The sequence below is a fragment of the Labrus mixtus genome, chromosome 6 (assembly GCF_963584025.1).
Source record: "Labrus mixtus chromosome 6, fLabMix1.1, whole genome shotgun sequence".
Classification (NCBI taxonomy): Eukaryota; Metazoa; Chordata; class Actinopteri; order Labriformes; family Labridae; genus Labrus; species Labrus mixtus.
In genome coordinates this window covers 29,143,968-29,286,910 of record NC_083617.1, presented here as the reverse complement: position 1 = coordinate 29,286,910, position 142,943 = coordinate 29,143,968, and the positions used below count along the sequence as shown (strand labels likewise).

Sequence of the window (142,943 nt, the reverse complement as noted above, 5' to 3'; positions counted from 1 at the left end):
CAATCAATGAGCTGGAATATTGTCAAAAGTATTAATATAAGTCTTGTGGGTTAACATTTAAGGTCAGAAAACCCTGAATTTCAGATAACTCCAGAATCATCAAGACCCTGATATAATGATGTTGTTACAGAGTATCAAATCAGGATTTTAAGACAAGATTTATGGTTTCATTATTGTTTAAAGAAATATTAACAAGCTAAAAATGTCGTCTGAAAACACAGCCAGAGAATACCATTCCAACTTTTTTCACAAAAGTCAACATATAATTATTATTTTTTTAAATTTATTTAATGTTCATTATTTTTTTAATGTACTTTCTGCTTTTGGCTTGCTACCAAAAGCCGCATGTGTATAACTAAAAATAAGAATGTAAAGCCTTTCTCCAACGGCTTAACTTTGTCTTGAGTGATTAATCTCAACCAGAATTTAATAACTAAAGAGAAAAAACAAGCAGCACAAGAAGAGATATTACAGTTATTGTAGATGCTATGTGGTTCCTTTATCAAGCTAATCCATAGAAATGGCAGATGTGTGTTAACACACTCACAACTTTACACCATAACAAACAATGATACACATACAACACTTTTCCAGCATTACACAGACTCAAGACAGTTTAAGTATGAAATATTTGCATTGTTGTCAGTATTGGTAAAATGTATAGTAGTGGTGCAATGTGTCGCAGCCCGGTATTGGACCAAATTTAAAATGATGACAGAAAACAGGGTTTTCTTTAAACTCTTTGATATATTTACAATAACATGTCTTAATTCCTTTTGTGGGATAAAACAAGACACAGCAAAATGGGGACCATTTTCAAAGATTACACACACAAATAAAACAAATGATGCCATTCATGCAACATAAATGAGGCATATGAAATGGTCAAGGGGAAAGAAAACAGTCTTTTATAACTACTGTTACTTAATTAAAAAAAATCCATCCTTTAGTTAGTAGATGTTGGCTGTAAGAATTATTTCCAGTAGCAAAGGTCAAAATTGTTCTTTTTAACTTGTAAAATGTATTGATGAATGAACAACTTATCAATTACTGCTTGGGGTTTTGAGTTACAGTAGACCTGAATCAAATGTCTACCATTTTCATGGATTGTATAAACTAAAAGAAAAAAAAAAGATAGAAAAATCACTTGGAACAACCCATTGTTTTAGTCCTTGAGAAAATCAAGCCAATACGTGATAAATAATCCACTGGACAAAGTGTTGGGACTGACGGAGCAACATTTAAAAGTCCTCAGGTGAAGTCATACCATATTTTTTTAAACATCAATTTTAATTTAACTAGAAGAAACAAATGCAAAGGAGATTTTCAAGTCATAAAAATAAAGTATTAAAATGTTCAAGAGAAGATAATAAAAACAGAAGCTGAAATGTAAAAAGTTAAAGACAATGTGAAAGATACAGTGCAGTGTTATATGATTAATGTGGGTGTTACGATAGCACATCTAAATCATTTAATAAAAGGCAGCTGTAGAAATAAAATAATAATGACAATTCTAGACGCAGAGCACTTTCTGTAGAAGTTGTCTGGACAGTGTTGCTTAAAAAAACAGTAGCATAGTTTTCGGGTCATTCATGAAGAAAGCAATCACAGTTTATAAAATGAAAGTAAATAAGTTCAATAACTCTTTCTTAGCTTTTCCAACTTCAATTCAACTAAATCGTGTACAGTGGAATGAGCTTAGAATACTCTGTTTCTATGAAGCACAGAAAGCTATTTTACAACTGTACATAGTGGTTACCTTGCTGGTTTTAGTAATTAACTATCCTTGCAGCTTCTTTAAGTATTGAGAAATCACATGTTTACTAAAGACATGAGAATAAACATTAATCCTTAACTTTCTTGTGTGACTGGCCCTTTGGGGTTATGCCACTAGTATGGTTAAAAAACGTTTGGCCTTAGTAAAACTGATACGAATGTATACTCAAAAAATCCCCAACAAAGTTTTCAGCTAAACATAAAACACATTCTGTTCAGGTCTGAAACATGATTCATCAATTAGCATCAGCTTTAAAAGCCAAGATCATTTTTCTTCTCTGCATTAATGAGCTCCACAAAACATTTCAGTCTTCATTGTCAGTTCTGAGCCCTCCATGTGACTCTACTGAAGTGATGACAGGCTCAGCTGCTCATGCTCCTCTTTCACTGCTTTTGAGATTTTAATATTTCCTGGGAAAGACCAGTCTCACTTATCTGCAAGAAGATGCATATTAAACAAGGCAAGGACAGGTTTAATGCCAAATACTTTCCTTGAACCTTTGCACTCATAAAAATGATGTCAAGCAGCGGGAGCTTTCTTCATCCTTTTCCTCAGGAGTAGAGGAACTCAGCAAACACTTTCTTCTTGGTCCAACGATTTAGCCTAAGCTTGAATCATTTAACTTTTATCTGCAAAAATTGGAAACAATGTAAAGAAAAGTGATATATTAAAAGGATATTAGATTACACAAAAATATATTTGAATAAATCGCATAAAAAAAATAGGAGAAACTTAATTTTAGAATAGTCATAAAAAGTAATAATTACTTATATTTGGAATTATGTGGCATAAAAAAACGCTCACAAATAACTTGTACTATTTCTCTTTAATAAGAACAAAAAAAGCTTCCACTTACCAAATTTGTTGTAAACTAGGTACAAAAACCACTGCACTTCATGGAAGCAGTTGATCCATACTTTGCTGACAAATTTCAGCAAGCTGTTCGTTGTCAGGGAAAATGTGAAGTTTGTAGAAAGTAACTGCATCGCTGCCGGAGTGCAACATTGAAGTTGCATTAAAAATGCGTAATTGATTGCAGGACCAAAAGTCAGTTATTGTTACAATACTTTGTAACTTTGTAGTCAGAGTTTTACATGCCTTGTAGGTTTAGAGCAGGGCATGTCTTGAACATGTCTGATTAATGTGATTTATAGAAGATTTAAACTAGACAATTACACTTGCTTACATTTGAGTTTTTGCAGTACACTGTACATGCACAGTCTGTGTGCTGAGGGCGTCCACCACACCCTTTTAATTCTCACACAGTACCGTCATTAACATGCAAAGCACCTGCAGTAGACCTCTCTGTCCAGTTGCTGGCGGGACTGCATAATTACTCTGATCTCATGTACATGACATTGTTGTCTAGCTGGCTTTGTTTTCATGGCATTGGCAAGCAAGCTATATAGCTACATGGCTATTGAAGGCCGCTCGCTATCTGGGTGCAATATATCCTACCGGTAAAGCGGGCTCCCTTGCAGGATCAGGAAAGCCCTCATTCAGAGAGGCTTGCCGACTTCTCATCACTTCACTTGGATAAATGTTTCCCCGAGTGTAAAACAGCCACAAGACGTCAGAGGCAAAGATGAAAAAACTAATGTCACTTTCCTCTGCAGCACTCTTACTTGATGAGTTTGATTACACTCAAGGTTTAACCCTAACCCCTATCCCTAACCCTACAGAAACAAACACCAGGACTACGACTTCCTTTTTTAAAAGTTCCACTCGATAGTCCATTATTTATAGGAGTTCAGCACAGCATCAGCAGCAAGCAGCTGTACATTAACAACAAAACCATGATAAGCTTCAGTTCTGATTGGAACAAGGCACCTCAATCAGTGCATTTACAAGAGAGGTGTACGGACAGTGGAAAAAATATTGCAATGTCACTTTTTTCTCCAATATCGTTGAGCCCTAGTTAAGAGTTACTTATACCTTGACTACTCTCTGGGTTCATGGATGTTTTTCAATTATCAAAGCAAAGAGCTGTCCAATGTCACGAGAGCTTTTCACTACTTTCACACGGTTCAAACACTCCTCACCCGGCTACACCTCTCTATCTGAGCAGATCTCAAAATATGCCTGCATAACAAAATACACAGCTGTGTGAATTTTGTTATGCAGGAAAGGAACATTTTTTATTGATCTTATTTTATCTAAGGAGCATTTTTATTCAATAAAATGTATTATTTCACAAACTAGTAGTTTATTCTATTGTCCTTTTTCATGATCATGTCGCCATTGTGCATAAAGTGTGGCTGTTCATAAAAGTGCCTGGGTGACATTTGTGACAAGTACTGCAGTGTTTCCCTTAGGTTTACAGCGTTGGGGGGGTGGGGGGACATGCCGACACGCCGACACAAACACTTGAAGTAATCTTGGTGTTCATGTGTTACTTTTAATGACAGCTGTCCTTTTCTATTGGAAAGGTATCCTTAAATGACTTCTTTCCCTGCTTACGGACTCTATCCACTATCATATCCCTACAATAAAGGCACAAAAAGCACAAAAACAGTGGCCGCCCCCCTAATAATGGTAATAATAATAATGGTAGGGGAAACACTGTACTGACTTTTTGTTATTTCTTAAAAAAACAATAAAAATATGAAGATTTATATTGTTTATCGCTATTCTGCTAATAAATATCGAGATATTATTTTTGGTCCATATCACCCAGCCCTAGTTTAAACAGTTCTTGTGCAGTGCACGACAACCTTAAAAATCCTAACTACTTATTATCTACTGATAACAGTTAAGCATATTTATGCAAGACATAACACACATAAAAATGTTATTTGCTTGAAGACACATTTAATATGATCTTAAAATTAGGTTTACAAAAATACTGATGTTAATGACAAGGTGTTGCTCACATGATGCCCCTGTCTAGTTCTCATGCTCAGGTTGTATTACTGATGTATAGATGTAAGATTTTATTTCCCTTTCAACTATTTTTTACATGTGAATGTTGCCACATGCAGCTTACTATATAAACAGCATAATGCTGTTTCTCTACAGTGGTACAATGGTCTCTATCAGTACTTACTAGTACTACACAGGGTCACCTGTTCCTGTGCTGTATCCCTGTGTCATATCTGAAACATGCAATTCATTACTGGACTTTTTTTAAAAATCACATTTAATTGTTTGTATTTGACTTCAGCATACCTATTTGCCAAATTATTTCTGAGTTTTTTTTAACATTACTATTTTTTAAAAGATTGTTCTTTTTTTTAAGACTGCATGCTGGACAACTTTGATGTTATTCCATGAAGGAGCCTGAAGATTCAGGGATACCAGCATTAATGCACACTGGACTCAAGTATTGTATGTTTAAATCTAACACTGTTTCTATGTTCACACTGCACATCTCAATTATCTTGCACATTCCTGTACAATTGTACATCTCCATTAATCCTTTAGTAGATATAGTATATAACAATAGTATATTGTTGTTTATCTCACTCTATTTAAGTTTCTTGGCAGTAAGAATACTACTGTAGAATAGCTTGTTTTTAATTTATTCTACTTTGATTTAATCGTATTTGCACTAAAACACAAAGAAATATTCTTTGTATGTGTACCTGACTCTGACTGTAGTAAATGTGTGGGTCTGTGGTCTCTAAACATAAACCTGGGTCATATGATGACGTCAGCAAAAGGTCAGAGATTATAATCTGTATTCTTAATTTCTGAACATTATGAAGATCAATCGAACATAAAATGCACATTAGATAATGTTGTGTTTAGATAGCTTTGTCTAAAAACAGGTCTAACCTTATAGCAGTTTGCTTTTAGCATAATGCTATCTTGTTAGCTTGCTGGTTTATTTTTACTCGACTATTGGGTACTTACAGTGATGAAAGGTGACCTGTTGTGGAGGAAGTCCGGTGGTGGTGTCGAAAATGGTCCAGGGGGCAAGTGTCCAGGAGGAGGAAGTCTACAGGGCCCACCGATACCGAAAGGAGGGCCGAGGGGAGGTGGAGGTCCGTACGGCGGTGGACCATGTGGAGGTTTACCTGGACGGTACATGTTCCGACCCAAACAAGGTATCCTGTATCGAGGAGTGGAGAAACGTCAAATAAACAATTACAATGTGTTTTTCACACAATGGCGCGTTTCTGGTAAGGTACAACTGTCTGTGGCTCCCATAGAAAACAAGTACATCAGTGATCCAGGAAGTAAAACGTGTCAAACCTTCAAAGTAAAGGTCCTGTAGTCAGTACAGTAACCATGGACTGTAAGAGTAAGAGCGTTTTTTTTTCTAATTTTATGAAGCTACTTTTCATTATCCAAAATATGCAGTTCATGTGCTAGAAAAAATGAATCAAACGCAAAATGTTTAAATATACTTTTAAAGGAATATAGTGCAAGTTAACTCTTTCAAAATAAAAACCATGAACTCTTCGACATTATGTACGTATTTTTTTTAAGTAGAGGGAAAATAAGAAAATTGTATTTCCACTCTTTAGGGGTCATGCATTGAATATGATAAACTAGTAAAAGAAAAATAGTTTTAACAAAACACACACACACATACATACACACACACACACACACACACACACACACACACACACACACACACACACACACACACACACACACACAATTGAGAGCACCAATGGTTAAAGTGCTTATTATGCAAGGGGGTCAATCTAAAACATATTTAATAATAATATTATTGTACATTTCCAAGGATAGATAGTGGTTGGATGAATTAAAATGAACATTTTGGTTTTAATGTTGCAGCTTTTAAATGTGTAGCATATTCTAAATACATAAATTAATTTAACATAGTCCAATAGTCCCATACTGCAGGGATGTCAGACATACGGCCCGCGGGCCGTGCAAATAAAAAACAATCATCTCCGTCATGCGTAATGGCCCAGACCGTCTCCTCACATCCACACTAAGTGTAGGTTGCGCACACCGGCGTTGAGCCACTGCGGTGAAGCCAGCCGCTCCTCGAGTTTACATGGTGAAGTGAGCCGCCCCTAAATTTGAAGTGCCCACGTATTCTGATCTTTATGGTAAATGCTCCGGACTGCAGAGCGAGCAGGAGTAACAGACAGAGAGAGCGAGTCCGTTATTAATCTCCTTTTCCAGGGAAAAGTGATAAATGCCGAAGTCTTACCATAAAACTGGCTATGAGATACACGTGTATGAAACGGGAACAAACAAAATAATGTTCAGGGAATAGCTTCGGAGGTCGGTGAAATTAGTTTGAGAATAATACTGCGAGTCTACGGTAACTTCCGTTTTTCAAAATAAGGTGTTTTCCTGGGGAAAAAAAAAATATATATATATATGTTCTTACACAAGTAGACAATGATTCTGATATAGTTGGACTTAGTACTTCTTAGACTACATGCACAGGTACTATGACGTACTTTTACTGTGTACTTTTTGAGAAATCCACTGTCAATGTCCCTTATAAATCACTATAATGAGTCTTTTTTTCTGACTTTGATGTTGAGGAGCTGTGCAGTTGTGCAGATGTGCGCATGATTTGCAGTCTAAAACAGAGTGCAATGTAAACAGAAAATAGTCCAGTGAGCGTTAATGTAACGCATCAAATCAGTTTCAGCCTTCACATTACTGTCATGTATTGAGCTGAACTGTACTTTTGGCACAAACCGGCAGCACTTCTATACAGAGATGTTCCTAAATTAAAATTTGGTCTCAAAGGCTGAATGTGCAACATTTAACACATACTGTAAATATAGCAGAAATCCAGTATATCCTCTGAAAATAACTGTGAGTCATGACTGTCTACAATGAGTGTGACACCCGAGTCCCACTGTCTGTGATGTTGTCTGAGCCGTATCTACACTGTGTTTACATGGACGGGACGGCCGGCCGGATCATCCCCTTGCTTATAAAAGTTGTTTGTAAGTGAGGGACTATAGAAAAGAAAAATAACATACTGTACTCACTGCTTATTTGAATGTCACATAAGCATTTTTAGATCATGGTCATTTTGTGTAAATTTACATGCAGTGTGAAGCTACGAGCAAACAAAAGAGCGCTAGCATTAGCATGCTAACACAACAATGCAGCTCGAGTTGTTTTGGTTTCATGCTGGTGCTCAAGGGCGACATCTGCTGGATCAAAAAATCACATATTCTTCCTTTAATGTATCATAAACATAAGCAATGTCATAAAAAATCATACCTTCACACGCTCAAAAGAGTCAAACACATTAAATTCTGCTATTCGAATAGTTAAGGACGAGACCTCTCGTTCAGTATTCATGAAGGATTTGGAGGGCCAAGGTCTTTGTTAGTTATAGATGGATGGATCCTTTATTGTCATTGCAGATCACTACACAATGAAATTCAGTCCAGCCTCAACCCCTTGATACTTTAAGAAAATATTTTTAAATAATTCAAAGATATAGAAAGTAAGCAAGTTTATGGCACATATGGAAAAAAAGAATGCTTGAAATTACAAGAATTTTTACCAGAGTGTTACCAGAGATTACTCTTTCAAAAACCAACCTCTTCTTCATCATTCCCCCCACAAATTAAAAAATAAATGCATATGCTCAATAATGATATTATAATTAAGTCTTCTCATGGGAGATAGGAGCTCAGTTGTTGAGTAGATAATACAATTACATTATAAGGAGTTGCATTTTATTGCAAACATGCTGCAAACTTTTGCAAAGAGTAATGTAGTGGACACAAATTCCCACATACAAACTTAAATAGAAGATGATTATGTGTATAGATTGCCCTGCCTATAGAAATGTTTCTCTATTCCATAAGATTCTCTATTCCTGACAAGTTGATAAAGGTTTGCACATTTTATTTTATAGAAACAGTGTGACACATGCCAAAGATGGTACCATGAGCAGTGCCTAGCCATGGATGAACAACAACTCCAACATGCAAGGGTGAACAATTGGGATTGTGCTCTTTGCAGTTCGGGCAGAAAATAAAACACAAATGTCATGTGGTCTTACCAAATAAAGACATGTGAGCGCGCCGGACAAAATGTATCTCATATTTTTAATTTGATGGCTGTATTTTTTGTTTGTTTAAATCTTTGTTAATATTTGTATTGGTTCAAATTTGAAGAAAAAAGATAGATGTATATAGTTGTTGTTCATAGTCTTTGTAATTTCATATGTATGTTCTAAGAAAATGTTAATGTTTATAATAAATGTAAAAAGATGTCAATAGTAATTTTTTATTCGTGAAAGATTATTCATATTTGAAAAATGCTTGTATGTGTGTTTATTGCAAAATATTAAAAGTGCAACATGTAGCTGTGACAGAGCGTATCAAATTGGTACTGTCACATTCAAAACACTGCAGAGAGCTGTGCTGTGTAAGGGAGCTTGACAGTGGATTTCTCAAAAAGTACACAGTAAAAAGTACTTCATAGTACCTGTGCATGTTGTCTAGGAAGTACTAAGTCCAACCATATCAGAATCATTCTCTACTTATGGAAGAATTTTCTTTTACAAGACATCAAAGTCAGAAAAAAAGAGTCATTATAGTGATTTATAAGGGGCTTTGACAATGGATGACGTCACTTCTCAGTAGTGTACAGTGGTAGAGAGACTTTCTTGCCCTCCAGGTGGGCGGTTCCATAAGAGTTTGACGTCACTTGAAAGCTCTGAATAAGAGTCACAGTGATTTCAATATATTTTGCTGAAACTGAAAATGTCAAGAACATTCTGGAACTTTTCAGGTTCATTTTATAACCATGTATAATTACAAACATTTAACTCTGTCCTCACTTCTTTATCTGCTATCTTGCCAGGTCTCTCTTGTAAGAGAGATTTTTTAATCTCAATGGAACTTCCTGGTTTTATAAAATGCATTGTTGTGCATTGTGATCTCACAACTGTTGTCTGACTTCTGTTCCTTCTTTGTTATTTGATCATATCTGTGCAGTTAAAAAAAAATGTTTTTAAATATTTATTTTTGGGCCTTTTGTGCGTCAGAGACAGGACAGTGGACATAGCTGGAAATCAGGGAGAGAGAGATAGTGGGGAATGACATGCGGGAAAGGAGCCACAGGTTGGACCTGAACCTGGGCCGTCTGCTAGGAGGACTACAGCCTCCACACATGGTGCGCACGCACCAATCCCCGCACCACCAGCACCCCAGACCTGTGCATTTTTACTCTTTTACTGTTTCCAGATTTTCCCATGACTCTTCAGAACAACAGGTTTCTGTCTTTGCAGGGATCTGGGCACATGTGTTACAGTAGGAACACAGGCAGCTCTGGAGACAGTGTCAAGGTCCCCCATACACCCACACTATCACTATTATCCCATTAATAAATACACACAAGCCCTATTCACACGGGACTAGTATTACCTGGGGACCTCATGTGATTTAGAAATGACCCCACCACGTCTGTGTTTCGTGTGGCGCATTCGCACGGGATAAGCGAAGTGGCTGTTTTCGAAACCGCATACTATACTACTAGTACATACTGATTTGGCCAAAATGCAGTATGCAGTATGCAGTATGCGAACAACTGCGAGATCCGCAGTATGCCAAAAATACCAGGATGTCATACTGATTCGGGAAAAATGTACAGTATGCATCGGACCAGTCTACCTCGCGTACTGTTTCCCACAATGCAAAGTGCCAGGTCAGAGATCAAAATGCTGGAGCGCAGCTGTTTGAACTCGTCGGTGGCGGTGACTTAATATCTGGCCACATTATGAACCAATAACAAATATGACATGTTCATATATTTGTATGTCTTACCACCTCGTATCTTCCTGCTTTGTAGACTGTACAGTGTATGTGTCACAGCTGGACAAGCAGCTGCAATTACAGGGTGCTTCGCTTGCTCTATTTCTACATATTATTCACAGCTGAGTAAAACCAGTTTAACCGTGCCAAGCATACTGCAAAATAACCGACGACTGGCTGTCATACTACATACTACTGTTGAACTCAGTATGCAGTATACAGTATATACTGTATACTGATTTAGATAGTAGTATGTAGTACGCGGTTAACTCGAATTTACTGACATTATACACCGGATATGATGTCAAGTGTTAACCTTTCCTGCTTCGGCACTCCGACCACAGCGGAGACTGATTGGTCTGCTTCAGGGCCGAAGTTGTAGCCGTCACCGGCTTGTTACTTGAGGTGTCGGGCCGTTTATTACGTACACAGAGCTCAAACGGTATACACTTCAGATGCTGACTAGTTTCTCTGCTCTGATTCTGCTCCGGTCCCCGACATCAGTAACGTGCCTCTCACACACACCTGCCGAACACACACTCCCCTTGTTCTCTCTCTCTCCTCACTCGCACTGAGCCATTCACAGACAGACACTACTAGTATAACACCAGGCTCTGTGTAAACTATGCGTAAAAGATAGAAAAATGTTCCATGCATGTAATCCATCTAATCATCTTTGGAGATTTCTCTCTACTGATGGATTTGAGTTTGCTCTTTCTGTGAATGAGTCTCCATGCTGTGTAGATGAGCCTCCTGAATGTGCACCCAAAATGCTGTCAAAACTTTCATTTATAATTGCCAATGCAGCCTCCATAATTCTGGACCGGGAAAAGGCAGAAAAAAGGTGCGGAGAACACAAAAAACCTTAAAAAACCACAAAACACTACCCCAAATCACCGACATGCCGATTCGCACGGGACTAATATTATCACATAACCTGTGTTTAGTGAAATATGGTAGGTCATTTGAGGTAGAATTTTTACTTTACAGATTACGGACATGGCAGATTCGCACGGGATGAAGATCACAGACGACCTCCGCATTTATTACAAATTACTAGAGGTCCCCAGGTAGAGGTCTCATTGTCTGAGATTCACTTTTTTAACTTGATCTTCTTTTTTCCCCAAAAATAATTGAAATATGAAAAATAGAAAAATAAGACATTGCAATAACAGTTGCCATGGTTGAATCTTAATGTGTGTTTATAGTTTATTGACAGCGGAGTTATCTATTTCACTTGATGAAAGCTGGATCACATGAACTGAAAAAAATCCTGAAGTCTCTTTTAAGTCTGCTTTTAAACAAAAGAAATGGCATTATAACTTCTTCTACCAGCAGCATGCCCATCCCTGAGTCTTCTGAACATCTTTGGTTAGAAATGAAGCGAGTGGACACGGGTGCCTGTGTGCATTTGTGTACGTTGTTAAATAAATAAAAAGACTAAGGACTAAGTGTTCCTGTCAGTGTTCATCAATGTGCCAATGTGTCTATATTTGTCTGGCTGTAATACTCCTGTTATCCACATGGTGGTGCTGGTACTCTGCGACCATCTGGCCTCTGTCAAACTTCAGCTGCAGCAGTGAGCTGAGAACACAAATACTAACTTGTATATATTTAAAGAAACACAGTGTTTTACAGATAGCACCTTTATAGGTATATGGACAAATTTTGAATCTGAGGCAGAAATCCAAAGTTAAACCTTGTGACAAAGTATATTACACACATATGCGCCCATATTTGCATACTTGAGGTGGAAGTTTTTCCAGTGACGTTATACTCTTTTACATAAACTGTGGTAGAAAGATATGTCTGAGTGTGTGTGCGTCACACTCTCTACTTGAAGAGGGGTAGGTTAATGGTCTCATCGCAAAGAAGTCATTGATGTTTGATGTTAGAGCCATTTGTGTGTATAGTGGACAGTATCTCCGCCTGTCACGCGGAAGACCGGGGTTCGATTCCCCGACGGGGAGCCATAAGTCAAAAACTTCGCTTTAAATTGGACAATTGGAAGCTGAAAGAACGCCATCGTTGCATAGAGGCAGATTCAACGTTGAATTCCCCAAGACTTGTTTGGCTCGCTGGAGGACGCCGGGTGCATGGTTCGTTACAAGGAGGACGCCGGGTGTATTGTTCGTTACAAGGAGGACGCCGATCATCAGACAGCGTGTTCCAAAAGGTATCGTTATCAGACCGGTCCAACTCAACGGCGCCCACCGGCTCTACGAGGTATGTGTAGCGCTACCAGGTTTATGGCCATGTTTAAATGTGTGCACACAACTTTGCGAGCGTAATCCCAATGCATTGGTCGCCAAAAATAAACTGATCGTTGCGAAATCAGACTGAACTTTGTGATCGATTGTAATGTTCGTGCTGGACGTGCGTTATGGAACAATATAAACAAAACGGGGACATAATGGACGGTAAAATTGACGAGCAGGCAGCTGCGCGCACAGCTGATCCGGCGGCGGCTCGAACAGCTGATCCTGCTGCGGCTGCAGCGGAAATGGGTAACGTTAATGAAACACAGTCTGTAAAGGGTAAAAGATCTGTTAAATTAACTTACAAAGCTCTGGCTGAAAAGGTAGAAAGGCTACAAAATATAAGAAAAGATAAATTAAATAAGGCCAGAAATTTAAGAAAAATAACTCCGGAGCTCATGCAGCGCAGCAGGGTGAAAGAGGTAAAATGTACACTTGAAAAAATGGTTTGTCTGTGTGGGGAAGCAAAAGTTGTGCATGATTCTCTGGTGCCTTTAATGCCCACTGATGAAAGGGATAAACAAGATACATGGTTTTCTGCAAAAATGCTTGCTGAGAAGGGTTTCATTTCTGATGTTGAAAATTGGTTGACAAACAATGACAATAATGATGATGTGGCTGTTGATGTGAATCTTGAAGTTGATGTTAACCCTTTTGATGATGTCAGACCTGATGACAGCATATCAAATGTTACCAGTAAACACTCTAACCGCAAAAGTGCAGCCAGTGGTAAAAGCAAATCCTCTTCCTGCATCAAAGTACAGGCAGAAAAAGCTGCACTTCTTGCTCGTGTTGCAATACTTAAGGAAAAGCATGCTTTGGAGGCCCAGGAGGAACAGTTACGAAGAAGAAGGGAGCAGCTCACCCTGGATGCTGAAATAGCTGCATCCACAGCAAAACTGGCTGTTTTACAAGCTGCTTCAGATTGTTCAGGAGACTCCGAAGCATCATCAAATGGGATGAATTCTTATTTTGAAAGGAAAAATGGACAACAAACAACATCAAAAAGTCTCAATCCTGCAGCAAAGACATATGAACCCTTTACATGGAGCACACAGCAACAAAGGAATTCCCCTGTATGTCATAATGAAACAAGTGCACAGAACACTCAGCCTGGTGCAAACAGGAAGCAATGCATCTTTGGATCAAATCATGAGACAAAGTTGGAAAACAAGACTGAATGGCATGGAACAGAACAACATCAAACCCCCTCTTTGCCTATGGCTCATGTTGAGCAACAACAGCATACACATTCTCTACAAATGCAAGGAGACATAGTCACTATAATGCATCGACAGAATGAAATAACAGAAGCTCTCGTTCAACAGCAACGTCTCATGTCTTTACCATCTAGAGACATCCCAGTGTTCGACGGTGATCCACTTCAGTATAGAAACTTCATTAAAGCTTTTGAGCATGGTGTTGAATCAAAAGCTAACAAAGCTGACTGCCTTTATTTTCTGGAACAGTTTACAAGAGGACAGCCAAGAGAGCTGGTGAGGAGTTGTCAGCACATGAGTCCTGACAGAGAATACCAACTGGCTAAAGAGCTTCTACAAGAGCACTTTGGAAATGAGTACAGGATTGCTGCGGCTTACATAGAGAAGGCCCTGGCTTGGCCTGCAATAAAGTCAGAGGACGTAAAGGCACTACAAGCCATTGCTCTGTTTCTGCGTGGTTGTTGCAATGTCATGGAGGAGCTTCAATATATGCAAGAACTCGACATGCCAACCAATATGAGAGCAATAATGACAAAACTTCCATTCAAGCTCAGAGAAAGATGGAGGACAAAAGCACATGAGATCTTGGAGAGGTACAACTGCAGAGCGAGATTCAAGGATCTTGTCATGTTCATTGAACGTCAGGTAAAGATTGTTTCTGACCCTCTTTTTGGAGACATCCAGGACACACAATGTGGTTTAGCCATGAAGAGTGTTAACAAGTCACAGCCCAAGTTCAGCAGAGTCAAAGGTAACAGCTTTGCAACTACAGTTACAGCTGTTGACACAACCAAGGAATCTGGGAGTTCATGGTCAGTCCCAAAAAGGCAGGATTCCTTGAAAAGTTCTAAACACACTTGTGTGTGCTGTTCTCAGTTTCACCCATTGGACGAGTGTCCAAAGCTTGAAAAGAAGAAACATTGTGATAAAATTGTCTTTTTAAAGGAGAAAGGGGCGTGTTTTGGATGCCTGTGTATTGGACACAGGAGCAAGGATTGCGACAGGCGCTTGACTTGCAAAGTTTGTGGTCAAAACCATCCAACTGTTCTTCATATCTCGAAGCCAAGAGCCAGCACAGAAAGTGAACAATCAAAGGAAAAACCATACATCACACCAGCTTCCTCAGAAACTTGTGGTCATACAGGGGCCGGAAAGGAGGACAGCATCCTGTCCATTCTGCCAGTCCAGGTTAAAGCCATCAAAGGAGACAGAATCCTTCAAACATATGCGTTTCTTGATCCTGGCAGTACAGCTACATTCTGTTCAGAGCGTCTTATGCAGAGGTTGAACATTACTGGAAGAAGAACTAACTTCCTTTTACGCACTATGGGACAAGAGAAGGTTGTTGCTACTAGTGCCCTGAATGGTCTGGAGGTTGCTGGTTTTGACAGTAACTTCTTTTACAGACTACCAGAAGTTCTCACTCAAAGTAAAATGCCTGTGACCATTAGCAATGTTGTCACACAGGAAGAGCTAGCAAAGTGGCCATACCTCTCTGACGTCAAAATTCCTTGCATAGATGCCAATGTTGACTTGTTGATTGGTACCAACGTCCCCAAGGTATTGGAGCCGTGGGAGGTTGTCAACAGCCAGGGGAACGGCCCATATGCCGTAAGAACTGTATTAGGCTGGGTGGTTAATGGTCCCCTTCGAGACGGAGAGAACAGCAAACCTAAAACAGGGTTTTCAGTGGCTGCTGTAAATAGGATCTCTGTATGCAAGTTGGAGGAAATGCTAAGCAACCAATACAACCATGACTTCAATGAAAAGAGTTCAGAGGAAAGGGCAATGTCAAGAGAGGACCTCAGGTTCTTGGAGATAATGGACAAGTCAGCAAAGCTTCAGGATGGACATTACAGCCTGAGAATGCCCTTCAGGAAAAATCTGCCCACTCTTCCAAATAATCTCTCAATGGTCAAGCAAAGGCTGATGGGATTAAAAGGGAAGTTCAGGAAAGATGAGCTATATCACAAGGAATATACCAGCTTCTTCACAGATGTTATCAGGAATGGCTATGCAGAAAGGGTGCCTTGCCATCAGCTGGACTGTGGAAATGGAAAGCTCTGGTATATACCCCACCACGCTGTACGTCATCCCAAAAAGGCCACTTTACGTGTTGTGTTCGACTGTGCAGCTGAGTTTAAAGGAACCTCGCTTAACAGCCAGCTTCTTCAAGGCCCCAACCTCACTAGTTCCCTGTTTGGGGTCCTTACAAGATTCAGGCAGGAGCCCATAGCATTCATGGGGGATATACAGTCTATGTTCTACCAGGTCAAGGTGGCCGAAGAAGACAAAGACTTCCTTCGATTCTTGTGGTGGCCTGAGGGCAATGTGAGTCAAGAGATAGTGGAGTATCGAATGACAGTTCACTTGTTCGGTGCCGTCTCTTCCCCAAGCTGTGCCAGTTATGCACTGAGGAAAACAGCTGAGGACAATAGTGCTCACTTTTCGCCACAGGTGGTGGAAACAGTCAAACGAAATTTCTATGTGGATGACTGCTTGAAGAGCTTGCCCTCAGAAGAGGAGGCGGTTGCCATGGTCCAAGCTCTTAACAACATCTGTCAGAAAGGAGGCTTCACTCTGACAAAGTGGGTCAGTAACAGCCGTGCAGTCTTGCAAACCATTGAAGAGGAGCACAGGGCTAAGGATTGGAGAGAATTGGATCTGGATAGAGATGAGCTTCCAGTAGAGAGAGCACTTGGGCTGCAGTGGTGTGTGGAGTCAGACTCATTTAAGTTCAAGATGATGTTAAAGGAACAACCTTCTACAGACATTGGCAATCAGTGGATAAGATGGCTGGAAGACCTGAAAGGGATGGATTCTTTTAAAGTTGAGAGGTGCATTAAGCCCAAACACTTTGGACAGCTCACTAAGGCGCAACTGCATCACTTCTCTGATGCTAGCCAGGAGGGATTTGGCATTGTTACCTACCTCAGGATTGAGAACAGCAAAAGCAGTGTCCATGTCTCGTTTCTGCTGGGCAAAGCCAGAGTCACCCCCCTCAAACAGGTAACCATTCCCCGTCTGGAGCTGACAGCTGCTGTTCTTGCCGTCCGTGTAGATCACATGTTGAGAGCAGAATTAGATCTACCGTTGGATCACTCAATTTTCTGGACGGACAGCACTTCAGTGTTGAAGTACATAAAGAACGAGGACAAACGCTTCCACACGTTTGTGGCAAATAGGGTGACAACAATCAGAGATGCAACTCATGTCTCACAGTGGAGGTATATCCATACTAAGGAGAACCCTGCTGATGATGCCTCCAGAGGTATGAAAGTTGGAGATTTGCTGAATGGTGGTAGATGGATTGAGGGCCCAAAGTTTCTGTATGAACCAGAAAAGGATTGGCTTTCTGATGCCACGGAAGCAACAATGGGAGTTGATGATCCAGAAGTCAAGAAGGATGTCACAGTAAATACAATCATAACCAAAGACTCACCTGATGCTACAGACCAGCTCATAGCACATTTTTCTGATTGGAGGAGATTGAAGGTGGCAGTCGCATGGTTTCTCAAATGGAAAAGGACTCTTCTACAGTTGGTAGAAAGGAGGAGAGAATTACATGCGCTTGAGGTTCACAGAAAAGATGCAGATGATGCATCCAAGTATGTATCATTGGAGATGAAAAAAGCCAAAAGTGCATTAGGAGGTCAAACCTTGTTGCCAGATGATCTGTTGGAGGCTGAAGTTTCTATTGTTCGCTACTGTCAGCAACAAAGGTTTAAAGAAGAAATTGACGCACTGTCAGCTGGAAAGTCTGTAGCGAGAGCCAGCGTCATCTACAAACTAGACCCATGCTTCAAAGATGGACTTTTGAGAGTTGGAGGTCGATTGAGTAAGGCAGCTCTGCCAGAAGAGACAAAGCATCCTCTCATTCTCTCAAAAGATCAATACATCTCCACACTCATATTGAGGCACATTCACCAACAAGTGGGCCACAGTGGAAGAAATCATACACTGTCAAGGCTGCGCAAAAGGTTTTGGATAACAAGTGCCAATTCAGCTGTGAGGAAAATTATATCGCAATGTTGTTTCTGTAGGCGATATAAGGGAACTGTAGGCGAACAAAAAATCCAACCTACCAAAGGAAAGGGTTCTTCCTGATCTCCCTCCTTTCACAAATGTCGGAGTAGATTACTTCGGACCTATCGAAGTAAGGAGAGGTAGAAGTCTTTGTAAGCGTTATGGTGTCATCTTTACCTGCCTGGCCAGCAGAGCTGTCCATTTGGAAGTGGCTCCATCATTGGATACGGATGCATGTATTAATGCTTTACGAAGGTTCATCAGCCGAAGAGGACAAGTGGTTTCAATGCGTTCAGATAATGGCACAAATTTTGTTGGAGCAGAGAAAGAGCTGAGGGAAGCAGTAACATCCTTGAATCACAGTCGGATACAGGGAGTTCTACTGCAGGAAGGTGTTCAGTGGAACTTTAACCCGCCTTCAGCATCGCACCACGGCGGAGTCTGGGAACGTGTCATCCGGATGGTCAGGAAAGTACTCACTTCTGTATTACATCAGCAAATCTTGGATGATGATGGACTCCACAGAGTGTTGTGCGAGGTCGAGGCCATATTGAATGATCGTCCTCTCACTAAGCTTTCAGATGATCCCAACGATCTCGAACCTCTCACTCCTAACCACATTCTGTTGATGAAAGGTAAACCAGTCTTACCACCTGGACTCTTTAGCAAGAACGATGTATACGTTAAAAGGAGATGGAAACAAGTCCAATACATCCCAGATCTTTTCTGGAAAAGATGGGTACAGGAGTACCTCCCTTTACTTCAAGAGCGGACAAAATGGAATCAAGAGAGGAGAAATTTCCTTCCCGGAGACATTGTTGTTGTAGTGGATTCTGGAGCTCCACGTGGATCCTGGCTTCTTGGTAGAGTGTTGGAAACTTTCCCAGACAGAAAAGGCTTTGTACGCTCTGTGCGTCTCCAGACAAAGACAAGCATCTTGGAAAGACCTGTCACTAAGCTTTGTCTGCTGCAGGAAGTTACAAGTTGTTAGAGGTCACTATTAATCTCAATGCTGACTAAAACAAGGTTATATTTGGGATGTGGTACAATTTGTATGTTATTGCTTACGTGATGGCTCTGTGTGTTACATTTGAAGGTAATTGTTATGTAAGTGCCATAAACAATTAGGGGCCGGCGTGTTAGAGCCATTTGTGTGTTCAGTATGTATGTGTGCTCTGTGGTAGTTCCTTGTGGTCACAGCAGGGGGCACATTCGCTTTGGTGTTGGGAAGGTTACAAGTAGAAGAAGAGTTAATCACGGACGAGCAGCAGGTGAGCAGCCCACCGTGAGAGGCACACAGTTTTTGACCGCAGTTAAAATGTATCGTGAATGGAACATTTATCCTGGCTTTGTTGTACATTCAAGTTATAATGGAATAAGTGTATGTAAACGACCAGAACATGTATTGTAAATGAACGATTCAGATAAACCCGTTTGAGTGTGACAGCACGGAGTTAATTGAATTATTGCCACGAAACACGGAAACAACGCATCAATTAAGTACGGTAGGCTATCAGCCCCTCAGTGGCTCAAACTTTCGAAAAGCAAGATCAAGCCACTACATTTGAGCTTAAAAGATATCTCAATGATCTGACACGACCTTCATATTTGATTCCAGCAATGAGGCACTTGAGTGCGTCCCAGGGACTCTCCTCATCCTCATCCAGGTACAGACTCAGTTTACCATCGCTCACATAACGGAGCATCACAGCAATGATCTTACCAGTCATATTTCTAATTCTAAATAAAAGATTTTTTAAAAAGGCAAATAAAAATGCTCAGATACAGTAAAGACAGAACAGTAAAAAATAGACTGTAGAAGAAGTCTGAGTACATTTGAAGTACTTTGTCATTTTTCATTAGTCTAACTGGCCGTCAGTCTGACAGGCTATAAAAAGGCCTTTCTGACTGAGTTAAGTCTACAATGTGTTTTAGTGCAGATTACTGACAAAAGGCATCAGCACTGAATGAATTCTGTGCAGTTGCCACAGCCATAACCATTACCTCATCACCGGCACCCAATCCTTCAGCATTTGTGCCCACCAACAACTGTATTGTACTGACGATGGTCTATCAGATGGCAGATATGCCAATGATTGTAACTGCTTATTCGAACCACATGGATAATGGAGTAGAACAATACAGTAAAAACAGGGACAGATTGCACAAACAGCCTTTAAAGCAGGTGGTTGTGTAAAGGAAAAACCAATGAGGGGGCTATGTGAAGAACAAGTTCTGACACATGGAGCACAACCTCAATGCTCTAAACTGTCCTGAAGGTGAAGCAACATAGAGGAAGGATGAGGCAGTGAAGGGTGTAAGAGAGAACATGGATGGTTTGATGCAAAAAGGGCAGGTGAGATGTGTCCAAGAAAAAGCTAAGTGGAAAGAGAAGGGAATGCGTAATATAAGGAAGTTTTGGTCAGGCAAAGAGCTGGATCTGAGGTGGACCTTAAGCCTTCTGACAAACAGCTACAATTCTCCCGCCCATCAGTCAGATCAGCCACGCCCCTTATTATGAATTACCTTTATACTTCACAAAATCAATACAGACAAGTTTTTAAACAATTCAGCCCCCATAAACAGAGGTGCTGCTTGTCAATAGGCAGTGGCCAGTGGGCCCCCAAGGGCTGACAAACCTTAAATCACAGAAGTGCCTCAAAATGTGCAAAACTTTGCAATGAGTAGAAAACCTCCCAAAGGGGGCCCCATCTGACAGCAATTACTCTCTATTCCCTGCTAGTTGTCCAATGCCCTATTGCTGTGAAAACCAAAATTTGTCAATGAAAGTTACCGAAGGAAAATTAAGAGGAATTATCTGTATGGGAGTGAATAATAATAATGAATGCTGGTTTGAGGGGCCCCCAATTATTTTTTGCCTAGGGCCCGAACAAACCCTAGAATCACCACTGCCCGTAAAGTGTGTGCTGATACAAACATGACCTATTAAGACCAACATTTTTTGTAGGCCTCAACATGTTTATTTCTGCTGTAAAAAATTGACATTTTGTGTGTGTATGTGTGTGTGCGTGTTTCCAACTGTGTATCTGAGTGGTCAAAACTAGGGATACAAAATACTTTTTCACTGAATAATGTAAAGCTACCAGTAACTGTAGATTTTGTTTCAATAAAGATATTCATTTATTTGTATTTCCTGGATTTTTAAATTCCATGTGAGCCAAAACCAGGAAGCTGTCATGATTTGGTCTTATTTAGTTTTGTATTTTAGTGTTTAGGTTTCCATGTTTTAATTTCTCCTGTCCATCCTAGTGTTGCTTGTTTCCCTTGTGTGTTTTTGTCTTAATGTTTCATAGTTTAGTCTTAAGTGTTTCCTGTTTTATTTTGTAGTTTCTTATCCTTGTGTTTCTTTGTTCTAGTGGTTATGTTACATTATTGAGTTCTCTGTGTATCTTCATGTTTCTTGATTTATGTTGTAGTTCTAGTCTCCAGTGTTTCTTGTGTTCATTCCTGCCTGTGTTTCCCTCCAGTGTGATTGCCCTGATTGTCTTCACCTGTGTCGTTAGTCTCACCTGTGTCTGATTACCCATGTCTATTTAGTCTCTGTGTTTCTTCCCTTCTGTGTCAGTTCATTGTAGTTATGTCAGATGTTTGTATGTCAGTTATCAGTGTCAGTAGATGTCTGTTTTCCTCATGCTCTAGTACTACTTGTGGTTTCCTCGTGGTTAGTTTTCTCCTTTAGTAAGTTGTGTGTTTGCCTTTGGCCTTTTTGTTTAAATAAATATATTTTGTTAGATCTGCATCTGGGTCCTCCTCTTAGTTTTCTCGATCCGTGACAGAAGCAATATTTCACACACTCAATAAAAAAAATAAGGAAAATATGTTTTTTGTTTTTTTTTAATAACTGAAGCATTCATTCTCATTCATGTCATAGAGCAGATATTGTGTGGCTGTATTTTTTCTGAAGTGTTTTGTCAAAGATTCAATGAGCACATAGAGACCCTTACATGAGCAGACAGTAACTTTGTCCAGATGTTACAAAGAAGCAAGGTTCCACCTCACAGCAGGAGACTATCCCCGGTGTATGTGTGTATGTGTGTGTGTTTGTGTGTGTCTATGTCAGCATGGAAAGGCTGATGTAGGTCTGTTATGAGGTGACTTATCGGTAAGCTGACATAATGGAAATAAGACAAAAGAGAGAAACAAATCAGACCAGAAAGAGACCAACTCAAATGTCTTTAGGAGTGACTCAGCACTATTGTTACCTTGCATGTGAAGAGAAGTTACAGAATCAACATGTCATTTATCCTCTGTTGTGGCCTTGTAGCCTTTAAAAATTAAAACAAATTAAAATAAAAAAGAGTCAATGTGTGAGTGTGTATAGTCCCTTAGTTGTCTAGGCTCAGTAGAAGTGCAGTTCCTCTTTTGATCCAGTGGTCTGGGGTCACAGCTCCAGATTTGAGTTCAATGCTGACCACAAAAGAAGCTCTGCCTGCCCCGCCCGATCGAACTGGGTAGAAGTAACACGGACACAGGTACATACCTGAACACAAACAGAGAGGGACAAAGACAGAGTTAGTCTGGTTCTGATCTCAAAGGAACTCTTACTTAGTGCTGTGCTCATGACGATGGATTCATGATGGGTCTTCAGATAACATTTGTTTTTAATTGGCACAACACCAATAGTTGGTTGGTTGGTTGGTTGGATGATTGATTGATTGATTGATTAACTGACTGACTGGTTGGTTGATTGGTTGTTTGGTTGGTTGGTTGATTGATTGATGATTGGTTGGTTGGTTGATTGATTGATGATTGGTTGGTTGGTTGGTTGTTTGGTTGGTTGATTGATTGATGATTGGTTGGTTGATTGATTGACTGACTGACTGGTTGGTTGATTGATTGGTTGATTGATTGGTTGGTTGGTTGGTTGGTTGGTTGATTGATTAAGGATTGGTTGGTTGGTTGGTTGATTGATTGACTGACTGGTTGGTTGATTGATTGATTGGCTGGCTGGCTGGCTGGCTGATTGATTGACTGACTGACTGACTGACTGACTGGTTGGTTGATTGATTGACTGACTGACTGACTGGTTGGTTGATTGATTGATTGATTGACTGACTGACTGACTGGTTGGTTGGTTGGTTGATTGACTGACTGACTGGTTGGTTGAATGGTTGGTTGATTGATTGATTGATTGACTGACTGGTTGGTTGATTGATGATTGGTTGGTTGGTTGGTTGATTGATTGATTGACTGACTGGTTGGTTGATTGATTGATTGACTGACTGACTGACTGACTGACTGACTGGTTGGTTGGTTGATTGATTGACTGACTGACTGCCTGGTTGGTTGGTTGATTGACTGACTGACTGGTTGGTTGAATGGTTGGTTGGTTGGTTGGTTGGTTGATTGATTGATTGACTGGTTGGTTGATTGATGATTGGTTGGTTGGTTGGTTGATTGATTGACTGACTGACTGACTGGTTGGTTGATTGATTGATTGACTGACTGACTGACTGGTTGGTTGGTTGATTGATTGATTGACTGACTGGTTGGTTGATTGATTGATTGACTGACTGACTGGTTGGTTGGTTGGTTGATTGATTGACTGACTGGTTGATTGATTGATTGACTGATTGAGTGACTGATTGAGTGACTGATTGATTGACTGACTGACTGACTGACTGATTGATTGATTGGTTGGTTGGTTGATTGATTGATTGATTGACATTGGGCATGATTAAGGAAGACAGTTGGTGGAATAGAGTAGAACATTTCTGTTTGAAAGTCTAGAACAACTCACTCTTGGACATCTTCTTGCGGTTTTCCACAGGTTTGAAGTTAATGGTTGGAATGGGACAGACCATCTGCATTGGTTCTGCTTCTACCAGACAAGAGTTCTTCTTGTCCCAACCAGCCCCCTCCAGGAACAGACCTCGGATAAATACCCCATCCTAAAGGGTGGATGTGGAGAAGCAGAGAAACAAGAATAAAAAGGAGAGGACAATCAGGGAACTGTGAAGCTGACTCCTGTTTGGAGGTGAGACATTTCAATAAGATAATGCAATATGATGGACAAAGAAGAGGCAGAAAACAAGGGAGATGGGAGGTGTAATGGGGGAGGAGGAAAGAGAGATGGATGAACATGAGTTAGATATATAGGACATAATGAAAAGTAAGGTTTCTCATAGTGACATTTTAAAAAAAGAATTTCCTCTTAAAGTTAACACAAGATCCTGGTATAGATAATCGTTATTCACAGCTGTTTTCCCCTTCAAGAGAGCTCCCCAGGTGATAAACAGTTAGGAGTAGTGAGGAGGACTTTTTAGAGACTCAACAGTTTCTCAAGCAACGTGAAGACGGATAGAAGAAATGTTCTCCAAACACTGAAGGACAGTGAGTTCATTTAAGGCTACAGATGGGATCGTGCAGGGATCATGTTTATGGTGGATCTCATTAGGGATCGCTCTCTTGGAGTACTCTCAGAATGTTTGTGAATACATGCACAGGAGTGGAGGTAAGAAAGGACATGGGTAGAAAATGAAAGTGAAGGAAGAAATAAAACAAAACAAAATAAGTCTAAATATGAGTTGTAAAACTGCCTCATGCATCTATTTAAAATGCAAGAACAGATTTAAGGAAAAGAAGAAGACAGAGGTATAAAGTGTCCTGCTTTGAATGAAAATTCAAATGAAAGAGACATTTGTGTATAAGGAGTCACCTTAGGCGGGGAGAGGAGGTTGCTGTCATCTACAGTGGACACTACAAACTCCCAAGACAGAGTATCCACTGAAATCTGCAAAAGAGTTTCGAAGAGACATTGTGACTAACAGGCATGAACACAAGTTTATCATTAGATGAATAATGTAAGTTATTATGTGTAATGTTAAACTGTGTGGTGGTTGGCTGTAAGATCCATTCAGAGCCTAGATAAATGTATGGACTCCAAAATAAAAACATCAGAAAAGAATGTTAGGTAGGATAAGATTTCTGTTATTCTGACCTCAGTTAATATCTGATCACCAGTGGGTGTTACAGGAGTTTTTATTGTTATTGTTGGTGATGCACATACAGTAATCCTGATGTTCATATTTCAACATTTTAAACTTGTTTTAGAATCATGTGCTTTATAAGTTAAAATACAGCTTCCTGTTGTGGTGTTACTATATAACTGTTTTCTTCTGCGTGTATGAGGTTGTGTGAACTCACATTGTTCTGTCGAGCAGAGGACTGCAGAACAGCAGTGAGGAAACTGTTTGGAAAGGTGAAGCCAGAGAGCCAGAACAAGGTGGGGGGCTGAACCGTCTCAGCCCAGCGTGCAAACTGAGTAACTCGCTGGCAAAGATCCCTGGTCCAAGCTGCCAGGGGCTTCAGGGAGGGGTAAGCCTGTTGGACATAATGACATATAGAAGAGAGTGAAGGAGACAGAAAAAGAGACACAAGGCAATTCTACAGTCATTCCATGTTCACCAGCTGATGGTAGCTGCTCATAATGGGAGCAGGTTATGTCTAGTACAGTATTACTGGTCTCTATAAACATGTAGCTGGATACAGAAAAGATTTGGGAGAAATGTGTGGATATTTGAAGTGAGGTGAGATCTTAATATGAAACCTTTTGCTGATTTAATATTGACATGAGATAACCTCAGAAGATCTATTCTTACATAATCTGTCATATCACACACATAGTGAAATATTCAGAGTCAAATACAAGTAAAGGAAGAAATAATGATTTTCCCTATAAGTCCAATCATTCAGTTCAAGTCGATATAGAAACAAAGGTAGTGCCATTTATATTCTGAAAGATTTACATTTAATATGTTGGCAAAAAGACAAACTGTATGTATACCCTCTGCTTTCTTAAATCTTTCAGGGATAATAAATAATCTTTTTTGGTCTTTCAAAAGACTTTATTGACTTTAAAGTCTTAATTACTCCATTCATCAAAAATCTGCTCAATGCTTGTAGTCTTACCATGTTTGACAGTGAAAACAAAAGAACGGAAACTGAGTTCAACCTGCATAACAGTACGGCTGAAGACTAATTAAAATATCTTCTGAGTTGATGTCACTTTCATTCAGGCATCTTTGCACTAACCATGGTCCTATTCATACCCACTGCTTTAAGCCTGGAAACTCGTCTATTGTCTGAATATTTGAGCCGCTTTGAGCTGGTCCACAGCCAATCAGGAGTCTTCTATGCTAAAGGTGAAAGAAAGAGGAACTTGGCTGTGGTGCCTCAGGAATGCTTGTCTTTGCAGATCTAGCATTGAGTAAGGGGTTAGGGTCTTAGTCTTGTTCTGACATACGTTTCACATCTCTAATTTGGTTCCCAAGTTTTTGTTACATGCAAATCTTTTCTATCTGTTCTTATGATGTGTTATGCTACCTGCCTCACCCTTTCTATCTAGACACAGTCTACCATGCATAAATGCACAGCCTCAGTTGATGACCTAAAGACATTAATGGGGATGTAAGCCCGTCCAATTTGTACATAATATGATGTAACTTCTATGTTTAGTTTCTGATTCCCAAGGGCCCTCTTAACTGGTACAGACCACAGACCAACAAGACACTGAAACCAATATGAGCAGTTACACATGTGAGGAAGGCAGAGGTTGCAAAGCACTAGTTCCAACCTTTTATAAGGCACTTAGTTGATCCTTATACACAGACATTTGACCAGTAATAATTTAGTATCCACCACTTTCCATAGTATCTAAAAAACTGTCATTCTTTTAATACTGAAGCAGTGACAGAATGTTACATACATATACAGTGGGTCTGGAAAGTATTCAGACCCCTTTACATTTTTCACTCTTTGTTTCATTGCAGCCATTTGCTAAAATCAAAAAAGTTCATTTTATTTCTCATTAATGTACACTCAGCACCCCATCTTGACAGAAAAAAAACAGAAATGTAGAAATTTTTGCAAATTTATTAAAAAAGAAAAACTGAAATATCACATGGTCATAAGTATTCAGACCCTTTGCTCAGTATTGAGTAGAAGCATCCTTTTGAGCTAGTACAGCCATGAGTCTTCTTGGGAATGATGCAACAAGTTTTTCACACCTGGATTTGGGGATCCTCTGCCATTCTTCCTTGCAGATCCTCTCCAGTTCTGTCAGGTTGGATGATGAACGTTGGTGGACAGCCATTTTCAGGTCTCTCCAGAGATGCTCAATTGGGTTTAGGTCAGGGCTCTGGCTGGGCCAGTCAAGAATGGTCACAGAGTTGTTCCGAAGCCACTCCTTTGTTATTTTAGCTGTGTGCTTAGGGTCATTGTCTTGTTGGAAGGTGAGCCTTCGGCCCAGTCTGAGGTCCTGAGCACTCTGGAAGAGGTTTTCTTCCAGGATATCTCTGTACTTGGCCGCATTCATCTTTCCTTCAATTGCAACCAGTCGTCCTGTCCCTGCAGCTGAAAAACACCCCCATAGCATGATGCTGCCACCACCATGTTTCACTGTTGGGATTGTATTGGGCAGGTGATGAGCAGTGCCTGGTTTTCTCCACACATACCGCTTAGAATTAAAGCCAAAAAGTTCAATCTTGGTCTCATCAGACCAGAGAATCTTCTTTCTCATAGTCTGGGAGTCCTTCATGTGTTTTTTGGCAAACTCTATGCAGGCTTTCATATGTGTTGCACTGAGGAGAGGCTTCCGTCGGGCCACTCTGCCATAAAGCCCCGACTGGTGGAGGGCTGCAGTGATAGTTGACTTTCTGGAACTTTCTCCCATCTCCCTACTGCATCTCTGGAGCTCAGCCACAGTGATCTTTGGGTTTTTCTTTACCTCTCTCACCAAGGCTCTTCTCCCACGATTGCTCAGTTTGGCTTGACGGCCAGGTCTAGGAAGAGTTCTGGTCGTCCCAAACTTCTTCCATTTAAGGATTATGGAGGCCACTGTGCTCTTAGGAACCTTGAGTGCTGCAGAAATTCTTTTGTAACCTTAGCCAGATCTGTGCCTTGCCACAATTCTGTCTCTGAGCTCCTTGGGCAGTTCCTTCGACCTCATGATTCTCATTTGCTCTGACATGCACTGTGAGCTGTAAGGTCTTATATAGACAGGTGTGTGCCTTTCCTAATCAAGTCCAGTCCTGTGTTTAATTAAACACAGCTGGACTCCAATGAAGGAGCAGAACCATCTCAAGGAGGATCAGAAGAAATGGACAGCATGTGAGTTAAATATGAGTGTCACAGCAAAGGGTCTGAATACTTATGACCATGTGATATTTCAGTTTTTCTTTTTTAATAAATTTGCAAAAATTTCTACATTTCTGTTTTTTTTCTGTCAAGATGGGGTGCTGAGTGTACATTAATGAGAAATAAAATGAACTTTTTTGATTTTAGCAAATGGCTGCAATGAAACAAAGAGTGAAAAATGTAAAGGGGTCTGAATACTTTCCAGACCCACTGTATATCAGCAATCGTTATTTTTTTACTTTTTTGTTTGTTTACAAAAATGACTTTGCATCATTTATATAGATGAATTGCTGCGTTTGGCTTCCCCTTTATAAGGCTGGATTGGAAACTGTTGAAGCAGGAGGGGGTTAAATTCACCATCAAAAAAATGAAACATGAGCTTTCTGATTTGTCTGGTTCCTGGGATCCTTTTTATATATTTACCTCTCAGTGGAAAATTAGCATGGATGGAATCAGTGACATGTTACCTTTAATACTTTTGTGTAACAGATATGCACATCTTAAATAAATAAAAATGACATGTACATATGCTGTACAGATTTTAAAACGCTAACTGAATCACCAGAGCTCTGTACAAAAACAGAATTACATAATGCCATGAGTCTGTGAGTTCAGAACTAATGACAGGCTGCCATGCCAAGGAGAGGCGGAGAACAGAGAGATGAAGGGATGGAGGGATAAATAAGCAGGACTTCTTGTTGCTGCTTAGACCAGACGAGACATAAAGACGTAGAAAAGAGCAGAAGAGATGGAACACTTGATGGAAGATAGAGAAAGAATGTCATGCTAATGAAGATGAAGTAGACAGTGAGTAATTCAAAATATGCACATAGAGAAACAGGGCAAGTTGTCTAGCTTCGTGGTCAGTAGAATGAAAAGGCTGAGCTGGAGGCTGCAGTCCTGATAGCTGTCCACTACTCATAGAAAAGGAAATCAAAACAAACACACCATATGTGCATACATTGTACTGTAATAAGCTGTTGGCTAAGTAACAATGAGCTCATGGTCCTTTTTCAGAAAGTGGAGCCAGCCCTGGAAGGTACATTGCTTTTAACTGTATGGATTAGTCCCCAGATGCTGGCTGTGTTCAGCCCTCAATGGCTGAGGTAAGCTACACCCCATGAAAAAAAACAAGGCAAACGCACACAAAAACAAACACGCATGCGTTTGCAGTACATTTTCATGCAAAGCCTCTTATGAAAACATAATTAGACACTTGAAAAACAGAAAATGAACTACGTGAAGTGTGATATTTTGGCTGCTGTTTGTTGGTGTGTGTGTGTATATGTCTTGTACCTTCTCCCACAGTGGTGGTACATGGGTGTCATAGATGCAGTGGAAGATCTCCTCCAAGCTTGATGACATCACCACTAAGCCTTTGATCCCTTTCTCCAGCTCCACCAGGGACGAACTAACACATGAAATGCACAAAGATACAACAACAACAACACACTCTGGTTATCGTCTCTTCTTTGAGTATTATTTTAGTTTTGCCCGCCAAGACATTTGTAAATTCGTACCACTAAAAACATGGAACACAGAACGACAAAAATAAAACAGCACATGAGTACACCATCCTGACTGTAACTTCAGAGACAAATAACTGCTGTGGAAATGGTCAGAACAGCTGATTGCAGAATCTATGGTATATGCATACAAAGCACATAACACTCACACACACACACACAGAGATAGAGAGTGGAGAGATAGTTCATACATGATGGTGTCCAGTAGTGCGTTGTATCTCTGGATTTCTTGCAGAAGGACCACATTAAGAGGTGAAGGGTTGTCCTGGAGCAACGACCGGGTGCCCTCGAAGTCAATCAATGCTGGGATCTTCCCTTGAACATCTGACAGCAGCTCTAATACCTTCAAACATGAATGACATGTTTTACAACAGAAGATGAGACAGTTTAACTTATAAATGCACTGCACTCACATTTACGCAGTGCAAACAGTTTATAATAATAATAATTTATACTTTATTGATCCCGTGAGGGGAAATTCGTTTTTAACACTGTCTAGTTAACATGCTACACAAACATGCACAAACAGGATCCTATGGACATGCACTAATGGAGAGATCTCAGAGTGAGGGGGCTGCCCACAGTGGGCACTCCTGAGCTGATGGGGGGGTTGGGTGCCTTGCTCAAGGGCACCTCGGCGGTGCTCGGGAGGTGGACTTTCAGAATGAGATATTAAAGCTGCATCAAGTCAAGTTGGACCTTTAATAGTTCCTACTGTAGGACTGTTGATGATAACCCTTTTGTCTTCTCGGAAAAAAAAACAGCTCCCATAATCACAAATATCACTAAAAGGTTTATTGATAGGGTGATGCACATCATCCATCAGCAACAATTTTTGTTCAGATCAAATTAATGCAATATATTTAACTCTGAGCCTTGTAAGCATACCGTTAGCTTTCTGTCTCAAAGATGATCTAGTTTGCTGAGTTGTTGCTGTTATACTTACAGCAGTATTAAAAAGAAATCCCATGGCATTAGAACTTAATGGGAGTGCCTTTTTAAAGTATTCAATCAAGCACTTTGGCAAACCTCAGATAACTAGGTAAGTAGTTATGCCTATTTAAAAACTTAAAAATAATCTTATTGAAAACATTAAAAGATAATGGAATGATATTTTTTTAAACCAAGGTATAAGCAGGATTTAACCCTTCAAGGTGTCCATTGTCAGGTCAAAAGCAAACATCCATAAGAAACTGATAATGAAATACTTGTTGGAAATTATCTTTAACATTCATCATTGTTGATATCAAATACCATTAATACATCTTGAGCAATTAAATGACTTTTCTGGATCACTTTTGATAATCTAATAATCCTTTTTTATATAATACATTCAGATGTCATTAATGCTGGTCTTCAAAATGATTTGGCATTTGCTTCTAATATATTACTGACAGCAACTTAAGTTGAATGCCTTAAAGCAGTGGTTCTCAAACTATGGTACGCGTACCACCGGTGGTACGCGGGCTCCCTGTGGTGGTACGCAAAGAAATCTCCACAATATAAAAAAAAAAACCTGTTCAGCATAAAACGACATTTTTTATTTTTGTCATACTCTTATCTTATCTGTCTTGTATCTATTGAGTTGTATTAATATCAAATGTGTTTTCCCCTCTAAATGAATCTAGTTTTTGCAACAAACAACTTTAATCTGCTCAATTTATACTCGCGCGCGCCACAGACATAAACAACAACAGGAGTACGCCTCGCGTTTTGAAAAGTTCCACTCGATATTCCGTTTTTATTTCAGTACTGAAACAACAGCAAGCAGCTGTAGGCCTACATTAACAGAGATTCTGTTATTTATTGGAGTTCAGTACAATCGGCAGCAAGCAGCTGTACATAACGGAGCCATGAGAAGCTTCACTTTTTGATGCATGTACGGACAGTCGCTCACCCTCTCTCTCTCTCTCTCTCTCTCTTGCTCTGAAGCTGATGTGATTCTGCTCTATTTTGCTGTCTTAACACTAGGACCACCAACATTCTAGACCCCCCTCCAAGCACCGCAGCCGTCTTTCAGACGGCATATGCAAATGAAACTGTTTGTGCTCAGAAGCACACAAATAATAAGTTAAACACAACTTACTTTTATCTACAAACCAAATAGACTATCAGCATAAGACAGGATTGATAACCTTTTAAATGTAAATGTTAATTTACAATATCTGTCGGCTTTTTTAGAGCGCCGTTTTTTACTGCTGCTCCACGTCTCCCGTTGCTAAAACACATTCTACAAAAATGAAACAGACATGACTTTTAGTTTATTATATTGTTGGACAGCGTAATGTAATGCACATACCTGCGGCAAAAGTGCTCAAAATTTACGGTGCCCGTAAAAATAAAACAACGAGCGAAAACAATCCAGGGAAATTTATCATTTTCAACTGCCGTCAATATGAAGGCGGCAGCGGTTAGAGGTATAAATGCTCAGAAATCTTGTGTGTTTTATTTTAGTTACACATAGGCTTCAGAAAACATACAGGACACATATTTAAGAAAAGTCATTGGATGAGAGGCTCGTAGTTTTTATTGAAAAAGAGTTATTTGTATTATAAAAACCCAAACCGTCCGTCAGACAGTCTTGGCGGTTCTGGTGTTAACACTCCTCAGGAGTCGATTTTTTTTAAAAAGGCAGTTTTTCTATGTTGAAGGCAGAGACTTATAATACAGAGGCTCTGTTTGCACGGAGCCTGCGGAGCGCGCGCCTGCACTCTCTCGCTCTCTCTCTCTTTTCATCATTCGTCATTTTTATTGTGCTGCACTTTTTTTTGGATTTGGGTAAATGTCAGAGTTGTGTTAGTTTAAGTGCCAGTTCTAGCGCTATCCCGTAGTAGTCCTATAGAGTGGCTGTCAACAGTCAATAATAAATAACCTCCTGCGTAAAATGTGTGTAGAAATAGGCCTACAGTGTATTTTAACATCTACCATAATGGTGGTACTTGGAGAGCCAAATATTTTCGGAGGTGGTACACAGTCTAAAAAGTTTGAGAACCACTGCCTTATAGGGTTATGATATTTATATGTATGTGGACAGACAATTACAATTTCAAAAGCTGTGACATGTTTATGATCCATTCATAATCTTTAGATTCTATCTATGGCCCTGCTTACTGTTCAACTATTAATAATTATAATCTTATAATTCTTATAAGTCATATATTTCCATTTAACTAGTCATCTTCATCCTTACAACCCCCCACTCACCTTATCTTCTCTACTTGGCCCGGCCCCTGCAGCAGTGGGACTGGTGACTTGGGGTTGCAGAGAGAGTAAGGTGTCAAACAATGTCCTGGACTCTGCGATCTGGCTGGCTATATCTGCATTAGAGTGTTGGCCAAACACCTCAGGGTGCTCTGTGGATGGCAGCATACTGATATGTTCCTTGTATGAGGACTGGGGACCATCGCGGGGGATGTAATAGGAGGTTAAGGAGGACAACCTGAAACATAAAGTGAATGAATGGGGAGAATACAAAGTCAGTCAGATATACTGTGAGCCCCAATTTATAGACAAGTCTTAGAAAAAGATGGCTTGAAACAAAGCAGCATTTGCGTAAGTCATAACGCTTACTCAATAGAAGACTAATGGATCTTGATAGTGCTCAGGTGCAAAGAGTATCTTCTTCCCTGATTGTCCACTAGGTGGAGCTGTCACATTACGACAGTTGGCTTCAGTAGGCAATTGAAATTCAGCCACAAAATATATCTAAATGACATCAGCACTGCCAACCACTGCATGTGTGTGTGTGTGTGTGTGTGTGCGCATGCGTGTGCGTGTGTGTGTTGAACGTGTCTCACTTAAAGAAGGGCTGGTCTACTGCAGAGTCACAGAAGTAGCCCTTGATGTAAGTGGTAAGAAGACGTCTATCCCAGTCGTCTGTCACATGACCTCCATAGTTGACCCCAGCAATGAGATACTTCAGTGCATCCCATGGAATCTCCTCATACTCATCCAGGTACAGACTCAACAGATTCTCACTCACCTAGGGGGGATATGAAGATAATGAGATAAGAAACAGACTATGGTCAAGTTAATACTCTGTGATGTGGATATTACACAAAAACAGTTCAAACAGATTGAGAAGGAAGTCAGATGAATTCAGTTTCATTCAAACTAGGTTGTCATGTTTCACATGTCACTCTTCAAAAGCTCTGTCAATCACATAAAGTCTATATTTGTGTTAGATCTGATTATTGAAATGACAAGTAATGATTGAATTATTACAATTATCCCCACCCAACCACAACCTCAACATAGCAATTTTCAAGACGTCATCTAGTGGTTGTCACCACCAACACCATAACTGGACAATACGCCCCCACCCCCGTTTTCCCTTTTTTTCAGTTCTCTCTGTTTCCTTTAGTATCAGATAAGTTCTGACCTCAAAGTCAGAATCGTTGAAGCCATAGACTATATTCCATCCCAGCTGTAAAAACTTCTTCCTCTCCAGCAGTATGCTGTGAAAGAAACAGAGGGAGAAGAGCAGCTTCCTGTATAAGACAGGTCTTGAACAGCGGTTGAACTGATCCTCGGTCACCAGCTGGTAGAGACGCTTCATGTTGGCTTTTATACCCTAGAGACAAAGAGGGCAGTGTTAACACTGGGGAGGGTTGGATTACCATATTTACCATACAATATATGAAGGTGCATACATCCAATATACAAAGGATAAAACATGTGGATCTATTGTGATGGATAACATTTATGTATGCTTTTATAGTAAATGGCTCATTTCTGAAATCCTCGTGTGAGTATTGCACCTTTGGTGGTTCAGTGGTCATCTTGATGCCAGCCTGAAGTATGGTGATGGGAAATTCAGGATGTGGGGAAGAGCTCAGCCAGAGTCTGAAGTTTTTGTTTGGCTTTTCCACCTGTAGCTGCTCCACCAGCTTGTCCAACTCAGGCATCCACGAGAGAGAAAGGTGGCAGTTGGCAAGGAACACCCAGTGACCTGGGCAGAAAAAGAAGGCGCAGGTTGCATTGATATGTCTTTGTTAGATATTTGATGTCATGTCTAGTTGTTTTTGAGTACCAAGGTTATCTTTTGTGAACTAAAGGAAGACAAAAAAGGTTAGTAAAGCTAATATGACAAGTTTTGAAAAAACAAGTGGTTGGAGTAAAACATTTATACGGCTAAGCAACAAAACAAATCAGAAATAGAAGAGCAAAGTCAAAGACGGTATTGTACCAGTCTTGACACCCTCCTCTATCATGCTCTTAGCAATGGGGGCCTGCCCCTGACCCAGAGACAGAGCATGGAAATGATTGCTCATGCCAGAAGCCTCAGCAAGCTGCAACAGGGCTCCTGTTGGGTCCACACCAGAAGACAGCACAAAGATCAGAGGAGTCCTGCATGTGGATTCTTCCACAACCTGGCGAGAGGACAGAAGAAATGAGAACCAATTAGCAAATATGATGTAACTCACTCGAAAACTAACCAAAAAAATGACTTTTTTAACAACCTCTGAATTAAAACTCAAAACAGAGCAAACCATATGCATTAAATGTTTAACACTCACTGCCTTCATATCAAGAACAGGCGGCTCCACAAAGCGTGAGCCCAGGTTGTTTACAATGAAGGAGGTGACACACACAGAGACACGGTCCTGACGCAACGACCGAACAATCAACATCTTCTGCAGCTCATTACAGCGGTTCCAATTACCTGAAATTAAAAAAAGAGAGAGAGAGAGCATTATATGTTTTCTGCTGTCTGACTTTGTACTTGAGTGTAAATCTGAAAGATTTCAATGCACAGCAGCATGGACAACAGTTCAAACTGTCCCATACTGTTCATATAACAGTACTCCAACCTTCCAACACTTTACCCTCACTATTGCTAAGGTTCAATAAGTACTGAAGCAAAATCAAAGCTCCATAACACATTCAAACCTGGCAGTGTGGCATTCTCTGGCTCAGCACTGGTGAACCAATAGTTCCAGTCTCGGGGATGCTGTTCAAAGGAGGTCATAATGCCTTTGAAATTTGGAAGCTTATCCAGCTCTGTGATGTTGTCCCAGCAGGAGTCTGTCAGCCAACTGGTACATGGATTGTTCATCTGATCCTCCTTATCAAGAACCTACAAAAGTCATGCTTAAATTAACTATTCCTCCAGGGATCAGTGCATCACTAATAAGACTTAACAACTCATCAGTGTACAGCATGTAACTTGACAGCAGCAAATGTAGTGGTGGAGAATGATAGTATTGATACTTGTAAATGTTTAAGGATTAATTATGATAATTATGATATAAATTATGATATTTAAGGAAATATCATAATTATATATAGCACAGTAATTAAAAACACAGTGGAATGTCTCCCCCCCCACCCCCCGTGTTTTCTTACAAGTCCTCCTCGTAGGAAGAAGCTGTACTCATCCATGTTGAGTTTGCCAGCCACCTCCAGGATTTTGGCACACATTCTGAAGCTGAAGAGCAGCTTGTGGGCCTCAAACAGACCTCGACACGTGTACCTGCAAAGGATAACACACTGATATAGTCTATTTGTCTGTATGATGAACGGCTTATTCTGAATAATACATTAACTGTGATAGTGATAACATCAAACACACAACTGTTTGCAATAGGCTCCAATGCTAAAACATATCTCATTTAAATGTTTTGGGATTTACATGTAATTTTTCTGTTGTAAAATATTATTCAACAGATGTGAAGTACAAGGTACAAATTTGTATTTGTACAGAGAGAAAAAAAGAACAACACCCTCTTCTAACCCCACACCCTGAAGAGGAAAAAAAAGAAAACTTGCAAAAACAACAAAAATATCCCTTGCCGTTTTAAATCTCAGGAAGGTGTTTTACCTTCCATGCATTAGAGACCAGAGAAGAGCATTTTAACATTTTTACTTTTTATTTGACAGTTTGAAAAAAGTGAGTCAGGAAGAGCGAAAAAATGGCTGATTGAGAGGCAAATTGTGTTTTGCCTGTAAAGGTTGAAAAGAAAAAAAACGTCTATCCACCATTTTTCACAGGACAGTTATATAGCTGGACTTTGAACACTGTTCTGTCAAGAATACACTCAATCAAGAAAACCTGCATGCAGACTTATATCATGAAAAGGCATCTCTTGATGAATTCTTCCTCACCTGTATACTGCATATGTGTGGTAGTCATTGAGGTTGGTAATCCTTTCTTCCAGCTTTTGGCTGCGCTTGCTTTTTTTAATGCTGAGGTTAAACAGGTTAATGTAGGCATCCAGTGAGAACTGGTACATTGGATCGATGCGGCCCATATCGTTGAGGATGAAGAAGAGAATGGAGGCTCGCTGGGCACACGGGCGATAGGCCTGTTAAGAGAAAGCAGTCGAAGCTTTACAAACAGGTACATAGATAGACCACATTACAACTGTCCCTGCTTCCCTTCACTGGCTACCTGTGAGGTTTACCTGTTCTAACAGTTGTAAAGTTTGTTTTTAGGAAATCAATTTTTTCAAATTGTTGAGGCTTGAGGGCGACAATTATATTTATAATTATTACACTGTAGGCACAAACTGGCATGCAGTTGAACCCTTATCATTTTCATACACACTTACATAGTATGCAATAATAATAGCACCCGTCATAAGTTAAAGTGACACAATCCTTAAATCCATTCATCTATACACTGACCTCTCTTGCAGAATCAATCTCTATTTCGGTCTGTTCACTGCTCTCCAGCTGATCTGAAACCTCAGTGGCTGTGACTTTGGATGTTTGTAGGGTGTTCACCAGCTGCACATCGTCCAGTAGAGAGCCAGTCGCCTCATTAAGCAGCCTGGCAAAGTAGACATGAAAGCATATAACACATGACAAAAACCTCTAACCAGAACACTGCCACCCTAAGCATGATGGACCAAGACAAATATTCACAACCACAAGCTCCTTAGGGTTCACTCTATACATGTTATTTTTTCATTGGACTTCTTGAAAAAAAAAGAGCAAAATCTGCTTTACAATATAAAAAAATGGACTGATGTAGTAAAAAGATGACCTGTGATAATGGCTTCTACTTCATTACTTGAAATTATAAGTCACATGATTCTAACTGTGTTTTCTGTTTAACAACCTGAGAATCTCATCCTCCAGCTGCTGCAGGCTTTTCTTTCCAGAAGCAATGCTGATGACCAAAGAGTCCTTCTGCTCTTCTAGTTCTGGACGCTCCTTACGCACCACAATTCCCAGTAGCTGGGCTTCAAGGCCCTGCAGCACAAACAAAACACACAATCAATTCCAAACACAAACAGATAATTAAGGTAGCAGCTCAGACTCTGTACACAAAATGATGATGTACACAAACAAAAGTGAAAAATAGTGAGTTCACATGGAGAAGGCATACTTCATAGAAATACATGCACACACCTGCTCCTTGACAGCAAAGTTGACTATGGTGGTCTTTGTAGAAATTTCTGGTGTGTAGTGGGGATTTGAGAGTTTGGTGGTGATATAGAAACGAAACTCTGGATTATACTCCACTTCCTTATCACCAAGCTTCAATAGCAGCCTGCCGCCTGGAAAAAATGACCACAAATATACACCACAATGTGGTACACAATAGATTCTGTCACGGCTCATTTGTATCTGATTTTTACCCAAGAAATGTAATCTGTGCATTAATATGTATTTGTGTGTGTATCTGAGTTGTGTGTATTTGTATGTGTATGTTGATGATGATGAAAGGTTGATGTGTGAGAGTCTGACCTGCCCGTGTAAGGGACTTGTTAAGAACTGGGTTGACAGAGGGTTCCAACTCCTCGTGGACATTCTGCAGCAAAACAGGACTCCCAAACTGGATGGCATTCTCCAGTATACACAGGTAGTCTGGCATTTGAAAGTCTATCACTTTCAGACCCTGCACATGTGGACACACACACACACACAAACACACACATAATAATTGTTGAATACACATTGCACACGTTCATGTTGACCAATTTTTTTTACATCACCTCTTCTACTCTGTTAGGGTTTGGGACCTGAGGAGATCAACTAATGTCATTCTGAAAGTTGAAGTTACCATTCTTGCTTCGAGTAGGATTTCAGCTGTTGAACGGTTCAGGGTCTCCTTTTTACATTTCACTATGCGCCAAATATTTTGATGGGTGATGTCAGGAATGCAACACCAATAACACAAAATAATTGACCGAAATAACGTTTCCAAACTTTTTTGAGGAGTTTATATACTGATATCAAGCTGGATGGTCCCTCTCCTCTTTAGCCCAGAGGATGTGGCGTCCATGATTTACAAACAACACAGCTTTCACCATTTCGCCTCAGTCCCTCTTAAACGAGCTCAGGCCCAGAGAAGGTGGCCACATTTCCTTAACATCATGATAATATTTCTTCAATACATTTGATTTTCTTCATGCACTGGTTTTCTCTCTGCATGGGGGGTTACAACTGCAGCAACAAACTCTGGTCACTGACAATGTTTTTTTTTTTTTAAAAACCCAGCATTTCTCATTTTGATAAGTTGTCTTGTGTTATTTTCAACCAAATATGGAATTTCAATGTTTTGCAAATCATAACATTCTGTGAGTCGCAGTGTTTGGGGAATGGTCTTGTACTAACTTTACTGTTGTTTCAAAGCACACTGTATTTACTGCTCACCATACAGAAAAACACAAGAGACATATGGTAAATGTGAAGTAATGAAAAACGATCATTCACCAATTACATTTTAAAATTTGATTGAATTTGAATTTTAGTCTGGAAAATCAATTACTTTTTTCCCCTATGTAGTCTCACACATTGATTGATTGTCCTTGATTGTTCCTGAAATGTTTCTGTTTAACTGTAACGATTCAAACATTCAACAGGAATCTGAGTCAGTTTATCTGGATTAATACTTACTCTCGTTATTTCCATATTCTTGATCCACTTCAGAGCTTGGCCTTGAGGGTCCACCATCAGTGGCCATCTTAAAAGAAATGTAGAAGTTTGGAGTTATTTTAATACCTTTCTTTGCAATATTAAACATGAGTCTTGTGAAGTAAAAAGCCAAGTCCAAAAGTATAATAAAAACCCAAAATGTGTTTTTTAGTATATACACTAAATAAAAGCTAATTAACCCCGAAACAAATGAAATATTTCTTGATGAACTGACCGGTTTCCACGAGTGACAATAACTCCATTCTCAGTAGAGAATGCATCAGAGGGCAGGCCCTGAATGTTCCAGTCCCTTACTGATGTAGGCCTGGACAGAAATGTTGAGAAACTGAACCCGGGAGTGCATGGGATTTCAAAGTCTCTGACCTAAGGAGAGGGAAACAATGGGTCATGGAGATGAGACAGAGGGGAAGAGGCTGAAACATGTGTTGTGTAAGAAATACAACCATCAAAGCATAAATACAATAAACAGTTTCATAGAGGAAAATTATCTTTCATGATTTGCCAGTAATGTTAGAAAATTAAAAGAAATTACGAGCATTTCACTAACAGGCAAACCAGGATATACTGTATGTATTTATGAGGTTTGTGAGTTGTTTGTGTGTTGTGTGTTCCTCACCTCCTTCAGCCAGATGGCAAGCAACTCATCTCTATAGTTGGAAAGAAAGGGTCCCATGTAGGAAAGGAAAGATGCTGCTAGTAGGCAGTCTCCTACCAGGTATCCCATGTTTTCTTCAAGACCCTGAAGCACACACACAAACACATGTGGGTGGACTTTAGCTTTGTAATGTACAGTCAGTTTGTTTTTATATTTCCCTAAACGAGCTCCCCAAAGATATTGGACTGGATGACAATTTTAAAGTAGTTTCTAATTAATTGTGTGTGCGTGTGTGGTTGTGTTTGTGTGTGTGTGTGTGTGTGTGTGTGTGTGTGTGTGTGTGTGTGTGTGTGTGTAAGACCTACAGCAACTCTTTCCTCCCAGCGGACCCTCTCTCCAGCAAGTCCAGTTACCAGTTTGTCAGCTCGATCAAGCTTCACCTCCATCTCCTCGGATTTCCTCCTCAAACTCTCCTTCATGGCCAGCTTCTCACCGTGCTGCTTCTTCAGGTGCTCTAGCTTTTCAGCCACCTGCACAAACACAAAGTTATCAAATCACATGAATACATTGACATTTCATTCATTTGGTATGCTATCATTATTATGTTACATTGTCCAGTGTCTAAACATCGATCAGGCTGATAGATACACAAGGCTTCTTACCTCTCTTAGTTTGTTCTGGGCCTCTGCCAATGCAGCCTGTTTCTCTGCTAGCTGGGTGGTGGCAGTGTTCAGCTGGGCCCTCTTTGGCTCTACCACCCTGAAAATACGCCCATAAACCTGGAGCAATATACACATCAGACAATTACATTCTCTGTCCTTTTTCCCTGTATCATTTAAAGGGGGCATATTATGAAAAATCCACTTCTACAGTGTTTCTGAACATATATTTGGGTAACCTGAGAGTCTACTGACCCACAAAATGTGAAATAAACCCATCCAGTCCTTTGTTTGTGGTCTGCATAAGTCTTACAATACAGAGAAAAATGCTCATTTTCAAATGTGCTCTCCTTGTGATGTCACAGTGGGATTCTGGTTAAAAAATACCCTCCCCTCCCCTGGGGGGGGGGGGGGGGGGGGGGGGGGGGGGGGGGGTATTATATATATTATATAGATTTTGACCAAAGCACAGCTGAGATGTTTTATTTAGACCACGGGGGACTGTTTGAAAAGGTGGAGAAGGGGGGATAATATGTCTCTTTAACAAATAGTACTGTGTTTTGAATAGGCCCTTGCTGTCATAAATTGAACAAATACATCTCATATTAGTTTGTTACAGGTGTGAGTGTGTTACTAATTCCTGGTAGCCAGAAGACAACCTCTTACCTCCATGGCTCTGACCCACATACAGAGGGATTTGGCCGCTAGTGACACTTTGCCGATAGTCTCTGGAAGGAAATCTGCCTGCCTGCAATACTGGCCGATCTTCTTCAACACGCGGTCTGATATATTGTCCTTGTCAAAGTTAACTAATGTTTTGATGAAGTTGGACTCACCTGCCAGAAACATTATTAGGAAAAAAACAACAAACGAGTTTGCATTTTTTTGGTCCAGTTCCACATATTTATATTTTCCTTCATACACTAAGATTCACTCTCAAAGCTCTCACCCAGCTGTCTCTTGGCTTCTGCCCAGGTAGGCTCTTTGCACAGAAGGATCATGACAGCCTGCATTACTGTCTCTACCAGTGTTGGAGGACGGCCGTATGACTTGATCTCTGTCATGTCCTTCTTATTGAGAGACTCCAGAGCCTATGTGAAAAAGGAGGAAGGAATTGAGAATGCTTGGATATAAGAAGCTACACTATACTGCCTGCTGAGCAATGTTTGATTCAAAATTAAACAAATTCAGACTTAAATGACAAAGTGCTTACATTGGTGAAGTAGAAAAGTGTAACAGTATAATCAGTGTTCATTGTTCATTAAATATGAAGGAGGAGCATCAGCACATGAAGGAAAGACAAAGAGGGAATGGCAGGTTTAAAAAGTCAACAGGACAAAAATCTACCTTCATGGCCTCTTCAAGGGCAGGAAGGGCCTCATCCAGGTCTCTCTGTGCATTCTCAGCCATCTCTTTACACTGCAACTCTTCTGCTCCAATTTTCTCACTGTTAGCACTCACAGTCTTAACAAAAACACACACACACACACACACACACACACACACACACACACACACACACACACACACACACACACACACACACACACACACACACACACAGCAGTGTGTTTAGACTTTATCTCTCTTTTTCAATAAGACAAATATCAAAGACCCTTTCAAAGAATAGAACACTAATGTAAACTAGTCAAGTTGATTGGGTAGATGGATGTGAAACATTTACATTTCTTAATCTGACAATTACTTTATCAATGTAGTATTTTGTGTATATTGTAAAACTAGCGTACTATCTGCTGCTTATCGGCCTCTCGTTTCTGCTGTACGACGACAGACAGGTACTCTTCACACTGCTTCTGGAAGTCGGCCACCTGCTTCTTGGCCTCCTCCAGCTCAACAGACATGGCCTCCACCTTCTCCCGGGTATCACTGATCTTGAATAGGCCATTACGCAGCTTGCTCACCTGCTCTCCCAATTCACTGCGTTTCTCTGCCAACAGCCTGGGTGGACACACACACACTGTCAGGTGATAGTGACAGAGACAAGCCTGGGCTGTTGTTTTAGAGTGATACATTAATCAATTTGTTTCTTTTGCTTCCTCTGCAACATAGTTTCCTTCATTGTGTTAGTAAGTATAAAAAGCCATGACATGAGGCACGTTGGCCTAGTGGTTATCTTGCCACATGTACAGAGGCTTTATAGCGCTCTCTCTCTCCTTGATTTCTGACACTATCCACTGTCCTGTCTCTTTAAAAACAGCATAAGAGGCCCAAAATAAGTCTTAACAAAAATCAAATGAAGCCATAACATTATTTATGTTGATCAAAATATAATTATTATGGACTAAAAACCTTCTGCCAACTGCCCTGGCTGAAGAATATCTAAGTCCTTTGCATGGACACACAAAGATTGTGTTAAAGGAGAAGAAACGAGAAGCAAGAATAACTGAAGGAGAAAGTTGTAAAGCTCTTACTTTTTGTATCCAGACACCAGCTCCAGGTAATTGGTGGCTGTCACATAATTATATCTCCTCAACTCCAACTTCATCCGTTCAGAGACCTGCGCTACCGACTGATGTGTTGTCACAAAGATACTGGCAACCTTTGTCTGGATCTACCAAAACAGAGTATTTCAAAAATAGTTAACATGACATTCAAACAAGGACTACAACCTGGTCACATAGCTCACTTTTGATTCCAGAATCTTTGAAATATGTTTTTTATTACACTAGAATTAACTTTTAAATCAAACATTTTAAATGGTCAAATGGACTTGAGCTTGTATAATGCTTTTCTAACTTTCTGACTGCTCAATGTGCTTTTTACATTAGAGGTCAAACTTACCAATTCACACCACATTCACACACACATGGCAGAAGATTCTATGTAAAGAGTTAATGAACATTTACTAATCTCATTCAAACACATCCACACACAGATGATGCAGAAGCCAGAGTGATTTGGGTTTCAGTGTCTTTCCCAAGGACACTTTGACATGTGACTGCAGGAGCTGGGAATCAAACTGCTGACCCTCCAGTTGAGAGACTACGGTGCCACTCCTATTACTTTTTGGAAATACCTCTTCTGAGGTTAAATGGGGCACACTGTCTAAATTCACATTTGGACATTTTACATCAGCTGTTCTTGTTCAAGATGCTTCCAATTTATTTCAGGACAATAAAAACTCTACAAGTCTTCCTTGGGAACATCATTCATTTTTTCAGACTGCAACTTGGCCCATGAATATAAAATAAGTAGAATATAAAATGTGTATGACTAATTGATGCTCATAGCAGCACTTGAAGCACTTCAGCTCACTTGTTAAAGTTGAAGCAGTGACATCATAGGTTGATTAGGAACAGATTAGGAACAGAATTTGGGTTTAGCAGAATTTTGTATGAGAATTTATCATTGCAGGGCACAGATGGCCTAGCGGTTAGGTGGTGTACAATTTAAGAAGCTGTCATCGTCAAAGTGAGCAGCCCAGGTTCAAGTCTGACCTGTGGCTCCTTTCCTTCATGTCATTACCCACTCTCTCTCCCCCCAGTTTCCTTTTCTATTCACTTTCCTATCGCATAAAGGGAAAAAAAGCCCAAAAAGAAATCTTAAAAAATAAAAATAAAATGTATCATTGCCTTAAAGACACACCTCTACAATAACAGGGTGAAATCTACAGTCACTCTTTATAAGTTGTGTTTGCTTGTGTGTGTGCATAGATGCCTCACCCCCTCCAGGGAGCCCAGGTCCATTCCATCCAAGTACCTCTCAGCTACCTCCAGCAGGGCGTCTTTGGGCCACTCACAGAACCAGTCAATGGAGGCACAGTTTACCAGCGCCGGATATTGAAGGATGCGGTTTCTGTTGAGAAAGAGCTTTTTGTTAAAACTTTGATAAGATATAATCTGATTAAATATTAATGTTTTTAAAGGGTCAGCAAATCACTGCAAGTACATTAGGTAGTTGGCATTGATGATGAAACTATTGAAAATAAAGAAAGTTATTTTGCACCCTGTGTATGCTTCACAGTATAAAAACTTTTTTTTCTGCAAAGGCTTTCAATACATGAAGTTCCTATTTAATAGTTCTGGAAAGGCCAAGGGTGTCAAGCAGTGTATACACAGGCATACGGAGTGTGCCCACTTATTTTTCAGTCTCCAAAGAGTATACCCACTTCTTAAGGCACCACTATACCACTGGTGTCAAGGATGTCTTCTCCCTCAGAAAAGGGTTAATCTTGGTAATGGTGCATGCCATTCAAATTACCAAGTTCAGTGCCACCACTACTCTCTGGCACTAATTACCAGGAGAAAAAGTCTGTAAATATGTTGGTGAAGGGGGTGAATGCAAGACCTCATTCCCTCAAGTATTAAACAGGCATTAAAATGCTTAATCTGGCAAAAGGCCACCAATGACACTACATCTCCTTTGGATAGAAGGTCCCAGCTGGCTCAGATGTCAAGTGCATATCATTTGTGCAAAAATACTTCTTCATTCTATTACAAAGTTTTAGCATAAATTGACTAATTACAGAAATACAGGTTACTTGGTGATTTATGAAAACAACTGCATCAGTATTGGAAGTACTGGAAGTTAATTTAATGACAAAGTGACATACAGTAGTTTATATAATGTACAAAGAATTTTGTTAAAGCAATATTGCACATAGATTTGCTAGAGACATAACTGCTGTATTGCTGTTCAGCCTCTAAAGACTGCATTGTTAATCATACTTGGTTAATTTCCTTAAACCTGTGAGTTGAAAAGAGTGGACACATTGTGAACCAGAGAGTTATAAGACACAGTGTGCTGCTCTACCTGAAGGGCTCTCCCACTGGACTCATACAGAGAACTATGTGCAAGTTGTTCCTCACTCGCTCGATCAGGTAGTGAAATAACGAGTCAGGAGTCTCCACCACTTTGTCTTTCCTGGCCGACTCTGACAGAGCGTTGCATACCTGGAGGGTGTCATGATGTCAAAACTTCAAATAAATCTGTTACTTTAAAAACATTTGAGAGAAGATTATCAGATCATCAAATGGTTCAAGGAACAATTTAAAAATGTAACAATATTTTAAAAAGAACAACATTCTTGTATTTACTTAATATTTAAACAACTCCAAACATTTTGAATTTTAATATTCCTTAAATTAAAAAAAGCTGTACTGCTATGACCAAATTAATCTAATTTTAAACAAAATGCATATATGTTATTTTTAATACTTGAGATTGAATAACTGAAAAAAACAAAATAGGAAGTGTAATCCAAGGTGTTTACATTACAGTAATGGACAGATGGGAGAGACAAAGAGTTTTTCAGAAAACACTGACCTCAACAAACTCATCCGGCTTGTAGAGGTTAGGCACCTCTCCAGAGCTTAGGATATTATTGATGTCCACAAGGAAGGACTCATCTACAATCTGAGTGTCATTGAACAGGAAGACTGTAGGCTTGTTGTCGACACCAGTCAAACGGTACAGCTTCTTGATATCTTAAAACACAGACGGGAAAATCACCTAGTGTTAGACAGCTGGCTGACGAAAAGATGAGGGGAGTTGATTTAAGACAGATTATTTATTACACAAAAATCATGGTCAATCAGCTGGGGTCTCATTACATTCATTGAATATAAAGTAATATATTTTTTTAATTCTCAGTTTAAGCTCTTTGTCTTTAAATTTTCCAAAGTTAGGGGCATTTGTTGCAGACTTTCTTTATTGACTTTCTGTGTATGCCTGTGATAGGAGTGTAGTGTGCAGTGAATCTCACCATCTCTGAACTCCTGTTTGCGGTACTGCTTGGTGACTTCCACCTGGAACACCTGGTACTCACAGATGAAGGCAGCCATCTTAGACAGGCTCTGTCTACCAGAACCTCCCACACCGACCAGCAGCATGTTGCCCCTAAGCTGACTGATCACACGTACTGCTCGAGTTACTGTGGACAGAGCACAAAAAATAATAAAGATAAAAATAAGATAAGATATACTTTATTCATCCCAGCAGGGAAATGTAGGTGTTCCAGCAGCCAGCATACATACAAACACACAACACAACACATATATACATACATATCCCACACATACAAAAAAACATGAGCCCACAATACAGTTTGATATATGATATATGCAACTCAGGCTAAAGTTTAAAAGTTTAAATGTCTTCTGTCCTTACTTAAAGGGGAGTCGTTATAAAGTGCAATTGCAGTAGGTAAAAAAGTATTTTTAAATCTGTCCTTTTTGCAGCTTAGCTGCTGTAGCCTCCCACTAAAAACACTCTTTTGTTCACATATAAGATTGTGTAAGGGATGCATGTTATTGTCCATAATGTTCAACAGTTTCTGTATCAACCTTCTCCCCATCACCACCTCCAGGGGCTCCACAGCAGTCCCCAGCACAGAGCCAGCCCTCCTAATCAGCTTGTTAAGCTCTTTAGAGTCACAAGCCCTGATGCTGCTGCCCCAACAGACGGCTGCAAAGAAAATGGCACTTGCCACAACAGTCTGATAAAACATGATAACATTTTGCTACACACATTAAAAGACCTAAGCTTCCTCAAGAAGTAGAGTCTGCTCTGACCCTTCTTGTAGACGGCCTCTGTGTGGTGCTTCCAGTCCAGTTTATTGTTCATGTGCACCCCCAAGTATTTATAGCACTCCACCACCTGCACCTCATCCCCAAGGATAGAGATGTTGCTTAGCTCAGGCCTGTCCCTCCTAAAGTCCACCACCATTTCCTTGGTCTTTGTTACATTTAACACCAGGTGGTTCTTCCCACTCCATGCAACAAAGTTATCCACCAGCATCCTGTATTCTGTCTCCTCTCCACCACTGATACACCCTACTACCGCAGTATCATCTGAGAACTTCTGTAAGTGACAAGCCTCAGAGTTATACTGGAAGTCTGAGGTGTATAGTGTGAAGAGGAAAGGGGACAGCACAGTCCCCTGCAGCGCTCCTATGCCACTGACCGCCCGCTCAGACACAGACCTCCCCAGCCTCACAAACTGTGGTCTGTCAGTCAGGTAATCCATGATTCATTATGTTGTGGTGGTGTCTACCTGCATCAGCTCCAGCTTCTCACATAGCAGTACTGGCTGTATGGTGTTAAAAGCACTTGAAAAATCAAAAAACATAATCCTCACAGTGCTACCAGACTTGTCTAGGTGAAAGTGGGCTCTGTGGAGTAGGTAGATGATGGCGTCCTCAACCCCCACCTTTGGCCAGTATGCAAACTGCAATGGGACAGGGTAGCTGGTCACCTGTGGTCTCAGGTGGGCCAAGACCAGCCTCTCAAGTACCTTCATGATGTGCGATGTTAGGGCAACTGGTCTATAGTCATTGAGGGCAGAGTCACTCACTCACTGTCAGACTCACTGTCACCGTCCCTGAATGCCTTCTTCTTTTTATTTAGCAGACATTTTAAATCACTGGTGATCCAGGGTTTATTGTTTGCAAAGCACCTCACCTCCCTAGTAGGTACCACATTATTGACACAGAAGGAGATGTAGTCAGTTATACAGTCCGTCATGGACTCAATGTTATTCCCATGGGGTTCGCAGAGCACATCCCAGTCTGTAGCCTCAAAACACCCTTGCAGGAGCTCATTGGTTTCCTGAGACCACCTCCTGACTGTCCTCGTGGTTACCGGTTGCCGCTGAACAATGGGTGTGTAGGTGGGACTAAGCAGAACCAGGTTATGGTCTGACCTACCAAGGGGAGGGAGGGCTGTGGATCTGTATGCATCCTGTATGTTTGCATACAGTAAATCCAGTGTTTTATTGTCTCTGGTAGGGCACATGACAAATTGGTGAAAAGTTGGGAGGGTTGTAGAGAGAGAGGCATGATTAAAATCCCCAGAGATTGCAACAAAGGCATTTGGATGTTGTGTGAGTATTTTAGCAGAGACTGAGTTGATGACGTCATCAACCTTACCACCACCATCACCATAACCTTACTTTTTTTAAATTTTAGATGTGACATTGAGTATCATTTGACAAGTTGTTGGTTGATTGGATGGATGACAGCCTTTTTTCTTTATTTAGTTTTATTATAAAATTTGGGCCTGACTTTATTTAGTGGTAAGGAAAACAACTATACACTGTTCTTTAGTATGAGGGGGTTAGCATTAGAGGAGGACATTTTTGTATGCATGCTGCATATGGTAAAAATATATAAAATCAACATTTTATTGACCTCTTTGTGGTTGTACAGCAGACTAGTTTTTTTAAAACATATATTCAAATTCTCTAACAAAATATTATTGCATGTTTGTAGAATATTATTCTGCATTCTGAAAAATCTACACTGTAACAGTTAATTGTAGGGATGTAAAGATTCATCATAAAATCGTGATAAATCGATTCAAAGGTGTCAAGATTCACATCGGTAAGATGGTTTCTATACTGATTAGAGCTCTCAAGAACTGCCGTCAATGTTGTGCTTTGCCTCTGGTCACTTCCTGTCAGCACCTGTGTATCCAATCAGACTCAAAGTTGATCATTTGCTCTTACTGACATTGTTCCCTTTTTTCTAGATCCTTGCTTGTGTTGTACTTACTCTCTGATGTGCGTCGCTTTGGATAAAAGCGTCTGCTAACTGAATTGTACTCTAAAAAATGAATCGCAATAATATCATGAGCGTCAGCAGCTGCAGAGCAAGATTTAGAACCACTGTCTTTTAAATCGGAGGTGTGGAAGAATTTTGGCTTCCCCAAGACAGAAAATGAAAGAAGTGAGAAGATAACAGACAAGACAAAAACTGTGAGCAGATATTACAAGAAGACAGAGAACTACACAAATAACACAACCAACATGATGCAGCATTTAATCTACACCACGAGAAGCTCCAATCACCTCCCCTTGTTGAGAGAAAAAAACAACAACATTAAAATGCCAAACCACACTGACAAGCGGGTTTGAGCCCCTAAAGGAATCTGTTTCACTCATCATTTGTCAACAGTCTCATTTTGTAAAATAAATTGTGAGAGATTTGTATCGTGAATTGTATCGTATCAGGAGTTGAATGAATCGTTACATCCCTAGTTAATTGTATTTTCCAAATATTTAATCAGAGAGCTTCTTAAGCTTTGGTGTGACTGGAAATCCCTCCACATTTGAACATACCAACAATTAATAGAAGTAATTGTTGAGCCATGAGTAATGGAGTGATAGTGATTTGGAGTGGCAAAGAGGCCATTGACAGCAGAGTGTAGACAGAAGAGCCTGCAGAGACAGCTTCTCTACAGAGGAGTTTAGACCCCCTTATGCTGTTCCTTACAGAGGAGTTTAAAACTGGGCCTGGATTGTAAAACTGTAAAACTGTGACTATCAAAGACACATCAGAGTGAAGAGGATTAGACGATGAGATGGGGTCAGGTAAGTGTGAAAGGGGGGATTGACGCATTAGGAGATTGAACTGTCCCACTAAACATGTGTATACGTACTGTGTTCAATAGCATCACGGAAGAGCACCAGGCTCATGGGAACTACACCCGGTGTCAAGTTGTAGTCTTCCAGCTGCGTCTCCATGAACTTCTTAAGACCTTTGACATCCAGCAGGTCTTCATACACACCAGAACTGCTCAGGAAATCACCTGAACCATACACAGAAAAATTAACACAATAAACACATTTAAAGCTACTTATAGTCGTGTGTCAGTTCCATCATTTTATAAATCAATCCTATATCTAATACACACAAGCATTTTTCAAAGCTTTTATGTATGAACAGGATAGGCCGGGTCTTTGTAATATAGCAATAAGTAAGGTCTTTTACCTGCTTTTTGTAAAGTGTCTCGAGATAACACTTGTTATGAGTTGACGCTATACAAAAAAAAGACTGATTGATTGAAATTGATTGATGTGTTTACGGTCGTAAATGTACCAAATATAGGTGGCTGTTTGTTCGGGCAGATGTTGTGGAACGTGAGGTCAAAGAGTGAGGCCAGTTTCTCCCCAAGCAAAGCAGTAAAGACCTCAATGTCACTGCGATCTACAAGCCTGTCCGAGAAGACTCTGAAATAAAGAAAGAAAAACAACAAGTTATCATGTGTATAAACACAGAATAAACACATGAAACTTGACTATTAGGTTGGTTACCTGAAGCACTCATGGATCCAGAGTCGAGTGATGTTGTTTTTGGTATCATGGAAGTCAGGGTGAGCTCTTAGCAGACCTTGAAAGACCTAGAACGGGTGTAATGGGACAAAAATACATTTATCTCATTGTCTCATGAAACATTTGAACATATATGTATGATCGTATAATCAATCTTCATAGAAATCTTAATCTTTTTCTGACCTACAGTATGTCACACCCAGAATAATTGATATTAGGTGTATGTAAGAGTACCCATCTGTGGATAGGTGTTGAGAACTAGAATGCTTGCTAAAACACTTAAACAAGGCATCTGGTTCATCCAATATATCTGGGATGCCAAATAAAGTCTATAGTAACAAAATTGAACTACCTTTTGTAAATGAGGCTTGTGGTATTAACTTTCTTAACAAACCCATTTTCTGTAAGTACTCTCTGTACAGCTATGCAGGTGGTTTACTCATAAAGCTCTAATCCATCTACAGTATATGTATATATATATATATATATATATGTATATACAGTATATATATATTAATTTGTACCTTGGAGATATCCCTGAGGTTGAAGAGGTAGTGTATCTTTGCTGGAGTGGGAAGAAAACGAGCAGAAACAGCATAATACAGTTCTAAGGTGGCCTGGGTCAGAATGTCTCCAATGGGCTTCACCTCCTCCTTAAACCCCTGCAGCTTTTGGTTGATCATGGTACTGTAGATCCGTCTGATCTGGGACTCCTGCATAACAAAAAGGACAGATGTGTTCAAGTCCAGTACAGCTTTTTAAGATATAATACAACCATGTTCAAAAGATAGATCAATTTCAACTTCACATGTTCTTGAGTCAATGTAACTCAAGGGTCAGGTTTTTCACTTCCTGAATGCAATATGGCACCCCTCATTTCAAAAGCAACTCTTAATTCTTTGTGGCAATAAAAAAAACAGAGTGAAGAGGAACACTACAAAAACATACACAGAAAAATAGAAAAAAAGGTTGACAGAAGTTCAATAAACAGATTAAGGCTCAAATAGAGTTGATTTTAAGAGGAGTGCATAGTAAGAAAGGTTTAAATTTTAACACATTTGAATGCTTATGAGTAAATACAATTATTCTACTTATTACTTTACATTGTCACAGATTTAAGCAGAGAAGATGGGGCATGGCTTGAAGGGGAAGGAAACATGTCAGTAGGACTTACATTAGGGAAGGTCATATTGATGAGGTTGAATCGACTCTGTAAGCGCCCAGAAATGTGAGTCCTCCCTCCACCAGGAGGTCCCATTGATGCCAACAAGAACATGTCCTAAAGAACGAGACACATACATAAACACACTTAATAGAGTTAAAGGGTTGTTTAAGAAATTAACACCAACTGATTTTTTTTTTTTATATGTTAAGCTTTTGTTTCTCTCTTACTGAAAAGGATGTTAATTAGTAGGTCTGACCCCAAATAGTCTGATCTTCAACGATTCACTTGAAAGAACCTCAGTCGACTAATCTCACAGTCTAATATGGCTAATGACACAAGGATCATTCCATTCCAGCTATATGGGGGTGCTCAGTTTTCTCCAAATAAATCATAGCCTATCTTAGTATAAATATTAACCTATTAATACTTTCAATGCAGTTCTGAAAATCCTGAGTTTTAAGCTTTATGTTAGCATATCTAATTGTACATTGTTATACTAAGTCTAGAGGACTAATAGTTTAATTACGTGGTTGATCTCTGATGTTGCAAATAATTTCACACTCTTCAGAAATGATCTATCTCACCTTGACAAACTTTAAGGTCTGTTTCTGGCGGTCATACCAGAAGCTATAGTCGATCCAAAGGCGCAGCAGTTCCAGCGGTGGCTGGGAGCCAAAGAGGTCATGAGCTGGCATGTTTAGGTCATCCAGGAAACAAAGCAGGCGCTTCCCTCCTGTTGGCACAAACACGCCTTTGGTTCTCTTCTCTATGCGACTCTCCACTATGGCTTGGATGTTATTAGAAGTTGTCTGGACAATAATAATGACAGAGAAAGAGAAAAAAATACAGAATCTATTAGAAACAACAAACAATTTGGCAATCCAATTTTGAAATGAAAGCAGTGGTGAAAAAATAAATGAAAGCTGTGAAGGCACCAACCTGTGAAGACATGTTGATAGTCAAGGCAGTCCACTTGTTATCCAAGTCCTGCAGGATGCTCTGGGCCACTGAGGTTTTGCCAGTGCCCACTGGCCCAGAGAGCAGCACTGGGTACTGACCTAACACCAGAGCCTCCACTAAGAAGTTGTAGCGAACTGTGTCCACTGTAGGAACCATTATTTTATAGAATGGAGCCCTTCAAGAGATTAGAGAGGGACATGTAAAATGTATTGTTCTAAGGGCACGGTCTCACTGGCCATCTGTACCGTGCTGTACCCAAGCACGATTGCCCCCCCGCAGCGCCATTCCCCCGCTGGCCAGTCACACTACACAGGACTATCCGTGCCTAAGCACGATTACCTCTTGTACATAACGTCTTAATACAACACATGCACACTTTATGTTATTATGAAGCTTGCTCAGTTTACAAACAGGCGGACGAGAGAGAGAGAGAGAGAGAGAAAAAGAGACGCGCAGTCGAGTCCACGGCCGCACATCAAAGAAAAACACAGAGCATGACAGCTACTTTACTGACTTTACAGCTTATTTTAAGCCATTTTAATCAGACACAGCAATAAATAAATTAATTGTAACAAACAACACAGAGAACATGACAGATACTTTGTGTCTTATATTGAGTCATGTTAGTCAGATACAGACATGAAACTCTGGATTTCTCCATAATGAAGGCTGTCAGTGTTGTGTACCAGCGTGCTCGTGCATTAAGTGTACCGTGCTGAAGCACACCTCTCTGAAGTGTGCCAAAGCCAAGGAAGTGTACCGTGCCTGAGCACGATACGGAGCGGTCACACTGGTCAAACGAACTGGACTTTAGGGTTGAAGCGTGCTTGGGCACGGTACGGATGGCCAGTGTGACCGTGCCCTTATAGGCTTTGGGTTATCCAGGTATTTTTACAGTCTCAAAATCAGCAGATGGATGAATGAATAAAACATGGCTCCTCAAACATGTCTGACAACAACAGTTTATGGTAGGCATAAAGATTGACTTGGTTACTTACTCTGCATTGTAGCGCCAGCCCTTAGGCAGTTTTTCTTCAAAAGAAGCCCAGATTTTGTTCTTGGTGTCCACATAATACTCATAAACTGTATCCTGAAAGAGGTGTCAAACAAAGTGTGGAGAACGTTAGTGCATGCTAAAACACATCCATTCAGTTTGATCATGGAAAGTGGGGGTGTAGGGGCGCAGGTGGCGCAGTGGTTAGAGCATGCGCCCCATGTATGGAGGCTGTGGTCCTACAAGCGGGTGGCCCAGGTTCGAATCCGGCCTGTGGCTCCTTTCCCGCATGTCATTCCCCACTCTCTCTCTCTCCCTGATTCCCGACTCTATCCACTGAATCTCTCAAATAAAGGCACAAAAAGATCAAAAAATAAATCTTTAAAAAAAAGAAAGTGGGGGTGTACATATTGAACCCTCAATAGTATCATGCCAGTGGTGCATTTAATATGCTGACATTAATGCATTCTAACATGATACTGGTATGCCATAATGGTAAGTGATACTGTAGAAAAAGAGTTAGTGTGTTTGTCTAAAATGTTTAGCTTGGCACAAAATCTTCCTTACTTTTTTGTTAACTGTAATTTTATCAAACTACCTTTGCGATATCAACCCAAATAAAAATTATGGATAGAAACCTCTGGTAGCCCTCATTGTCACTTTTTTTTTTGTATCAAAACAAAGTTAAACCACAGCAGTTGAAGTGTGGGGTAAACAAGAAACCTAGGTATAAGGGACGGTACATTTTGACTGTCTTTATATATCAGTAATTCAAAACAAATACACTTTATAAATAAACTTTTTAACCTTTTTTTACAGGGAAAGATGCAGAAAAAATGCAAAGAGAAGACAATGGCATGCAACAAAAGATATTTTCAAACCTTGATGGGGAATGTTCCCTCCATCTCCCGCAAGAAGTTGTCGATCTTCCTGCGTCCATCCTCATCAACAGAGGCACAGATGGACCAGATAAGGCTGAAGACGAACCACAGAGCCACCATCCTACCCAGGTTTTCTGTGTCGGAGGTGTTTATCTGGAGAATGGGAGACAAAAAAATGTTTTTACAATCGGCATTGTTTTGGATGGGATGATGGGGATTATGAACTAAATTGGAGATTGATAATGCATGTTTATATTACAATTAGTTACACCAAAAATCATTAAAGCTCAACATTAAAGGCACACTAGAAAATGATTGTTCATGGTAGAAATTACAATGAAAAATGAGGGAAAGAGATTCATTACTCCTACCCCATTGCTGGATGTAGCTAGGGAGTCATAGAGACGGCAGCATGAGGTGATTCCATTAAGCTCAGAGATTGGAATCAGCTCCTTACAGTTGACCTTCTTAAAGTCCTGCGTGCTCTCTATATATTTCTCAAATAACGGCTTTAAATGTTCCATTTCAGCCTGTGAAGAAATCGAGTAATGGTTAGATGGTTAGCGAACCAGGAAAGAGTATCATGTGAAATGATTAGTAATGAATCCATTGTACCTTGTGTCGTTTGTCCAGCCAGGATTGAACAAAAGGCTTCCATCCCAGATCAGCGTAATCATTGTAGACCATCCCACAGCGGGACACAGTAGCTGGAGAGGCTTGTGCCAGGTTCTCCACTTCAAATAGCAGAGACACCTACGACCAAATAATTCATTTAGCTTTTTCTGTTCGATCGTTTAATTCACTGATCAAGATATGTAAGTTGACTATATTAAAACACCTGATTCATGTCATTGTAAAAGTTGAATTTCAGTATTACTATGTTCTATACTGAAGAGACAGAACTCTGAAAATAGCAAACATAAATAATGTACAACAGTGAGGATGTCAAATTAAAACAATTGGTTTTCCAGCGCTTGGTTTAAAAGCTAACTTTTTTAACAAGACACACGGTGGTTGTTTGTTCCAGTTCTAAAATCACCTTTTAAATGATATAATTTTAAGAGTGAAGTAGCTGCAATGAAAGCAATGCATTTAAGAAACTGCATACTCTTAACTGTCTACATGGAAAAATGAATAATGAACATTGCTGTATTTCCTGTTTCAAGATGCCTTAAATAATGTAATAGTGAAATAATAATAATAATAAAAAGCAGTGACTCTGGTTTCTCATTTTGATCTCACCTGTTCAGGCATGGAAATTCTCTCTCCATTGATGAGTGTTAGCACCTTGTTGTCATCCATGACAGAGTTCATACTCTCTATCCAAAGTGTGTCAACAGGCCCGTCAAACACTATCCACTTCTCATCTGGTTTGTCATCTGACAAATGAGGAACAGGTGCAAAGTGGGTTAGAAATGGAAAATTACATTTACATATGTTTGCAAAGTTGATATATCACAATATAAATGATGCTAACAATATTTATACAGAATGATTAATTGGTCAATGTACTGGTAATGCTTTGATGCCCCCCCCCCCAACGCTGTAAACCTAGGGGAAACACTGAGGTTCTTTTATCTAATAATTTGTAAATAAAAAAATTCCAACCTGTGGATATTTAGCTTGAAAACAAATTATTATGTTAAATGTGAGAATGACCTGCACAGGCAGTTCTCATGAGGGTGGAAAGCACTCCATCACTCCACTCATTGGTTGAGAGGTCATTCTCTCCATACAGCTCTCCTAGACTCATCGCTTTGGGGTTTAGAGGGAAATCCTGTTGTTCAAAAGGAGAGAGAATATGATAAACAAGTTGATGAAAAGTGCATTACAATAGCTGGACTATGTTTAGTAGTTTCATAGTTCAGAAGATGGAAACACACAAGGACAGCTTTAATGGAAAAGGATTATACCTCTTCTGATTAGACACATTCTTAAGCTCTGTAGTTGGCTAGAATTGGACTTTTAGACTGGTATAAACATGTATAAGACTAAAGGAAGGAGGAGACAGATGTGTTGTTTTATTAACAACTATCAGTTGAATTTCTCCATAATCTCAGATAGTGTATAATAAGGACAGAGGAAAAGGAAAAACAAATGGGCAATGGTATAAATATAGAAGGATTAGTTGGAAGATAAGCAGGAGCCAGTAATATGTAAAGACAACATAAGAAGAAAACATTAACCTGATTATCACTGTAAAATATTTAAAAAATGGAAATGTCAACCCTAATTATGCACTTAATTTAAGTTTGTCTCTTCCAACCAATCAAATCAAAGAAATGCTTTAAAACTGAAGAAAGGTGGACAGTAGGGTAGCTGTTTGCTGTGGAAATAAGAGACATTTTTGAATTTTAACAGCCATTGAATACTTAAGCTCTATTGCCTAGCCTGTCCTGGGAAGCCTGGATGTTTCATTTGACTTTTTTTTACTTTAATTTTTGGATCTGAGGTAAAGAAATAAATTCAGATACGATATATGGTTTTCAAAGTAAAATATTTCAATGCTCTGAATTCAGTGGTGTTTAAATTTCAATATGAAGTATTCAGTGGCTGATATATAATAATTATGTCTCTCTTCTTGCTTCCGTACTCTGTACTTTGGGGCCATATGTACCCAAATATTGGAGCCTGCAAGCAATACACAATCTTTTTTTTTTTTAACGTCATTGCTCAGGCGCTCCATTGTTATTTCTTGAGAATAAGTAGGTGCAATCCATTGCCTAAGAGAGAGCTCTTCTTGGAGAATTGAAATAAGAACAAACAAAAATAAATTGTCAGTTTGTGCAAATTTTACTACTTGAACTAGTTTTGCTTAAAAAAACCTCTGAATGTTCTTTTATTAAAGCAGTATTAGCCAATAAATCACAGTGCATTTTTGCCACTTTCACCCACCATGACCAACTGGAAACCAGGCACTCCCTTGTGATGCATGGCAGTGAGAGCACACTGCAGGATCCTCCAGGTAACACTCTTAGCGCTGCCAGTCTTTCCCACCAGCATGGTGGAGTGTCGAGAGTTTTTGGTCTCATAAAGTTGGATGACTTTTGTCAGTGCAAAAGCAGAAACCTGCAAACCATTCTGTCGAAGCTCCGCCTCTATAGCCTCCTTCAGCTGCAACAAAACCACAGAAAAAGATGGACGTATAGTCAGTGATGCATGCTGTCATGACAACCTCTGGGGTTAACATATTAACCCTATTCATGGGATTGTTGGATGGCCTGTCTGAACCCGGGCAGCCCCTTCTGTACATGGGGCTCGCGCACTAACCACTAGGCTACTGGTACCCCCTATTTGGAGTTTTAATTTGTTTTGATGTTACTTAATAAAACATTGGTGTGTACAATAACAATAGGAATTGTAATCTGCACCACTAACTTACTTTGCCATAGTCTATAACAGGTGTCTCTACAGCAGGAAACAAGTCCTGGGTAATCCCGTTGAACAGCGGAACATCTGAAGACGACAGTTTGGCTATGTTCATGTCTTTCATTGCCATAAGCAGAACCTGAGGACAGACAAAACAGACTTTATCACCATTTCAATTTCTATCAAACATTTACAGTCTCCAAATGACAGATGACAACCTTAGCAACAGCCTGCCATTCCCATGCATGGGAGTTTTTTTAGCGAGATTCCTGTAACGTGTTTCAAAATCTGAATTTTTTTGCTCATCATTCAGTGGAGGTCCATTAACACAGAGAGCCAAATATGTACAAATTGTTTTAATTTGACAGATGCCCACCTGACTCGGGTAACCATGATTGCTGAAGCATTATATAATACTTCATGTAGACCTTTGAATGTATAAGTTTGGTTCAGGCCAAAATGAAAAGCCAGGATGTTTAGAGTGAGTAAGACATGTCTACTTGTCATATGGAAACCAAAATAAAATAGTCAACTTATCTTTGAAAAAATGAATATAAAATACCTGTATTAAGGGTTTGTTTTGTATAAATGGATCCAATGAGCCCTGACCAAGTTTTGAAACGCCTTTAGTTTCAAAGTATTGAAACAGAGAGATACCTACTTCTTCATCGGGTACGTTAGGGCAAACTCGGCGCTTCTTTCCGGCATAACGAAGCAAGGAAGTTAGGGCTCGCAGTCCAAAATCGTAGTGGTCCTGTTTAGAGAGCTGCTGCACAGCTAGGGAGTACAGGGTGAACACTTTCTTAGCCAGAAGCTATAAGGACACAAAAAAGAGACAGAGTTCAAATTATTACATGATAATAGATATAGTAGGCAGAAAAGAGTCAGAAAGCAGAATATTTGTGCATGAGGACATAGATGATCATGACTCTAAACCATTCCTGATTCTGACATTTAATCCAGACATATCCAACACAATAACAAGACCCTGACAACTTTAGACACACATTGAAATGTTTTACTTAGACACTGAAAGGCAGGGATTGTTTTTGACTGAATAAATCTGATTGATTTGGTAACATTAGTGTGAAAGAGTCTACCTCAGCTCTTTACATAAAGGAGGAATAAAGGTTGTGATTGTTCAACAAGATTTTTCTAGAAGACACTGTGTATTTAAACTTAGAGTGAAAAAGAAAAAGAAAATAAATTAAAGCGTTTGAACATGTACATTCACTTTAGAAAAAAAAAAGGTGTTGTAGCGACAAAGTGAGACAGTGACAGATATTATTACTATAAAATATTACTCCATGTTTTTCCAGGTTTCTGAATGAATTGCATTTTGGTACTTGTCTATAACCAGTACAATAATCTTGGCTTCAGAATGACATTACTGCCCTAACATATAGCCCCATTTTGATTTAAATATATATCAGTATACATAATCATAACAGTTTTCAGAGTTTCCAGTCTTGTGTATGCATTGTTTGCCTCGTCTTAGTCTTCATTCCTCACCCACCTTTTAATCTTTACCAATAAAGAGTGTTCAGGAAGTACACTGGTTTTCTGAGTGAGCACTCCATACTTACTTTTTTAAAAACCAGGATATAATCTTTATATGTGCTTTATTTGGGACTTTGGACAGTACACAACATTTTGTAGACATTGAATAACGCTGCTGTTCATGGTGTTGTTGTACAGTATGGAAAAGCAAGACACTTTTTATACTAAAGATGAACACAACATAATAATCCTAATAATTTAAGTGTTTACAGAGACTACTGTAGAGAAGTAAACAAACATACTTGTACCTAAAACCTGTATACGTAAATGCCAAATATTTTTAAATAAAGAAAGACTTTTAGAGTAAGATGCACATCAGCCTTTTCTTTGTCCATCAGTTCTGTTTTACTAGTTTGCAGTGTAATAGTGTTTTGACTAGTCGTACCTTGCAGTTGTTGAAGCCTTCTCCAAACAGTATTATCTCAGCAATCAGAGTGGAGTCTGGCACCACCATAGAGATAGGTCTGAACATAGACTTAAGGTTGTCTGGGAGCTCGGACCGACCAGCATAACCTTGGAAGAAGAATGAATCGAGACTAAATACAACAATAACAAAAACTGAAAAAGATCATTATCTAAACAAAATAATAATTAAAACACCAACTCAGAATGTTACAAACAATTATTAACAATATCATTATCTGTCAAACTTAACACTCTACTTATTTTTTTTATTAAAAGATGGCAACTTTAAATGCAATATATACAGGTACACATTAATATTAACTTACCAGGATTCATAGTGATAAAAATTCCACATGATGGGATAAGACGTATGTGCTGTCCATCAAAGTGGAACTTGGTTTGTTTGGCTGAGAGGGCAGACAAGATGGAGAGGATCTGCTGGGCCACTACAGACAACACCTCGATGTTGATACGATTGAACTCGTCGAAGCAACCCCACGCTCCTGTCTGTTCAGGGTGGAAATAAAAACAAAATAATCTTTGTATAACTCTTTTTCATTAGCTTGATAACAAAGCAACTGTCATGTTTTGATCATACCGACCTGGGGCCGTTTCAATGAGCAGGTTAAGTCTGTTAATCCTGAGATGTGGGAAACTCTGGGTTTCCCGTTTCAGAGAGGGAGGTCACTCAAACCCGAGAGAGTGGTAACCCAAGGCCGCTCCAGAGAAAGGTAACTTAAACTTAAATATTATTCATTAGGCATACAGCCTACTATAGCCTATAAAACTGTCTTTTAGTCGAGGAGCGTCGAGATGAAGGGGGTGCATTACTCAGCAGGGAATAAGAGCCTACATTTACGTCGGGAGATGTTCATTTAATTAGGGCTAATTAAGAACTAAACAGGATAAAGGTGAGAGGACAATTAGCCTGTGTGTGAATACAATAGACATTCAATGAAGATTACTTTGTTTAATCAGCCAATGTCAAATATGATTAAAATAAGGTAGCTTAGTTTGTTCCTATATTTCATTTTGAGCTGCTTTAAAGTCACTTTTCTCCTGCTGGATTACATCTTTATGAAAATAAAACTTAGGGTTAATACCAATCCACCAGTTTTCACTTGCAATATGCTATTATAATTCTGATTAAATATTAAATGAATAGACTAGCCTACATTACGTGCTAATGCAGCAGAAGTGTTTTCTTCATCTTCTTAAAACCTGTTCATATTCACCGTGTGCCCGCATGAAGATGTATGTTTTCCAAAGGGTAAACATACAATGACCTCTTTTTTTCACCTGTTGCCATGGTGAATCGTAGTATTGGGGCTCAATTAATGTTGGCTTTTTTTTTAGTCGCGGTGCACGCGCTGAACACCCAATTAACCTACTCAGAGTGGATTTAATGGACTGTGTTTTCTACCTGAGGGTAAAAACCCTCAGAGCTCAGGGTTACACTTGATCCTTCTTTCTGAAATGGGCCCCAGGTGTCTATTTAAACATGAATATGGCCGACACAAATACAGAGAAAGAGCAACCTTTCTAAACAAGAAAAGCCTGTAGTTCAATGTTTTTTAAAAACATGGCAAACCATGAAATAAGTGTTTAAATAACAACTTTGTGAAATAAAACTGACCCTGACACGTTTACCAACCCAAGTTTCTGACAATGAACAGTATGCTCACGTACATGGCATCATGAAAAACAAAAACTGTACTTCTTCTTATGTAGGGGAGAAAACATTATCTTTGTTATAAATCAAATCATTGTCACCTTCATTATGAACATTATCAGCATGAGCCCTACCTGTGCCAGACCAGAGTACATCCGCCCCATGGACTTGTAGTCCAGTCCTTCAGAGCAGTTGATTACGATCACATACATGCCCAGAGATTTGCCTAAGTCCTTTGTAGTCTCTGTTTTCCCAGTGCCAGCTGGACCTTTAGGAGAGCCCCCTCGATGGAGATGGAGTGCTGTCGTCAGGGTCATGTAACACCTGAACAAATCAAACATTGAACATTTCTTTAAGAAGACTTTTTTTGGTTTTTTTGTTAAATGCATACCATATGATCAGAATATTTTAAATTGTTATTTTTAACAAAGAAAACAGACAGGCACTGATAGAAAAATATAAAACAATGCATTATTGGATGTCATCACTTAGTATTGAACACGAGGTCCACAAAAAAACAATTTGATAAATAACAATTAAGATGATGACTGAAATGAGACTTTTATCTGTGAATATAAAAGAGCCAAGTAGTTACCAAGTCAACGTATAAATGTATGTACCAGTATGTAGTAATATTGCTTTTGGTTGCTTGCCTCTGCTCCATTGTAGTTTACTTAAATCTTTTAGTTTAACAAAACTGGGCATGAGTATTAAATTAAACAAAAACATTTAAGAAGTGACACATGAAGTAACATTGACAGTGTTTTTGCAGAAACGCAGTCTGAGAAGGGCTAATAATTGATAGCAACCTGTCAGTAAGAGGAGTGATGACAAGGCGTCCAGAGTTGCCCAGGTACTCGTATCCATACTTGAAACGTGTGTTGGTCTGTCGGATTATGCAATCATCTATTTCCTATTGATAGATGAAAAAAAGGAGAAAGTTTAAAGATGTTTTCCTAATGCATTTGGAATAATTCGAAACAATGTATCTGTACTAATTCCCAAGTCAAGGTAGATAGCGATTAGAACCATAAAAAGGAAAAACAGTCATTGAGAGGATCAGATGATTTTTCAGTCCTCATCAAACAAAACAACTGAAAAGCAACAAAGCCAGGACTAAAAATTGCTGAAATTGTGGCTCCCATCACTTTTCAAAAAATAGTTTCCTTCCAGTGATTCCCATTGGCTTTTCTCAGTACATACCTTTTCCCAGTATAGCCGCAGCTGGCAGAGCCACTCAAAGGCATTAATGTTACTGCAGCCTGCTTTGGCCAGCTTATCAATGACATCCCTCGCATGGACCTCCACTGTGACAAGCGCTACTATCTTAAGACGTAGCACTTTGGTGAGGTTGCCACGGATGCTTTCTGAATACCTCTGAAGCATGGTGACCTTGGAAACAAAGACAGTTGTAACAAAGGTTTAAGAGTTAGTTCTAAGATCATTATGTGTGCTATGCAATAAATAAGAGAGAACAGCAGGGTAGGGATCATTTTCTTAAAAGAGACTCACCTAACAAAATAGAAACATGAAAGCTTGAGAAAAAAAAGTTAAACCAAATATTTGTCAACTAACTCATTTAGGGGATCTAACATTTAAAAAACTTTCTGTAGTTGGAGACAAAGATTAAAGATACACTTCAGATAAGAGCACACTAAAGAGGACACTCCCTGTGTGCATATACATCATATTATTGCATGTCGCTATCTCTAAATCTCAGTTACTAACTACATGTTTTCCTGGGAGCTCCTATAGGCTCCTCGGGATCGTTGGTGGATGGCCTGCCTGAACACCCCCCCCCCCCCCCCCCCCCCCCTTTGTTCCCTATCCTTCTTCCTGCACCTTATCCAATCTCCCCCATCCCTTTGGCTGATTCATCATGAGCCTGGGATTTGCAGAAGATTTCTGCCTGATAAAAGGAAGTTTTTTCTTATCACTGTAACTTTAGCTAAAAGTTGCTAGTGCTACGCTCATTATAGATTAGGTTTTTGTAACATAACAATGAGTAAGGTATTTTACCTGCTTTTTGTAACATAACAATAAGTAAGGTATTTTACCTGCTCTTTTGTAATGTTAAAAGACAAAGAGTAAGGTCTTTTACCTACTTTTTTTAAAGTGTCTCGAGATAAAACTTGTTATGAATTGACGCTTTACAAATAAAGATAATTGATTGATTGATTGACTAAATCAACCCTTTTCACATCGATCAAATTAAACATTATAAAGACAGACGTTAAATCTGATCAAATCATGTAAGTGAAGGCATTCTGGTAAGTGCAAGATATAGAAATATTGGACATATCCACCACTACATCCTCTGCAAGGACTACAAAAAACTCTAATCAGCTAAATTAGCTTCTCTTCTCAGCTAAATTAGCTTCGCTTCTCGGCCTTTTGGCTAAGATCAAGTGTAGTATCTGTTCTTATCAGTTTAATATCTGATACGTCCCCTACCCGGGGACCATATATTAAATTGATTTTTGGACTTGGGAGATGGAACAGGGGCTTGCTCCGTCCACTCCACGCATCGACCCGGTATTGCAGTACCTCCGGGAACGGTGCACCCTCCTCTCCACAATTTCCCAGTTTGGGATCAATAAAGTAATTCTATTCTATTCTATTCTAATTCAATGGGAAAACAGCTCTAACAAGTTATGTTCAACTATGGAGCCCTGTGTTAGTTCAGGCAGAATAAAGTAATCCTGCGGCCATCAGCTGATCTGGGAAAACTGGATGTTTTTTGTTTAATTCTGTGACCACTTGTTTATAGCCATCAGCTGTCTATACTGCTGTACTGTCAAGTTTACATAAAGTGTTAAAAAATGTATGAAAAGGGACGAGACCAATGGGACAATATCTTTAATCTGCTGCTATAGACTTTAAAGAGGTCATATTATGCCCTTTTTAGGGTTCATATATTTAATCTATGTACCTACTAAAGTATGTTCACAATAGCTAAAGTTCTAAAAAAAAGTGTCTGTTTTCATGTACTGCCGCTCCATGCACCGGCTCGCTTCTGACTCTCTCTAAGGCTCTGAAGTGCCCACGTTCAGAGTCCCCACGTGTGCCAAGTCTGATCTGATCGGCGGGCCTGTCGGCTCTGCCGTAATTGGTCAGTCGCTCAGCACGGTTCTCAGAAATGTCACGCCCCTTTTACCATATTGGGAATGCAGCCACTTTGGCTCCGAGGGCCGAGCAAAAACATTAGCATCTTAGCACTACTGTGCTACTGCAGGCTACGGCATATCGTGGGCGTGCTACAGAAGTTGACGGGCGTGCAGCATGAGCTGCTGGGCTTGCCACGACGAGCCAATGGGCTTAGATCAGTGATATCACACTGACAAGACGTCACACTGACACATTTTGTTCGAGGGCGGCTAGAACCGAGCGTTACATGCAGCTAATGCTGCAGCTAGCAGGAGGACGTAGGAGAAGCCACGTTTCTGCGGACTTTGAATTTTTGCACATAGATGTGCCTAAACATGCACAGGACACATGGAAAACACACTAAAGAGCATATAAAACCAGAAAAAGCATAATATGACCCCTTTAACGAAATGTAAAAAATTGTACTGTATGATGTGTTTAAAAAATATCTACAGAGAGAATTGAGAATATTTATTGTGCCCTACCATGTCATTATTATAGCTGGCTATTTTGCAAAATTCCTTACAATTGAGAGACTTGTGCAGTTAGCTGATATAGTGACTAGTTCTTTATTTCATATACCCTTTTATTTCCACTTTGAACTTTGCAAAAATATTTGAAACTATTTAATGTCCCGTATGTAACGAACCTGTTTCTTCTTCGTGGACTTAAGAGAGGACTTCTCAGATCTCTCCTTGCTGTTAAGAAGAGCTTTTGTAACATCAGTGGTCCACTGGATCTGACTTGCTGTGATGAGCATCTAAAAGAGCAGAAAACATATTGGAGTAAATTGGAATATTGTTTATTTTATTTTAAACAAAAAAACCTTTTAGGTGCAAATGAAAATAAAAAACTAAAGACAAACGTACCTGTCCTGGCCATTCCTTGACCCATTTGTCTCTCTGTCCTGTCATCCTCTTTAGAGCTTCAAGGCATTTATATAACGAGTCTTTGAGTGTAATACGCATGGTCGCCTCGACGTCACACAGCCACAACTTAATAACAAAACAAAACAAAGCTCTAGCAATCTCCACAATAACTCTGTATACATTGTACTCTCAGAACCAACACCATGCTCAGATGATTGTAACAGAACAGCTTTATGATCATAACCATCACTGCTGTACCTCCACAGGTCTGTCCAGATTAACTTCATCCAGGAACTTGATATACTCCCCATCAGCAGAGAACATCCCCTGCGCATTTGACATCATGCCGATCTAAAGAAGACAAACAAACATAATGACACCTCTTTGTATGTACTTTTCCATTCTGTACTGATTTGTATAAAAAAATGTGTAAACAAATTCAGTGACAGCTTCCAGATGTTGGTACAAAGTTCAGTTTGAAAGATATTTCTGGAGTTCATGCAGCTACAGTAGTGGCACATTTTATTATGGCTGGTTTGAGCATACTGAGAAGCTTTAAAGTAAACGATGTACCGTATGAGCTTTCAGTAGCACAACATGACATGAAATCAATGTATAATTTTAAGTTACCTAAATTGACTAAATGTCCTTAAATGGATCTCTCTCTGTAGTAGTGTAGTAGCAGTAGTGGTCCTGACAGACAGGGGTAAATCTATGCCTGTAAATGACTTTTAATAGTTTCCTACCTTTTTGATGCGCAAGCACTTGATGTTGTCAAAACACTTCTTCAAGTGGGGTTGCATGGCTTGTGGATTCTGTGACTGGCCTAGGATCTCCAGCACATCATCATTAGACAGGAAGTAGAATCTTGGGAAGATCTGCCTCTTGGTCTCCAGATACATGTCAAGGGCCTTCTGGATCTCCTCCAGCTTGGCACTCATCTCTGTTAAGCTCTCCAGCAAGCCTGAAAGGAAGGCAAAGAAGAGAGGCCAAATTCTGAATATTAGCTTTATACAAGTATACTTCCAACTTCTTTTACCAAATGTCTGAGCCTGAGCCAAGCCCCCCCTGTACAGGGCACATTCTGTGGCTTTTATCCCCTACCTCATTACCTTGGTCATTACCAAAAGCTTATGACCATTGGTGAGGGTTGGAAGATAGATTGACAAGTAAAAGTTTGGCCTTCAAGGTCCACTACAATGCTTGATGTTTGTTGATGAAGTAGTCGATGTCTTCAATGTTACACTCCCTTTAAAACAGTTTAAAGAACAACACCCTTCAACTATTTAACAATACACAAAAATCCTTTAAACTGTTCTGAAATAATTGTTTTTTGGCATTTTCTTCATCCTAAATTCAAAGTAAAAATTCCATTTCACTTTTTTTAAGCTGCTGTAGACCAATACCATGAATAAAATAAATACCTTTCTAAATTATGTAATGCAGCACAAAGTTGAGACTTAAAGGGATACTTCACCCGTTGAAACATGAATCTGTATTGACATTGGGTCATATATGTAGTAGAAATGTGAAATACATTTTGAAGTTGGTGCCTTCTTGGCCGTGAAAAGGCAGAAAGTGTCTTTTTGGCTCATGTGGATGAAAGACACCAAATCCAAGAATGCACAGCACCGCAGGCCACTCCCACTAAGGTCAGGTTTACAGACATATTTACTTCAACACATAAGGCCATTTCCTCAACTGATTCAGAGATTTCTTCCAGAATTGATCTTGAAAATTCCTGGCAGAAAACAGACTCTATGTCTGTGTCAATTGGCAAACAGTGAGAGCACCGACACTACCAGTCCAACCCAGCTCGAGCCGGCAGGCATTACGTCTCGGCTGCTGAGCTGGCAGCGGCCGGCGGCGACCAGCAATATAGCAATACACCCGCGAGACGCTTGCTGCCAGGCCTGTCGGCAGCAGCCATTTCTCTCCGGTATATTTATATTTTTTTGCCATTATCAGCTTTCTCCATAGAGCCTGTTAGCATAGCTTCCAAGCAAGTTCTCACCCACTGATCTGTGATTGGTCTGTAGCTTCAGTGGTCGAAAATATGAGGAACTAGCGTTGTAGTTTCACCCTGCTAACCGCAACAGCTTCCAGTGACACAATATGATGATATTTGCGTCACTGGAAGCTCCTTTTCAGACTCAGAAATACAAAGATTTCCCATCTCAGGGGAAAATGAGGGAGGGATGCACGGCCATTCAAAAATACTACCAGGTTTCTAATGATACAAAGATTAATGCAAATGGATGAAGTATCCCTTTAAATTCCCTTTAAAGGGACGTATTTATAGATTTTTGTCATTAGGACAAAGGAAAATGATAGAGTTGTGACTGTGTACTTAAAAACATGAATTATTTTTAATATAATAAAAACATGAATTGTATGATACATTTCTCTTTAAACAAACAAATATATATATATTGGAAAATGTTTTCAAGATAGTTGAGCTTTTTTAATCAGCACAAGATTGAAGTGAAAACATTTCTTTTTGTTGAATAAGAACTTTAATAAAAAATGAAATGTTTGTCATACCCGGGTGTTTAGTTCCTTGCAAAGCGTTGTTATTCTCATAGAGTCGTCCCATGATGATCTTCCAATTAGAGCTAACGTCTTGAAACTCTTTACACTCATTAGGCAGTTGCTCTCGGATGTCTTTTCCTTGGAAAATATTCTAGGAGGTAGAAAAAAATACATGAAAAGTGGAAAATGGAAATTGAGATTTGATTGTGAATAACAACTTTCTATAGTAGAATGCATGTCATTAAAATTCACTATTTTCTCAAGACTTAATAATGCCCTTAACAGTCTTTCTTAATTCTCCTCAATAGAAAATCTACTAAAAATATCTGGTTCTAAAAAAGTTCATTTAAAAAATGTTTTTCAGTTGCAGTCACAGCTGCACATCTTTCCCCCCTCTCTTCAAAACCCCAAACAATTGCCAACTTCTGACCATATATTTGTTTCTCGACATATTATTGAGTTATTTAACACAAATATACAATATGTATCTGTGGTCCTGTTGTAGCATTTACCATTTTGGTGTAACTATGTTAATATGAGAAATAGAGGAGAATTTCTAACCCATACTGTATGTTTCTTTCTTTTATTTTGTAATACTTTTGTTGTCTCTGGCAGACTTTAATATTCTTTTTCTAGGAGGGGAGTGTCCACTCCCCTTCTAGCTCATAATCATTATGTGGACAAAGCAGCATGAGAGCTCATCTCTGCGCAGAGTAAAGGTGCAGACGGCTTTTCTCCACATTCAGTGCAAAACAAGAGCAAACTGCATGGAGCAGGACAACCCTTTGGGCATGTTTACGCCTGAATATTGTTAGGACAGAGCAGAGCTAACAATTCACAATTTTTTGAGCTATTAGCAGCCGCAATCCATTCTTAGTGTATCAGACCCATTGTGTATTCAACAATGAAACTCGAACATTAGATTTCCAACAATAACTTCAGTATGTAGTAAAGTTAATCTTTCTCATAACAAAAGGCAACAACAGATAGAAAACATGGTTTCCATACAGTTTAAATTATATCAAGAATAACTAGCAGTGAATGACTGTGTATAAAGACAAATCTTTTACTACAATCATTTTTCCTGTACCTCCAGATAAATCCATTGACGTTGTACAACGAGGATCATCTCTATGACTTCCAGTATCTGTGATAGTTGCCGTTCCCAGCAGTCCACCTCCCGCTCAAAGGCCTTGACAAAGCGAGAAGCCTTCATTGTTGACAGAATAACCTGATTGTCCTCCAGGGCCTGGAAAACCTCTTCAGTTCCTCTAGAGGAGACAGAGCAGAGAATTGAACATTGATTTCTAAAAATGCATTTCAAAGGTTAAACTTTAAAAAGGTAAAGCTCACTGTTAACGGAAGAATGTGCAACTTTTTGATCCAGTAGATGTCACCCTTGAGCAGCAGCATTAAACGTTTGAAAGTGTCGGTACACGTCTGACAGATTTTCAATCATCTTTTCTTTCTATCTTTGGTAAATTACAATCTTACAATTGTCTTATTCCCCCTCTCTATTTAATTTAATTGTGTTTATTTTGTTTCAAACTGTTGTTGACAGCAGCCTTCCCTAAATGATCTGACATACTGCAGGAAGTCTTTTTGAAAGGCAGACCATATGTTTTATACAAAACTAGGCTACAGAGGCATTACATTAGTCTATAAACAATCAAAGCCTAACTTGAGCCTTCACAAGATGGCCGTTTGAACTGTATGGGCTAAAAGACATAATTAAGAAATACATCTATGACCATCTGTAGGAGCCAAGTTTAGGAAGTGCAAAACACAAATTGTTCCAGCAGGTGTTGCCTTTAGGTTAAGGTGATACTTTATATAGGTAGAAGCTTTCACTGGGGTGTCAGGTGCTGCTAGACGGAGACGCCGCTGTATGCCACGCTATGAGGTAACAGAGTGAATCTGAATGGAAATGTATGTATTATTTTTTGAACATCGCACATATGACATTAATGAAGACAACAATGGAATGACAAATAAATATTCCTTAAAAGGAGAAGGATATTGGACTGTCTTATTTCGCTATCTTACGCTGAGGAGCGAAGCCGGCAAGCTAAATTAGCCAGTCGATGTAGCCCCTCAGTGGCTTTAAGTTTAGGAGTGAATTAAAGCGTGCTTATATTTATAACCTTTACCCCTACCCAAGCATTCATGGCTTGCCTCTCACCTCAGCCGGTAGTGGCCTTCATCTTTGTAAGGTGCTATGTCGAGCAATGTATCCTTCCAAGTCTTAATAATGTCATCCAGACCCTGATATGAGACACAAACAGATAGAAAATTAGACAACACTATTTGAATATCTTATTGACATCACAGGGCCATGAATATTGTTTTTATACATCAAAGACAGAACTTCTTAAAAATAAGTGGACATGGATTAGTATGTTTTTCTAGTCCTTTACACTACATGTGACATTCACACACTCACACCACATTCTCACGCTAATACAATATTCCCACTAAGTATCAGTCTAAAACACAGAAAGGGATCGGACCTGCTCTATGGAGAGTTCCTTGCTCGCAGCTCCGGAGATCTCACAGATCTTTTCTGCATACTTGTCCAGGCCCAGAGAGATCATCTTCTCCAGGGTAAATTCAGCGCTGTTCTGGTCAAAAGTGCACTGCAGCTCTTCGCATATCTGTTTCCAGTGCCTGAAAAGTTACATTGAAATTATGGTCAACTTGATCTCAGGTTTAGCCGATAGGTCACCTGACAAATAAAAAGTTGGGGTAAATTCTAGCAGCCGATATAAGCAGCCGATAGATCAGCAGCAGTAACACCAACATTTGAACAACTTCAGCACGGTGACTGAAAAAAAAACCGATGTCTGGTGCTTTGGAAAGAAAGAAGGGTGTAATGAAGGAAACAAAGTAGAATGAGTGTTTATCACTTTCTGTATACTTTCCTCCTTTCATTTACAGGAAGACTCATTTTAAACCTCCTCAAGCAGTGACTAACAGATATATGTGAAATGTACCTGACATTTGAAACACTGTGTTACAGGTCTTGCTTGGCTACAAATAAAATGATGAGGAATGAGGAAACAAGAATTCCATGTTCCTGTCTTGCCTAATAGGTGGTAACTATTGCAAGACAATAGTCTTAAACACACAGTGTCGACCGTATTCAATATGAACGGGCAAAACCAATTGAGAAAACAGAATATGTTTACCAACGATGTATCCCAAATATAATCTACATAACGTTTTTATCACAGCAGCACATACAGCAGTAACATATAACAGTACGGCAGCTTTCAGTAGCAGCTCACGCTTCCTTATGCAGCGGTCTTTGACGTAACATCTGGTGTTTCCACGGCAACGATAAACATTTTGTGTCTGTCATGGCGGCTCATCATGGAGGGTGGCCGAAACAAGACACATACTGTTACAATTATAAAATGACGGATTTCTCTGGCTTTGATGTAAAGTTGGAAATATTTGAGGTGTACTCAACAAAAAAAAAAAAAACATAGGTTTAGTCAATTTTTAATGAATTTAGATATTTGAATGTAAACATAGTCATAACATTCTACATATTATACATTTAAAACATTCAGAAATTACAATTGTTAAATGATTATTTATTTTAATAAATGCATACAAATACTTTGGTTTAAGTCAGTACCTGTCTCTCATGGCTGGGTTCCTCAGATCGGCGATGAGAGGCATGATCCTCTTGAACTGCTCAATCTTGCTCTTTGAGACATTAACTATATCCCACTCTTTATCCTGCAAACAGACATAAACACATCCTCACAGTTTTGTACAATGAATGTGAAATGTGTGTATGTGTAATTTTAAAAGAGCTTGCATTTTTTGATACAAAACTGAAATTGGTCAAATTGTTAAGATACAACAAATTGTGGGCAGCAGTAGCTCAGTCTGTAGGGACTTGGGTTGGGAATCGGAGGGTCACCGGTTCAAGTCCCGGCACAGACCAAGTCCGGAAATTGGTCTGGTAGCTGGAGAGGTGCCTGAGCACTGCCGAGGTGCCCTTGAGCAAGGCACCCAACCTAACCCAGCTCAGGAGCACCTGCTGTGGGCAGCCCCCTCACTCTGACATCTCTCCATTAGTGCATGTCCATAGGATCCTGTTTGTGCATGTGTGTTTATGTAGCATGTTAACTAGACAGAGTGTATAAACAAATTTCCCCTCGTGGGATCAATAAAGTATAAATTAATAATAGTGTGCATTCTAAAGAAGAGCACACATTTAGCACTGTTTATATACTATTGTAGGCAATATCTGTGTGTATGAGAACTTAAACAGCGTGTGTGGTAAAACTGACCTTTAGTTCTCTTTGCAGCTTATTGACTTTTTTGAACATGTCCTGTGCTATGTTCTCCATGCTTTCTGTCCGCAGCGTAGCAAACTGACCAACCTTCCAGTTGTTCCACATGACATTCCATTCCCTTGTTATCTCCCAGACCTGCTGCAGGTGCTCTATGTCCTGTACAAAATATGCAGACGTGCACAAATACTTAGATGCATCTAGTTATATAAAGATTAATGTAAAAGCCACAGCAGCTAGGAACCCTTGTTACACCTTTTACCATTCTCATATGTCCTGTCAATTTTCAACAATTTAGTTTAAAAGAACCTTATAGGCATAGTGCTGTGTCAGACCTTTTCCAGTGTGAGGATGCCTTTGTTGGGAGACTGTTCTATCTTAAAGACGCCCAGCCCATGAAGGATGGTGGTCTCTTCCTGTTTCAGAGCCTCCAGTTCACTATGATGCTCAGCTATTTGAGTTAAGGCCATCTTAGTGCTTAGCACGCTGTCAAACGGACCTGGATGTGTTCATGCAAAAAATAGATTGAGAAACAAACACACTACAATCATACAATCACAAAAACATCACATCACACACAATCATATGTCAACAAACAAAAGCACAAAAACATATTGTAAAAGATCTACTGTATCTTAGTGGTCAGGAATAATACAGACATATTTTCAAATATTGAGAGACCTCACTTAAAAACTAATGAGAGGACAAAACAAGGGAAAAAGAGGGGAGGAAAGATACAAACACCAAGAGGGAAGAAGATAGGAAGTAGAATAAAAGGTGAGTCAGAGAGAAGGAAAAAGGAATGAAGGATGCTGATACGGCAGGACAGAAGTTATAAGATATGTCTAACTATTTGGTGTAAGGAAGCAGCTGGATAGGAAATATTCAGGGGAGGAAAAAAATCATATAAAAGCCATTGGTTATAGAGGAATAGATCAGTGAACAATGAGGAGGGACAGAAAACACAGAGAGAGTAACTGAAAGGGGGGACTACAAAATTTAAAAAAAGGAGGTGAAGAAAATGAAAGGGGGACTACAAAATTGAAGAAAGGAGGTGAAGAAAATGATTAACCATGGGTATTTAACCCTTAATGATCATTTAAAGGAGTGTATAAAGTGATCTTAAACAGAGAGAGCGAGACCTGTGCTCTGGAACTCCTGCACCATTGTCTGGACTTTCTTCTTTAACTCCTCAGAGGAGAGGATGAGGCCGTTCTTAAACTTCTCCTTGTGCTTTTGCAGCGTGACATCACTCTCAATCAAAACCTGCTGGAACCACACCCACTCTCCATTCAGCACCTCTCGCATATTCTGCACCTGTGGGTCATCCAAGAGACAGGACAGTTATAATGTGCAGAAGGAATTGTCTGAACATGAATGACCTAGAGAAATCAGAGTTTTGATTATGTCTGAATGAGGCAGAATGAATAGGATTGGCTTGAAAAAAATAACTGTAGTGAAATGATCTCTTTTAAAGGAGGAATATGCCACTTTTTGACATAGATGTCGCCCTTGAGCACCAGCATGGAACCAAAACAAACTGCGGTTTGGCAACACCTCCTCCACACTTAATCCTCCACTCTCCTCCAGCGACACACCTCCAGCTCCCCTCGCAATTTCACAAAGGAGTGATCAAATTGGAACGCACCATAATAAAACACTTAGCACTAAGCCTAAAGCGCAAGCAGCATACAAAATTGTCCTTGTCTCGAGCTGCATTGTTGTTCTAGCATGCTAATGGTAGCGATCTTTATTATGCTCATATCTGCACACTGCATGTAACTTTACCTGAAATGAGTGTGATCTACAATTCACTTAGCAGACGCTTTTATCCAAAGCAATGTACACAGCTAGAAACACAGTTAAGCAGTGAGTACAGTATGTTGTTCTTCTTTTCTCTAGTCCCTCAATTAAACAACTTTTATACACGAGGGGATGAGCCGGCCGGCCGTCCCATCCATGTAAACTCAGTGTAGATACGGGTCAGACAACATCACAGACAGTGGGAGTCATGAATCAGTAGAGGTGGGAAAAAAAATCAATTCATGTAAAAATGAGATTCTTCTCTTCTAAAATTTAAAATCGATTCATAACTTCCAAAAATCTATCTTTTTTTTTAATTTACGAGTAATTTTTTTCTGTATTATTATTATTTGGGGCTAATCAGTCACTCCCTGCTAAGTGCTAAAGCTAGCTCTTTAACTCAGTAGAATGACAAGAAGTTCAGCCAGTCTCACAGATGACAGGAGGAGATTTGATCTAAATCGAATCGAATCGAACCGTGAGACAACCAAAGATTCCCAGCCCTATGACTCAGAGGATATTTACAGAGGAAATACTGAGTTTCTGGTATATTTGTGTAAAATGTCGCACATTCTGCCATCTTTATTTATAACCTACTAAACCGTCTAAGAGTATGTTGAGGAGTACTTATCTAAAGACACCCAGCCTTCTGCCAGTTATTTCTATTTTTCTTATTTTGCTGTTTTAGGGCATCACTCTGGGCACTGGTTTGTCCTTCTTCTGACAGATTTTTGTTTCCATATTTCATTAATATGATGATGGAAAAATGCATTCTTACTTTTCTGGGGTATCTTTCAACATATATGATGAGGTTAAAGAAGGCAATTAGTCACTGCCTTAATCTTCAAAACCATTTTGAGAGTCTTTTCACTTTGTGTTCTGAGAATATTTATTTCGATATGCATTTAATTTTACTTTAAAACTTTACTTTGTTTAGCTTTGGAAACCAGAGAGCAATTGGATAATTAAATAATCATTACTTTGTGTACAATGTGTTCATTACAATCTATTCTTTATTTGCATTATTTCAGAGAGTGAACCACTCTGATTGTTAGGAAGTGTACACTCATCCAGTTCCTTAAATGCTGTTAGAGGTGTTTATGAAGAATATGATAATTTCTCAGAATTTTCTGAAAGTCTTTATGTTGAATCAGTTTGTTTCTAATGGATGTTAAATATTTTGAATTTTTATTTTAAAATGTTTTTTCCATAAAGTCAAATTGAATAGGCCAATATGATTTGGTTTCATAGGACCATCATTAGGTCATTTATTCAGAGTACCCTTAAGGTTATTATTTAAGTGCTTTTTCCTTTCTTCAGACTTGTGCAAATTTTACAGGGTGGAGAGAAAAAGAGAATTGTAAATCCTGTTTAGATTTCAATGATTTAAATTCAAGTTCACTTCGATCATGTATTTTAACTAAGGGTAGAAATCATGCCAATGGTGATAGGTTTCATCTCCTTAAAGGAAACTTTCTCACGGTCAGGAATGTATTGTGATCATTGTAATTATTTGACAAAAACTTTCTGCAGTATATTTGTTTGTTGATGAGCAAGGTACTTACAGGCGGTTCCACAGGGACCTCATATTTGTCCAGAATAGCAAACTGATCATGGATAAGAGGAATCTGAGCCTCTGTTTTTGGCAAATTGCTCTTAAGAGTCTCTAAGAGCTTCAGGCTCTCCCCAAGCTCAGCCAGTGTTTGGGGTGGTTGTGTGAGCCTAGAAACACACAAACAATAAAAAGTCACACAACGTTAAGCACAGCATGATCTAAAATGTTCAATTATTCAACATTTCTCTTTTTTTGTTTCCCGTTCGTACTAACATCAGTGGTAGTGATCGCTATGTTAGTAGTAGTGTGTGACTGGGTAGGTGTGACCTGCAGTGTAAAAGCGCTTTGAGTAGTCAGAAGACTAGAAAAGCCCTATATAAGCTCAAGTCCATTTACCATTTACTTAAAAGACAAGAAGATAAAATAAAAATAATAAAATAAACCGGAGTATAAAACAAGAAACGTCATGTTGTCTTTGATAGATATTGACACAGAGTTTGAGCCCTAGCTTTTTTTTTAGACCTATCCTTCTCTCCGTTTGCTTCAAATGAACAAGACACAAAATACCCCACAAAATGAAATATTTTCATTAACTCCCCACCTGTTGGCATTGTCTTGCAAAGAGTCATGAAGATCTTTAAGATGGGTGCTTGCCATGTGGCTGAGCAGCTGAGTGAACTTGGTTTGCCACTCACTGCAGTGCTGCATCAAGGAGGACTTGAGTGGTGAACAGTCCAGCGTGATAAACCGGATTGCCAATACTGTCTTTTCCTGTTCAACACTGTTGGCCTCTTCTGTGTATCTGAGGTTGAACAAGAGAATGGAAACATAAAAGAGATGTCAGCATGCTAAATAATCGGAAACATGTATTAAAGACTACCTACTGACAATAAAGCTCACTTGGGAAATGGATACAATCAAAATGTAGGTAATGGTGCATGGAGGTTTCAATCCAAGTCGCTGCTGGTTACAATAAAGGAATGATCAAATAAGCTGCCATGGTTAATGAAAATAGAAGGTAATTGACTCTAGTACAGTGGTCCTCAACTGGTATAGTCTCACCACCAACTCCTTAATTATAAATCACGACCCAAAATTCTGTTGTTTTTTAAATAAGATTAATGTAATGCGAAAAAATTGAAAAAGTTTGGACCTTAGACGGAACAAAACATGTGAAAGAACAATTAGACAGAACAAAAATGCAGTTTTTAAAAGCCCTTCATGGACTTTAAGGCATTACTTTTTTTCCAGCTACAAATTTGCGACCCACTGAAAACGGCTCCAAGAACCACTTTTGGGTCACCAACCAGTTGAGAACCACTGCTACGGTGGCAGAAGTTAGCTTGATTTGGTCCTATCCTATTCTTCAGACATTCTTCTTTGCTCTTTGGCAAAAAAATTATAAAAAGACTAAATCAGGTTTTGCGAAACATGATTTTTATCAAATGGAGTTTTATTTGCACAGTACCTTTGTATATCTGCATCAAAAGCAGAGACTCCTGGGTTTTGTCTCTGGTAGCGTCGTATAACAGAGTCCTTGTTGGTTTGCCAGATGTCCCTGTATTTGTCCCAGGTCTTCAGATAGGCTTGCAGGTGGCTCGCATTAGCCGTCATCCCCATGGAAACAGCTGCCTGAATCTTCTGAATCTCCTCGTCTTGTTCTGAACAAAGAGGACCAGTGTGGAAGCATGGAGTGAACCACTTGGTCACATATGACTACTGTATGTAGTAACCACAGCGTGTTATTATGTAATGTACAAGGGTCTAACTCATACATCAGAGATACAAAAAAAACAGGTCAAATGTACATGTGATACGTGAGGACACTTCCTTTGATACAATAAATGGGAAAGTGTTCCATGAGAACAAACTTATAAAAGATACAAAGTTAAAGATAGAATATCAAACTCAATCAATACTACAATAACAAAACATGATGTCTAGGCTAGCAGGGAATCATGGGAGTTCTCCCTGCTACTCCCCCAGACGGGCGAAACCGACTTGAGGAAGAGAATATGTTTACAGACGATGTAGCCAAGTATAATTTTAAATGACGTTTTCATCACAGCAGCACATACAGCAACAGTACGGCAGCTTTCAGTAGCTATTCCCGCTTCCTTACAAGCGGTCATTGACGTAACATCCAGTGTTTCCATGACAACGATAAACATTCTGTCTATTATGGCGGCTCATCATGGCTGCCGCCTCGACAAGACACGTCCCGTTACAACTTAAAAATGACTGATTTCTCTAGCTTTGGTAACTGTTGGAAATATTTTAGGTGATGTAAGTACTGAACAAATAAATATATAACATTTATTTACATAAATTTAGTCAATTTTTAATTAATTTAGATATTTGAATGTAAACATTGTCATAAAATAGTACATAGTGTACGTTTAAAAGATAGCAAACAGCAGATTAAATGTGAGAAAAAATAAATACATTTCTTACCCAAGTTGATATATATGGGATTCCCCTGTGACTTCTTGCCAGAGAGAAGTTCAGGCAGACGTTTGAATCCTGAGGTTGTGTGTATGAGCTGAGGCAAAATGTTCACTAGTTGAGAAAGTTTTCCTAGTGTCGGGGAGAACTCAATCTATTAAGAGAGACACAAGAACACCACACACAGTTGACTGTTTGATCTTGATTCAACAAGCAGCAAAATAAAAGGATGGAGAGGTGATACAGAAAGTGTGTACACTGTAGGTAACATTAGTTTATGGTAAGAGAAATAAAAGTAATAGGTTAAATTTTACTCCTCGTGTGGGGAATGAATAAAGTTTCCATTTGCCTTATATGCAGGTCTGTTAACAGTGACTTTGTGAAAACATTTATATTTTGCTTTTAATATGCTTCATTAATACCAGGGGAAATTAGTTTTTCAGACACGTGCTACAAACATAAAAGCCTGCATTAATGGAGTGACGTGAGAGGACTGCACATGGACTGGCGAGCAGTAGACCCTGTGCAGTTCTGGGTTTGTTACCTTGCTTAAAGGCTCAACCCTGCAGAACTAAAGACATGAACTGGCACCTTTCCAGCTACCGGTCCCAATTTCCACACTTTGTCCATACTAGACACTTTGTCCCAGGTCCTTACAGACCAACTACTGCCCCCATAATGACTCAAAATCCTGTGACAGAATAGGTGAAAGAGTAATTGCTGTTACCATTGGTGGAGATTCAGAGGCTGTCTGGTGCAGAACCACTAGGACTTTGAACAACGGATTGGGCGATGTCTTTCTGTCTCCACTGATGGCCCTGGATAGATTCTTCATGGACTGCTTGATGTTGCTCCTTATGGCTTCCTCAACCATGTTGTCTACCTTTTCTGTGTAGTGAACCCAGTGCTCATGGACCTTTCACAAAAAAGCACCAAAGTTTACAAATTTTAATTTTGTTGCATTTCAAGCAGTAGATCGGGAAGTTTGATTTTGAAGATTTCAATTCAATGTTCTATCGTTTTACAGTTTATGTCAAAAACCAGTTTAACAACTTGTTTTGGTCAACATCTTGCTTTTTGTTCATCAATTTTCTTGATTGATTTTATTTTATCTTCAGGAAAAGAACTGAATTGCTGACCACTTTACAGTTGCAGGTGAGAAGGTAGTTACTCATTTTGAAGAGTGAAATATTAGCAGTTATCCAGAGGGGCTGCTTGTCAACAGGCAAGGCAGGCAACGACTTGGGGCCTCATGTCAGTATGAGGCATGGGACCTTCTTTATACAGCCATATTTTATATTTTCTAGAAGCAGTAAACGGTCTGGTATGCTGCTTTATAAGTAACAAAAATAAATTGTTCCTCATTGCCTGATAAGAATTGACCAACGTAAGCTAGCTACCTTGGATATGCATGCGCTCAAATCAAGGTAAAAATCGATGTTGAAAATCAAGCATTTTTCAAGGAGTGCTTTACAACTCAATTATTCCCCTTACCCTGAAAAAAACAACATGCCAAACTTTAAGTTTATGCCTCAACCTTGCACACTTACAGTTTATCACACAAAGTGCTTCTAAAATAACAACTTTATTACTATGTCAGGTTAAAGTTTATATCACATTTAAAAAGACTTCTGATGGAATGCTTCCAATACTGAATGTATGCCAGGTAGACACAGTACAGACCTCAGGTCCATCATTAGAGAAGGTGCTGTGAATGCGGTTCATGGTCTCAACAATATCCTGGTGTGCTGAGCGTAGTATTTGGAGTTGGCTTTTCTGGTGAGCTTTCTGGTCATCTTCAAACTCCTGGTTCCTGAAAATTGCAACAAAAAAACATCCAGGATGCAAACAACAAACAAAACCAGAGCTGTTCACTTGTTAACTAGTAGATACAGTATGGACGCTTACAATGGCCATTGCTTAAGAACATGTCATACAGTGGAAAAGATTACTGATCCTCCGTTAGCTATTAGCAATACGGTAACACTTGTCTGGTAAAATGCTGTATGTTGCACTCTATTAAAATTAATTACTTAACATGATGCCATTAACAATCAGCTTAAAATGTATGTAGTAATAAGAGAGTGCTTTATGTTGCAGTGTTTCCTATATGAAGATGTATAATGTATAATTACAGCCAGGCAAGTATATTTCCATTATCCATAGCCTATTTAAAGGAAGAATATGCAACTTTTTGATCCAGCAGATGTCGCCCTTGAGCACCATCATGAAACCAAAACAACTTGCGGTGCATTGTTGTGTTAGCATGCTAATGCTAGCGATCTTTATTATGCTCGCATCTTCACACTGCATGTAAATTTACCTGAAATGAGCGTGATCTAGAAACACAGTTAAGCAGTGAGTACAGTATGTTATTCTTCTTTTCTCTAGTCCCTTCCTGTTACACCCATTGTAGAAATTGTGAAAAAAAAATCGTATATTCTTCCTTTAATCACTATGTCAAACTTAAGTGTGAGAAAAAGAAAGAGAGAGAGAGAGAGAAATCCCCAGATATGTCCCTCCTGTTAACACACACTGTGGTGTTTAGCTTATTATGTTGTTGTTTTACTATTTTTCTTGAAATGTAACCTACCCCCCACCACCCACACCCACACACACACACACACACACACACACACACACACACTCACACACTAACTCCACTGCGCATGTAAAAGTTCTCATTCTGTCGGAAACACTGTGTTGTTTATTTCATTTGTGTATTTACTGTATCATAGTCCTTAAGAGATATCTGTTACCTGTACACAGTCTTTCCATTGAGTTTAATCAGTACTGCTTCACTCATCTGGTGACAGAGGTTGGAAATTGATAGATTGGATACTTTGTATTCATTAACTATGACCCGGACCTGAGGAGAAATGAGATGAAGGTTTCTTACTGGACCAGGAATAGATTCAAGATCGGTTGAAGGCCCTTCAGTAACCTTGGACCAATTCTCTGATAAATAAACACTAATATAAATGCATGCAATGTTCTAAACTAAAGTTATTTTAACAATCACATATTTTCATCCAGATAGAGGATATAAACCCCACATACTCTCCCTTTACTTTTGGTTTCTCCACTGCCCACACAGAAAAAGTCAATTCAGTACACGCACAGTTGTACACATGCCTTCACCAGTATGTGGTGAACTGTAAAAACCTTTTCAATGTGTACAAGACACTCTCGGATGAAGATGTTTGAAGCTCCCTTTGACAACCACAGGAGCCTTGACAACCCCGGCTGAATCTTCTTATCTAAGAAGCGAATCCTCTCCCGAAACAGACCATGCTCGTCAGGAGACAGCATTCCAATGATCCTGATACACACAGACACACACATAGAAACATAGGTACATGAGGACAGGTCAAAATAGTAAATATGAGTGTGTTTGGATTACTGTATAAGTAAAACTGGAGCAATCAAAATGTTCAGCTTCTAGACTTCTGACTTAGTCAAAAAGAGTGTTTTTGTGTGTTTTAATTTGGAATTCAGTTTCTTACATTTAAAGAGAAGCTTTAATTATAGTGCTTTATAAACATTTTTGACAGTATAGGCCTAATAACAATCAATATTTTTTGTAGAGACTCAATATCTCTAAGAAAGGTCCTGGTTCCCACAAAAATAATATATATTTTTTTATAGAGTAAAATGCATTTTCCCAGTATAACTTCTGGTCTCAACACCTCCAACACATCAATACATCTTAAAACAATCAAAACATCTAATTCTGCTTATTACAAGCCTTACTTCTCATCCAAATCTGTTTCATACTTTAAACTGCTCTCTTGGTGAGGAGGCTGACACAGAATGAAGCTTTGAGGTGTCACAGGTAAATAGATGGTGAACCGCAATGCTGACGCTCTCACACTACTTGGTATAAGAAAACAGCTTATAAAGATCAAGTTGTCTTGTCTTTTATGTTTTGGAAAAAGCAAATAATTGGCATCCTCTCTCTCTTCCTCTGTCACTTAAAATTGCCCCAACAGTTGCGTGACAAAAATGATCATTAATACTCTTCAATAGTAAACATACCGTATGTCCCCATTGCAAACGCCTAAATGTGTGCGCACAAGGTTAATTGAATGTCAGTGTTTGTGAGTGTGTGTTTAACCTGTTGTAGTCTCTGATCAACAGCAGTGTTCCCTCTCTCAGGCCTCTGAAGTCCTCCCTGTCCTGACAAATGTCAGATACACTCTGTGGGATCTCAAACTTAAGTCGATCCCAGTACTGGATCTCAGAAAACATGTTCAATAGATTACTGCAAAAGAAAAGAGAAATAAGTAATAAGTAATGAGCACATGTCATTTTCATGCTACTGTATACATTATATTTATACTTTGTGTTGAATTGCTTAGGTTGCACATGATTGTATGTTGTATTGAAAATGTCTTATATTTTTGTATCTATACTGTGTAAGCATAGATTCAGAGAGATACACAAAGTCTGGGTATCATAAACAAATGACAGTTAACCATTGAAGACATTAGTGAAATGTTTATTGTGATGCAAATGCTCAGTGTCTCTTGTGAGAATGTGAGAAAGTGTTGTTTGTGTAACCCACTTGTCAAAATTGATGTCCAACTTGGCGGTCTTGTCCTTGCAGCGCACCATGAGTGGCTGCTCAAGCCTCTTGATGTACTGACCGTCCAGCTTCTGGCTCCACATACTGAAATTCTTCCTCACCAACTCATCCAAAACCTGCACCATTTGGCCATTGGAGAAAATGACCTGCTTGCGGCTATATGATTCATGCATAAAATGGGCCGTTTGGAGCAACTGAAGGGGAAAGACAGGGGACAAAATGAAATGAGTCAAGGAAGAGCTTCAGAGCAGGGGTTCATTGAAGATAATGCATAACAGCCCTATTTACACTGTGCCTTTTTACTTTTACAGTGAATTGTAATATTAGTGTCATAAGCCCTATTCGCACGGGACTAGTATTACCTGGGGACCTCTAGTAATTTGTAATAAATGCGGAGGTCGTCTGTGATCTTCATCCCGTGCGAATCTGCCATGTCCGTAATCTGTAAAGTAAAAATTCTACCTCAAATGACTTACCATATTTCACTAAACACAGGTTATGTGATAATATTAGTCCCGTGCGAATCGGCATGTCAGTGATTTGGGGTAGTGTTTTGTGTTTTTTTAAGGTTTTTTGTGTTCTCCGCACCTTTTTTCTGCCTTTTCCCGGTCCAGAATTATGGAGGCTGCATTGGCAATTATAAATGAAAGTTTTGACAGCATTTTGGGTGCACATTCAGGAGGCTCATCTACACAGCATGGAGACTCATTCACAGAAAGAGCAAACTCAAATCCATCAGTAGAGAGAAATCTCCAAAGATGATTAGATGGATTACATGCATGGAACATTTTTCTATCTTTTACGCATAGTTTACACAGAGCCTGGTGTTATACTAGTAGTGTATGTCTGTGAATGGCTCAGTGCGAGTGAGGAGAGAGAGAGAACAAGGGGAGTGTGTGTTCGGCAGGTGTGTGTGAGAGGCACGTTACTGATGTCGGGGACCGGAGCAGAATCAGAGCAGAGAAACTAGTCAGCATCTGAAGTGTATACCGTTTGAGCTCTGTGTACGTAATAAACGGCCCGACACCTCAAGTAACAAGCCGGTGACGGCTACAACTTCGGCCCTGAAGCAGACCAATCAGTCTCCGCTGTGGTCGGAGTGCCGAAGCAGGAAAGGTTAACACTTGACATCATATCCGGTGTATAATGTCAGTAAATTCGAGTTAAAACACAGACTTCGCTTATCCCGTGCGAATGCGCTGCACGAAACACAGACGTGGTGGGGTCATTTCTAAATCACATGAGGTCCCCAGGTAATACTAGTCCCGTGTGAATAGGGCTTTAGTGACATAGACTTACAGTATGGTATTGCTGAAGAGGCACAACACTCACACATTCACACAAGATTGTTCCATCCACAGATGTTTACAGTGACACCATTTTTAAAACATCGCACAAAAAGTAAGGAAATTTGTGTTTTGTAGATTATTTCTTTGTTGCAACAATGCTTCTTGGAAATACATCTTATACCGTTGGAAAGCATGTTTATTCGGCTTTAAATGGTGCCACATTTGTGAGGAACATGCATTTGTGGGATGAGCAGCAGAGCTGAGTATGTGGGTTGCGCACTAGGGCTGGGTATCGAATTGCTTCGATACGACAGAGTATCGAAAAATGGCTTGTCATTCGATACCAAATTTCGATACCTACGGAGTTTGGTGGTCCACATCATTAACCATGGTAATGGTAATTGGCTGCTTAACCAGACGGGGCACATGTGTGTGTTGTTGTGTTTTGAGAGGCTTGATTACAGTGTGCATCGTGAAGTTTAGAAAAATGTCAACAAGATCAAAACAGACAGTGTTGAAACAGATAACTTTAGTTAAACCACATTGTGGTAAAATGGTTTATATTCTCATATTATGAAACTGCTTTGAATGTTTTAAAATGACATGGAGCTGAAAAATAAAACTAAAGAATTGTATCATAATGTGTAATGTAATTTTTTTTTGTTAAAATGTATTTTTATCAAATTGGTATTGAAGAAAGTATCGTTTAGGAATTGGTATCGAGGTCAAGGTATCGATATCAGTATCACATCGAACATTTTTGAAGGATACCCAGCCCTTTTGCGCCCATCAAAACCTGTATAGCCAATGTTGCCAAGAAGCATTGTTACAACAAAGAAATAATCTACCAAACACAAATTTGCTTACCTTTTTGCAATGTTTATTTCACCTCTGTTACAACCTTTGATTCCTGATCAGCAATGAAACAACTTAACCATTATGATTTTATGACATTTACATTAATGATGGATATCAGTCCCATCTTGAACAGGCAATGTAAAAGGGTCTAATATTTGTGTACATTTAAATAGTTGGACACTTTATATGGAAAGAGTTTGTTACAGGTTTTTGATTTCACACTGCTTGTGCACAAAGAGGTTAATTAAATAGATCAATGAACTGACCTCCATGGGTTTGTCTAGGCGATGTCTGAGGGCCCTCACCCAGTGGGCCTGTCCTGATATCGGAGGTATGTGGTCAGGGCAAACTCTTGTCTTTTGGTTCAACTCCTTGTTGACCATTTTAAGCTCCTTGTTGAAGACATTGTACACTTCTTCGACCTTCTCTTCTGTGGTGCGCCTTATAGCCTGATTTGAAAGAAAATTAAAAGTACAGAGATAAATTTAAATATAAAAGATATGATGCCATTTACTTTGAATTGAATTCAACACTAAGCACTCTGGACTCTGAAAGACCTCTCAATACGGGAAAAAGGATAAACTATATGCCAAGCATAAAATGGTGAAGAAAATTATTTTTGCACTGGAAAAGCCAAAACTAACTGCAGAGACCACAGGTATCCAATAAAAAAAATAACCAATCCAGCTATATTTACAGTACAATAAATCAGAGGTTTAGGAGTTTAGCAGAGCATGAAGCAAACAGGCCAGCAGAAATTTGAATATGGGACAATGGGTAGCTTAAATGTTGCACCTGCAACCCCTGTACAGAGAATTTGTTGCTGTAGAGGAGCTGATTACATCAAAACTCTTGCACTTTATTGCATGTCATTCCTTCCCATGTTTTAGCATATTTACTGTCTCATTAGGGTAAATAAAGGGGTAATAAAGTTTGAACATTCCCTTATACTACTCTGCATTCTAAAAAGATTAGGTCTTAGACTTAGATCAATTTAAGAGCAGAGGCAATAAAGCACCCTGGGCTGAGTCACCTCTCGAGTAGACATAGGTCTAAAAATGTCCAGAAGCCGAACTCCTTCCTCCACTGTGTTTACTGTTTTAAAAATGGAACTGATCAGGTTCTGCATCATCATTTCCAGATCCTTTACTACTGCACGAAATCTGTGATTCCAAACAAAAACATATACATAAAAACACATACACACAAACACACATTTAACATCAAATACAACAACACTTGCATTATGAGCAACTGATACATTCACGCGCTGAAGCAGTGGAGCAGAAGCACAAAATCAAATGCACACTCTTGAAGGGCTTTATTTTTGTGCAGGTGAAACATATAGATGCAGAGATTAATATGTACAGTGCACCCAAAAAAAAATTCACTAACAAAATTCAAATAAAATAAATTCCAGACACAACGTGTCCTGTCCAATGATTAAATATATTACTAGAGTTTTGTTTGATAGTGTAACCAAAAAAACATGTTAAAGGACACCAACATGCCGCACAATGGCATTAGGTAATTTATCATAACAGCTTAGTGATTGTATGTCTCTGCTGACCATCCAAGATACAGTTTAAAAGTGTAACTGTGGCTATGGTGGGGGATATAATTCAAATTGGAAAATATTCAAGGGAATATATTGGCTTAATAACAAAGACATGTTAATGTCAATAAGCTCTTCTGACAACAGCAGAACAAATATTTGGGGCAAGGGGCAGAGAGAGGGGAACTCTCCACCTTATCCATTGCTAATGGGGCGGCTGTGGCTCAGTGGTAGAGTCATTCATCTCTCAACCTGAAGGTCAGGTGTTATATCCCCAGCATTGTCATAACTAATTAAATTGTGCTTTTTAAGTTTGGGCCAATAACATCCTTTGAGCAGTAAGAGTGAACTCGGCCATAGACCTTTAACCTCTAAAAAACCACTAAAGAAACGCTGTGATCACCTCTACTGTTGCTGCAAAGCCACACTCGAGTGAGTTATTTACAGTTAAAAGCTGGGAGGGAAGGGGATCCTGCTCTTTTCCACTTTATTGTGATGCTCAGTTGTGAAGATGTTTTATTGTCGGTAAAGGAGGCTGTCCAGATAAAATAACTCTTACCTTCTGGCTGACTTACAGCTACAGACTATTGCACATCTAAGAAGACTGTGCCTGTTTGTGCTGTTATTGAGCTCCTGACACCTGAACCGATTTATTTGGTCATTATAAGAACCATAAAGTCAATAAAATATTTGGACTGTATTCATAGACAACTTTCATTATTTATCGCCACCAAAGGCGCTAATAATTTCCCTTTAATTCGAGTTGTGCCAAGTAATGGTTTTTATGAAAATTAAGTTTTTTGTAGTTAAGTCATTTTCATAGAAAAGGGCCAATTTACCCATAATGTATTCAAAATAGCTGTAGCTATAATAGCTATCAACGTGCAAACAGCACCAGAGCACAAAGAAGCTATTAGCTCTCCATCTCAAGTAGGGAATCTTTTTACCCTATAAAGGTGCTTAGGGAATTGGACTGCCCCTTTTGGCCTAATTTGTGTTTTACAGTCACAAAAACAAAGAAATACTTTTGAATTGCTCTCTATACTTTCATTTATATTTGTATTTTTTGTAATAGGACAGGTTAAAGAGCCACACATACTTGTTGAATTCTCTGAACCAAATGGTGTTCTCGACATCAAAAATGCTCTCAACGACAGAGCGCAGGTTCTGCAGGCCACGGTGGAAGTTACTTTCTAGCTCCAGGAGGGACCGGGTGAACTCTGGTCCTTGTCCTCCACTAAAGCATGGCAGGGGCCTCTGCTGACCATCCTCCCAACGGGCAAACTGATGCTGGCAGTCACATACCTAAAAAAATGCAATGGCACAGAAAAAAAGAGTATAGAAAATGATTTTTTGAGTTACTGTATGTAATTCTCAAAATACCTGAGGTCTTATCTCCTTGATCTAAATAGGATGATATTCACAAAGAGGCAACTTAATTACAATGGAGCTAAAGGAAAAAAAGATACAAACTATGTACAAAAACAAAGTTGATACAAAAAGGGAAAAGACAGCCACCTTCTGTTACACCTTACACTGGGACAGTGTTTATATCACAAGGAGGATGAAACATAGTAATACCACTAAAACATTTCATTTGACACAACAACTTAGAAAAGATGTTCAATGGAGAGACACTCATTGTGGACTGCACTGTGAAACTAAACCTGGCATATGCAATGAGGGAAATGCAGACGATGCAATGTTTATCCATTGAAAGCCCAATGGAGCACAATGTGGCCTCAATTTTGTTCCTAAAATTCTGCAGGATAATCCTGAAGATAATCTTTTCGGTGTTGTTTTTTGCATGAGGATTTAAAGACCACATCTAGAGGTACTTCATTGAAAGGAAAATATGCATTGGCCTGCATTTGTTTACAGGAGTGTTCCCTAATTCTAACTATTTCAACAGAATGAATATAGAGTTAGTATGCAGAGTTGTGATTGTATGTTAAAGGTCACATATTATGCAAGATACACTTTACCATGCTTTTCTAACACTAATATGTGCCCCTAGCCTGTCTTCAAACCCCCCACTTATTAGAAAAGTCCATCCTCTCCGAGACTTATTTAAACTCGTTGATAAGGAGCATAATATGTGACCTTTAATGTCTCTGTGTTATTGAGTGAAGGTTACCTCAAGCAGGTCTTTGAACCTCTGAACAAAAGCATCAACCACCACAAAGATGCTGGTTTGGTCCAGCATCCAACCTTTAGGGGAACACCTGATGTAAAAACAAAAGACAGCATAACCAGAAGGAGGACAGAGAGACTGTGAACAAACTGTAAAGTTTTTACAGTATAAGATGAGCTTGAACACAAACTAAATCACTGCTCTTTAAGGGTATATTCAGAGGTGGGCACAGTTAAACTTACTTTGTAGTAGCAGTTAATCAGTTATTTCTATTAAGGAGGTAACTCCTTAATTGAACTAAAATGAAATCTTTAATTGTAGACAACTCAGAACAACAACTTTGCCTTAGCTAATGTGCAATTTAATTTTACACCAAACCCAAATAAAGCAAATAGATTTGAGATTTGAAACCAAACGTAGACATAGATGACAGTGTGTTAAGTCCATAGGCAGGTGAGATTTCTCCTACTTGGTATGAACATTTGCTGCATTCTGGTAAACTTCCTTCCAGGACAGGCAGCACTGAATACAGTCATTAAGGTTTTTTTTGCTGGATAATACAAAGCCTTCAAAGATCCTGTCCAGAGAGATGCTTTTAAAGCACAGGCTGATGACCTCATTACTCATCTGCAACACAGCAGAAAACAAAAAAACAAAAATATGTCAAATACAAGACACTCCGACTCATTACGTATATGGTATATATTGGTTGTATACTGTACATGTATGCATTATTATTTGAAGAATCAGGCTGCAGCTTCAAACACAATAACAACTCATAAACGAAAGGACTGTCCAATGAAAATATAAAGAAACATGCTGCTTATGAAAAGGGGGTTGTTGAAAGCCCAATCAGAAAAACGTACAGCAGAAGCACATTGCTGTATGGGAATGGGCATGCTGGCATAATAATAATAAGAGAAAATAAGAGCGTCACTGAAATACAGTATGTGGTAGAAGAATTATTTAACACTTTTAACTTGTTTTATTATGGACTGAAGGCAAATCCTTGTTCATTTGTTTTAACCTGTTGAGCCCTACAGTATGTGTAGTTTGTTTAAATGGCCCGTGTTGGATGCAAAACACATAAAAATGGACAAACGACGGTCATTAATAGAAAGAGGGTGTTAAAAACAAACGTTATAAACACTTTGATGTAGAAAAATGCAGGTACCTTGCGGAAGAGGCCAGTGATCCTCTCATTAGTGTTGTAGTGGTTGGAGTTAACCCAAATGATGCGAATGAGACTGACAATGTGACACAGCTTAGGAGTAACTTGGTTAGGATTGAGCTTGGCAAACTCTTCAAAGGGCTCCTTCAGTATGGACAGGTAGGTCAGGTTTGATTTAGCCTGTAAAGAGCAATCCTGGAGAAAACACACGCACAAAATTGATGGATAAAAAAAAGGAATGACTATCATTATGCTTACTTTTATCACAGTTCTTATTAAATGCTTTAGTTATGTTAACACAAGTTTTCATATCAATGTTTTCCAACTTTCTGCATCGGGAGCCATTGGGCAACACTGCAGTCCTTGAGTATTTTACATACACTTCCTTTCCTCCATCACGGTAGATGCATATTTAGTCACACAGGACGACAGAGTTTTGCAAAAAATGCTCTGTAAAGTTATTTAATCTTGTCTAACATTATATTGTATTATATTTCATGGCAATCATATTACACTTCAGTTATACCATACTGGAGTTATAAATCAGTTTTAGACTGTAGACTTGGAAGACTGTAAATACCTGGATCTGCTTGGCCAGTTTGAAAAAGCGATGTTCATAGATAGACTTTGAGAGTTGCAGGATCTTCTGGATGTGTTTGACCCTTGGCTTTTGTAGCTGCAGGCTGATGTCCAAAAGCTTGGCAGAGCGGGTCTTCCAGAATGCTATCTCCTGCAGTGGGCCACATGTGTCCCCCATCTCCATTACTTCTTGATCATTCAGTAGCTCCTTGATCTGATCTGTCCAGTGGATCACAACACCTACAAAACGTGGTTAACAACTTAGTCAAAAGAATAGAGGAAAAGGCAAAAAAGAAGAACACTTAAAACTGAAGAATAAATGAAGCAAAGGTCTGTTGATGTGACCTTTTTTTAGATTGAGAAAAAAGGTCACATCAACAGACAGTGCTGTAATAAAGCTCTGCCATCATTACATCTTGTACTTTCATATTGATCATGCAATGCATACAAACAGATAAGGAGAAATATTTTCAGGCTTACTCTCCATTCTTTGTACCAGCTTCTTGTCCTTTCTTGCCTCCTCAGGGCTGCACTGTAGGGCTTCTATTGGGATATACAGCACTGTGTTGCCCATCTTCTTATACACATCATCTGCACAAAAATAAAATAATATAAAATATTAATACTAAAATATATGCAGTTCTGTAATATTTAGAAATAATGGCCATCCTCTGTAGACTGCCCTGAGTGAATCAGCATCATGGAGTTCTATTCTATAATCTGTCTTCTGTACGGGAACGTTTTCTTAACTACTTGTAAACTGAAATCACGTTCTTAAGATTTTTTCAGCAGCAAAGACATTTGTGAAACCTAATTTGTCCTTCAGACTGACTGCTTTCAGAAAGTGTAACTACAATTTGCTTCAAATAAGGTCAATGGAAATGTATTGTTCAATTCAACCAGGATGTTCATTTATTTCTGCTGCCTTGAAAAACTGTACAAGCGTATAGTCAAACCATATACCAAAAGTGCCTCTCTTTGTATGATATAGAGGGAACCATATGTATGAGATGAAGCATTGTGATATTCGGGACAAAGTAAGGGTTCTTACATTTAAAAAAAAATAAAAAACATGATCGTATTTTATGACATATATCCAAGAGGAGACCACTCCAAGATAACACCCTCACAAAAGTTGTACAGTTTGTAGAACTTCTATATATTGTTAAAAGAAACCTGTGTAGCTCTCCCTTTTCTCTGAGGTACCCACCCGAGAGGCAGGCCAGGAAGCAGTGCATGTTGTTGGCATAGTTGTCTTTGATGCTCTTCTGGCTGTAGGTTGAGAGGGCGACTGGCGGTGCATGCAAACAGACCATTTCATGGAGCAGCCTTTGGATGGGGTTTTCTCGAAGCATGCCAAACTGTACAGCTGAATCAAATGTCTCTGCTGTGATTATGACTCCTGGTTTGCGGATAAAATAGCACAGCTGCTCCACCACCTGTCCATGTAAAATACATTTTAAAGCCTCTGTACAACCATACAGTACAGGTGTTTTAAATGACTATGTCTTAAAAGACCAGGATGGGTCGTAAATAGATGTAGCCATGGTGAAAATGTAAGACGCAATAAATTCTAAGCACAAACAAGTATGATAACTGCCCGAACAGGGTATTGGAGCTGTCAGTCAAACAAACCTGTCCTAATGCACATATTACTGAGAAGTGGTCTAATCAAGGTCTAATCACTTACATGTGTTAATGTACAGGGCTTTAATGGTTTGTTGGTTAGGCAAATAAAATAAAACTAAAGAATTAAACAAAATAAAACAACACATGAAGGATGAAAAGGAGAGCACTCCAGCTTTTAAGAGAAGTATCAAGCTTTCTCTGATGGGATCGGGCAAGCACATGCTCAGTTTTTCTTAGAATTTAGGATTGAATGTGTAAAGTCAAGCTTTACCTGTACAGGTATGGAGTATTCCACCCGCAGCTTGGAGTCAGTGTCAAGGTACACCACCATGGTTGTGATTGTGTCGTCAACAATGAATTGATCCAAAGCCCTCTCATTCTCCTCTGTCCACAACTCCTCCGTTACACCAGGAAGAGCCACACATCGGATAAACAACTTCCGTTGGATGAAGAGATGACAGAAGAGGTCGTAAAAGGAGACATTGTTTTACATTTAGTGGGATAATTGAAATAAAGAGTAAAAGTTACAGATCATTATGAATTACTCTGCTTTACCAGACGAATGGTCCTGGAGTATTCGTCTTCCATTTCTTCGTAGGTTTACTTCAATAGTATTTACCTGAAAGTTACAGCTTGTAAACAACAACAACATTCAACCCATTCAACACATAAAACATTTTGACGTTTTGAGACACCACTTCATGTATAAATCCAAAAATTCATACATTCAATATTTTTTAAGATGAATATTTTTGGACTATGTCGTTGATTACATCTCGTTGTTTTTTTTTTTTTTACATGAATTTACCTTTTGAATCTAAACTGGGTAACGTTAAAAACGTTATAAAATATAGCCTGAAGCTAACTATCAAACTACGTTACCGACCTACTGCTGGAAACCTTTCAGCCGTGTGTACTAAAGTACTCGCAAGCTGAAACTGACCACGAAGACAAACGGTCAGGTGTTTCTTTCCAACCCTCTGAAGAAAGAAGTCATTTTGTGAAATCTACTTTGTAAATGTTCGCTGTCCATTTAGTCAAACCGTTGGCAAAGTGAACATGTTTCCATGGAAACGTTTGGTTGCTAGGCAGGGCCGCTCCTCGAGTTTACATGGTGAAGTGAGCCGCCCCTAAATTTGAAGTGCCCACGTATTCTGATCTTTATGGTAAATGCTCCGGACTCCAGAGCGAGCAGGAGACAGAGAGAGCGAGTCCGTTATTAATCTCCTTTTCCAGGCAAAAGTGATAAATGCCGAAGTCTTACCATAAAACTGGCTATGAGATACACGTGTATGAAACGGGAACAAACAAAATAATGTTCAGGGAATAGCTTCGGAGGTCGGTGAAATTAGTTTGAGAATAATACTGCGAGTCTGCGGTAACTTCCGTTTTCCTGTGTTTTCCTGGGAAAAAAATATTTTTAAAAATATGTTATTACATAAGTTCTCCGGAGTCCGGAGCGGATGAGATACAAGTGTATGAAACTGGCGTAAACAGAATACTGTAGAGGGAATAGCTTCGGAGGTCGGTGAAGTTAGTTTGAGAATAATTCTGCGGTAATTTAACGTTTTTCAAAATAAGGTGTTCACAATTTAAAAAAAAACCAAACAGTTTTCTTGGAGAAAACAATAATTATATATATTTTCTTACATAAGTAGATAATGATTCTGATATGGTTGGACTTAGTACTTCTTAGACTACATGCACAGGTACTATGAAGTACATTTAGTGATTTACAAGGGTTTATAATTTAATAATTTAAGATTTATAATTTATACTTCATAGTACCTGTGCATGTAGTCTAAGAAGTACTAAGTCCAACCATATCAGAATCATTGTCTACTTATGTAAGAACATATTTTTTTAAATATTTTTTTCCCAGGAAAACACTTTATTTTGAAAAACGGAAGTTACCGCAGACTCACAGCAGTATTATTCTCAAACTAATTTCACCGACCTCCGAAGCTATTCCCTGAACATTATTTTGTTTGCTCCCGTTTCATACACGTGTATCTCATAGCCAGTTTTATGGTAAGACTTCGGCATTTATCACTTTTGCCTGGAAAAGGAGATTAATAACGGGTCAAAATCTGTCTGTTACTCCTGCTCGCTCTGCAGTCCGGAGCATTTACCATAAAGATCAGAATACGTGAGCACTTCAAATTTAGGGGCGGCTCACTTCACCATGTAAACTCGAGGAGCGGCTGGCTTGACCACAGTGTTGACCCTGATGCATCTCCCGACTAGTTTTACCTCTGGTTATTGTAAAAACAGTAAAATAAAATGAATAATAACTGATTTTAATTACAGATGGTTCATTTTTAGGTCACTCAGAGGTGAACGTGTTGTGTTGATCACCTAAAAGTTTCAGCGCGACATCACTTCTAGATGCAGTAGCCTGCTGTTGCACCTTTATCACCAGCTTTCATCAGACTGTAAAAATCTAACTGTTACTGAACATTTCATTCTTATACAAAAACGATATCACGCACAGTCTGTCCAATCATACAGAGGTCCGCTGGTTTAACCGAGGAGCAGCGCTAAAATGCTTCCTTGAATTACGCACGGAGATGGCACAGATTCATGGCGCATAAAGTCAGTGACAGAGTTAGATCACGATAGTGCGAACACGGAGAAGAACGGACTGCCAGACTCATGAAATGTCGTTTAACTGAGTTTACTTAGTTGAAGAACGTGCACTCCACACGGAGCTGATCAGACTGCAGTGATCAACGCTGAAGGATCAATTCAAGTCTGTTGGTTTGGAAACATGTTATCATTTTATAATGCTTCACACTAAAATACCTGAAGATGACTTCGGTCTTTGTATCAAAGACTGTGTGTTTGTGACAACTTATTCGTGTGAGCAGGTTTAATCTGTAATGAACCTTAACGAGTGCAAACTGTGCTGTGGCCTCTCTCTCTCTCTCTCTCTAATGCACTGATCCCAGGGCAGGTAGAATAACCAAAGTTTCTATAACCTTGAACAGCAGTATTAAAACATAATATAATAATCTCAAACAAAACATAATGATTGATGTTGTCTTCTGTAATGTGGTATATTTAAATATTTCCATGTGCCAACATGCAGTTTGTAATGACAGTTAACCCCTCTGCTTAATGTACTTTTACATTTTATGCGTTAACATGCAGTTTTCTATACAAGTATATTTTTTTGTCTTTTTTTTAAATCATACATTAGCCTATATATCCATGAGTTGAGTTATAGTGATGTCTGCAAAATTAGTCCGGCCCACTTGAGGTCTCATTTGAACAAATCCGGCCCCGACTCAATAGGACTTTGACACCCCTGCTCTAGAGTAACTTGTAATTTATGCTGTCATACAAATATAGGAAATAAAGGTACAAAATGTGTCTGGAAGAAATAAAGAAACAGGTTATATGAATATACAAGTACCATAATTTTTTGCTGCTTATGTTTTCTGATTTCAAGTATGGCAAGTTATTTTAAAAACATCACGTGGTTGTTCATAATATTTCCAGTATTTTATAATGAGCGTAACTTATATCTTGTGGTTGTCAGCCTCATCAATACATCTTTAACAAAGCCATGAGACCAAAGGAATAATAATGTGATATTGCTCTCATCTCAGATTTTATTGCTCATTCACACAACCATGCAAACCTTCCAACATCCATATTTGTATGCACACAATCTTCCATTAGCAGAACAGGATGATATCTTCTGAATAAATAACAAAGGAGATTCCAGTCCAATCTACAGAAACAAAATAAAGACTGAAACTATGTTTTCAAGTAATCTTCAAATTCAATGGAACTATTAAGGATTTTAAGAATCCCACATGTAATGATGTGCACTTTAAAGGTTTAATACATAGTGAGTGCACCTACACCACAATCTTAGCAACTTTTCTGTATTTCCCCAAAAATTAAGTTCAATATAAGGCTAATTTTGTGTCAAAATGAGGTCAAGACAGCAGAGCCCAGTTCATCGACTAATCATTAGCAACAGCGCTGTTGGCTTGAATACTTGGATTGTGAAGAAAAAGTAAACAGTAACACATCCAGTATGAAACAAACGTAAAGAACTACTTTAGAAGTGCCCTCTGTAGTAAAAGCAAGAACTCCAAAACCACTGGAGAGGGTGTCCACAGCATCTGTATGTGTGTATTTTCTCATTCAACATTTTAGTCAACTTTTAAACATGCTCAAAATTAGAGATTGAACAATAAGGCATTTAAGAGCAGTCGATATTTGAGTGGACTCTGCTGCAATGCCCCACACTTTGTCTTCAACTTGTGTAGTGTCTGCCTTGATTAAAACCAGATTGGTTGAAATTTTGACCACCATGTTGGAAGAACTGTTCAAACTGCCCCCCTTGGTTAAAATTCTGGCCACCTCTCCCTCCCCAGCCTCCTCCTTGTCCCCCTCCTCCTCCTCCTCCTCCTCCTCCTCCTCCTCCTCCTCCTCGGCCTCTTCCCCTGCCCCCTCGACCTCCTCGACTCCCGCCTCTCTCCTGATGCCTTCCACCATCTTGATGGAAATTGTCATGGTAACCGCCTCCAGCTCCCCCTCCTGCATGGTAGCCAGGGTCCTGGAGGCCTCCTTGGTGGTTCCCTCCTCCTCCTCCTCCTCCGTGCCCACCTCTCCCTCCTCCCCCCTGATAACCTCCTGCATCTTGAAAGTGGCCCTGGCTGTAACTGCCTCTCCCTCCCCCGCCTCCTTCTCCCCACCCTCCTTGCACCTTTCCACCTCTTCCTCTGCCACCCCTGTCTCCATGTCCTCCTCTCTCATATCCTCCACGGCCACCTTGGGAGTAGTGGTCATAGCCCCCTCTTCCACCTCCATGCCCACCGCCGCCATAGTGTCCTCCACCTTGAGGAGGATCCTGGCGCTTCTGCCACGAGGGCATCTCTGGAGGTGGAGGTTCAATCTCACAGGGACGTCCTCCTCTGTCAGGTACTCGGCCCATGAGGACCTGAGAACAAGAAGACGGCTCATGAGACAAATACAACTTTTATTTGTATTTCTGTCAGTTTGAATTACAGTAACATTAACGTGTTGAGAATTTTTTTTTTAACCTAATTTCAGAATTTACAAGAGATGGCAAAAGTAATCTGAGGCATAAAAACTGACCCATTGGAAGTATGAAACTAAATTGAAGATATATTCTGAACCTCCGGTTTTAAAAAATCTTAAACCGATACTTTTAAATTAACAACTTCTTATATTCTTGTCCATAAAACCCACTAAAATGTTTCAGAATTCAATAAGAATATCAGTTAATCACTGATTCTAAAAAACACTTAATATATCACTGGTCTATGGATTTGGTAAATGGTCTTGAGATTGTATAGCACTTTCTAGTCTTCCGACTACTCCAAAAGTGCTTTTCCTACACAGGTCACACCTACACATTCACACACTGGGTGCTGTTACAGATAGCACATTACATAGCACATAGGCTGCTTTGTAAAGTCTCATCATTATTAACTAATCCCATTCATATGCTGTTGCCGAAGCAGCAGCAGCAATTTGGGGTTAAGTGTCTTTCTTAAGGTAACATCAGATATGTGGCTGCAGGAGCTTGGGATCGAATCCCCGGCCTTCTGGTTGAGAGATGACGACTCTACCACTGAGCCACAGCTGCCACCAATTTCACCAGGAACCAATGAGCTTTAGGGCTACAGGTTCTGAGAAACATTGAATGATTCAGCTTATTTTCTGCCTCAGTTGCTAATACTACTATAAACCAGTCATCAGAGATGGAAATGGGTATTTGAAAAAGAAAAAGCAGCTTTTCTGCACAAAACAAAGAGCCAAATATTTGTCAACAATTAAAAAAATTGTTACAACTATCATATTTAACCCACCTTGTTAATGGCACAAGCAGACTTCTCTCTTATCTTTCCGCTGCTTGTGCGTAGAATCTTGGAGAAGTCTTGTCGAGCAGCAAGAAGGTGTGCAACAGATACTATACTTTTTGTCAAGAGGGCAGAGCGTAGTGGCTGGTACACTTTGGACAACTTTTCAGCATGCGTCTGAAATAAGACAAGCAAAAGGAAGTCTTTATTACAGAATTTATTTAGTTTGTAGTAATGTAAGCTGTTATAAATGGTAAATAGTCTTGAGCTTATAAAGTTATTTTCTAGTCTTCTGACTACTCAAAGAACTTTTACATCACCTGTCACACCTACACATTCACACACTGACGGCAGAGGTTTTTATGTCTCCATCAGTATTAACTAATCCCATTCATACACCGACTCTACCAACTGAGCCACAGCCATTAATGTGTTATAATATTAGAACCACCACTACTAGATTTTTCAATCAAATCCTAAAGAATAACTGTGACAGAAAAAAAGTGATCAGATACTGAAAGAATGATCTTACAGTGTTGGTGTCTGTGTAGGAGCCAGAAGTGTTGATGTGGCTGCACTCAAGTCACATGATTATCAGTAGATATTAGATTGTCTATGAATACCAAATATGGGACAGCTTCAGCTACTTAACTGGATTAATTTGCCATTTTAACTTTACTTAAAATATAATTAACTGAGATTCTTTAAATTCTACAGCTTCAGATGAACAAAATGAGCCACTTGATGAAACCATGGGCTCTTCATTTCTTTTATGACACACACTTTTCTTTTACACCAAACACTTGAGAGAATGAGAGAACCATTGTTGGATTTAATTCACGATTACAATAATCATTATTTGCAGATTATCAGGTCTTTAATGAAAAATGTTAACAAAGTAGGTAGTGCCAATAAGATGCTGATTGCAGGGACCAAACCCCATTGTGTTTCGGTCATCACAACATTTCAGGGGATGCAAATAACTGTGCAACAACATATAAGCAGAAAGTTAAACTGTGTTAAAAATAAATGGGATTCAAAATAAACATACTGAAATGACAAAAAATGGGACAAAGTTGGGACAATGTCAACTCCACATGATCAACTGTCTTTCATCTTCTGCACAGAATAAAGAGCAGCAGGAGCATTTGCAGAAATTGTCCAAACTTTTCCTAAAGCACCAAAAGTGCACCTGTGTCTTAAATGTGTTAATATGTTGTGTGCCTCATCTGAACATTGTGTCTTTCAGATTTAGGAAGATTCCAAGTTTTTCAACGTACCTTTGCTCTGTCTGACCATCCGAAAGACTGCACTGTCACGTCCAGACGTTTCAACAACATTTTTCTCCTCACTTCATACTCATTTACAAGAGCTTGGTTTATGGCTTCAATTTTTTCCTGACAAATGAGAACTAGAGTTAATTCAATCATTTATGCTGTGTCAAATTACACTGGATTGTGCCATTGTTTAGTATTTACCATGTGCACAGGTCCAAGGGCTTTCTTCATCAAAGGCTCTCCGACGTGATTTGGAGGGACTTTACTTATTGCTTCTTTCAGCTACAAACAAAAAAATGGACAACATGCAGATGTGTGAAGAAAGGGTTTAGGCAGATGCAAAACATTACACCAAACTGATAAAAGCGGAAATGTGGGCACCATAATAGAGATAATGGTCGTGATTTCAATACTAGGCATACACAAAGTTCCTGGGGGTGCAGATAACAAGACACTCTGACCTGGTCCCTTCACACCGGAGCTCTTATGAAAAACGCGCAGCAGCGCATGCACTTTTTGCGTCGGATGAAGAGAGCACACCTCCCTCCTCCTATTCTCACCACCTTTTACAGAGGCACTATAGAGGGCATCATAACAAACTGCATCTCTGTCTGGTCCGGAGCCTGCAGTGCCTCCGACTGGAAGTCCCTACAGAGAGTGGTGAGGACGGCGGAAAAGATCATTCAGACTCCACTTCCTCCCATCCAGGAGATCACAAAAATCCGCTGTCTGACCAGGGCTCAGAAAATCAGCAGAGACACCTCCCACCCCTACCACGGACTGTTTTCGCTGCTGGACTCTGGAAACAGGTTCCGCAGCCTCCGAAGCAGAACTTCCAGGTTCTGTAACAGCTTCTTCCCACAGGCCATAAGACTTTTGAACACGAAAAAATAATCCCTCCATTCCCCCTCAAACCCCCACACAGGACTACCTCACTGGACTGTAAAATACAATATAACATACATCACAAATGTGCAATATATTTATCTGTATAGTAATTGTACTCATAGCTTTTCTTTTTATATCTATTTATATCTGCACCTTATTTTTCTATGTAAATACTTGCTGCTGTTTTTATCCTGCACTACAACGAGCCAAATTTCGTTTCGTTCTTATCTGCACTGTAAAGTACAAGTTTGAGTGACAATAAAGAAAGTCTAAGTCTCTAGAGGTTGTTTTACACTTCTAGTCACAAATACTTATGCAAGACAATGTCAATGTACTGGTTCATGGGAAAGGGACTAGTGCTTGTGGAGCACTTTCTAGTCTAATGACCACTCAAAGCGTTTATTACACCTACACATTCACACCCTGATGGCAGAGGATGCTATGTATGAGTCCATCAGAAGTAACTAATCCCATTCATGCACATGCCACCAATGACGCAGCGGGAGTAACTTGGGGTTAAGTGCAGATCTGTCTCAGATCTATTCAGTTCATCCTTGCATACAATTTAATTAAGTGTGAAATTTAGAGATATTCCCTCCCGTGGTTTCCTGAAGCATATTAAATGTGTTGGCTATTGGTAACTAATGTCAGATTTTGAGAGAAAACAACCCACATTGAAACACAAATATGACCCTGTCAGTTTTTCTGTGTCACCAGATCAACAAACCTTCTTTTCAATTCCACTGAAGAACTGGAACATGGTGATGTTGGCTGGAGGCTTAGACATGCCCAGTGACATGCAGATGCCCTTCAGTTCCATGAACTCAGGGCTACCTGAGTCCTGGGCTTTCTTCTCAGGCTTATTAACCAGGATCATTCTTGACGACTCCAACTCCGACACCAGAAAGGCTGAAATGAAAACAGAATCTGGTTTAAACTTAACTGTTGTTACAGGGTTTTACTGACATCTGAAATCAAATAAGATTCAAAGACTATTGACTTCGGCTGAAACAGTTTCCCTGTGTAGTAAAAGTAATCCGGGTATAAAACCAACCTGACCTTTATGAAACAAGAAACGCTGCGGTCACAAGCCTTTCCAACACAACCTGACCTGTAATGGAGGAAACTGAACGAGTGTACCTAATAAAACTGATGATGGCTCCCTTTGTCCCCACATGAACATGCAACTCTTCTGTTAGGATAACATTAGAACTCTTAAGTCAAGAGTAAAATTCTGACACGTTGTCATTTGACTTGCAGTTTGATATCACAATGCCTGATACAAGGTGTAATGAATTAGCACACCTCAATAACTTGCATGATAATGTCATTAGTCACACCTGTATTGAGAAGTGAATATCTGTCTCAAGAAAAGCCTTGTGCAGTGAAATATTAAGCACTAGACCATGAACAACTCTCTACACCCCAAACACTGCTTATTGTGAGTATCTCAGAGGCAACCAGCCATACTTAGTGCCACCTAAGTAGTGACAGGTTTGACTATTAGTTTATGTTTTAGTTAAATACGGTTCACTTTGAGTTATTCCCCCTTTTATTCTAATGCCTCACTTTACTTATTTGTAATGTGTATTTATATTTGAAAACAATCTCCTATTTATATAGAATGTAAAAAAAAACCCTCCTACAGGGTTGGGACCTTCATGAGGCAAAATCACATGTTTTTTAGAGCTATCTTCAGTATCCACCTGAGAAAATGTCTGATCATTCAGAATAACCAAAATCACAAGTTTTTTAAAGAATATTATATATATATATATATATAATATTTCTCAGAATAACCAAAAACACCTGTTTGTTGCACAGCCTTGAAAAAGTTACTGCACCCACAAGGCTAATGCTGCCATCTAGTGGTGGCTCCATTCAGTATCAGCACCATCTGCAGCAACGCACTTCACAATATGACTTGGCAACAGTTAAGCACAGGTGGGTGGGGTTACGAAAGTCCACATACAGTGCTACAGACTTCATTCCACCGGCACAAAAGGTCAATACAGCAATGCTTTTCTACCATTCAGACAACACTTGGGGTTAAATTGGCCATTATAGTGAGATTTTACAGTGATGTGTTCATACTGAGGAGGAGCAGACAGTCGGTCCTGCTGAGGAGCCTCTGGGAGATGTCTCCGCTGGTGAGGACAGCGTAAGGACAGGCGAGCTCTGACAGCAGACCACTCATCTCCAGTTGGAAGCTTTCTGCCTCACTCGGACCTTGGAGAGGAAGGGAGACAAACATTGTAAACAAGATGTGACAGTACAGGAAAAAAATAGCCAGTTAAAGCGATACAGTCTGTAAAATAAGGTGTGCTAGTAGTAACTAGTAAAACTTCACACAGAAACCCTCACTGCCCAGTTTGTAAAAAAGAAAAAGTTTAGTCATCTAACCAAACAACATAAGCAATCACTAGCTTCATAACAATAACATTATCAACAGTTGCCATCCGCCTTGAGTTAAGAAGCCAATAAAAAATATATATACAAGTTTAACGTGCAACTCTTCTGGTAGGATAACATTAGAACTCTTAATTTTGCATCACATACAACTTTACTTTAAAGTTAACAACGTGTCTTACAGTTGGTGGCGTGGACATTTTCCTCCAGCTTACAGTAAAGTCTAAGCTCAGATACAACCCAGGCACAGAGCTTAGTATACTCAGGTGAAGCTGCTCCATTGATCACAGCAGAATCCAGCGCTCCTTCCTCCAAAAGAGGGCCTTGGTACCTACAGTGACACACATTAATGTATATCAATATAATATTAAATACATGAAACAATAATGCTACTGAGCACAAAGCGTTTTTTTTTCCTTTCCTTATCAGAAAAGCTGGGTAATGATGATTAAAATAATATTGAGGTTTTGGTTTTAGTGAGAGCAACAGGTTCAAAAGATAAGACTACTTGTCATATCAGCTGTGTTCCCAAACTGAGCCAAACCACATTTTAAAATCTGACCATTTAAAGAGTTCAGTTTATGACGAAAGACACGTCAAAAAAGAAACTGGCTCTGCACCTATAAAGTGTGAAAGGCAACTAGATATGTCAACATAGAATGAATGAAAAAACATAAAACGAGTCGATAATACAGCTTCTGAAAGCAGAGCTCAATATTAAAATAGCTAGTAGGGGGAGAAAAAAGGTGCTGGAGCTTTCTTGATTTGAATCAAGACGAAAGCAGTTTTCTGATGTCGTTGTTAGTCTATAAGTAGGACTTACATACAGCTTATTAAAAGGACATTACCAACAGACTAACGACAGCAACAGAAGCAAGTTAGCCATTTTGCTTTATGCGCTGGCTAAAATAAGCAGAATGGCAAGGTTGGCCATTGGTGTGCCAGTTTTTGAATATAATCTTCATACATTGGCATGTATTGTAAGCTTTTGTTGACTTACCCTAAATCTTCAAGAGAGACGAGAATGTCATTCTCCATCTCAATAACCCGTCGTTATGGTCTAATATCACGTATTATGAGATAAGGTTTTCACATCAGCCAGCTCAGCTGATACACGTTTTACTCCGTCTACTTCTTCTAGGGATTTATAGATAGTGGTAAAAACGACGAACTAAAGCATTACCGCCACCTACAGGGGTCCAGTGAAATAGGCTACATTGACAGTCCCGGTCATTTTAAATCCATTTTTTAATTGAATTTAAGTAATCATTTCCAACTTGATCTTGAAATTATGTCAATGCTTTCTTTATATATAAAATATATATCAGGTGATTTGGTAGAACACAAATTATATGAACAACATAACAAGTAAACATTTGAAAAACGTATGTAAATAATAGCTTGGATTGAACATTTCATTGTATTAATGATTTTTTTCTTGTTATTTGTTCTTGTGTTTAACCAACTAATGGATTATACTTGTGGCTGTAGCCTGAATAAACATTCTTTGAACGTAGTCATATAAAGTATTGTGCATTGTATCACAAAATGACTTAATTATTTATTTTTATATATTTAACACTGCAAATTTACTCGTTGCCTGGCACTGAATGTGTCATCATTCATGACAAATTGAGGCCAAAGGGAAGTAGGAGCTAGGTAACAGGCATTAATCCAAGGAAGAAGGGCTGCATGAAGTAAATTCAAGGATGAAAACAAGGCACCATCTAAAGATGTTGTTCCCCTAGTAACATAGCAACACAGTGTCACAATGTCTTCCACAATTTAAGCTGTTACAAATTATATGATATGAATAATTAACTTTTAGATAACATAGTATCAGATTTTTTGCAAATTCAGCCACGTGGGATTATTGTGCTCATAAGTGCTTTTCTTTGTGGTTGATGAGAAATTGAGTCCTGGGTTCGCCTTTCAAGGCCCACTAAAACTCAATAACTCAGTTAATACACAGTATTGAAATAAACACAAGATACTTGTGCACTAATGAAGAGATAAGTTCTCAGTGAAGAAAACCATGATCCCAATTATGCCCCAATGCTCTACTGATACATAACATAATAAATCCTACGGCCACCACACCCAAACCAGTACTCACAGTATATTTTCAATGCTTTCAAAGGCAAGGGTTCTGCAACATTGGTATTGTCGTTTAAATTCAGAATGTGTAAAGCTCTAAATTGGACACATCAGAAGTGTTCAGTAATGGGGTGCTGGTGGCGCAGTGGTGCGCGCGCCCCATGTATGGAGGCTGTCTTCTTAAGCGGACGGCCCGGGCTCACACCTGTGGCTTCATTCCTGCATGTCATTCTCCACACTCTCTCCCTGATTTCAGACTCTATCCACTGTCCTATCTCTCCATAAAAGGCACAAAAAGCCCAAAAATAAATCTTAAAAAAAAAAAAAAAAAAAAAGAACTGATCAGTAAGAGCTACTTGTTGGGGCAGTTTTATTTGACAAAACCAACTGGATGATTTTCAAGAGATTTTTTGAGAAGAATATGTGAACCAGTCACAACTTCTACTGCAACAGGGACTCAACACAGAAGATGCCAGAAGAAACAGCTGGAGAAGCTAGCAAGCAATTGTGCATTTTGTGCCTGGGATATTGACCTGACTTGGGCATGTACTTGACTTTTAAATTAGGTAAGTGCTACTTGTTGGGATGGTTTCAATGGCAAATGAGACAGACTGTACATGAAGACAGTACTATATTAAACCACATTCAGATCTCCTCAAATGGAGACACTGATGATTCTTGTGTTCATAAGTGCTTCTCTTTGGGGTTGTCTTGATTGTGACTTTGCAACAGACGTATCTCCAGCATTGAGAATGTGTGTTTGTTTTTGCATGACTGGCTGAATGTCACCAGCATTACCCAAACACATGCGCTGATTTGGAATATGAATGCAGTAAGTGCTACTTGTTGGGGTAATGTTGCTGACCACCAAACTCCCAGATTTCAAGGCTTACCAGGGCAATGTTTCCTGTCCATGTTTATCAATCAAGACATGTACTGTATCTGGCTTCCTTTTATTCCCCAAATCCGTCATTAGTATTACCCTAACTCGAGCATTGGCTTGTCACTTGAATCAGTAAGTGCTACTTGTTGGGGCAGTTTTATTTGACAAAATCAACTGCATGATTTTCAAGAGATTTTTTGGGAAGAATCACTCTCAGATAACTTCAAATGGAGCCACTGGTGATTCTTGTGTTCATAAGTGCTTCGCTTTGGGGTTGTCTTGGAGGTGAAAAGTGGACACGTCCGCACTGAGCTGGTTATTGTTTCTCAACAACACTTTTAAGTATGAGTTGTACATCAACCTATGATATTGTCTGACTCCATAACTAATAAATTGAGGGGCATCTTGGGTTATAGCTACTGGAATTGAATGCCATACAATTTGATCATCAATATTTCGATCTGCTCAGTATTGTTACCCTAACATAAACACTAACTTTGGTATAAATGCAGTAAGTGCTTTTTGTTGGGGTAGTTTTACTGACCTCTGCATGTTCAGGAAGTCTGAGATGCACTTAGAGAGAACCCTTAGATATATAGATTGTTTTAAAGGAAAGAAAATAAAGTTTTACATAAATTGTTCTTAAAGTTGCTTTTATTTTTTGAAAACTTTGCAGCTGAAGGAGGCCTGGATCAGAATTACATCAGACCCACTGATTAGCCCTCCATGCATGCAAATTGCTTGCATGTTGATGGCTTTTTCTCCAAGTACAGGTATTGCAATTGTCTATGACCAATTATCAAGACCATTGAAACCTGTTAAAAATGAAGGCGGAGTTGGGTTGAAATGGCTGCCTTGAGAATAAAAGATGGCCAAATATGTGAACCAGTCACAACTTCTACTGCAACAGGGACTCAACACAGAAGATGCCAGAAGAAACAGCTGGAGAAGCTAGCAAGCAATTGTGCATTTTGTGCCTGGGATATTGACCTGACTTGGGCATGTACTTGACTTTTAAATTTGGTAAGTGCTACTTGTTGGGACGGTTTCAATGGCAAATGAGACAGACTGTACATGAAGACAGTACTATATTAAACCACATTCAGATCTCCTCAAATGGAGACACTGATGATTCTTGTGTTCATAAGTGCTTCTCTTTGGGGTTGTCTTGATTGTGACTTTGCAACAGACGTATCTCCAGCATTGAGAATGTGTGTTTGTTTTTGCGTGACTGGCTGAATGTCACCAACATTACCCAAACACATGCGCTGATTTGGAATATGAATGCAGTAAGTGCTACTTGTTGGGGTAATGTTGCTGACCACCAAACTCCCCGATTTCAAGGCTTACCAGGGCAATGTTTCCTGTCCATGTTTATCAATCAAGACATGTACTGTATCTGGCTTCCTTTTATTCCCCAAATCCGTCATTAGTATTACCCTAACTCGAGCATTGGCTTGTCACTTGAATCAGTAAGTGCTACTTGTTGGGGCAGTTTTATTTGACAAAATCAACTGCATGATTTTCAAGAGATTTTTTGGGAAGAATCACTCTCAGATAACTTCAAATGGAGACACTGGTGATTCTTGTGTTCATAAGTGCTTCTCTTTGGGGTTGTCTTGGAGGTGAAAAGTGGACACGTCCGCACTGAGCTGGTTATTGTTTCTCAACAACACTTTTAAGTATGAGTTGTACATCAACCTATGATATTGTCTGACTCCATAACTAATAAATTGACGGGCATCTTGGGTTATATCTACTGGAATTGAATGCCATACAATTTGATCATCAATATTTCGATCTGCTCAGTATTGTTACCCTAACATAAACACTAACTTTGGTATAAATGCAGTAAGTGCTTTTTGTTGGGGTAGTTTTACTGACCTCTGCATGTTCAGGAAGTCTGAGATGCACTTAGAGAGAACCCTTAGATATAAAGATTGTTTTAAAGGAAAGAAAATAAAGTTTTACATAAATTGTTCTTAAAGTTGCTTTTATTTTTTGAAAACTTTGCAGCTGAAGGAGGCCTGGATCAGAATTACATCAGACCCACTGATTAGCCCTCCATGCATGCAAATTGCTTGCATGTTGATGGCTTTTTCTCCAAGTACAGGTATTGCAATTGTCTATGACCAATTATCAAGACCATTGAAACCTGTTCAAAATGAAGGCGGAGTTGGGTTGAAATGGCTGCCTTGAGAATAAAAGATGGCCAAATATGTGAACCAGTCACAACTTCTACTGCAACAGGGACTCAACACAGAAGATGCCAGAAGAAACAGCTGGAGAAGCTAGCAAGCAATTGTGCATTTTGTGCCTGGGATATTGACCTGACTTGGGCATGTACTTGACTTTTAAATTAGGTAAGTGCTACTTGTTGGGACGGTTTCAATGGCAAATGAGACAGACTGTACATGAAGACAGTACTATATTAAACCACATTCAGATCTCCTCAAATGGAGACACTGATGATTCTTGTGTTCATAAGTGCTTCTCTTTGGGGTTGTCTTGATTGTGACTTTGCAACAGACGTATCTCCAGCATTGAGAATGTGTGTTTGTTTTTGCATGACTGGCTGAATGTCACCAGCATTACCCAAACACATGCGCTGATTTGGAATATGAATGCAGTAAGTGCTACTTGTTGGGGTAATGTTGCTGACCACCAAACTCCCTGATTTCAAGGCTTACCAGGGCAATGTTTCCTGTCCATGTTTATCAATCAAGACATGTACTGTATCTGGCTTCCTTTTATTCCCCAAATCCGTCATTAGTATTACCCTAACTCGAGCATTGGCTTGTCACTTGAATCAGTAAGTGCTACTTGTTGGGGCAGTTTTATTTGACAAAATCAACTGCATGATTTTCAAGAGATTTTTTGGGAAGAATCACTCTCAGATAACTTCAAATGGAGCCACTGGTGATTCTTGTGTTCATAAGTGCTTCTCTTTGGGGTTGTCTTGGAGGTGAAAAGTGGACACGTCCGCACTGAGCTGGTTATTGTTTCTCAACAACACTTTTAAGTATGAGTTGTACATCAACCTATGATATTGTCTGACTCCATAACTAATAAATTGACGGGCGTCTTGGGTTATATCTACTGGAATTGAATGCCATACAATTTGATCATCAATATTTCGATCTGCTCAGTATTGTTACCCTAACATAAACACTAACTTTGGTATAAATGCAGTAAGTGCTTTTTGTTGGGGTAGTTTTACTGACCTCTGCATGTTCAGGAAGTCTGAGATGCACTTAGAGAGAACCCTTAGATATAAAGATTGTTTTAAAGGAAAGAAAATAAAGTTTTACATAAATTGTTCTTAAAGTTGCTTTTATTTTTTGAAAACTTTGCAGCTGAAGGAGGCCTGGATCAGAATTACATCAGACCCACTGATTAGCCCTCCATGCATGCAAATTGCTTGCATGTTGATGGCTTTTTCTCCAAGTACAGGTATTGCAATTGTCTATGACCAATTATCAAGACCATTGAAACCTGTTCAAAATGAAGGCGGAGTTGGGTTGAAATGGCTGCCTTGAGAATAAAAGATGGCCAAATATGTGAACCAGTCACAACTTCTACTGCAACAGGGACTCAACACAGAAGATGCCAGAAGAAACAGCTGGAGAAGCTAGCAAGCAATTGTGCATTTTGTGCCTGGGATATTGACCTGACTTGGGCATGTACTTGACTTTTAAATTAGGTAAGTGCTACTTGTTGGGACGGTTTCAATGGCAAATGAGACAGACTGTACATGAAGACAGTACTATATTAAACCACATTCAGATCTCCTCAAATGGAGACACTGATGATTCTTGTGTTCATAAGTGCTTCTCTTTGGGGTTGTCTTGATTGTGACTTTGCAACAGACGTATCTCCAGCATTGAGAATGTGTGTTTGTTTTTGCGTGACTGGCTGAATGTCACCAACATTACCCAAACACATGCGCTGATTTGGAATATGAATGCAGTAAGTGCTACTTGTTGGGGTAATGTTGCTGACCACCAAACTCCCCGATTTCAAGGCTTACCAGGGCAATGTTTCCTGTCCATGTTTATCAATCAAGACATGTACTGTATCTGGCTTCCTTTTATTCCCCAAATCCGTCATTAGTATTACCCTAACTCGAGCATTGGCTTGTCACTTGAATCAGTAAGTGCTACTTGTTGGGGCAGTTTTATTTGACAAAATCAACTGCATGATTTTCAAGAGATTTTTTGGGAAGAATCACTCTCAGATAACTTCAAATGGAGCCACTGGTGATTCTTGTGTTCATAAGTGCTTCTCTTTGGGGTTGTCTTGGAGGTGAAAAGTGGACACGTCCGCACTGAGCTGGTTATTGTTTCTCAACAACACTTTTAAGTATGAGTTGTACATCAACCTATGATATTGTCTGACTCCATAACTAATAAATTGACGGGCATCTTGGGTTATATCTACTGGAATTGAATGCCATACAATTTGATCATCAATATTTCGATCTGCTCAGTATTGTTACCCTAACATAAACACTAACTTTGGTATAAATGCAGTAAGTGCTTTTTGTTGGGGTAGTTTTACTGACCTCTGCATGTTCAGGAAGTCTGAGATGCACTTAGAGAGAACCCTTAGATATAAAGATTGTTTTAAAGGAAAGAAAATAAAGTTTTACATAAATTGTTCTTAAAGTTGCTTTTATTTTTTGAAAACTTTGCAGCTGAAGGAGGCCTGGATCAGAATTACATCAGACCCACTGATTAGCCCTCCATGCATGCAAATTGCTTGCATGTTGATGGCTTTTTCTCCAAGTACAGGTATTGCAATTGTCTATGACCAATTATCAAGACCATTGAAACCTGTTCAAAATGAAGGCGGAGTTGGGTTGAAATGGCTGCCTTGAGAATAAAAGATGGCCAAATATGTGAACCAGTCACAACTTCTACTGCAACAGGGACTCAACACAGAAGATGCCAGAAGAAACAGCTGGAGAAGCTAGCAAGCAATTGTGCATTTTGTGCCTGGGATATTGACCTGACTTGGGCATGTACTTGACTTTTAAATTAGGTAAGTGCTACTTGTTGGGACGGTTTCAATGGCAAATGAGACAGACTGTACATGAAGACAGTACTATATTAAACCACATTCAGATCTCCTCAAATGGAGACACTGATGATTCTTGTGTTCATAAGTGCTTCTCTTTGGGGTTGTCTTGATTGTGACTTTGCAACAGACGTATCTCCAGCATTGAGAATGTGTGTTTGTTTTTGCATGACTGGCTGAATGTCACCAGCATTACCCAAACACATGCGCTGATTTGGAATATGAATGCAGTAAGTGCTACTTGTTGGGGTAATGTTGCTGACCACCAAACTCCCTGATTTCAAGGCTTACCAGGGCAATGTTTCCTGTCCATGTTTATCAATCAAGACATGTACTGTATCTGGCTTCCTTTTATTCCCCAAATCCGTCATTAGTATTACCCTAACTCGAGCATTGGCTTGTCACTTGAATCAGTAAGTGCTACTTGTTGGGGCAGTTTTATTTGACAAAATCAACTGCATGATTTTCAAGAGATTTTTTGGGAAGAATCACTCTCAGATAACTTCAAATGGAGCCACTGGTGATTCTTGTGTTCATAAGTGCTTCTCTTTGGGGTTGTCTTGGAGGTGAAAAGTGGACACGTCCGCACTGAGCTGGTTATTGTTTCTCAACAACACTTTTAAGTATGAGTTGTACATCAACCTATGATATTGTCTGACTCCATAACTAATAAATTGACGGGCGTCTTGGGTTATATCTACTGGAATTGAATGCCATACAATTTGATCATCAATATTTCGATCTGCTCAGTATTGTTACCCTAACATAAACACTAACTTTGGTATAAATGCAGTAAGTGCTTTTTGTTGGGGTAGTTTTACTGACCTCTGCATGTTCAGGAAGTCTGAGATGCACTTAGAGAGAACCCTTAGATATAAAGATTGTTTTAAAGGAAAGAAAATAAAGTTTTACATAAATTGTTCTTAAAGTTGCTTTTATTTTTTGAAAACTTTGCAGCTGAAGGAGGCCTGGATCAGAATTACATCAGACCCACTGATTAGCCCTCCATGCATGCAAATTGCTTGCATGTTGATGGCTTTTTCTCCAAGTACAGGTATTGCAATTGTCTATGACCAATTATCAAGACCATTGAAACCTGTTCAAAATGAAGGCGGAGTTGGGTTGAAATGGCTGCCTTGAGAATAAAAGATGGCCAAATATGTGAACCAGTCACAACTTCTACTGCAACAGGGACTCAACACAGAAGATGCCAGAAGAAACAGCTGGAGAAGCTAGCAAGCAATTGTGCATTTTGTGCCTGGGATATTGACCTGACTTGGGCATGTACTTGACTTTTAAATTAGGTAAGTGCTACTTGTTGGGACGGTTTCAATGGCAAATGAGACAGACTGTACATGAAGACAGTACTATATTAAACCACATTCAGATCTCCTCAAATGGAGACACTGATGATTCTTGTGTTCATAAGTGCTTCTCTTTGGGGTTGTCTTGATTGTGACTTTGCAACAGACGTATCTCCAGCATTGAGAATGTGTGTTTGTTTTTGCGTGACTGGCTGAATGTCACCAGCATTACCCAAACACATGCGCTGATTTGGAATATGAATGCAGTAAGTGCTACTTGTTGGGGTAATGTTGCTGACCACCAAACTCCCCGATTTCAAGGCTTACCAGGGCAATGTTTCCTGTCCATGTTTATCAATCAAGACATGTACTGTATCTGGCTTCCTTTTATTCCCCAAATCCGTCATTAGTATTACCCTAACTCGAGCATTGGCTTGTCACTTGAATCAGTAAGTGCTACTTGTTGGGGCAGTTTTATTTGACAAAATCAACTGCATGATTTTCAAGAGATTTTTTGGGAAGAATCACTCTCAGATAACTTCAAATGGAGCCACTGGTGATTCTTGTGTTCATAAGTGCTTCTCTTTGGGGTTGTCTTGGAGGTGAAAAGTGGACACGTCCGCACTGAGCTGGTTATTGTTTCTCAACAACACTTTTAAGTATGAGTTGTACATCAACCTATGATATTGTCTGACTCCATAACTAATAAATTGACGGGCATCTTGGGTTATATCTACTGGAATTGAATGCCATACAATTTGATCATCAATATTTCGATCTGCTCAGTATTGTTACCCTAACATAAACACTAACTTTGGTATAAATGCAGTAAGTGCTTTTTGTTGGGGTAGTTTTACTGACCTCTGCATGTTCAGGAAGTCTGAGATGCACTTAGAGAGAACCCTTAGATATAAAGATTGTTTTAAAGGAAAGAAAATAAAGTTTTACATAAATTGTTCTTAAAGTTGCTTTTATTTTTTGAAAACTTTGCAGCTGAAGGAGGCCTGGATCAGAATTACATCAGACCCACTGATTAGCCCTCCATGCATGCAAATTGCTTGCATGTTGATGGCTTTTTCTCCAAGTACAGGTATTGCAATTGTCTATGACCAATTATCAAGACCATTGAAACCTGTTCAAAATGAAGGCGGAGTTGGGTTGAAATGGCTGCCTTGAGAATAAAAGATGGCCAAATATGTGAACCAGTCACAACTTCTACTGCAACAGGGACTCAACACAGAAGATGCCAGAAGAAACAGCTGGAGAAGCTAGCAAGCAATTGTGCATTTTGTGCCTGGGATATTGACCTGACTTGGGCATGTACTTGACTTTTAAATTAGGTAAGTGCTACTTGTTGGGACGGTTTCAATGGCAAATGAGACAGACTGTACATGAAGACAGTACTATATTAAACCACATTCAGATCTCCTCAAATGGAGACACTGATGATTCTTGTGTTCATAAGTGCTTCTCTTTGGGGTTGTCTTGATTGTGACTTTGCAACAGACGTATCTCCAGCATTGAGAATGTGTGTTTGTTTTTGCGTGACTGGCTGAATGTCACCAGCATTACCCAAACACATGCGCTGATTTGGAATATGAATGCAGTAAGTGCTACTTGTTGGGGTAATGTTGCTGACCACCAAACTCCCCGATTTCAAGGCTTACCAGGGCAATGTTTCCTGTCCATGTTTATCAATCAAGACATGTACTGTATCTGGCTTCCTTTTATTCCCCAAATCCGTCATTAGTATTACCCTAACTCGAGCATTGGCTTGTCACTTGAATCAGTAAGTGCTACTTGTTGGGGCAGTTTTATTTGACAAAATCAACTGCATGATTTTCAAGAGATTTTTTGGGAAGAATCACTCTCAGATAACTTCAAATGGAGCCACTGGTGATTCTTGTGTTCATAAGTGCTTCTCTTTGGGGTTGTCTTGGAGGTGAAAAGTGGACACGTCCGCACTGAGCTGGTTATTGTTTCTCAACAACACTTTTAAGTATGAGTTGTACATCAACCTATGATATTGTCTGACTCCATAACTAATAAATTGACGGGCATCTTGGGTTATATCTACTGGAATTGAATGCCATACAATTTGATCATCAATATTTCGATCTGCTCAGTATTGTTACCCTAACATAAACACTAACTTTGGTATAAATGCAGTAAGTGCTTTTTGTTGGGGTAGTTTTACTGACCTCTGCATGTTCAGGAAGTCTGAGATGCACTTAGAGAGAACCCTTAGATATAAAGATTGTTTTAAAGGAAAGAAAATAAAGTTTTACATAAATTGTTCTTAAAGTTGCTTTTATTTTTTGAAAACTTTGCAGCTGAAGGAGGCCTGGATCAGAATTACATCAGACCCACTGATTAGCCCTCCATGCATGCAAATTGCTTGCATGTTGATGGCTTTTTCTCCAAGTACAGGTATTGCAATTGTCTATGACCAATTATCAAGACCATTGAAACCTGTTCAAAATGAAGGCGGAGTTGGGTTGAAATGGCTGCCTTGAGAATAAAAGATGGCCAAATATGTGAACCAGTCACAACTTCTACTGCAACAGGGACTCAACACAGAAGATGCCAGAAGAAACAGCTGGAGAAGCTAGCAAGCAATTGTGCATTTTGTGCCTGGGATATTGACCTGACTTGGGCATGTACTTGACTTTTAAATTAGGTAAGTGCTACTTGTTGGGACGGTTTCAATGGCAAATGAGACAGACTGTACATGAAGACAGTACTATATTAAACCACATTCAGATCTCCTCAAATGGAGACACTGATGATTCTTGTGTTCATAAGTGCTTCTCTTTGGGGTTGTCTTGATTGTGACTTTGCAACAGACGTATCTCCAGCATTGAGAATGTGTGTTTGTTTTTGCGTGACTGGCTGAATGTCACCAGCATTACCCAAACACATGCGCTGATTTGGAATATGAATGCAGTAAGTGCTACTTGTTGGGGTAATGTTGCTGACCACCAAACTCCCCGATTTCAAGGCTTACCAGGGCAATGTTTCCTGTCCATGTTTATCAATCAAGACATGTACTGTATCTGGCTTCCTTTTATTCCCCAAATCCGTCATTAGTATTACCCTAACTCGAGCATTGGCTTGTCACTTGAATCAGTAAGTGCTACTTGTTGGGGCAGTTTTATTTGACAAAATCAACTGCATGATTTTCAAGAGATTTTTTGGGAAGAATCACTCTCAGATAACTTCAAATGGAGCCACTGGTGATTCTTGTGTTCATAAGTGCTTCTCTTTGGGGTTGTCTTGGAGGTGAAAAGTGGACACGTCCGCACTGAGCTGGTTATTGTTTCTCAACAACACTTTTAAGTATGAGTTGTACATCAACCTATGATATTGTCTGACTCCATAACTAATAAATTGACGGGCATCTTGGGTTATATCTACTGGAATTGAATGCCATACAATTTGATCATCAATATTTCGATCTGCTCAGTATTGTTACCCTAACATAAACACTAACTTTGGTATAAATGCAGTAAGTGCTTTTTGTTGGGGTAGTTTTACTGACCTCTGCATGTTCAGGAAGTCTGAGATGCACTTAGAGAGAACCCTTAGATATAAAGATTGTTTTAAAGGAAAGAAAATAAAGTTTTACATAAATTGTTCTTAAAGTTGCTTTTATTTTTTGAAAACTTTGCAGCTGAAGGAGGCCTGGATCAGAATTACATCAGACCCACTGATTAGCCCTCCATGCATGCAAATTGCTTGCATGTTGATGGCTTTTTCTCCAAGTACAGGTATTGCAATTGTCTATGACCAATTATCAAGACCATTGAAACCTGTTCAAAATGAAGGCGGAGTTGGGTTGAAATGGCTGCCTTGAGAATAAAAGATGGCCAAATATGTGAACCAGTCACAACTTCTACTGCAACAGGGACTCAACACAGAAGATGCCAGAAGAAACAGCTGGAGAAGCTAGCAAGCAATTGTGCATTTTGTGCCTGGGATATTGACCTGACTTGGGCATGTACTTGACTTTTAAATTAGGTAAGTGCTACTTGTTGGGACGGTTTCAATGGCAAATGAGACAGACTGTACATGAAGACAGTACTATATTAAACCACATTCAGATCTCCTCAAATGGAGACACTGATGATTCTTGTGTTCATAAGTGCTTCTCTTTGGGGTTGTCTTGATTGTGACTTTGCAACAGACGTATCTCCAGCATTGAGAATGTGTGTTTGTTTTTGCATGACTGGCTGAATGTCACCAGCATTACCCAAACACATGCGCTGATTTGGAATATGAATGCAGTAAGTGCTACTTGTTGGGGTAATGTTGCTGACCACCAAACTCCCCGATTTCAAGGCTTACCAGGGCAATGTTTCCTGTCCATGTTTATCAATCAAGACATGTACTGTATCTGGCTTCCTTTTATTCCCCAAATCCGTCATTAGTATTACCCTAACTCGAGCATTGGCTTGTCACTTGAATCAGTAAGTGCTACTTGTTGGGGCAGTTTTATTTGACAAAATCAACTGCATGATTTTCAAGAGATTTTTTGGGAAGAATCACTCTCAGATAACTTCAAATGGAGCCACTGGTGATTCTTGTGTTCATAAGTGCTTCTCTTTGGGGTTGTCTTGGAGGTGAAAAGTGGACACGTCCGCACTGAGCTGGTTATTGTTTCTCAACAACACTTTTAAGTATGAGTTGTACATCAACCTATGATATTGTCTGACTCCATAACTAATAAATTGACGGGCATCTTGGGTTATATCTACTGGAATTGAATGCCATACAATTTCATCATCAATATTTCGATCTGCTCAGTATTGTTACCCTAACATAAACACTAACTTTAGTATAAATGCAGTAAGTGCTTTTTGTTGGGGTAGTTTTACTGACCTCTGCATGTTCAGGAAGTCTGAGATGCACTTAGAGAGAACCCTTAGATATATAGATTGTTTTAAAGGAAAGAAAATAAAGTTTTACATAAATTGTTCTTAAAGTTGCTTTTATTTTTTGAAAACTTTGCAGCTGAAGGAGGCCTGGATCAGAATTACATCAGACCCACTGATTAGCCCTCCATGCATGCAAATTGCTTGCATGTTGATGGCTTTTTCTCCAAGTACAGGTATTGCAATTGTCTATGACCAATTATCAAGACCATTGAAACCTGTTCAAAATGAAGGCGGAGTTGGGTTGAAATGGCTGCCTTGAGAATAAAAGATGGCCAAATATGTGAACCAGTCACAACTTCTACTGCAACAGGGACTCAACACAGAAGATGCCAGAAGAAACAGCTGGAGAAGCTAGCAAGCAATTGTGCATTTTGTGCCTGGGATATTGACCTGACTTGGGCATGTACTTGACTTTTAAATTAGGTAAGTGCTACTTGTTGGGACGGTTTCAATGGCAAATGAGACAGACTGTACATGAAGACAGTACTATATTAAACCACATTCAGATCTCCTCAAATGGAGACACTGATGATTCTTGTGTTCATAAGTGCTTCTCTTTGGGGTTGTCTTGATTGTGACTTTGCAACAGACGTATCTCCAGCATTGAGAATGTGTGTTTGTTTTTGCATGACTGGCTGAATGTCACCAGCATTACCCAAACACATGCGCTGATTTGGAATATGAATGCAGTAAGTGCTACTTGTTGGGGTAATGTTGCTGACCACCAAACTCCCCGATTTCAAGGCTTACCAGGGCAATGTTTCCTGTCCATGTTTATCAATCAAGACATGTACTGTATCTGGTTCCTTTTATTCCCCAAATCCGTCATTAGTATTACCCTAACTCGAGCATTGGCTTGTCACTTGAATCAGTAAGTGCTACTTGTTGGGGCAGTTTTATTTGACAAAATCAACTGCATGATTTTCAAGAGATTTTTTGGGAAGAATCACTCTCAGATAACTTCAAATGGAGCCACTGGTGATTCTTGTGTTCATAAGTGCTTCTCTTTGGGGTTGTCTTGGAGGTGAAAAGTGGACATGTCCGCACTGAGCTGGTTATTGTTTCTCAACAACACTTTTAAGTATGAGTTGTACATCAACCTATGATATTGTCTGACTCCATAACTAATAAATTGACGGGCATCTTGGGTTTTAGCTACTGGAATTGAATGCCATACAATTTGATCATCAATATTTCGATCTGCTCAGTATTGTTACCCTAACATAAACACTAACTTTGGTATAAATGCAGTAAGTGCTTTTTGTTGGGGTAGTTTTACTGACCTCTGCATGTTCAGGAAGTCTGAGATGCACTTAGAGAGAACACTTAGATATAAAGATTGTTTTAAAGGAAAGAAAATAAAGTTTTACATAAATTGTTCTTAAAGTTGCTTTTATTTTTTGAAAACTTTGCAGCTGAAGGAGGCCTGGATCAGAATTACATCAGACCCACTGATTAGCCCTCCATGCATGCAAATTGCTTGCATGTTGATGGCTTTTTCTCCAAGTACAGGTATTGCAATTGTCTATGACCAATTATCAAGACCATTGAAACCTGTTCAAAATGAAGGCGGAGTTGGGTTGAAATGGCTGCCTTGAGAATAAAAGATGGCCAAATATGTGAACCAGTCACAACTTCTACTGCAACAGGGACTCAACACAGAAGATGCCAGAAGAAACAGCTGGAGAAGCTAGCATGCAATTGTGCATTTTGTGCCTGGGATATTGACCTGACTTGGGCATGTACTTGACTTTTAAATTTGGTAAGTGCTACTTGTTGGGATGGTTTCAATGGCAAATAAGACAGACTGTACAAGAAGACAGTACTACATTAAACCACATTCAGATCTCCTCAAATGGAGACACTGATGATTCTTGTGTTCATAAGTGCTTCTCTTTGGGGTTGTCTTGATTGTGACTTTGCAACAGACGTATCTCCAGCATTGAGAATGTGTGTGTTTTTGCGTGACTGGCTGAATGTCACCAGCATTACCCAAACACATGCGCTGATTTGGAATATGAATGCAGTAAGTGCTACTTGTTGGGGTAATGTTGCTGACCACCAAACTCCCCGATTTCAAGGCTTACCAGGGCAATGTTTCCTGTCCATGTTTATCAATCAAGACATGTACTGTATCTGGCTTCCTTTTATTCCCCAAATCCGTCATTAGTATTACCCTAACTCGAGCATTGGCTTGTCACTTGAATCAGTAAGTGCTACTTGTTGGGGCAGTTTTATTTGACAAAATCAACTGCATGATTTTCAAGAGATTTTTTGGGAAGAATCACTCTCAGATAACTTCAAATGGAGCCACTGGTGATTCTTGTGTTCATAAGTGCTTCTCTTTGGGGTTGTCTTGGAGGTGAAAAGTGGACACGTCCGCACTGAGCTGGTTATTGTTTCTCAACAACACTTTTAAGTATGAGTTGTACATCAACCTATGATATTGTCTGACTCCATAACTAATAAATTGACGGGCATCTTGGGTTATATCTACTGGAATTGAATGCCATACAATTTGATCATCAATATTTCGATCTGCTCAGTATTGTTACCCTAACATAAACACTAACTTTGGTATAAATGCAGTAAGTGCTTTTTGTTGGGGTAGTTTTACTGACCTCTGCATGTTCAGGAAGTCTGAGATGCACTTAGAGAGAACCCTTAGATATAAAGATTGTTTTAAAGGAAAGAAAATAAAGTTTTACATAAATTGTTCTTAAAGTTGCTTTTATTTTTTGAAAACTTTGCAGCTGAAGGAGGCCTGGATCAGAATTACATCAGACCCACTGATTAGCCCTCCATGCATGCAAATTGCTTGCATGTTGATGGCTTTTTCTCCAAGTACAGGTATTGCAATTGTCTATGACCAATTATCAAGACCATTGAAACCTGTTAAAAATGAAGGCGGAGTTGGGTTGAAATGGCTGCCTTGAGAATAAAAGATGGCCAAATATGTGAACCAGTCACAACTTCTACTGCAACAGGGACTCAACACAGAAGATGCCAGAAGAAACAGCTGGAGAAGCTAGCAAGCAATTGTGCATTTTGTGCCTGGGATATTGACCTGACTTGGGCATGTACTTGACTTTTAAATTTGGTAAGTGCTACTTGTTGGGATGGTTTCAATGGCAAATAAGACAGACTGTACATGAAGACAGTACTACATTAAAGCACATTCAGATCTCCTCAAATGGAGACACTGATGATTCTTGTGTTCATAAGTGCTTCTCTTTGGGGTTGTCTTGATTGTGACTTTGCAACAGACGTATCTCCAGCATTGAGGATGTGTGTTTGTTTTTGCATGACTGGCTGAATGTCACCAGCATTACCCAAACACATGCGCTGATTTGGAATATGAATGCAGTAAGTGCTACTTGTTGGGGTAATGTTGCTGACCACCAAACTCCCCGATTTCAAGGCTTACCAGGGCAATGTTTCCTGTCCATGTTTATCAATCAAGACATGTACTGTATCTGGCTTCCTTTTATTCCCCAAATCCGTCATTAGTATTACCCTAACTCGAGCATTGGCTTGTCACTTGAATCAGTAAGTGCTACTTGTTGGGGCAGTTTTATTTGACAAAATCAACTGCATGATTTTCAAGAGATTTTTTGGGAAGAATCACTCTCAGATAACTTCAAATGGAGCCACTGGTGATTCTTGTGTTCATAAGTGCTTCTCTTTGGGGTTGTCTTGGAGGTGAAAAGTGGACACGTCCGCACTGAGCTGGTTATTGTTTCTCAACAACACTTTTAAGTATGAGTTGTACATCAACCTATGATATTGTCTGACTCCATAACTAATAAATTGACAGGCATCTTGGGTTATATCTACTGGAATTGAATGCCATACAATTTGATCATCAATATTTCGATCTGCTCAGTATTGTTACCCTAACATAAACACTAACTTTGGTATAAATGCAGTAAGTGCTTTTTGTTGGGGTAGTTTTACTGACCTCTGCATGTTCAGGAAGTCTGAGATGCACTTAGAGAGAACCCTTAGATATAAAGATTGTTTTAAAGGAAAGAAAATAAAGTTTTACATAAATTGTTCTTAAAGTTGCTTTTATTTTTTGAAAACTTTGCAGCTGAAGGAGGCCTGGATCAGAATTACATCAGACCCACTGATTAGCCCTCCATGCATGCAAATTGCTTGCATGTTGATGGCTTTTTCTCCAAGTACAGGTATTGCAATTGTCTATGACCAATTATCAAGACCATTGAAACCTGTTAAAAATGAAGGCGGAGTTGGGTTGAAATGGCTGCCTTGAGAATAAAAGATGGCCAAATATGTGAACCAGTCACAACTTCTACTGCAACAGGGACTCAACACAGAAGATGCCAGAAGAAACAGCTGGAGAAGCTAGCAAGCAATTGTGCATTTTGTGCCTGGGATATTGACCTGACTTGGGCATGTACTTGACTTTTAAATTTGGTAAGTGCTACTTGTTGGGACGGTTTCAATGGCAAATGAGACAGACTGTACATGAAGACAGTACTATATTAAACCACATTCAGATCTCCTCAAATGGAGACACTGATGATTCTTGTGTTCATAAGTGCTTCTCTTTGGGGTTGTCTTGATTGTGACTTTGCAACAGACGTATCTCCAGCATTGAGAATGTGTGTTTGTTTTTGCATGACTGGCTGAATGTCACCAGCATTACCCAAACACATGCGCTGATTTGGAATATGAATGCAGTAAGTGCTACTTGTTGGGGTAATGTTGCTGACCACCAAACTCCCCGATTTCAAGGCTTACCAGGGCAATGTTTCCTGTCCATGTTTATCAATCAAGACATGTACTGTATCTGGCTTCCTTTTATTCCCCAAATCCGTCATTAGTATTACCCTAACTCGAGCATTGGCTTGTCACTTGAATCAGTAAGTGCTACTTGTTGGGGCAGTTTTATTTGACAAAATCAACTGCATGATTTTCAAGAGATTTTTTGGGAAGAATCACTCTCAGATAACTTCAAATGGAGACACTGATGATTCTTGTGTTCATAAGTGCTTCTCTTTGGGGTTGTCTTGGAGGTGAAAAGTGGACACGTCCGCACTGAGCTGGTTATTGTTTCTCAACAACACTTTTAAGTATGAGTTGTACATCAACCTATGATATTGTCTGACTCCATAACTAATAAATTGACGGGCATCTTGGGTTATATCTACTGGAATTGAATGCCATACAATTTGATCATCAATATTTCGATCTGCTCAGTATTGTTACCCTAACATAAACACTAACTTTGGTATAAATGCAGTAAGTGCTTTTTGTTGGGGTAGTTTTACTGACCTCTGCATGTTCAGGAAGTCTGAGATGCACTTAGAGAGAACCCTTAGATATAAAGATTGTTTTAAAGGAAAGAAAATAAAGTTTTACATAAATTGTTCTTAAAGTTGCTTTTATTTTTTGAAAACTTTGCAGCTGAAGGAGGCCTGGATCAGAATTACATCAGACCCACTGATTAGCCCTCCATGCATGCAAATTGCTTGCATGTTGATGGCTTTTTCTCCAAGTACGGTTATTGCAATTGTCTATGACCAATTATCAAGACCATTGAAACCTGTTAAAAATGAAGGCGGAGTTGGGTTGAAATGGCTGCCTTGAGAATAAAAGATGGCCAAATATGTGAACCAGTCACAACTTCTACTGCAACAGGGACTCAACACAGAAGATGCCAGAAGAAACAGCTGGAGAAGCTAGCAAGCAATTGTGCATTTTGTGCCTGGGATATTGACCTGACTTGGGCATGTACTTGACTTTTAAATTTGGTAAGTGCTACTTGTTGGGACGGTTTCAATGGCAAATGAGACAGACTGTACATGAAGACAGTACTATATTAAACCACATTCAGATCTCCTCAAATGGAGACACTGATGATTCTTGTGTTCATAAGTGCTTCTCTTTGGGGTTGTCTTGATTGTGACTTTGCAACAGACGTATCTCCAGCATTGAGAATGTGTGTTTGTTTTTGCATGACTGGCTGAATGTCACCAGCATTACCCAAACACATGCGCTGATTTGGAATATGAATGCAGTAAGTGCTACTTGTTGGGGTAATGTTGCTGACCACCAAACTCCCCGATTTCAAGGCTTACCAGGGCAATGTTTCCTGTCCATGTTTATCAATCAAGACATGTACTGTATCTGGCTTCCTTTTATTCCCCAAATCCGTCATTAGTATTACCCTAACTCGAGCATTGGCTTGTCACTTGAATCAGTAAGTGCTACTTGTTGGGGCAGTTTTATTTGACAAAATCAACTGCATGATTTTCAAGAGATTTTTTGGGAAGAATCACTCTCAGATAACTTCAAATGGAGCCACTGGTGATTCTTGTGTTCATAAGTGCTTCTCTTTGGGGTTGTCTTGGAGGTGAAAAGTGGACACGTCCGCACTGAGCTGGTTATTGTTTCTCAACAACACTTTTAAGTATGAGTTGTACATCAACCTATGATATTGTCTGACTCCATAACTAATAAATTGACGGGCATCTTGGGTTATATCTACTGGAATTGAATGCCATACAATTTGATCATCAATATTTCGATCTGCTCAGTATTGTTACCCTAACATAAACACTAACTTTGGTATAAATGCAGTAAGTGCTTTTTGTTGGGGTAGTTTTACTGACCTCTGCATGTTCAGGAAGTCTGAGATGCACTTAGAGAGAACCCTTAGATATAAAGATTGTTTTCAAGGAAAGAAAATAAAGTTTTACATACATTGTTCTTAAAGTTGCTTTTATTTTTTGAAAACTTTGCAGCTGAAGGAGGCCTGGATCAGAATTACATCAGACCCACTGATTAGCCCTCCATGCATGCAAATTGCTTGCATGTTGATGGCTTTTTCTCCAAGTACGGTTATTGCAATTGTCTATGACCAATTATCAAGACCATTGAAACCTGTTAAAAATGAAGGCGGAGTTGGGTTGAAATGGCTGCCTTGAGAATAAAAGATGGCCAAATATGTGAACCAGTCACAACTTCTACTGCAACAGGGACTCAACAGAGAAGATGCCAGAAGAAACAGCTGGAGAAGCTAGCAAGCAATTGTGCATTTTGTGCCTGGGATATTGACCTGACTTGGGCATGTACTTGACTTTTAAATTTGGTAAGTGCTACTTGTTGGGACGGTTTCAATGGCAAATGAGACAGACTGTACATGAAGACAGTACTATATTAAACCACATTCAGATCTCCTCAAATGGAGACACTGATGATTCTTGTGTTCATAAGTGCTTCTCTTTGGGGTTGTCTTGATTGTGACTTTGCAACAGACGTATCTCCAGCATTGAGAATGTGTGTTTGTTTTTGCATGACTGGCTGAATGTCACCAGCATTACCCAAACACATGCGCTGACTTGGAATATGAATGCAGTAAGTGCTACTTGTTGGGGTAATGTTGCTGACCACCAAACTCCCAGATTTCAAGGCTTACCAGGGCAATGTTTCCTGTCCATGTTTATCAATCAAGACATGTACTGTATCTGGCTTCCTTTTATTCCCCAAATCCGTCATTAGTATTACCCTAACTCGAGCATTGGCTTGTCACTTGAATCAGTAAGTGCTACTTGTTGGGGCAGTTTTATTTGACAAAATCAACTGCATGATTTTCAAGAGATTTTTTGGGAAGAATCACTCTCAGATAACTTCAAATGGAGACACTGATGATTCTTGTGTTCATAAGTGCTTCTCTTTGGGGTTGTCTTGGAGGTGAAAAGTGGACACGTCCGCACTGAGCTGGTTATTGTTTCTCAACAACACTTTTAAGTATGAGTTGTACATCAACCTATGATATTGTCTGACTCCATAACTAATAAATTGACGGGCATCTTGGGTTATATCTACTGGAATTGAATGCCATACAATTTGATCATCAATATTTCGATCTGCTCAGTATTGTTACCCTAACATAAACACTAACTTTAGTATAAATGCAGTAAGTGCTTTTTGTTGGGGTAGTTTTACTGACCTCTGCATGTTCAGGAAGTCTGAGATGCACTTAGAGAGAACCCTTAGATATATAGATTGTTTTAAAGGAAAGAAAATAAAGTTTTACATAAATTGTTCTTAAAGTTGCTTTTATTTTTTGAAAACTTTGCAGCTGAAGGAGGCCTGGATCAGAATTACATCAGACCCACTGATTAGCCCTCCATGCATGCAAATTGCTTGCATGTTGATGGCTTTTTCTCCAAGTACAGGTATTGCAATTGTCTATGACCAATTATCAAGACCATTGAAACCTGTTCAAAATGAAGGCGGAGTTGGGTTGAAATGGCTGCCTTGAGAATAAAAGATGGCCAAATATGTGAACCAGTCACAACTTCTACTGCAACAGGGACTCAACACAGAAGATGCCAGAAGAAACAGCTGGAGAAGCTAGCAAGCAATTGTGCATTTTGTGCCTGGGATATTGACCTGACTTGGGCATGTACTTGACTTTTAAATTAGGTAAGTGCTACTTGTTGGGACGGTTTCAATGGCAAATGAGACAGACTGTACATGAAGACAGTACTATATTAAACCACATTCAGATCTCCTCAAATGGAGACACTGATGATTCTTGTGTTCATAAGTGCTTCTCTTTGGGGTTGTCTTGATTGTGACTTTGCAACAGACGTATCTCCAGCATTGAGAATGTGTGTTTGTTTTTGCATGACTGGCTGAATGTCACCAGCATTACCCAAACACATGCGCTGATTTGGAATATGAATGCAGTAAGTGCTACTTGTTGGGGTAATGTTGCTGACCACCAAACTCCCCGATTTCAAGGCTTACCAGGGCAATGTTTCCTGTCCATGTTTATCAATCAAGACATGTACTGTATCTGGCTTCCTTTTATTCCCCAAATCCGTCATTAGTATTACCCTAACTCGAGCATTGGCTTGTCACTTGAATCAGTAAGTGCTACTTGTTGGGGCAGTTTTATTTGACAAAATCAACTGCATGATTTTCAAGAGATTTTTTGGGAAGAATCACTCTCAGATAACTTCAAATGGAGCCACTGGTGATTCTTGTGTTCATAAGTGCTTCTCTTTGGGGTTGTCTTGGAGGTGAAAAGTGGACACGTCCGCACTGAGCTGGTTATTGTTTCTCAACAACACTTTTAAGTATGAGTTGTACATCAACCTATGATATTGTCTGACTCCATAACTAATAAATTGACGGGCATCTTGGGTTATATCTACTGGAATTGAATGCCATACAATTTGATCATCAATATTTCGATCTGCTCAGTATTGTTACCCTAACATAAACACTAACTTTGGTATAAATGCAGTAAGTGCTTTTTGTTGGGGTAGTTTTACTGACCTCTGCATGTTCAGGAAGTCTGAGATGCACTTAGAGAGAACCCTTAGATATAAAGATTGTTTTAAAGGAAAGAAAATAAAGTTTTACATACATTGTTCTTAAAGTTGCTTTTATTTTTTGAAAACTTTGCAGCTGAAGGAGGCCTGGATCAGAATTACATCAGACCCACTGATTAGCCCTCCATGCATGCAAATTGCTTGCATGTTGATGGCTTTTTCTCCAAGTACAGGTATTGCAATTGTCTATGACCAATTATCAAGACCATTGAAACCTGTTAAAAATGAAGGCGGAGTTGGGTTGAAATGGCTGCCTTGAGAATAAAAGATGGCCAAATATGTGAACCAGTCACAACTTCTACTGCAACAGGGACTCAACACAGAAGATGCCAGAAGAAACAGCTGGAGAAGCTAGCAAGCAATTGTGCATTTTGTGCCTGGGATATTGACCTGACTTGGGCATGTACTTGACTTTTAAATTTGGTAAGTGCTACTTGTTGGGACGGTTTCAATGGCAAATGAGACAGACTGTACATGAAGACAGTACTATATTAAACCACATTCAGATCTCCTCAAATGGAGACACTGATGATTCTTGTGTTCATAAGTGCTTCTCTTTGGGGTTGTCTTGATTGTGACTTTGCAACAGACGTATCTCCAGCATTGAGAATGTGTGTTTGTTTTTGCATGACTGGCTGAATGTCACCAGCATTACCCAAACACATGCGCTGACTTGGAATATGAATGCAGTAAGTGCTACTTGTTGGGGTAATGTTGCTGACCACCAAACTCCCCGATTTCAAGGCTTACCAGGGCAATGTTTCCTGTCCATGTTTATCAATCAAGACATGTACTGTATCTGGCTTCCTTTTATTCCCCAAATCCGTCATTAGTATTACCCTAACTCGAGCATTGGCTTGTCACTTGAATCAGTAAGTGCTACTTGTTGGGGCAGTTTTATTTGACAAAATCAACTGCATGATTTTCAAGAGATTTTTTGGGAAGAATCACTCTCAGATAACTTCAAATGGAGCCACTGGTGATTCTTGTGTTCATAAGTGCTTCTCTTTGGGGTTGTCTTGGAGGTGAAAAGTGGACACGTCCGCACTGAGCTGGTTATTGTTTCTCAACAACACTTTTAAGTATGAGTTGTACATCAACCTATGATATTGTCTGACTCCATAACTAATAAATTGACGGGCATCTTGGGTTATATCTACTGGAATTGAATGCCATACAATTTGATCATCAATATTTCGATCTGCTCAGTATTGTTACCCTAACATAAACACTAACTTTGGTATAAATGCAGTAAGTGCTTTTTGTTGGGGTAGTTTTACTGACCTCTGCATGTTCAGGAAGTCTGAGATGCACTTAGAGAGAACCCTTAGATATAAAGATTGTTTTAAAGGAAAGAAAATAAAGTTTTACATACATTGTTCTTAAAGTTGCTTTTATTTTTTGAAAACTTTGCAGCTGAAGGAGGCCTGGATCAGAATTACATCAGACCCACTGATTAGCCCTCCATGCATGCAAATTGCTTGCATGTTGATGGCTTTTTCTCCAAGTACGGTTATTGCAATTGTCTATGACCAATTATCAAGACCATTGAAACCTGTTAAAAATGAAGGCGGAGTTGGGTTGAAATGGCTGCCTTGAGAATAAAAGATGGCCAAATATGTGAACCAGTCACAACTTCTACTGCAACAGGGACTCAACACAGAAGATGCCAGAAGAAACAGCTGGAGAAGCTAGCAAGCAATTGTGCATTTTGTGCCTGGGATATTGACCTGACTTGGGCATGTACTTGACTTTTAAATTTGGTAAGTGCTACTTGTTGGGACGGTTTCAATGGCAAATGAGACAGACTGTACATGAAGACAGTACTATATTAAACCACATTCAGATCTCCTCAAATGGAGACACTGATGATTCTTGTGTTCATAAGTGCTTCTCTTTGGGGTTGTCTTGATTGTGACTTTGCAACAGACGTATCTCCAGCATTGAGAATGTGTGTTTGTTTTTGCGTGACTGGCTGAATGTCACCAGCATTACCCAAACACATGCGCTGACTTGGAATATGAATGCAGTAAGTGCTACTTGTTGGGGTAATGTTGCTGACCACCAAACTCCCCGATTTCAAGGCTTACCAGGGCAATGTTTCCTGTCCATGTTTATCAATCAAGACATGTACTGTATCTGGCTTCCTTTTATTCCCCAAATCCGTCATTAGTATTACCCTAACTCGAGCATTGGCTTGTCACTTGAATCAGTAAGTGCTACTTGTTGGGGCAGTTTTATTTGACAAAATCAACTGCATGATTTTCAAGAGATTTTTTGGGAAGAATCACTCTCAGATAACTTCAAATGGAGCCACTGGTGATTCTTGTGTTCATAAGTGCTTCTCTTTGGGGTTGTCTTGGAGGTGAAAAGTGGACACGTCCGCACTGAGCTGGTTATTGTTTCTCAACAACACTTTTAAGTATGAGTTGTACATCAACCTATGATATTGTCTGACTCCATAACTAATAAATTGACGGGCATCTTGGGTTATATCTACTGGAATTGAATGCCATACAATTTGATCATCAATATTTCGATCTGCTCAGTATTGTTACCCTAACATAAACACTAACTTTGGTATAAATGCAGTAAGTGCTTTTTGTTGGGGTAGTTTTACTGACCTCTGCATGTTCAGGAAGTCTGAGATGCACTTAGAGAGAACCCTTAGATATAAAGATTGTTTTAAAGGAAAGAAAATAAAGTTTTACATACATTGTTCTTAAAGTTGCTTTTATTTTTTGAAAACTTTGCAGCTGAAGGAGGCCTGGATCAGAATTACATCAGACCCACTGATTAGCCCTCCATGCATGCAAATTGCTTGCATGTTGATGGCTTTTTCTCCAAGTACGGTTATTGCAATTGTCTATGACCAATTATCAAGACCATTGAAACCTGTTAAAAATGAAGGCGGAGTTGGGTTGAAATGGCTGCCTTGAGAATAAAAGATGGCCAAATATGTGAACCAGTCACAACTTCTACTGCAACAGGGACTCAACACAGAAGATGCCAGAAGAAACAGCTGGAGAAGCTAGCAAGCAATTGTGCATTTTGTGCCTGGGATATTGACCTGACTTGGGCATGTACTTGACTTTTAAATTTGGTAAGTGCTACTTGTTGGGACGGTTTCAATGGCAAATGAGACAGACTGTACATGAAGACAGTACTATATTAAACCACATTCAGATCTCCTCAAATGGAGACACTGATGATTCTTGTGTTCATAAGTGCTTCTCTTTGGGGTTGTCTTGATTGTGACTTTGCAACAGACGTATCTCCAGCATTGAGAATGTGTGTTTGTTTTTGCGTGACTGGCTGAATGTCACCAGCATTACCCAAACACATGCGCTGACTTGGAATATGAATGCAGTAAGTGCTACTTGTTGGGGTAATGTTGCTGACCACCAAACTCCCCGATTTCAAGGCTTACCAGGGCAATGTTTCCTGTCCATGTTTATCAATCAAGACATGTACTGTATCTGGCTTCCTTTTATTCCCCAAATCCGTCATTAGTATTACCCTAACTCGAGCATTGGCTTGTCACTTGAATCAGTAAGTGCTACTTGTTGGGGCAGTTTTATTTGACAAAATCAACTGCATGATTTTCAAGAGATTTTTTGGGAAGAATCACTCTCAGATAACTTCAAATGGAGACACTGGTGATTCTTGTGTTCATAAGTGCTTCTCTTTGGGGTTGTCTTGGAGGTGAAAAGTGGACACGTCCGCACTGAGCTGGTTATTGTTTCTCAACAACACTTTTAAGTATGAGTTGTACATCAACCTATGATATTGTCTGACTCCATAACTAATAAATTGACGGGCATCTTGGGTTATATCTACTGGAATTGAATGCCATACAATTTGATCATCAATATTTCGATCTGCTCAGTATTGTTACCCTAACATAAACACTGACTTTGGTATAAATGCAGTAAGTGCTTTTTGTTGGGGTAGTTTTACTGACCTCTGCATGTTCAGGAAGTCTGAGATGCACTTAGAGAGAACCCTTAGATATAAAGATTGTTTTAAAGGAAAGAAAATAAAGTTTTACATAAATTGTTCTTAAAGTTGCTTTTATTTTTTGAAAACTTTGCAGCTGAAGGAGGCCTGGATCAGAATTACATCAGACCCACTGATTAGCCCTCCATGCATGCAAATTGCTTGCATGTTGATGGCTTTTTCTCCAAGTACGGTTATTGCAATTGTCTATGACCAATTATCAAGACCATTGAAACCTGTTAAAAATGAAGGCGGAGTTGGGTTGAAATGGCTGCCTTGAGAATAAAAGATGGCCAAATATGTGAACCAGTCACAACTTCTACTGCAACAGGGACTCAACACAGAAGATGCCAGAAGAAACAGCTGGAGAAGCTAGCAAGCAATTGTGCATTTTGTGCCTGGGATATTGACCTGACTTGGGCATGTACTTGACTTTTAAATTTGGTAAGTGCTACTTGTTGGGACGGTTTCAATGGCAAATGAGACAGACTGTACATGAAGACAGTACTATATTAAACCACATTCAGATCTCCTCAAATGGAGACACTGATGATTCTTGTGTTCATAAGTGCTTCTCTTTGGGGTTGTCTTGATTGTGACTTTGCAACAGACGTATCTCCAGCATTGAGAATGTGTGTTTGTTTTTGCATGACTGGCTGAATGTCACCAGCATTACCCAAACACATGCGCTGATTTGGAATATGAATGCAGTAAGTGCTACTTGTTGGGGTAATGTTGCTGACCACCAAACTCCCAGATTTCAAGGCTTACCAGGGCAATGTTTCCTGTCCATGTTTATCAATCAAGACATGTACTGTATCTGGCTTCCTTTTATTCCCCAAATCCGTCATTAGTATTACCCTAACTCGAGCATTGGCTTGTCACTTGAAACAGTAAGTGCTACTTGTTGGGGCAGTTTTATTTGACAAAATCAACTGCATGATTTTCAAGAGATTTTTTGGGAAGAATCACTCTCAGATAACTTCAAATGGAGCCACTGGTGATTCTTGTGTTCATAAGTGCTTCTCTTTGGGGTTGTCTTGGAGGTGAAAAGTGGACACGTCCGCACTGAGCTGGTTATTGTTTCTCAACAACACTTTTAAGTATGAGTTGTACATCAACCTATGATATTGTCTGACTCCATAACTAATAAATTGACGGGCATCTTGGGTTATATCTACTGGAATTGAATGCCATACAATTTGATCATCAATATTTCGATCTGCTCAGTATTGTTACCCTAACATAAACACTAACTTTGGTATAAATGCAGTAAGTGCTTTTTGTTGGGGTAGTTTTACTGACCTCTGCATGTTCAGGAAGTCTGAGATGCACTTAGAGAGAACCCTTAGATATAAAGATTGTTTTAAAGGAAAGAAAATAAAGTTTTACATAAATTGTTCTTAAAGTTGCTTTTATTTTTTGAAAACTTTGCAGCTGAAGGAGGCCTGGATCAGAATTACATCAGACCCACTGATTAGCCCTCCATGCATGCAAATTGCTTGCATGTTGATGGCTTTTTCTCCAAGTACGGGTATTGCAATTGTCTATGACCAATTATCAAGACCATTGAAACCTGTTAAAAATGAAGGCGGAGTTGGGTTGAAATGGCTGCCTTGAGAATAAAAGATGGCCAAATATGTGAACCAGTCACAACTTCTACTGCAACAGGGACTCAACACAGAAGATGCCAGAAGAAACAGCTGGAGATGCTAGCAAGCAATTGTGCATTTTGTGCCTGGGATATTGACCTGACTTGGGCATGTACTTGACTTTTAAATTTGGTAAGTGCTACTTGTTGGGACGGTTTCAATGGCAAATGAGACAGACTGTACATGAAGACAGTACTATATTAAACCACATTCAGATCTCCTCAAATGGAGACACTGATGATTCTTGTGTTCATAAGTGCTTCTCTTTGGGGTTGTCTTGATTGTGACTTTGCAACAGACGTATCTCCAGCATTGAGAATGTGTGTTTGTTTTTGCGTGACTGGCTGAATGTCACCAGCATTACCCAAACACATGCGCTGACTTGGAATATGAATGCAGTAAGTGCTACTTGTTGGGGTAATGTTGCTGACCACCAAACTCCCCGATTTCAAGGCTTACCAGGGCAATGTTTCCTGTCCATGTTTATCAATCAAGACATGTACTGTATCTGGCTTCCTTTTATTCCCCAAATCCGTCATTAGTATTACCCTAACTCGAGCATTGGCTTGTCACTTGAATCAGTAAGTGCTACTTGTTGGGGCAGTTTTATTTGACAAAATCAACTGCATGATTTTCAAGAGATTTTTTGGGAAGAATCACTCTCAGATAACTTCAAATGGAGACACTGGTGATTCTTGTGTTCATAAGTGCTTCTCTTTGGGGTTGTCTTGGAGGTGAAAAGTGGACACGTCCGCACTGAGCTGGTTATTGTTTCTCAACAACACTTTTAAGTATGAGTTGTACATCAACCTATGATATTGTCTGACTCCATAACTAATAAATTGACGGGCATCTTGGGTTATATCTACTGGAATTGAATGCCATACAATTTGATCATCAATATTTCGATCTGCTCAGTATTGTTACCCTAACATAAACACTGACTTTGGTATAAATGCAGTAAGTGCTTTTTGTTGGGGTAGTTTTACTGACCTCTGCATGTTCAGGAAGTCTGAGATGCACTTAGAGAGAACCCTTAGATATAAAGATTGTTTTAAAGGAAAGAAAATAAAGTTTTACATAAATTGTTCTTAAAGTTGCTTTTATTTTTTGAAAACTTTGCAGCTGAAGGAGGCCTGGATCAGAATTACATCAGACCCACTGATTAGCCCTCCATGCATGCAAATTGCTTGCATGTTGATGGCTTTTTCTCCAAGTACGGTTATTGCAATTGTCTATGACCAATTATCAAGACCATTGAAACCTGTTAAAAATGAAGGCGGAGTTGGGTTGAAATGGCTGCCTTGAGAATAAAAGATGGCCAAATATGTGAACCAGTCACAACTTCTACTGCAACAGGGACTCAACACAGAAGATGCCAGAAGAAACAGCTGGAGAAGCTAGCAAGCAATTGTGCATTTTGTGCCTGGGATATTGACCTGACTTGGGCATGTACTTGACTTTTAAATTTGGTAAGTGCTACTTGTTGGGACGGTTTCAATGGCAAATGAGACAGACTGTACATGAAGACAGTACTATATTAAACCACATTCAGATCTCCTCAAATGGAGACACTGATGATTCTTGTGTTCATAAGTGCTTCTCTTTGGGGTTGTCTTGATTGTGACTTTGCAACAGACGTATCTCCAGCATTGAGAATGTGTGTTTGTTTTTGCATGACTGGCTGAATGTCACCAGCATTACCCAAACACATGCGCTGATTTGGAATATGAATGCAGTAAGTGCTACTTGTTGGGGTAATGTTGCTGACCACCAAACTCCCAGATTTCAAGGCTTACCAGGGCAATGTTTCCTGTCCATGTTTATCAATCAAGACATGTACTGTATCTGGCTTCCTTTTATTCCCCAAATCCGTCATTAGTATTACCCTAACTCGAGCATTGGCTTGTCACTTGAAACAGTAAGTGCTACTTGTTGGGGCAGTTTTATTTGACAAAATCAACTGCATGATTTTCAAGAGATTTTTTGGGAAGAATCACTCTCAGATAACTTCAAATGGAGCCACTGGTGATTCTTGTGTTCATAAGTGCTTCTCTTTGGGGTTGTCTTGGAGGTGAAAAGTGGACACGTCCGCACTGAGCTGGTTATTGTTTCTCAACAACACTTTTAAGTATGAGTTGTACATCAACCTATGATATTGTCTGACTCCATAACTAATAAATTGACGGGCATCTTGGGTTATATCTACTGGAATTGAATGCCATACAATTTGATCATCAATATTTCGATCTGCTCAGTATTGTTACCCTAACATAAACACTAACTTTGGTATAAATGCAGTAAGTGCTTTTTGTTGGGGTAGTTTTACTGACCTCTGCATGTTCAGGAAGTCTGAGATGCACTTAGAGAGAACCCTTAGATATAAAGATTGTTTTAAAGGAAAGAAAATAAAGTTTTACATAAATTGTTCTTAAAGTTGCTTTTATTTTTTGAAAACTTTGCAGCTGAAGGAGGCCTGGATCAGAATTACATCAGACCCACTGATTAGCCCTCCATGCATGCAAATTGCTTGCATGTTGATGGCTTTTTCTCCAAGTACGGGTATTGCAATTGTCTATGACCAATTATCAAGACCATTGAAACCTGTTAAAAATGAAGGCGGAGTTGGGTTGAAATGGCTGCCTTGAGAATAAAAGATGGCCAAATATGTGAACCAGTCACAACTTCTACTGCAACAGGGACTCAACACAGAAGATGCCAGAAGAAACAGCTGGAGATGCTAGCAAGCAATTGTGCATTTTGTGCCTGGGATATTGACCTGACTTGGGCATGTACTTGACTTTTAAATTTGGTAAGTGCTACTTGTTGGGACGGTTTCAATGGCAAATGAGACAGACTGTACATGAAGACAGTACTATATTAAACCACATTCAGATCTCCTCAAATGGAGACACTGATGATTCTTGTGTTCATAAGTGCTTCTCTTTGGGGTTGTCTTGATTGTGACTTTGCAACAGACGTATCTCCAGCATTGAGAATGTGTGTTTGTTTTTGCGTGACTGGCTGAATGTCACCAGCATTACCCAAACACATGCGCTGACTTGGAATATGAATGCAGTAAGTGCTACTTGTTGGGGTAATGTTGCTGACCACCAAACTCCCCGATTTCAAGGCTTACCAGGGCAATGTTTCCTGTCCATGTTTATCAATCAAGACATGTACTGTATCTGGCTTCCTTTTATTCCCCAAATCCGTCATTAGTATTACCCTAACTCGAGCATTGGCTTGTCACTTGAATCAGTAAGTGCTACTTGTTGGGGCAGTTTTATTTGACAAAATCAACTGCATGATTTTCAAGAGATTTTTTGGGAAGAATCACTCTCAGATAACTTCAAATGGAGACACTGGTGATTCTTGTGTTCATAAGTGCTTCTCTTTGGGGTTGTCTTGGAGGTGAAAAGTGGACACGTCCGCACTGAGCTGGTTATTGTTTCTCAACAACACTTTTAAGTATGAGTTGTACATCAACCTATGATATTGTCTGACTCCATAACTAATAAATTGACGGGCATCTTGGGTTATATCTACTGGAATTGAATGCCATACAATTTGATCATCAATATTTCGATCTGCTCAGTATTGTTACCCTAACATAAACACTGACTTTGGTATAAATGCAGTAAGTGCTTTTTGTTGGGGTAGTTTTACTGACCTCTGCATGTTCAGGAAGTCTGAGATGCACTTAGAGAGAACCCTTAGATATAAAGATTGTTTTAAAGGAAAGAAAATAAAGTTTTACATAAATTGTTCTTAAAGTTGCTTTTATTTTTTGAAAACTTTGCAGCTGAAGGAGGCCTGGATCAGAATTACATCAGACCCACTGATTAGCCCTCCATGCATGCAAATTGCTTGCATGTTGATGGCTTTTTCTCCAAGTACGGTTATTGCAATTGTCTATGACCAATTATCAAGACCATTGAAACCTGTTAAAAATGAAGGCGGAGTTGGGTTGAAATGGCTGCCTTGAGAATAAAAGATGGCCAAATATGTGAACCAGTCACAACTTCTACTGCAACAGGGACTCAACACAGAAGATGCCAGAAGAAACAGCTGGAGAAGCTAGCAAGCAATTGTGCATTTTGTGCCTGGGATATTGACCTGACTTGGGCATGTACTTGACTTTTAAATTTGGTAAGTGCTACTTGTTGGGACGGTTTCAATGGCAAATGAGACAGACTGTACATGAAGACAGTACTATATTAAACCACATTCAGATCTCCTCAAATGGAGACACTGATGATTCTTGTGTTCATAAGTGCTTCTCTTTGGGGTTGTCTTGATTGTGACTTTGCAACAGACGTATCTCCAGCATTGAGAATGTGTGTTTGTTTTTGCATGACTGGCTGAATGTCACCAGCATTACCCAAACACATGCGCTGATTTGGAATATGAATGCAGTAAGTGCTACTTGTTGGGGTAATGTTGCTGACCACCAAACTCCCAGATTTCAAGGCTTACCAGGGCAATGTTTCCTGTCCATGTTTATCAATCAAGACATGTACTGTATCTGGCTTCCTTTTATTCCCCAAATCCGTCATTAGTATTACCCTAACTCGAGCATTGGCTTGTCACTTGAAACAGTAAGTGCTACTTGTTGGGGCAGTTTTATTTGACAAAATCAACTGCATGATTTTCAAGAGATTTTTTGGGAAGAATCACTCTCAGATAACTTCAAATGGAGCCACTGGTGATTCTTGTGTTCATAAGTGCTTCTCTTTGGGGTTGTCTTGGAGGTGAAAAGTGGACACGTCCGCACTGAGCTGGTTATTGTTTCTCAACAACACCTTTAAGTATGAGTTGTACATCAACCTATGATATTGTCTGACTCCATAACTAATAAATTGACGGGCATCTTGGGTTATATCTACTGGAATTGAATGCCATACAATTTGATCATCAATATTTCGATCTGCTCAGTATTGTTACCCTAACATAAACACTGACTTTGGTATAAATGCAGTAAGTGCTTTTTGTTGGGGTAGTTTTACTGACCTCTGCATGTTCAGGAAGTCTGAGATGCACTTAGAGAGAACCCTTAGATATAAAGATTGTTTTAAAGGAAAGAAAATAAAGTTTTACATAAATTGTTCTTAAAGTTGCTTTTATTTTTTGAAAACTTTGCAGCTGAAGGAGGCCTGGATCAGAATTACATCAGACCCACTGATTAGCCCTCCATGCATGCAAATTGCTTGCATGTTGATGGCTTTTTCTCCAAGTACAGGTATTGCAATTGTCTATGACCAATTATCAAGACCATTGAAACCTGTTCAAAATGAAGGCGGAGTTGGGTTGAAATGGCTGCCTTGAGAATAAAAGATGGCCAAATATGTGAACCAGTCACAACTTCTACTGCAACAGGGACTCAACACAGAAGATGCCAGAAGAAACAGCTGGAGAAGCTAGCAATTGTGCATTTTGTGCCTGGGATATTGACCTGACTTGGGCATGTACTTGACTTTTAAATTTGGTAAGTGCTACTTGTTGGGATGGTTTCAATGGCAAATAAGACAGACTGTACATGAAGACAGTACTATATTAAACCACATTCAGATCTCCTCAAATGGAGACACTGATGATTCTTGTGTTCATAAGTGCTTCTCTTTAGGGTTGTCTTGATTGTGACTTTGCAACAGACGTATCTCCAGCATTGAGAATGTGTGTTTGTTTTTGCATGACTGGCGGAATGTCACCAGCATTACCCAAACACATGCGCTGATTTGGAATATGAATGCAGTAAGTGCTACTTGTTGGGGTAATGTTGCTGACCACCAAACTCCCCGATTTCAAGGCTTACCAGGGCAATGTTTCCTGTCCATGTTTATCAATCAAGACATGTACTGTATCTGGCTTCCTTTTATTCCCCAAATCCGTCATTAGTATTACCCTAACTCGAGCATTGGCTTGTCACTTGAATCAGTAAGTGCTACTTGTTGGGGCAGTTTTATTTGACAAAATCAACTGCATGATTTTCAAGAGATTTTTTGGGAAGAATCACTCTCAGATAACTTCAAATGGAGCCACTGGTGATTCTTGTGTTCATAAGTGCTTCTCTTTGGGGTTGTCTTGGAGGTGAAAAGTGGACACGTCCGCACTGAGCTGGTTATTGTTTCTCAACAACACTTTTAAGTATGAGTTGTACATCAACCTATGATATTGTCTGACTCCATAACTAATAAATTGACGGGCATCTTGGGTTATATCTACTGGAATTGAATGCCATACAATTTGATCATCAATATTTCGATCTGCTCAGTATTGTTACCCTAACATAAACACTAACTTTGGTATAAATGCAGTAAGTGCTTTTTGTTGGGGTAGTTTTACTGACCTCTGCATGTTCAGGAAGTCTGAGATGCACTTAGAGAGAACCCTTAGATATAAAGATTGTTTTAAAGGAAAGAAAATAAAGTTTTACATAAATTGTTCTTAAAGTTGCTTTTATTTTTTGAAAACAGCTGAAGGAGGCCTGGATCAGAATTACATCAGACCCACTGATTAGCCCTCCATGCATGCAAATTGCTTGCATGTTGATGGCTTTTTCTCCAAGTACAGGTATTGCAATTGTCTATGACCAATTATCAAGACCATTGAAACCTGTTCAAAATGAAGGCGGAGTTGGGTTGAAATGGCTGCCTTGAGAATAAAAGATGGCCAAATATGTGAACCAGTCACAACTTCTACTGCAACAGGGACTCAACACAGAAGATGCCAGAAGAAACAGCTGGAGAAGCTAGCAAGCAATTGTGCATTTTGTGCCTGGGATATTGACCTGACTTGGGCATGTACTTGACTTTTAAATTAGGTAAGTGCTACTTGTTGGGACGGTTTCAATGGCAAATGAGACAGACTGTACATGAAGACAGTACTATATTAAACCACATTCAGATCTCCTCAAATGGAGACACTGATGATTCTTGTGTTCATAAGTGCTTCTCTTTGGGGTTGTCTTGATTGTGACTTTGCAACAGACGTATCTCCAGCATTGAGAATGTGTGTTTGTTTTTGCATGACTGGCTGAATGTCACCAGCATTACCCAAACACATGCGCTGATTTGGAATATGAATGCAGTAAGTGCTACTTGTTGGGGTAATGTTGCTGACCACCAAACTCCCAGATTTCAAGGCTTACCAGGGCAATGTTTCCTGTCCATGTTTATCAATCAAGACATGTACTGTATCTGGCTTCCTTTTATTCCCCAAATCCGTCATTAGTATTACCCTAACTCGAGCATTGGCTTGTCACTTGAAACAGTAAGTGCTACTTGTTGGGGCAGTTTTATTTGACAAAATCAACTGCATGATTTTCAAGAGATTTTTTGGGAAGAATCACTCTCAGATAACTTCAAATGGAGCCACTGGTGATTCTTGTGTTCATAAGTGCTTCTCTTTGGGGTTGTCTTGGAGGTGAAAAGTGGACACGTCCGCACTGAGCTGGTTATTGTTTCTCAACAACACCTTTAAGTATGAGTTGTACATCAACCTATGATATTGTCTGACTCCATAACTAATAAATTGACGGGCATCTTGGGTTATATCTACTGGAATTGAATGCCATACAATTTGATCATCAATATTTCGATCTGCTCAGTATTGTTACCCTAACATAAACACTAACTTTGGTATAAATGCAGTAAGTGCTTTTTGTTGGGGTAGTTTTACTGACCTCTGCATGTTCAGGAAGTCTGAGATGCACTTAGAGAGAACCCTTAGATATAAAGATTGTTTTAAAGGAAAGAAAATAAAGTTTTACATAAATTGTTCTTAAAGTTGCTTTTATTTTTTGAAAACTTTGCAGCTGAAGGAGGCCTGGATCAGAATTACATCAGACCCACTGATTAGCCCTCCATGCATGCAAATTGCTTGCATGTTGATGGCTTTTTCTCCAAGTACGGGTATTGCAATTGTCTATGACCAATTATCAAGACCATTGAAACCTGTTAAAAATGAAGGCGGAGTTGGGTTGAAATGGCTGCCTTGAGAATAAAAGATGGCCAAATATGTGAACCAGTCACAACTTCTACTGCAACAGGGACTCAACACAGAAGATGCCAGAAGAAACAGCTGGAGAAGCTAGCAAGCAATTGTGCATTTTGTGCCTGGGATATTGACCTGACTTGGGCATGTACTTGACTTTTAAATTTGGTAAGTGCTACTTGTTGGGACGGTTTCAATGGCAAATGAGACAGACTGTACATGAAGACAGTACTATATTAAACCACATTCAGATCTCCTCAAATGGAGACACTGATGATTCTTGTGTTCATAAGTGCTTCTCTTTGGGGTTGTCTTGATTGTGACTTTGCAACAGACGTATCTCCAGCATTGAGAATGTGTGTTTGTTTTTGCGTGACTGGCTGAATGTCACCAGCATTACCCAAACACATGCGCTGACTTGGAATATGAATGCAGTAAGTGCTACTTGTTGGGGTAATGTTGCTGACCACCAAACTCCCCGATTTCAAGGCTTACCAGGGCAATGTTTCCTGTCCATGTTTATCAATCAAGACATGTACTGTATCTGGCTTCCTTTTATTCCCCAAATCCGTCATTAGTATTACCCTAACTCGAGCATTGGCTTGTCACTTGAATCAGTAAGTGCTACTTGTTGGGGCAGTTTTATTTGACAAAATCAACTGCATGATTTTCAAGAGATTTTTTGGGAAGAATCACTCTCAGATAACTTCAAATGGAGACACTGGTGATTCTTGTGTTCATAAGTGCTTCTCTTTGGGGTTGTCTTGGAGGTGAAAAGTGGACACGTCCGCACTGAGCTGGTTATTGTTTCTCAACAACACTTTTAAGTATGAGTTGTACATCAACCTATGATATTGTCTGACTCCATAACTAATAAATTGACGGGCATCTTGGGTTATATCTACTGGAATTGAATGCCATACAATTTGATCATCAATATTTCGATCTGCTCAGTATTGTTACCCTAACATAAACACTGACTTTGGTATAAATGCAGTAAGTGCTTTTTGTTGGGGTAGTTTTACTGACCTCTGCATGTTCAGGAAGTCTGAGATGCACTTAGAGAGAACCCTTAGATATAAAGATTGTTTTAAAGGAAAGAAAATAAAGTTTTACATAAATTGTTCTTAAAGTTGCTTTTATTTTTTGAAAACTTTGCAGCTGAAGGAGGCCTGGATCAGAATTACATCAGACCCACTGATTAGCCCTCCATGCATGCAAATTGCTTGCATGTTGATGGCTTTTTCTCCAAGTACAGGTATTGCAATTGTCTATGACCAATTATCAAGACCATTGAAACCTGTTCAAAATGAAGGCGGAGTTGGGTTGAAATGGCTGCCTTGAGAATAAAAGATGGCCAAATATGTGAACCAGTCACAACTTCTACTGCAACAGGGACTCAACACAGAAGATGCCAGAAGAAACAGCTGGAGAAGCTAGCAATTGTGCATTTTGTGCCTGGGATATTGACCTGACTTGGGCATGTACTTGACTTTTAAATTTGGTAAGTGCTACTTGTTGGGATGGTTTCAATGGCAAATAAGACAGACTGTACATGAAGACAGTACTATATTAAACCACATTCAGATCTCCTCAAATGGAGACACTGATGATTCTTGTGTTCATAAGTGCTTCTCTTTAGGGTTGTCTTGATTGTGACTTTGCAACAGACGTATCTCCAGCATTGAGAATGTGTGTTTGTTTTTGCATGACTGGCGGAATGTCACCAGCATTACCCAAACACATGCGCTGATTTGGAATATGAATGCAGTAAGTGCTACTTGTTGGGGTAATGTTGCTGACCACCAAACTCCCCGATTTCAAGGCTTACCAGGGCAATGTTTCCTGTCCATGTTTATCAATCAAGACATGTACTGTATCTGGCTTCCTTTTATTCCCCAAATCCGTCATTAGTATTACCCTAACTCGAGCATTGGCTTGTCACTTGAATCAGTAAGTGCTACTTGTTGGGGCAGTTTTATTTGACAAAATCAACTGCATGATTTTCAAGAGATTTTTTGGGAAGAATCACTCTCAGATAACTTCAAATGGAGCCACTGGTGATTCTTGTGTTCATAAGTGCTTCTCTTTGGGGTTGTCTTGGAGGTGAAAAGTGGACACGTCCGCACTGAGCTGGTTATTGTTTCTCAACAACACTTTTAAGTATGAGTTGTACATCAACCTATGATATTGTCTGACTCCATAACTAATAAATTGACGGGCATCTTGGGTTATATCTACTGGAATTGAATGCCATACAATTTGATCATCAATATTTCGATCTGCTCAGTATTGTTACCCTAACATAAACACTAACTTTGGTATAAATGCAGTAAGTGCTTTTTGTTGGGGTAGTTTTACTGACCTCTGCATGTTCAGGAAGTCTGAGATGCACTTAGAGAGAACCCTTAGATATAAAGATTGTTTTAAAGGAAAGAAAATAAAGTTTTACATAAATTGTTCTTAAAGTTGCTTTTATTTTTTGAAAACAGCTGAAGGAGGCCTGGATCAGAATTACATCAGACCCACTGATTAGCCCTCCATGCATGCAAATTGCTTGCATGTTGATGGCTTTTTCTCCAAGTACAGGTATTGCAATTGTCTATGACCAATTATCAAGACCATTGAAACCTGTTCAAAATGAAGGCGGAGTTGGGTTGAAATGGCTGCCTTGAGAATAAAAGATGGCCAAATATGTGAACCAGTCACAACTTCTACTGCAACAGGGACTCAACACAGAAGATGCCAGAAGAAACAGCTGGAGAAGCTAGCAAGCAATTGTGCATTTTGTGCCTGGGATATTGACCTGACTTGGGCATGTACTTG

At 39.4% G+C, this 142,943-nt stretch overlaps 3 protein-coding genes and 1 non-coding gene across 4 annotated transcripts in view; 1 reads left to right on the top strand and 3 right to left on the bottom strand.

Moving 5' to 3' along the window:
• Window positions 1-5,959, bottom strand: part of si:ch211-195b21.5 (uncharacterized protein DDB_G0287625) — a 13,654-nt gene extending 7,695 nt beyond the window's left edge. Inside the window, exon 1 of the mRNA XM_061040821.1 lies at window positions 5,633-5,959. Within this exon, the coding sequence (XP_060896804.1) occupies window positions 5,633-5,809 (177 nt within the window). The 5' untranslated portion in view covers window positions 5,810-5,959. The remainder of the gene's footprint in view (window positions 1-5,632) is intronic.
• Window positions 5,960-21,897: 15,938 nt separating this feature from the next.
• LOC132975924 (dynein axonemal heavy chain 2-like) lies at window positions 21,898-92,962 on the bottom strand. Its single transcript, XM_061040820.1, has 87 exons — window positions 92,930-92,962; window positions 92,652-92,810; window positions 91,956-92,211; window positions 91,226-91,336; window positions 90,747-90,985; window positions 90,170-90,361; window positions 89,465-89,622; window positions 88,999-89,086; window positions 87,961-88,166; window positions 86,340-86,469; window positions 85,573-85,755; window positions 83,139-83,353; window positions 82,689-82,835; window positions 81,737-81,893; window positions 81,331-81,440; window positions 80,255-80,384; window positions 79,299-79,487; window positions 78,581-78,725; window positions 77,595-77,787; window positions 76,728-76,928; window positions 76,137-76,293; window positions 73,911-74,085; window positions 73,104-73,267; window positions 72,766-72,927; window positions 72,102-72,205; window positions 70,969-71,125; window positions 70,641-70,723; window positions 69,549-69,729; window positions 68,471-68,609; window positions 66,673-66,890; window positions 66,185-66,277; window positions 65,927-66,052; window positions 65,707-65,817; window positions 63,114-63,302; window positions 62,720-62,823; window positions 62,045-62,234; window positions 60,565-60,745; window positions 60,219-60,346; window positions 58,935-59,087; window positions 58,287-58,412; window positions 57,800-58,018; window positions 56,564-56,681; window positions 56,147-56,283; window positions 55,520-55,657; window positions 55,276-55,434; window positions 54,905-55,057; window positions 54,028-54,119; window positions 53,009-53,204; window positions 52,654-52,878; window positions 52,079-52,183; window positions 51,429-51,617; window positions 50,887-50,972; window positions 50,672-50,802; window positions 50,232-50,381; window positions 46,559-46,726; window positions 46,120-46,280; window positions 45,607-45,746; window positions 44,517-44,649; window positions 43,266-43,405; window positions 42,582-42,792; window positions 42,181-42,297; window positions 41,783-41,924; window positions 41,500-41,669; window positions 40,837-40,953; window positions 40,540-40,704; window positions 40,196-40,318; window positions 39,794-39,942; window positions 39,541-39,607; window positions 38,389-38,539; window positions 38,050-38,198; window positions 37,757-37,890; window positions 37,321-37,465; window positions 36,799-36,998; window positions 36,040-36,166; window positions 35,584-35,770; window positions 35,211-35,356; window positions 34,880-35,063; window positions 34,452-34,642; window positions 34,073-34,264; window positions 33,489-33,673; window positions 32,896-33,130; window positions 29,883-30,034; window positions 29,462-29,576; window positions 25,175-25,351; window positions 24,687-24,761; window positions 23,769-23,919; window positions 21,898-22,508 (listed from the first exon to the last, which is right to left on the bottom strand). The coding sequence occupies exons 1-87, from the start codon at window positions 92,960-92,962 to the stop codon at window positions 22,354-22,356; spliced, it is 13,335 nt and encodes a 4,444-aa protein (XP_060896803.1). The 3' UTR covers window positions 21,898-22,353.
• Window positions 64,289-64,479, top strand: LOC132976237 (U2 spliceosomal RNA). Its single transcript, XR_009673389.1, has one exon. It is a non-coding gene; the product is annotated as a U2 spliceosomal RNA (small nuclear RNA).
• Window positions 92,963-95,968: 3,006 nt separating the features above from the next.
• On the bottom strand, window positions 95,969-103,934 carry fam98a (family with sequence similarity 98 member A). Its single transcript, XM_061040819.1, has 8 exons — window positions 103,795-103,934; window positions 102,977-103,125; window positions 102,480-102,614; window positions 101,113-101,294; window positions 99,699-99,779; window positions 99,501-99,617; window positions 98,230-98,397; window positions 95,969-97,334 (listed from the first exon to the last, which is right to left on the bottom strand). Exons 1-8 carry the CDS (start codon window positions 103,830-103,832, stop codon window positions 96,648-96,650), a joined length of 1,557 nt encoding a protein of 518 aa, XP_060896802.1. The 5' UTR covers window positions 103,833-103,934; the 3' UTR covers window positions 95,969-96,647.
• Between the last annotated feature and the right edge of the window lie 39,009 nt (window positions 103,935-142,943).

What these genes read in the sequence shown, in the direction of transcription:
- LOC132975924 (XM_061040820.1), bottom strand. Translation starts at nt 92,962, where the DNA reads ATGGAAGACGAATACTCCAGGACCATTCGTCTG. An exon ending in TCAATATGACCTTCCCTAAT is followed by an intron (nt 51,618 to 52,078) that starts GTAAGTCCTACT and finishes TTTGTTATGCAG; the next exon opens with GAGTCCCAGATCAGACGGAT. An exon ending in CCTCTGCTCGACAGAACAAT is followed by an intron (nt 24,762 to 25,174) that starts GTGAGTTCACAC and finishes ACTCTTTTGCAG; the next exon opens with ATTTCAGTGGATACTCTGTC.
- fam98a (XM_061040819.1), bottom strand. Translation starts at nt 103,832, where the DNA reads ATGGAGAATGACATTCTCGTCTCTCTTGAAGATTTAGG. An exon ending in CCCTTGGACCTGTGCACATG is followed by an intron (nt 99,618 to 99,698) that starts GTAAATACTAAA and finishes CTCATTTGTCAG; the next exon opens with GAAAAAATTGAAGCCATAAA. An exon ending in CTGCTTGTGCCATTAACAAG is followed by an intron (nt 97,335 to 98,229) that starts GTGGGTTAAATA and finishes TCTTGTTCTCAG; the next exon opens with GTCCTCATGGGCCGAGTACC.